General features: G+C 38.6%; 7 protein-coding genes across 7 annotated transcripts in view; 3 read left to right on the forward strand and 4 right to left on the reverse strand.

The window, feature by feature from the left end:
* LOC100892516 overlaps nt 1–2,061 on the reverse strand; it is a 9,569-nt gene extending 7,508 nt beyond the window's left edge. Inside the window, exon 1 of the mRNA XM_011682318.2 lies at nt 1,779–2,061. Coding sequence (XP_011680620.2) covers nt 1,779–1,836 — 58 coding nt within the window. The 5' untranslated portion in view covers nt 1,837–2,061. The remainder of the gene's footprint in view (nt 1–1,778) is intronic.
* A 12,464-nt stretch (nt 2,062–14,525) lies between these two features.
* Nucleotides 14,526–47,060, forward strand: LOC105445612 (testis-expressed protein 11-like). Its single transcript, XM_030994298.1, has 27 exons — nt 14,526–14,883; nt 15,327–15,376; nt 16,959–17,095; nt 17,868–17,948; nt 18,574–18,659; nt 19,467–19,518; nt 20,466–20,561; nt 21,567–21,651; nt 22,014–22,095; nt 23,405–23,556; nt 24,889–24,968; nt 25,997–26,140; nt 26,678–26,780; nt 27,682–27,806; nt 30,564–30,649; nt 32,138–32,188; nt 32,890–32,927; nt 34,023–34,118; nt 34,474–34,544; nt 35,180–35,296; nt 36,399–36,480; nt 37,006–37,158; nt 37,688–37,796; nt 40,349–40,472; nt 41,008–41,078; nt 41,571–41,664; nt 45,684–47,060. Exons 3-27 carry the CDS (start codon nt 17,030–17,032, stop codon nt 45,753–45,755), a joined length of 2,316 nt encoding a protein of 771 aa, XP_030850158.1. The 5' UTR covers nt 14,526–14,883; nt 15,327–15,376; nt 16,959–17,029; the 3' UTR covers nt 45,756–47,060.
* A 2,156-nt stretch (nt 47,061–49,216) lies between these two features.
* LOC589722 (uronyl 2-sulfotransferase) lies at nt 49,217–79,709 on the forward strand. The gene is made up of 9 exons (XM_789357.5): nt 49,217–50,005; nt 50,891–50,946; nt 51,654–51,797; nt 58,631–58,777; nt 59,387–59,466; nt 72,852–72,999; nt 75,057–75,154; nt 76,127–76,284; nt 77,594–79,709. The coding sequence occupies exons 1-9, from the start codon at nt 49,711–49,713 to the stop codon at nt 77,785–77,787; spliced, it is 1,320 nt and encodes a 439-aa protein (XP_794450.4). The 5' UTR covers nt 49,217–49,710; the 3' UTR covers nt 77,788–79,709.
* A 13,054-nt stretch (nt 79,710–92,763) lies between these two features.
* LOC100888026 (beta-2 adrenergic receptor-like) lies at nt 92,764–93,810 on the forward strand. The gene has a single exon (XM_030994299.1). It carries the CDS (start codon nt 92,764–92,766, stop codon nt 93,808–93,810), a length of 1,047 nt encoding a protein of 348 aa, XP_030850159.1.
* Nucleotides 93,811–105,156: 11,346 nt separating this feature from the next.
* Nucleotides 105,157–106,206, reverse strand: LOC100888096 (beta-3 adrenergic receptor-like). The gene has a single exon (XM_003726304.1). The coding sequence runs from the start codon at nt 106,204–106,206 to the stop codon at nt 105,157–105,159; it is 1,050 nt and encodes a 349-aa protein (XP_003726352.1).
* Nucleotides 106,207–128,393: 22,187 nt separating this feature from the next.
* LOC115927934 (beta-1 adrenergic receptor-like) lies at nt 128,394–129,443 on the reverse strand. Its single transcript, XM_030994301.1, has one exon. The coding sequence runs from the start codon at nt 129,441–129,443 to the stop codon at nt 128,394–128,396; it is 1,050 nt and encodes a 349-aa protein (XP_030850161.1).
* A 7,911-nt stretch (nt 129,444–137,354) lies between these two features.
* LOC100892374 (beta-1 adrenergic receptor-like) lies at nt 137,355–138,362 on the reverse strand. The gene has a single exon (XM_003727452.2). The coding sequence runs from the start codon at nt 138,360–138,362 to the stop codon at nt 137,355–137,357; it is 1,008 nt and encodes a 335-aa protein (XP_003727500.2).
* Nucleotides 138,363–144,179: the final 5,817 nt, after the last annotated feature.

The following is a 144,179-nucleotide window of genomic DNA, read 5'->3' on the forward strand; positions in this document are numbered from 1 at the left end:
GTCTAAAAAACATAGCAACTTAACGATATGCAGCTTAAAAAAAATATATGAAAACGCTACTGCATCAAAAAGTAATTTGGTTCATTGTGATGATAAATATACAAACTTTCAAACCATCACTGTTTCCTTTGTTTTACTTCTTTATACCAGTCAGGAACACGGTAAATACAACACCATGTTCATTCCAACATATTCAACAGCGGTGACACAGACGATATGCGTGGGTCATCAGAGTATGACATCATGTGCCAACCGGTGTCCGTGCGCTGTACATGAACACGCACGGAGGAATTACAGTGATTAGGGATATCCACGTATTACACTCTAGTGCGTAACCCCTGGACGTAGAGGCTTCGTATTGCCCCGTATACTCATTATTGTGTATCATACTCATGCGCTACTTAATAATAGAAGTCTACAGAGCTGCAGAGTACAAGTTGGATGCGGATACGTACTCAAGTACAATCAAGTACACTATAGAATACCACCTCTAGAAAGTGGGGAAGGTTTAAGTGTCTTTATGTGCTATTTTTGGCCAGGTTTTGATATCATTTTAACAAAGAAGACACATTTTCTTTCTCAAATATATATTTGTGAAAATACAAACTTTCGGGGGGGGGGGGGGGGAGGGGAAGCGATTGGCATTGGTATTGTGATTGAAAAATGAAAATATGATTGTTCCCATCACTGCTTACAAATTTTATGGCTGTATTGCAGACGGTTGGTTGTAAAAGTTCTGAAATGTGTTTTTATTTAAATTGTAAACAATGGACTAATCAATGAGAAGAGCCTTAAACATTAATTTATTTTGGTATTAAATCCCCAGGCATTCTTTGATAGTAATATTTTATTTGATGTTTCTTTTGTCAATTTATGTAACTCCAGTTCATGTGTATTTTTAGAAATAAAATAATTACAAAATTCTTTCTCTTATTCTCTTTTCTGTTTGTTTTTGTTTTATAGTGACCCGCAAAATATATATCTGATCATTTATTTTCTGTTTTTGTTTATATGGTTTGAAAGGGCGCAAATGAAATTAATAATATTCTAATTTTCACCTTCATCATTATCACAATCCTGTACGTCACAATCCAAATAGCTTGCACCTGCCTGTCTACATTATATTTTGTACTTCAGTCTCTGTATGTAGGGGCGATCAGCTCATATGGAGCCAGACAGTCTCGGTGAACAACCGTCCATGTAAGAGACTGAAGTTTTCTGTCTATGGTATGGGTGTCATTAATATCACCTAGCCCGCTAGCTCTGACAAGGTTTTATTCCATGAACATAGACCCTATATACCACTTCCATTCACTATCACTATCAGCAAACCAGGCCAGGGTCCCCCTCGCGACGTCAGTCACATCATGCATCACGACAAGTAGAGGACCCGTTTTCATGACTTTTTTTGATGCAATTTCCACATTTATGTCTTCAAGATTTTGGTGGAGTTACACCGTTTTACAGTCTACAACTCTACACTCATATTTCTCCAATCTGTAAATTCACTGTAATTATGATGGTTAATAAACGCTTTCTATATATAAATATATATTATCTGAATATTTGAGATCGTCTTTAATGTAAACTTTCATAAGAGACTCTAACTACTCCTGGCTGAGCTACTAGTCTTTACTTCTGTAAACATGCTAGACTAGTCAAGTAGTTTAATCATGTTGTTGCATGTACTTTGTGTTCGACAGATCGAGAGTAGACATTTCACTTCAGTTCAGCTAAATTAAAAGTAAATCAATGCACGATTGTTCTAGGAAACTTACCCTGCTGACTGTTTGCTGGTTCCCTCATTCTCCTAAGGCTCAGTTCATCCTTTCTCATCCATTTCAATAATCAAAACAATACAGATGACATGAAAAATCTCTAATGATATCCCAGTTCTCTACGCGATAACGCGTACAGATGTACCTGTTCGGCGGAGATATGCCGTAGACATACATGTACGTACATATTACAGGTGCATTGCTCCATAACCTCGGCAACGCAACGCACATCTGTCATTCGCGTGTGTGCAGAGAGATAATTGATTGGTGCGTGCTACACGTTCTTCTCATACAAAATGCATAAACGACCTGTTGTGCGCGTTCTACACATACAACCATTTTGTACGCGTTGTGTGTTTTGAATGCTGGAGGCTTACCTGCATGATGAATGGGGAAGGAGTATAAACAAAGGTTTGAATCCGGGGAATAAGCCAGCGTTTTGCCGCGATAGAAATTTAGTAACATACGGTTACCGGTAACATCACAAAACTAATTGTGAATATCGTCGATTTCGTGAAACACGAAATATTATAAACCAGCGTTTGTATATGTAATTTCATGAGGAAATAGAAAATAGGGAGGGGGGGGGGGGGGGCGGCGGCAGACGCGGTTCCAGGATTTCTTGGGGGGGGGGGGGGGGCCCACATTTGGCTGTAATTTGGAAATCGTGCCGGCCAATATTTCGCTCAGTGGGGGGGGGGGGGGGGGGGGTGGGGGGTGGGGTGGGTGGGGGGACAGTGAGCACTAATTAATTTTTTTTTTGGGGGGGGGGGCCTCGAAAATTTGAGAATCGCACCATGAGGAAATAGCCCAAAAATGTATTTCTTCCTCACTCGCTCGCATTATTTAGAAACATGATGATTTCAGGCAGCGCAGTACCTGAACACCTCCATTTTGGGGGCAATGGAGTGCCCAAATATCATTCTATTTGACAGCGATCCCGGACAGCAAGATGCCTGAAAGTACTATTTCAGAAATCAGGCGCGTAGCCACCCCCCCCCCCCCCCTACAAAAAAACAAAAACAAACCCGCCGGCCAAAGAGAGAGAGAGAGAGAGAGAGAGAGAAGAGAAAAAAGTAAGAGGACGTTTAAAGCTTATCAACACTAGTGTGGCTATAGGAGGGATTAGACCACACAGCGAGGTCACTGTGACAGGTGGCTATCTCATCAACTCAGCTCTCAAATAACATAAGAAATGGAGGATCATGGGGGACCAACAGTCACCGATTTGGAAAGTTTTCTATATAGGAGCAAGAAGCTACAAGTAGGACAGTGGGGCTTTAATTACCACGCTCATTTGCTTCACTCGCGACATTTAGAAACGGCATTATTGCGGGCAACGAGATGCCCAAATATCCTCTTGTTTATAAGCCTTTATTCGGCAGCGGGATGTCCGGATACAGTATTTTATAGTCTTATGATTTGTTCTGGTGTTTCGATTACGAAAATAATTTTAACATATATTAAATATATGTCTTCTTTTTTTGCTCGCTCACTCGCTCAATCTATTAAGATTGAGAATAATAATAATTTAGACTTAGACTTAGAGTAATATTAAGATTACGATTAAGATCAAGACCAACATAACATAATGAAAATGCCCAATAGAGCAGCATCCCAGAGCAATTCCGCTGAGGGACCCCTCTCACGACCGGCCCTGACGGTGCTATCATGGAACGCCGAAGGTATATCAGATGCCAAGGAGGAAGTCCTTGCACATATGTGCAAACAAATGAACTGCGATGTGCTATGTCTTCAAGAGACTCACCGCGGCAGCGACAATCCACGGCCCAAGATCAAGGGTATGAAGCTTGCCATCGAGCGGCCACATCGCCAATATGGAAGTGCTATCTTCATGAACGAGAAGATCAGACCGGATTCTACATCCTATACCCACAATAACGACATCGAAGTGCTGAATGTGACAATCAAAGGACTAACGATCTCCTCCATCTACAAGCCACCAAACATAAGTTTTTCGTATCCTTCCACCACTACCAATAGGCATATTGTAATTGGCGATTACAACAGCCACAGCACGCAATGGGGATATGATACCACTGGAGATGATGGAGCACTAGTTGAAACATGGGCCCAAAACAACGACCTAAAACTAATCCACGATCCAAAGCTCCCAAAGTCTTTCGCCAGTGCCCGCTGGAAGAGACGTTACAACCCGGATCTAGTTTTCTGCAGCAGGCTGCTTGCTCCCACCAGTCGTAAGTTTGTAGCTGAGCCGATTCCAAGATCCCAACACCGACCCATCGGCATTCAACTGACTGCAGTTATCACACCAAACAAGACCCCGTTCAAGCGCAGGTTCAACTTTGCTAAGGCAGACTGGCCTGCTTTCACCGAACACCTTGATCATGCCCTAACACATCTCCCTGCAGATCCAAAGAACTATGAATCCTTCATAGATATAGTCAAGAAGGTGTCACGTACACATATCCCAAGAGGCTGCCGCACGACATACATTCCAGGCATCGATGAGGAATCAAGTCAGCTTCTGGCAAACTACACCACAGCCTACGACACAGATGCCTTCTCAGAGGATACCATCAACCTTGGAGAAGAGCTTATATCAAGGATATCTCAACGACATAGGCAGATGTGGCAGCACATGATTGAAACAACAGACTTAAGACACAGCAGCAGGAAAGCGTGGGCCACCATACGCAAGCTCGGAATTGACAGCACCAGAGCTCAACAGCATTATAATGTTACGGCTGACGAAGTAGCAAATCAGCTGTTGAAAAATGGAAAGGCCCCCAAGACGACTAATTCACACAGGCACAAACTACCTGGAGTTGACCAGAACATGTCTCTTTTCACAAGACCTATTTCTGAAGAAGAACTACAGAAAGGTATCTCCACGCTACACGTCAACAAGGCGGCAGGCATCGATGACATCAGATCGGAGCAGATCAAACACATGGGCTCTGTAGCACAGAAATGGCTGCTAGACATGTTTAACAACTGCATCGAGAACACATGTGTCCCAAAACAGTGGCTCCGGCCGAACCAAAGTCGTCGCTATCCTCAAGCCAGGAAAGGACTCGAACGAAGCCAAGAACTTTCGACCGATCTCGCTCCTGTGCCAAACATACAAGCTGCTTGAACGCCTTATTCTCAACAGAATTGGGCCTCACGTTGACAGCCAACTGAACTGTGAGCAGGCAGGTTTCCGACCAGGAAAATCCACCACGGGACAACCTCTCAACCTGACCCAACACATCGAAGACGGTTTTCAGAACAACCTCATCACAGGTGCAGTATTTGTGGATTTATCTGCGGCTTATGACACTGTCAATCACCGAAGGCTACAGACAAAACTTCATGACATCACAAATGACCTCAAACTCACCAGATTCATTCAGAAGATGATGCAGAACAGACGCTTCTTTGTCGAACTGGATGGGCAGAAGAGCAGATGGCGGAAACAGAAAAACGGTCTCCCCCAGGGTGGCGTCCTGGCGCCAACACTCTACAACATATACACTGCTGACATCCCTTCAACAGAGAACACTCGAAACTTCATCTATGCAGATGACACCTGCATCACAGCCCAGCATAGTACCTTCGAAGCTGTTGAACTCCATCTGAACACAGCGCTCGCAAGCCTTTCGGAGTACTACAGAGCAAACTACCTACGGGCAAACCCATCCAAGACTCAGGTGTGTGTTTTCCACTTGAAGAACAGGGAGGCAAAGAGAGAACTGAAGCTAAAGTGGAACAATGTGCAACTTAACCACTGCGAGCATCCAGTGTATTTAGGTGTAAAACTTGACCGCACTTTATCCTTCAGACATATCGAGAAGACAATAGGCAAAGTAGAATCTCGAAATGCCATCATCGGGAAGCTAGTATCTTCACACTATGGCGCTGACCCAAAACTGTACAAAGTGCAGCTGTTGCTCTATGCATGTCATCCGCAGAATATGCTTGCCCAGTTTGGAGCAGATCAGCCCATGTGAAGAAGCTTGACACCACACTCAATAACACATATCGAAAGATAACAGGATGTCTGAAACCAACAAAAGTTGAGGAGATATATCACCTCGCTGGCATTGGATCTCCTAACCAAAGGCGCACTAACACCTGCCTGAAGGAACGGATGAAGCAGGCGACAGATGACAGACACATGCTACACGGATACTTACAACCCCACAAACGACTTATATCCCGACACAGCTTCCTCGATTCTGTCCCACCACCTGAACAGAATCCTCCACCATCAGTCAAGCCCGTACTCATCAAAGGTCTTAACCTGAAGTGGCCGGAGTGGCAATGCCTAAATCGAATGCGGACGAGAATGGGACGGTGTAAGGTCAATATGGCAAGATGGGGCTATGCCCATGAAGGAGATACTCTCTGCGACTGCGGAGAGACTCAGACGATGGACCACCTCTTGCAGTGCGGCGGAACGGGTTGCACAGATGAAGACCTGTCCCTTGTTAATGAAACGGCCATTGCAGCAATCGAGCGATGGAAGAACTTAATTTAATTTAATTTACTTCTAAGTTAAGGAACTTTACATTACTATCTTGATCTAAGGAGACACGAACGAACGAACTCGCAAAAAAAAAATGTAGGTAGGCCTACATGGCACTCGGCGAATTTCAGATTGATATTCAATTAATATTTTATATTGAATTTGGAAATTGGGGTGACGTGAAACCTTTTATTTCTGAAAAGGGAGCCGTGACTGAAAAAAAAGGTTGACAAACGCTGATGTAAGCAACAGGCGGAGTTAATTTGATAAACATTACTGGTGTTATTAATTCTTCACAAAGACGGTCACGGGAACTTTCCATCAAGTCAGTGTCATCATCTATGGGTAAAATGATTAAAGGGGAAGTCCAATAATTACTTTGTTTTTAATAGAAGCAGAACATCAGACCAATTAATTGGTGGAATAAAAAGACAACTAATAAGACTGAAGCTATTAATTATTTCATGACATAAAATTGCAGAATGCCGGTGCTCGTATTGTTACCCTATCCAACAAACACCTTCAAAGAACACCGGTTCTCAAGGAACTCCATTAGCTACCCATACAAGAACGTATTGTTTTTAAACTTCTTTTGCATATAATTATGTTTCATCGTGTTCAAGGCTCTTCTCCACAGTACAATATTTCTTTGATTGATCACTACACACCTGCCAGATCTTTTCTTCCAAACTGAATACAAAGTGGGGGGGGGGGGAGGAGCTTTCGCTCATGTCGGGCTATTACTCTGGAATTGCTCACCTCTAGGGATCAGAAATATTCCTACAGTATAGAATCTTTTAAAAGCAATCTTAAAACTTATCTTTTCCAGCTTGCTTTTTACTTGATTTGATTTTTCTTCTTTATGTCTTTTATTGTATTTTTGTACAAGTATGTTTATGCATTTTCATGTCTTGCACTATAAATTATAGTGCACATTGAGCATTTAATTTTGAGTGGATTTGGCGCCTTGTAAATCCTATAGTATTATAAAGAACTAAGGACGACTATATCAGATTATCATGATGGTCGTCATTTTGTGCCATCATTCTTTTACAACTCACCAACTATTTTGTTTATATAATATATAGGGGAGAACGCGGTGAAGTTGGACGTGAATCATGATTCGGGATTATTTTTACTTTGTAGCTTAGTCAATATACAAAGTAATAATACAAAGTTTTGGTATGGGGTCATGAATTTGGTTAATGAACATTATTGGAAGCATATGCGATCCTACATTATTCAGTGATCGTGATCGCGGTTGAAATCGAATCTAGAGTTATGAAATTGTATATAATACACTCTTTATGTTGTATAGCTCCCTCTCAAGGTCATGATATTAATTAAGCTATAAACAATGTTTCTTGACTAAAATCTCCCGATTAGCTATCCCCGTTTGGAAATTATATATCACAACTACATATTCTGAGATTGTCATGGTCGTGGCTACGGCCGTAGTCGCTAATTGAAATTTTTATATTCCATTTTTCTCGAAAGCAGAAGTGTTTTAGGGCCTAAATTTTCACCCAATTTTCGAAATTTCCCAAAACTTTGTATTACCTTTAATGTAAACTCCAGCTGTATGTAATGTAATAGTTAATACAAATACTAGGCTACATTATGTCTCCCTCCCTCCCTATTTAGTTTTTGTGTCATTAATCAGTTTGAAAGATGTCCTGAACGGTGAAAGTGGCCACCCCGGGCACAGGGGCCGGAATCGGGATGTGCGGGGCATGTCCTCCCCCCCCCCCAAATAATTAAAATGTAGGGGCAAAAGCGGGGGGCTCCCTTGAAAAAAGGGAAAACAAAGAAGATTTTAACACTGTAACATTTTGCATTAATTGATAAATAATAAGAATAAAGCGCTCTAAAATGCAAATATTCAGCATTCTAACTAAGAAAGAGGGGATGGGTTTTTTTTGTCCACCCCTCTCCGCCAAAACCACAGGGCTAAATATTTTAACAAACAGAGGGGGCAATTCACTTTTCTTTTTTCCTTGACCAGTCAAAAACTTATGACATCATTAATTTTGCATTATAACCATAAAAAATGCTTTTAAATACAAATTATCAACATTCTAAAATCAAATATTCTTTCTCGGTCGCTACGATCCCTCGCATATTCATATATAGCCTACTTCCTTTCTTCAAGGAGCGCCAAATCGATTAGCTTTTAATAGTTCTTTTAAGATACAAACCTGCAATATGCAATGATCTGACTTTTCATGTTTGCATCCGTTATGCAATTTGGCCTCCTTAATTGGGGCCCCTCGTTCGAGAAAATAAAAATAAAAAACTTACGTGAAATGGTACAGATGTATAACGATGCATATGGCTTTTCTTTGGCTATACAATTTAAATTCCTAGCTTCCAAACTCAAAATGTTCTCGCTCGGTAGCCATTATCCCTCGGAATTGAGTAGATGCAGTGTTTCCTGAACCTTAAAACCCTATACCACAAGGCCCTAAAAATGCGCGAGGTCAGTTTGCAAAAAGTACAACAATAGAATTTTAAAAAGTACGGTGCTTTAAAATTATCCACATTCCAAAATCTTTTTGGTTTCTTCTCTTACTCGGTATAGTCGCTTATATACTCAAGTGGCGGATCTAGGGGGCAGGGGTACACGGCCCCCCATCTCTGGAAAAAAATTATAAGTAAGCTAAAAAAAAAGAAGACGGACCCCCACACCAAGGAAAAAAGTAAACAAAAAAGATGGTAACCACAATTTCCCTTTTTTTTTTGCTTGAGGGGGGGGGGGGATGTCGACAAAAACAAAAAGAAATATTGCTCACTATTCCCCCCCCCCCCCGGCACCGTTGAGCAAAAAATAATAAGTGCTCATTACCCCCATACGTACAGGCGCGTACGCAGGGGGGGGGGGGGGGTAAACGCCTCCCTTTAGTTTTTTTTTATATGTGTATTTTGGAGCATAACCCCCCCCCCCTTGTGATTTTTTAAATCTTTTTTTATGCAAATGGCTTACCTAAAAAAGGTGACCTTACCCCCTTCCACAACGGAACAAAATGTCAATTTTTCAAATTTCGAGACAAAAAAAATTGTCCTCCCCCCCCCCCGATTTAAAAATGTTAACCCCCCCCCCCCCCCCTTGATAATATTCTGCGTACGCTACTCCCCCGTATGGCCCTTTCTCTACAGGGAGGGGGGGGGGGGGGGGGGCAAAATTACTATAGTATTATATTATGTACATTGGAGTCGAGCCAACCAATTAGCGGTGTTTCCATCAAACTTGTGATTTGATTGGCTGAAAGTTCTGCACTCGCGCGTACGTGCGTTGCCTTTGTATAGGCTGCGCTGTCGTTAATTAATTATTACTGACAATATTTTTCTTTCGGAAGTAAACTTTTAAGATGATATCTAAACTGAAACTACTATATTTTTTCTAAAACAGATTACTTATAATTTTGTTTAAAATTTGTTTTGAAAGCAGAAGCAAGTTGTTTCTGAACAACAACTGCATGCTGATTAGGCATTCTTGTAGGAGACTAGTCATGAGCAATAACAAGTCTAGTCTGCCGACGGCAAATAGATCTAATTTAATCGGACGATTTGGAAGATTTGGAAATAAAATTTCCCATTCACGTGACATTCAGTCTGGTGACATTTCTTTTTGAGAAAGGCTTCTAGGTGTAGCTGACATCAACATGGGATCAGCAGACACGGTTCATGAATTAGAAAGTAAGCATTCTGAGTCATTAATAGAATTTAATAGATCTAGAACTAACTTTAAGTTTGAATTGACGTGATGGGTGCATGTCATGGGCATGGCACGGTCTGGCCAGAGACCGACCGACCGTAGTCTTCGCTGCGCGCTGTACATACTAGGTCTACATGTATCGCGACGCCGCGCCGCGCTGATACAGTTTCGAAAGGCACTGCTAGATCTAGTGCTACTGCTAGTGAGTAAGTTCTAGTGACAGCGACAGCCAAATATTTACTCCTTAGTTAGTTTTAGACCCCGTTCTCACTCACTCTCCAGACCGATCCAGTGGATCGGTCCAGAGGTACGCTTCGTTTATGTTCACACTCACGAGCTAAGTGTAACACTAACAGTTAGACTGCTCTTGCGTGTGTGTGTCACAATAAAGGATGTGAAGTGCTGAGTGTCCTATCTAGATCTATATAACATAGACTCTAGGGTCTAGGTGCAAGTAAAACATCTTCTAAAAGTTAGTCCGGTAGATCTACTGGGTTAAGCCACTGCATTTTGTCATTAGTTGACGAAATGCTTCTACCGATGGAGCCTTCACTACGTCCATTGGTAGAGAGTTCCATGCACGCAAGGTCCTTGGGAAGAATGATTGTTTGTGTTGTTCAGTTCTGGACCTGGGCCGCTATTCAATTCAATACTTAGCATAGTCTAAGTAAGAAACTTACTAAGTAAATGGCTAAGTTAAGTAATTTACTTATCTCGTATTCAAATCACATTTTAGACTTATACTTACGTAAGACAAAATCTAAGTAAAATACTTACTGATAAGCATTGTGACGTCACACGGTCAATCAAAAGTAATGCGCAATTGATGCATTGCAATAAATGCGCGCTGATATAATTGTGCGCAGGTTATAATAGACCTAGACTCTATACTGCCTAAGAAAACCATATGCCTGCCAATCAAGGCGTCCAAATAATTGGCTTAAATCTGGTATGGTGTTGGCTTAGATTTAGAGTAAAATACTTAGCCAAAAGTGTGAATTGAATACCATAATTGGCTAAGTATTTTATCTAAGCCAAATACTAAGTAAAAAGCTTAAATTTTGTACTTACATTGTAAGTATCAAATTGAATACGGGCCCAGGGGAGCTGAGTACCCATCAGCGTGAACTGTCCTTGATGGTCTTGTCACAGGAGGGATGTGGTTTGTTGGGTCAAAATCCACAGTCTCATTGTGGATTTTGTAGAAGAAGGCTAGTCTTGAGTGCTCTCTATGGGTCTGCAGAAAAGGCCATCCCAGTTGTCTGATCATGTCTCCAACGCTTGATGTGTTATGGTAGCGATGAAGGAAAAATCTGGCGGCGTGTCTTTGGACCATTTCCAACTGGTCAATGGATCTTTGAGCAGAAGGGTCCCATATGCACTTTCATACTCCAGTAATGGACGAACGAGGGTCTTGTACACCACGGTCTTAGTGCAGGAGAGTTAATTTTCAGATTTCTCTTGAGGAAAGCAAGGGTGTTGTTTGCTCTCTAGCAAGTGCCGGCGATGTGCTGATTCCACTTCAGGTCCCTTGTGATGGTGATGCCCAGGTACTCGGTGGGTGTCACAGAGTCCAGAGCAACCCCATTCAGCGAGTTCTGGTGCTTGATGTGAGTTCTTTTCCTAGAGACAGAGATGACCTGGCATTTTTTAACGAGGCTTTAGAATGAAATGGAATGTTGGAAATGTAATGTTTGTTGACTTTAGAACAAAATTCTGTACTATGAGTAGATCTATATTAAAGCATATTATTATTAGTACAATGGGAAGATTTAAAATAAGAGAGAAACTTGATTTTTTTTTTTAAGAGAAGAAAGAAACTTGCCCATAATCCATATCAGCCTGGCTTAACTTAGATCTAATCTAGACCACTTACGCCTAATAGAAACATGAACTTTATAGTGTAATAGAGCTATAACAATCATGTTTGTTCATCCTTTCTTTTCATCAATACCTTGCTGTACTTTAATAGGTCTAGTTGATGTGCTGTGCAAAGAAGATGATGAAGAGAGTTTGTGATCAAATCGCAGACCGGCTGATGGATCTGTCTCATTCATTGCATAAACTGGGAGGAGAGGTCCTGCATCAGCTGGTCAAAGAGAAAGGAGCTCAGGTAAAAGTTACAACTAAAAAACTCTTCTTTTTAATCTATGGACTACTGATTTCATATTAGTTTCAGTTTATTTTATTTTCATATTTCACATCATCACTACAGCAAATGATGTCATACATGTAGGATACATATTGTAACATATATGTACATAAAATGATAAGGAAAGAGGAAAGGGGGATCATGCAGAGAATTATTTTACTCAAGGTATATAAAAACAAGATTTGATATGGAATATGAGAGAATCTAGTGCAGATCAGAGCAGGACTTTTATAAATGTTATGCTTCCTGGGAGAAATTTCAATAATATAAACATATTTGTGGCTTAAACCTAGTAAATAAGATCAATTGATCGATCTGTAATTGAAAAACAGGTCAGAAAAAATCTTGGGACCAGCCGAGGAATTATAGATATATTCCTTTGGGTAAAAATAGAATGTAGATCTTCTCTTTAAATTGTAGAATATCTGAGTGAATTCAAATATAAATACTTGAATATATTTACAAAAATGAGAGATAGAGTGAGAGAGAGCGGGAGGGAGGGAGGTAGGAAGAGAGAGAGAGAGAGAGAGAGAGAGAGAGAGGAGGGAGGAAGAGAGAGAGAGAGAGAGAGAGAGAGAGAGATAGAAAGAAGGGGGAGGCTAATAATTTTCTGCAGTGAAATATCATCGTGCTGTTTTTGCCTTCAATATTCATTCTGTGGATTCATGTATTGCACTATACAGCTTGAGCAATGTGCTGTCATGATTTGTGGAATGTTACTGTCTCCAAGATCAACTCTTTAAATTGTAGATTACATGTACATGTATCTGAGTGAAGAAAATATTTTAAAATACAGAGAGAGAGAGAGAGAGAGATAGAGAGAGAAAAAAAAGAGAGAGAGAGAAAGAGAAGCTAAAACATTTCTGCTATGAAATCTCATGCTGTGCCTGCTATCATATAACATATGCATTCTCTGGATTCATGTGCAGCTTGAGCAATGTGCTGTCATGATGTGGAATGTTGCCGTCTCCAAGAACACTGGGAATGCCATTGGTGATGTCCTCAATGCTAAACGTAAGTACAGGAAGTGCAACACTTTGTAAAGCACACTGTATAAACAGAGAAAGTAAAGAGTATTGTATCTCTTATTTTCTCAAAGTTTGCTTGGTCTTTGTTAATAGTATTAAATTTCCTTTCTTTTAAATTTTCAATCATATACAAATTACATATTTATAAGTCATTGGTAATAATTAGACAAACAAACAACAAAATTTAATAAACACAAAAATATTTAAAAGAAAGTTCCTTTCTTTTCCTCATTTGGAAAGCATAACCAATGCACTTTGAAGAATGCTATCATCTTGGTCATTTGATCAATAACCTTCCAAAGATTCTATTTACAATGTTATTCTTCCATGGCATACCAGTATTTGTATATATTTTTAATTTTGAAAGCAGTCTTTAATGTATGTCATCAGACACAGATGTTTTACATATTTTTTTTTCTTTCTCTAAGTATGATGTTGATTTGCTATAAAGTAGACTGATATTTGTTAAAAAATTTATGTTTATAACTAAGGATACTGTACTGTGTACGAATAAACTATGACTTTAGGAATTCATAGAATTGTGTACGAAATGATTATAAAAATGAACCTGAAGAAACTACTTATTATGTTCAACTTTTTTCTCAAAATAATACTCAAATTGGAATTTTGCCATAAGATTACTGTTTGTAATTTGAATTTTAAAACCCCACTGTCCTACTTGTAGCTACTTGCTCCCTTTATATAGAAAACTTCCACAATTGGTGCCTATTGGTCCCCCATGATCCTCTTTTTCTTATGTTAAATGAAAGCTGAGTTGATGAGACAGCCACCTATCAGTGACCTGGCTGGGTGGTCTAATCCCTTCTGGCCCAGTAGTATTGACGGTCTTTAAAGTTGTAAGAGCTGCAGATTCATCTTAGACCATAGGGTTAAACATTTTAAGAATACTTTAGGTAAAGCTCTCTATTACAGTAGGAAAGTCATATATATATATGTCCCCTTCTCTGTACAGTACGCCATCTTGCCAGTAACCTTGCATTTACCAGTGGACTATCGGCTGAGAACTTCACAGTGCAGAAACGTCATGTGATGGTAAGACCTCAGAAACTTATATTCAGCAGTAAATTGATATACACTCATTGGACAATGATGCCAGTCCCAAGCCGGGGCCTCCTTTGCATCAAACTTACCACTGATGGTAACTTGGCCATCAATACTATTAACTACCATGGCAACATCACTCACCAGCCAATCAAATCATGGTGTCCACGGAAGTTACCATTAATTGCAAAGTTACCATCAATCCTGTGTTTTATGGAACAGGGCCCTCATAAACCTTATATCCAGCAGTTAAAAAACAGTAAATTTATATACATTCATTGGACAGATATTTTTTGTGGGGTTGTATGTTATCCTTTATTTTCTTCATACTCCTTAACCGTTATTGTGTAGAATGTCTGGTAAAGTTTTTTTTGGGTTGATTTCATACATTCTAGCATTCTAGCAATACACAAATTATATATTCCAGGTGATTGGTACACTTTAATTAATGACTTTGTTCTACAAACCAGGTATTATTCAGAATGCAAACCTTACACGCTGCAAGGAATTGTCCATTTATTTTTAATTAATTATTGTAAGTTAATTCTAAGCATTCTACTTCTATACAAATTGTTTTAATTTGTAATACCCATTGTTGACATTATTCATGTAATTTTTGCAGATGGCAAGCAAGGCTGCAAGTGCATGGATAGGTAAGATATTGGAATTTAATATCTATTGGCTTGATTCAATTTATGTGTTTGTGGCCTGCCAAAAATACCAAGTAAAGCAGAAAACACAAACCAGTTGTTCATATCATATGAAGCGCTTTAGAATCCTTAAAAGTTTATTTCATCTTTGCTAATGATTCAGTATGTGATAAGAGATATCATAGGTACTGAGTTACATTCTCCCCAGGGAGTGTAGAATGTGTATTGTTATGTGCAGAATAATATTGAATCCAGTGACTCGGTTAATGACAATACTGTAAGTGCTTTGTCCGATAATAGAAAAGAACTATTATTATTATCAATATTATTGTTAATATTATCATTATTGTTCTTGTTATTATTATTATTATTATTATTATTATTATTATAGTTGTTGTTGTTTTGTTTTTAATTATTGTTATATCTTTATGTTTGTTTTCTCCTAGATTGCAGTCAGTGGTCTATGGCCGAGCAATGTCTCAGTCTCGCATTAGAGGTAGCTTCCTTCCTTTAATTTGTAATGCAATGAGTCTTTTCATTTACATTGCATCACAACTCTACATGTATGTTGAAGAAAATTAAGAATATAGACAAATTGAATTACAATAGGTTTTGACTAGAGGACCCCCCCCCCCCCCCCCAAAAAAAAAAAAAAAAAAAAAAAAAAAGAGATATAGATAGAAATAAATAATGAGTTGAATAAGAAGAAGATGATAAATAAACCTGAAATACATACAAGGTAGTGCAGTTATTATATTAAGCTTGAGATAAATCAGACTGGGATACAAGGGAAATGGATGTACATGTGTACTAAAATGTATCAAATTATATATCAAGCAGTTATATCATATATTTTCATTGTTTACTCTGTACGCTGAGCAATTCTAATACGGCTTCATGTACATGTATATAATATAGAACACGGATATGAGAAAACATCTATACAAGTTTAGAACTTTGATATCTTATAGCTGACATGTTTAGGCAGCCCCTAGTGGCTTCTAGTGGGCCACCAATCAAATGACAACAAAAAAAGAACTAAAGAGAGAGAGAGAGATCATGCATCATATTAGTGAGAGGAAATGATTCAATTTTTTTATGAGTATGTCAAAGTTCAATGGTCATAGAGGTCAATTTCCTTGAAATTTCCTGAGTTTTAGCCTCATTACTGTAATGTCTCAATTAATAATTTGAGCCATAAACGTTGAACTTGGTATTAGTATTCATCACGTTTATAGTGATGCAAGCTGATTTGATTTTGGTCTAAGAAGGTCAAAGGTCAGTGAGTCAAGTCAGTCAACTTATGTGAAATAATATTTGTTGTGTTTCCCTTGTTATCACCGTATCAATGGCAATTTTAGCTGTGAACTTTGAATTTTTTATCTAGTTCACTTCACCATAGAAAGACAAATGATCAGGTTTTGGGATTATGTCAGGTCAAAGGTCATAAAGATCATTTAACGTGTACTCATTGGCCTTTTGTTCTCATGAATATATTTAAGAATATTTCTAGAATATAGTTCAAGTCATGAGCTTAGCTGTAATCAGGCGGAGGCATATTGGAGACGAGGTCGCATTTGTCTTAATAGTTACAAGTGTGTTTTGAGGAGGGTTTTAAATTAATAAAGTGTGGATGAATCCTTTGCATGACATGGGATGGTGTTTCAAAGTGCAGGATCTGGCAGCAAAACGTAACAACTTGGTCTGAACAACAGGATGTATTGCAAAAGATATTGCTGAACTGACCTCAAATTTATATGTGATGGTGCATACATACATGTACCTATATACTGCATATTCTGAGATTTTAATGGTCGCAGCCACCCTGGAATGGCCTTAGGCGCTATTTGAAATATTTAAAATTTACCGGGAGCACTGGTAAATTTTGATGATTCAATTTTCTCGAAAACAGAAGGTTTTAGGGGCTAAAGTTTGTAGTGCTTATAATACATCCACAGAGGCATCCAAATATATCATCACTTTAAAGAATTACTATCCATCCAATTTTCAAAATTTCCCAAAACTTTGCATTAACTTTGAGACATTCTTTATGTTGCTCCAACTGGTATTTAAAACAGGGCCTTGAGAAACTAAGAACCAAGTCCAAGCTCCCGTCGGCTCCACTTCCGATGGTGAAAAGAGTGTGTGGATGGCTGAAAAGAAGAAGGAAGTCGACCGGGAAGCCTTCAAGATATTTTGCTTCAAGGCAAAAGCCGTAAGTACATAAAACAGTCAGTACGTAATGTTCTGAAAACCCAAGCTGTCTCATGACAGTGATAGAAGAATCTCATCAAGATCAAATACAGTGAAACCTGGGGGGGGGGGGGGGGGGGGAAGGGGTCACATTAAGACTTAGATCGACTTTATGTTGGACTTAACTATGGCAGGCCATTCATGCCATTGATCGCTTTCACCATTATGATCTTTAGATAATATTTTTTCCTTCAATAATCAATAATGAATTATCAAAAAATATAAATTCTGTAGATTTGTGACCATGATTTATACGTCCCTTGAGAGACCAATGTCAGTAAACGGTGAGAGCAAACAGTAGCATGAATGGCCAGCCATAGTTAAGTCCAACTTAAAGTCGATCTTAGTCTTTGTGAAACATCTCCCAGTAAATACAAAAAGCTTGAGGGAGATTTGTTGCTATTCTTAACTTGTCATCCATGGATGATTAATAAGCAAAAATCTTATTTGGTGTAAAAGCAGAAACTTGTTGATATTATTAACTTTAGTGCAGTATTTAAAATATCTTTATAATTCAAGAAAAATTTAACAAAAGTATTTTTGATTCATATTCTCTCAGTTGATAGTAAGCTTCTTTTTGTTTTCTTCATTAAGTACATGATAAAGCATGATAGCATAATAACTCTTGATTGATTGTGATTTATAATAAATGCATTGCTACCTGTAAAAGTGTTATGTAACTTAACCAGCAAACGATGTTTAATATAAAATATTCATCTTGATTTTTTCCGAAGGCCGTGGGACAGGAGCAACATAAACAAGGGTTGGAATGGGTTGAGAAAGCAAGACCACTTCTGACCACGCTCGTCACTGAGGTACCATATTTGAATCGTAGCCTATAGTCCTGTGGTGATGTTTATAGCAATAGTATAATGAATGTTCTGTTTTTATGTTTAATCATCGCATAGCGAAAGGGGTTAATTAACAGACTAGCTAGATAACCACAGCGTCTAAAGAAGCATCTTATAAATATAAATATATTGAAGAGATCAGTTGACAATTATCGGTGCATGCGGTTTGTGTAGTCAAACTACCACAGTGCATAATTGTTGTATGAGCAAGTGTACACATATCTTCTATCCAAGATGTACTACAACATTCATGAAGGAAATCGGAACCAAAAATTTTCTGTTTATTTTAATAGTTCAAGTTTACAGCGGTTGTTCATATGTAAAGAGAGATTTCTTTTTGCCAATGTTTCAATATCATTTTTTGCCAATGTTTCAATATCGTTTTGCCAATGTCTCAATATCGTTTTAGTAGCATTAACATGTACATTGTAAGTGTCACAAAACAAAGATAACTCACACAGCTCATGTGTAGTGTAAGAGAGTAATTTATTACCAGTGAGGCTGTATACTGCCCTCTTTTGATATAAACATTATAAGTGTTTCTTTTCTTTAAAATCTCATGAACAATATGTCACACCCAATTTATCAGGTATCTGTGCTTGCCAGGATGTGCTACAACTTTGGCTGTGATGCAGTTAAGAGTAAGATGCCGGAACATGCAGTGGAATGGTTGAGGTATGTCTGTATCTTTTTTTTCTTCCTCTTCTGTAGAAAATATTAGTACTACATAAAATCAGCATTTTTTTAAAACTCAGGGTTGATAGATCTTTTAATCTTAATTTGTCATAATTAATATATTTGTTATCAGTTTGCAGGGGGTCAATTTTCCCATTACAATGATTGCCTAGTTTGTATGCCCTCATTCTAATAAATCCATAATCTCACCATTTTTTGTTCAAATGAAAGATAAACCTATCCAAAATGGTATTGTCTCCTCTTTGAATTTGATAAAGGTGTTTAATCTATTCTTGTATTTCCACATATCTTAGACATGGACAAGAAGTAACAGGTACCGGTATTGTTATCCCCTCACCGACGAAGTCGGAGGGGATATAGAAACGCTGCCGTCCGTCCTTCCTTCCTTCCGTCCGTGCATCTGTCCTTCAGTAACAAATTTGGTTTCCGATCGATAACTTCAGTAATGAAATTTGATATGAAGGTACATGATATCAAAATACAGGCTATGTTCGATTTTTGAGTACGTAGGTTAAAGGTCAAAGGTCATAGCTCATTAAATATGCAAATCTGGTTTCGATTTGATAACTTTAGTATTGTTTGACGGATTTTAATGAAATTAGATATGAAGGTTCATGGTATCAAAATACATGTACACATATAAATGTGGTTAACTTCCTTGCCTAGTAATATAATAGTTTAGTCCAATGGAAGTAACTTGTTCTGAAGTATATAGGTCATTTGTACCCTGCGAGGGGATGCTACGCTTTGCGTTGACTTGTCCAACTTCTTTCTTTCTCATTTTAGGACAAGCTTTGAGCTGGGGAAAGAGTGCCATGACTTGGACAACAAATTACAGGTAGATATCATCTGTAATCCCTCAGTTTGAAGTAGTTTGCAGGCACAACCCTTCACTTGTCCGCTGTAAATCTTGTCACACGGTCTGTAAATTACGACTTAAGATATGGCACCTCATTAGTCCATACATGTATGTATAGTGAAGCTGCTCTTTTGAGTCTGCGGTGGTCCACAAACAAAAATTTTAACAATAAAATTGCAAGTGGAAAAGTGTATGAACTGAGAGTGAAGTGTGCATGATGAGCACTCATTGTGAATTCCATTATGACTTGGATCCTTAGATTATGTAGAGTTCTATGATCTTCTTATGTGCTATCAGAGCCAGATTTATAGAAGCATTTGCAAATTCTTTTTCTTTCTTATAAATTGTTCCTGTAAAATTTCAATCCATCACTGACTTTCAAAATTCAAACCTGTTACTGTTGTGTGAATTAAACCCTGTAATTGTGGACCACCCTTCAGTCAAAGACTGTAAAGTTCAAGGTAATATGCTCAGGATCTTTTAGAATTTTGTTTAAATGTTGGAATAGTGTGCCTCCAGAGCTAGACTAATTGGAGGTGTAAACATTAATTGAAATTATGAAGTTACTTTTCAACTAGTTGATATTGGCCATCTTTCAATTTTTGTATAAAATTTTGGACTCTCTGGGTCCTGTTGTATACAAATTCCTATTGAAAACTAGGTACAGTAAAATGTTTAAACTGCAGAAATCATTTCCGTAAGAATATAGAAGAAAATTGGTCTAGTTTCCAAGGAAATACCATAGAAACATAGAGAAAATAGCCTCCAAAAATGTTTGCGTCTGAAAATTACCAAGGTATAGAAAGATGGCCTTTCTGGACATATGGTCATGAAAGCAGGTACGTATTTATTCTTATATCTGGTAATGCATTGCAAAGATTGAAGATCATGAATGATTGTTGATGCATTGATTACTTTCCTTGAAGGCAAGAACCCTACGTCTTCTTGCCAATGCCTACTTGGACTGGGACGCTAAGGAGTACTGTCAGAAGGCCTTGAATGCTGTTAGTCTGGCTAATGCTGTAAGTAAAACACTTTTGTCTGTCTAAAATTATTTAAGCTAGGTCTATTAGAAGTCAAGTTTAGCAAAGGAATTTAAATAGAAACCGGTGTCTAGTTACGCCTTTTTCCTTTGATGAACATTATTTTAGAATTTGTGTTGGGTTTAAATAGTTGAATACAGCCTTTGTGATTGATTGTCTGTCTGTTTCTCAATTTTCCCCCCATCTTACCCCCTTATCGGTCTCTAAAAGATCTCAAAAGATTTCTCTTCCATTCTGTATTTGTGGGTTCAGCGCCTTACAAATCTCATATATTGTTATCATATTATTATTGTTTATTATCTCTCTTTCTCATTCTATTTTCCTCTCTCATTTGTACTTTCATTCATTTTATTTCATTGAGATATGTCAAAAATAAACTTTTGATTAACCAACATCACTTACTATTATGCCTTTTTGTGTTCCGGATGTGCAGGAGGCTTTTATTATCCTATTATCCTGTTGTAATTTGCAGCTACAGTCAAACCTGTCTAAAGTGACCGCCCAAGGGAAACACAACAAGTGGCCTTTGTAGACAGGTTCTTTTAGTACATGATTCAATGAGAAACCATTTTCAAGGGAAACACATAATAAATAAATAATAATTACGGTGCTTATATAGCGCCTAACACTTACTTTGTCAGAAGTCTCTAAGCGCTCTACAATAATGCAGCATAATTACCCTAGCAGTGCAGCTGTTACGCGCGCTGCATTTCAAGGAATAAATTCCTACCAGGTACCCATTTACTTCACCTGGGTGGAGTGTGGCAAATGTAGATCAATGTCTTGCCAAAGGACATTAGTGCAGCGGTGGGACTCGAACCGCAGACCTTGTGATCGACAGTCCGGCGACGTATCCACTCGACCACAACACGACACCACAACGAATGTGGCCTTTGTAGACAGGTGGTCTTTGTAGACAGGTGGTCACTAAAGCAGGTTTGACTGCATTAGAGCTCAATTGATTTTGCTCTTCTTTCCACACAGGAGTACATCCACCCATTTGGACTCCACCTCAAGGTCAAGATTCTTCTGCTTGGAGACAGCGTTGATAACAAAATGTTACAAGCAGGTATTTAGTAGGAGGCTTATTATTATTTATTCAAGAGCCCAAAGATTCACTGTATATTACAATTAAGATACGACAGATAAAGTAAGAGTGAATTATTCAGCTTCCCCTGCTGTGCTTTCCAAAGATTCATGGAAAAATGTGCACCATGTCCACTCCCTGGGGAGTATTCCTACCAGGTCCCCATTTATCTCCTTGGTATGAAGTGGCAAATATATATTAATGCCCTGCCAAAGGACATTAGTGCTGCATTGGGGGACCGAACCCACAACCTTTAAATGCAAGCCAAGTGCTTAAACCACTTGACTATGACACCTCAAAACCACTCAACTACGGCTGTAACTATCCTCTCTGTATTCATCTAGCTATGGAAGAAGCCATCCTCCATCAGGATCTATCTGTGGACCTCGCAGCGGAAACTGTCAAACTATTGGCAAAGCATGAAAAGTAAGTTCAGGTATTTCTGAATATTAAGATCTGAAATCACAAAGGTGGTTATTTATCTTACACCGTGGTTGTGAACACGATAACATAATAATCGTTTACCCTTATGTCCAACGGGTGGGCAATGATTATAATGATGATGATGATATTGAATTATTTAAAAAAGTAATATTATGTCTTGTTTACACAGGGTAGCCTCATCAGTACTAATACTGTTCTCCCTGAGGGCCATACAATCATATTATTACCCTAGCTTTAGCTGAGCTAATAAGGTGCTTAAGCATTCAAGGAATTTCTTCCTACCAGCAGGCTGGTACCCATTTATTACACTAATACTGTTTTCACACTGGCAATATTTTGCTTAACCCTGTACGATAGGTGGGGTTAAAGGGGGATCTTAGCCCCACCTTTAGTCTGGGGTTAAGCTTATTCCACTTTCTTTTCACACTGGTAAAATGTTGCTTAACCCCGTACTATAGGTGGGGTTAGAGGGGGGGTTTTAGCCCCACCTATAGTCCGGGGTTAAGCTTATCCCCCTTTCTTTTCACACTGGCAAAAATTTGCTTAACCCCGGACTATAGGTGGGGTAAAAGGGGGGTCTTAGCCTCACCTATAGCCTGGGGTTAAGCTTATTCCACTTTCTATTCAGACACGTATTTACGAAAGTGGGCTAGCCCAACCTATAGTACGGGGTTAGCTGGTCCTGCAAAATAGCAGGGCTAACCCCGCAATTTTGGTGGTAACTCCTGCTAACTCCGCAATCGCGGTGCCAAACAAATGAATGAGAACAGAAACGAAAAATAGTCCGGGACTACGCGGTGGAGCAAATAAATGAATATTCATGCTATGGCTAGTACGGGGCTAATGAACTGTGCAGTGATTAAAGCCAAAAAAGTTAGTCCACGGTTAAGGATAGTACGGGGTTAAGCAAAACAAGTGTGAAGTTTTTACTATATGTTTATGATTGGTATGTATGTAATTGCTCTAAATAACTGGGTCTTGGTACTACTTTCCTCTTTGATGTTTCACCAAGAACTGATTTATCCCAGACGGCACAGGAGCCCCTGATGTTACAAGTTCTTACTTTATGTTTGTGATTGGTATCTTTTTGCCCAGGTGATGTAAATGGGTTCCTGGTAGGAATTAATTCCTTGAAATGCTAGAGCGCTGTAATGGCAGCCGTGCTAAAGCCAGGGTAATAATCGGGAGCGCCAGGAGTGTCAAGTCTGACAGACATGACCGCTATGCAAGAACCCATTATTATTGTTAATATTATTATTATTGCTATTTTCCTCTTTGATGTTTCACCAAGAACTGATTTATCTCAGACGGCGTGCCGACGTCTGACAAGCCGCTTCGCAGGATCCCCCAATGTTGGTAAACTGCTGGTGCTGCAGCTGGAGCTCCTGACAAGGAACAAAAGACACCAGCAAGCCAGGAACCTAGTGGAAGAAATCATTGCAGGTAAAAAAAAATACTCCTGGATATCTTCCCTAGTCAAAATAATATAGTCTAAAGCTAGTCGAAAGATAATGAAAAACAGCACAGAAATTCTTTTTTTTTACTATTTTCAAATTGAAATATATTTCATCTATCTTTTGTTGCAAATGCTTAGCCTAAATATATGCTTTTGTCTATTTTACTTTTTTTCTATTAAAACTGAAAGAAATATACATGTAGTCTATTTTTCTAGGAAATATCATATTAATATAGACAAGATTTAGCAAATGGATGTATTTTTTTTCACATGTTAAAACCGACCAGAATTAGTCTTTTTAGGCAAAGAACTGAGGCCTATATTCATAAAAGCTGCTTAAATGTAGGTTAGGTTCAACCCTACATAAGTTGTGTAGAGTAAGTAATAATAATATAACACACTTATATGGCGCCATCTTTCTACTTAACCCTATTTAGCCCGGGGGGCGGGGGCTTTAGAAGCCCCCCCCCCCCCTCGACATTTTTTAACGCAAGAAAATCTTGCACTGAAATTTTGTGACTTTTTTCTTTCGAGCCTTGCGCATCTTTTGAAAGAAATTTTTTGAAAATCGGACCTACCATTACAAAGTCACGTGTCCTTTTGTCTTCGCATGTCAGCCCGAAAATTACTCATTTTTGTGATTTGTGTACAAAACATATGGAAATCTCATTTTTCAAATAAAGAGGTAAAACATAGGTTATTTGGTCTTGTTTATAGTTTAGGTGTTTATTTTGGGGTCAAAATAGTTGAATTATAGTTGGAAATGAAATAAAACAACAAAAATAATAAAATACAAAAGTTAAAAAAACAAAGAAATACTTAAGAAAATACTTAAGAAAATTCAAAACAATAGATAACATAAGAAATAACCCTGGTTTTTCAATTTTTTGTGTTGTATTATTATTCCAAATGGTCTAACAAATATATGTAGTGAGAAAGAATGCTTAAGTATGAATAATGTCTGATTTATGGGCAAAAATGTGAATTTTATGACCTTATTTGCATAAATTACCATAAATATGAAAATGAGTGAATTCTAAAAAAATTTGAAATTACCATAGTATTCTATACACTTCACTTGACATGTATGCAAATTTTCGCGGCGATCGGGCATTTCACGGCCGAGATCATTAGATCTTAGAAGCCCCCCCCCCCCCCCCCCCCCCCCCCCCCCCGGGCTAAATAGGGTTAAACTATTCTGAGGCACAATTCACAATACAAAAGTATTTTATTATTCATTTGTTGGCATTCGAAGACAAAATAAACAAAAGTAGGAAAAATGCTCATTTAGGTCTCTTTTATGTACGTGTATCTTTCAGATTATCGAAGCAAGCTAGATGGCCCAGTCCTGAGGCAGCTCCATACGCTACTCTGGGAACAAGCTGCAGCAGCTTTTGAGGTTTGTGATTGGACAAATTAATATCAAAGGGAAAGTCCACCCTCATATTAAGTTGGTTTAAATGGAAGCGGAAAATGAGGGGAACAGGTCAGTGGAAGTTTGAGCAAATTTGGATGAAAAATAAAAAAGTTATGAATTTTGATGAAATACTCTCAGCCACAGTCTTATGCATGATATTAATTTGTTAAAAATCATTTTAATCATATTTCTTTGATGGAGATATCTTGATTGCTATTTTTATTTACTATTTAGCATAGAAAATAAGAATGTTTATCAGATTTCTTTTAGTGTGGAAAAAAGAAAAGAATTGAGTAATTGAACATGTTCACATCTTCATAAGATCTGGGCCCCATTTCACAAAACTTGTCATCAGTGACACATGGCAGTTTTTGTTATAAGCTACTGAAATCCTTGCTTCTAATTGGTTATCAGCAGAGATGTCAATGATTTTTGTCCTTTTTCATAGAATAAAGGCTTTGTGAACCGGGTCCCAGAAAGTGTTTTAAGGTCCCTTTACCATCCCTGCCATTCCACATCCAGCCCATCCCTTTCTTTCATTCCTCTCTCAGCTCATAAAGAGATTAATTAATTGAATAATTCTTATTTTGCGTTAGTTCTCCTAATACAGTATGGTTTTATTAAAGACGTTCTCTGTCTCTCCATTATCCACCCATTCCTTCCCATCATATTATACAGCAATACATAAAACTGTTTTTGAACCTATGATTTTGTAATGATTATTTCCATTTGTATTACCTGCCATGAATGATGTCCCTGTCATGTTTTGTCATGTATGTTTCTTTTTTAGTTTTGTTTGTATATGTAAATAACTTAACTACTGTTCGGGGAACTATGCCTCCACAAGGCCATTTGGCCTTATTTTTTAGTTCCCTATTTTCATTTTCTTATATATTGCAATATACCTTTGTATTGTTTTTATTGAAAATGGAAATGAATAAAATGAATTGAATTGAATTGAATGTTCCTCATTTTTACATCATTTCTCCTCTCTCTCTCTCTTTCTACAGAGTAGTGACTTCACAGAAGCCATCGTGTGGTACAACTACTCCCTGAGTCTTTTAACTGAGAACGCCGACATGGAGAAGCCCAACATCGCCAAACTCCAGCGCAACAGGGCATCTTCTTACATCAACCTGCAGCAGTTTCAAAAGGTATCAGGGTAGCTTAGCCCAGTGTAGTAACACAAAAAGACGCGTTTGGAAAGCAAAGTGCTTAACTGTTGAAAACTCTCGGTAGAACTACATCGTTAATATGTGGAGCTGGTGAATGCATGTACTATTTAGTTTGATCAAATGATTAGCGGCATGCTTGTCCAAGAATATTGCACTTGGCATACGTCTGAGAAATAAAATCTACCCTACCCTATTAAATTAGTTTAAAGGTAATACAAAGTTTTGGGAAATTGTGAAAATTGTATTACCTTTAATGTTAACTATCACTCTAAATAAGATGGGCGTTAGCGTTGGAAAGGTGCGTGTCATGCGTAAGCATTCAAGATAATGAAAGACAAATCTGAAATAAAAAGTGGTTTCGAAAACCGAATATTTTTCAAAGATAAAATGAATTATTTTAGAGATAAAATCATGCTTAGAATACCATCCCAGGACTTCATTGAGAAGACCTAATGCCTTTGAGTAAGGTTGGATCAAGGATACATGACTGACCTTTGACCTTTGTGTTAATATTAGGCCGAAGAAGCCATGAGGGAAGCTGAAAAATGTGACCCCAGCAACCTCTACACCTACTACCTGTGGTTCAAGGTTGCAATACACAAGGGAGATAATGATGGAGGTAAGTAATTACCATTCAATCACGTGTGAAATCGGATTGTTTGATGCTGTGTCTGTGTTAATGAGGTTTGAAGATACTTCATGCTTTCTTGATGTCTGCCCTAGCTGCACGCTTAAAGCCCCTCTTAAAGTGTTGGGAGCCCCACATTTGCCAAAAATTTGATTGAAATTGTATCATAATGTGAAAGATCGTCGAGGCATTGTTTTAGACAAACTTCTGCAAAGATTTCCCCCCAAAAATGAGTTTGAAGACAATATTGATACAAAATACATAATTTGGATTTTCTGTTGCACGTAGAAAACCTAAATTTTGTATTCTTTCATCAGTATTCGACTTCAAACACATTTGTTGGGGAAATCTTTGCAGGAATGTGTCTTAAATGACATGCTCTTTCACATTATGATACAATTGAAGTGAAATTTTGCCATCAAATTTGGGGGCTCTCAACACTTAACCTTACCTGGCTGCCACCGTCAGTTGCTGACCACATCTGCACATCTTCTTGTTTTTTGTTTCCATTGTTTCTATTCTGTGCTGATCTTTTGGCTTCTGAATATGTGAGACCTGTCCATTCTTTGATGATATCGAACCACTGCTTTCTCTGTCTGCCTCTTTTTCTTTTCCCTTCTACTTGGCTTTCTATTATTTGTGCTGCTAGGGGGCTCCCACTGCCACACAGAATATGTCCAAAGTAACCCTGAGAACAATGAGGTCCGTTCAACACTTTAGAGGGGCTTTAAGGTGTCTTAGCAAAAGAGTGATTTAAAAAAAACAGTGCTCCAGGTACCCTTTGGAGCTCCGTGACTTGAACCTTGAGAGCGCACGCATGCGCATATCACATCTATCTCACTCATTATGCTATAAGTGCACTGATATATGCTCCTTCTTTCTTGTTCAATAGCTGTAGCAGCCTTGCAGAAACTGGGATCTGTTGCCTCGGATGTAAAGGAGGAGGGCCCCTGTAACGAGGAGAAAGAGGAGGACATTCATAGTCTTATCTCGTTGGCAGCGCAACTAGCATTTGAGGTCTGTAAGATGAAGACTGTTTATTCCTAGTTTTTATTTTATTTGTTTGTTTGTTTGACCTGACTGCTATTTGAAGAAGCATGTGTATGCTTGTAATTAGGCAATCAGGAGACAAATGGCTGTAAGTACTCCTACCAAAGGGCACTAGCGCATTGACTTGGTTTCAAACTTGGGACCACTGAGCTATTGCGCCTCCCCTTAAAATGATGTTCGCCATCAGCTCGTGGCTACAATTGAATTTGAACTCTGATGTTCAGAACACTGCCGAAATACATATTTATTTATTTATATTTATTTATAATTCACCTGAGTAGCCCATTTAACAAAATTTGGTCTTCTATGGGTCCCTGACAATACATGATAACCAGCAAAAAAGATAAAAATACAATCCATTCTAGGTCTGTAAGATGAGTACCGTTTATTCCTAGTTTTTATTTGTTTGTTTGTTTTACCTGACTGCTATAAAAGAAAGCATGTGTATTCTTGTAATTAAGCAATCAGGAGACCTATAGCTGTAAGTCCTCTCCAAAGGACTTGGTAATGAGGATTTATGCCTTACGAAAGGGCACTAGCGCATTGACTTGGTTTCAAACTTGGGACCACTGAGCTATTGCGCCTCCACTTAAAATGATGTTCGCCATCAGCTCGTGGCTACAATTGAATTTGTTTTACCTGACTGCTATAAAAGAAAGCATGTGTATGCTTGTAATTAGGCAATCAGGAGACCTATGGCTGTAAGTCCTCTCCAAAGGACTTGGTAATGAGGATTTATGCCTTACCAAAGGGCACTAAGCTCATTGACTTGGGTTTCGAACCCAGGACCTCCCGGGACCACTGCTATACCGCTGAGCTATTGCACCTCCTCTTATAAGGCCTAATAAAAAAAGATGTTGTATTGCCCTTTACGACCAACCCAAATATCTTGAAATCTACAGTCAGCTTTTAATCAATTTTTTTTTTAAACCGTTTTTTAGAGAAAAAAAATATTAAAGCATTAAAAACTAAGAAATATCAGCCCAAAGAAGGAGAAGGAAAAAAAGTTATCAAAAAAAAAAGGAGATTTCTGACCGACCGACCCATCTTTTGGCACCTAAAGGGCAATACAACATATTTCTTTTTGGGCCTAATGACGTTCATACATTGCTTTAATTCACTGCTCTATTTGACCTAGAGACGGTGAGGCACAAGACATGTTAACTCTGTTTTAACCCATTGCCCACAGGAATGGAGTGACCCCTGTATAAAGTCTATTGGAATAAGAGAACTCAGTAGTCAAATGGTTAATGTATATGCGTTAACGCTCTTGTGGCTCCAAGCAGAGGATATGACGGGCAGGGGGTAGATGAAAAAATTGTATTTACTGTGCTAGTAATCTTCTGATATCTTCATCAGCACCAACATGGAATTTCTTGGGATTGCCCTTATGATTTTCATTACTAGTCTCATGTAGGGGGTACTTTTGTGCTTGCCTTTTTTGGTATGAGCACAGACTTTTTATATAGGACAAGTCAACTACAAATTGGACTAGTTCATCACTGTTTTCAATAGCCATCAGCTCGTGGCTGCAATTGAAATTTAACTCTGATGTTCAGAACACCACTCGAAATATATATTTATTCATTTATATTTATTCATAATTCACCTGAGAAGCCCATTCAACAAAATTTGGTCTTCTATGGGTCCCTGACAATACATCATAACCAGCAAAAAATATAAAATACAAACCAATTAGCATAACTGTAGTAAAATAGTATTACACTATAAATAAATGAATTCAATGAAATTGTACAAGATTTAAAATATAATAGATAATCGATATCAACAATGATACAGGAGAAGATGAGCAAAATATATGTAAATCATTTGTACATATAAGGTTTATCTGTATTTATGCACTTCTTACTATTCTTACAATTATCAGCTTGTAAGGGGCTGCCTTGAAGCTGTTCAACAATAGTTAAAAGAATATGTGCATGTATTACATGAACATGCGTATCTCAGTTGCTTGATGTTACACCAGCAATAGTTTCATATCTAATCAAGATGTAATTAGAAGGCTTTTATTTCTATCATTTATCTTGTGCTTGGAAATACTGAAATAATTGAACCAAGGAAGCTGATAAGATATTATACACATTTTGTGTAATTATATAACATTCTTTGGACCGCTGAAGGGAGTTATATTTTCCCGAGGGATCATATTTTAACGAGGGAAATGTAAATCCCTTGTGGTCTAAAAAAATGTACAAGTATGTTACAGTCACACTTCCTACCATATAAAATTTAAAATAATTGTGATTTCATGCCGTGCTTTGTTCTTTAGCTGTCCAGCCTTCCGTGTCAAATGCGAAAATATGGCTAAGAAAATGCAAACGATTGGTACGCAAAGAGCTGCTTGGATACGTTATGAGGCAAAAAATATAACCATAACAAATTACCGGGAGTGAAGTATGATAATTCATATCCTTGCGTGACGAGCTGTGAGCCGATCACATCTTTGTCTGTAATAATATTAGCCTGGCTTGTTATACTGTAGAAAGAAAAGTGTTTTTTAAAGTAGTAATAGGTGAAAACTTTGCATAGAATAGGCCATGTATATTTCTAATATTTTGTATTAATCCAAATCGAAATTGAGAGCATGATTATTGATATTTTTGAGTTGATGTTGATCATTAGAAGAAATCATTTGACCTTTGTCTCTTAATGTTTATAACCCATGATCTTTTTTTCTTTTTTCTAATTTTAAATTCTCTCCAGCGGAGTAATCGCAAGGTTGCCATTTCAGCTCTGGAAAGCCTTGTGAAATATTCTTCGGATGTGCAGCAGATCCTGACGTGCTTCAGGTTGGTCTGCATGAGAAGTTATGTTAAACTGTATTAAATAATGGTGGCACATTGCCCAAACTGTACATGATGAGTTTTTTTTTTTAGACGCCTGGGGGTTGTTTCATGAAGCTGTTCGTAAAGTTACGCATGACTTTACGAACGACTTGAATATGAAGTGACAGATAGGATGCCCAAGGTTTTTTCTGTTGTTTTAACAAAGTGCGACTGTATTTCCAATAACCTCCATGAAATTATGGCAAAAGATATACTTTGCATTAAGAAAGGTTTGTTGTAATAAGAATGTTAATCTACATGTGCACAGTTCAACTTACGTTGGTGCAGTTAAAAATGATTGAGCATCCCATTTGGCTTTTCATATATAAGTCATTTGTAAAGTCATGCGTAACTTTACAAACAGCTTTATGAAACACCCCCCTGAATTCAACCGTAAATATCATTTCAATCAGTTCATAGTGATTTATTCAAAGATACGTTATAATCTATGTTTTTTTTAGTTTGACAACTTGATTAGTAAAATCTGACCATGGAAAGCTGAACAGTAGCAGTTTTCCTGATTTATGTCAAATTTGCCTCTGCCTATTAAATTTTTGGTCGATGCAAGGTTTGGTCAAATATTCTCCATTAAATATAAATGCGATTGAATATGATGAAAGCAAATCCTGAACAAAAGTAGAAGAAGATATCTTGAGGAGAACAGAAAGAGCCATGATACGGAAGATGTGTGGTGCGGGAAAGTGTCTGATAGAGAGAATGCAAGTGAGCTCATGGAAAGGTTGGGTCTGGAAGAAACTGGTGGAAGTGATAGAAAGACCTGGATTGTCCTGGATGGGTCATGTGTTGAGAAGGGAAGATGATGAACCTGCGAAAGGAGCGTCGGATCTGGAAGTGGGTGGCATAAGAGGGAAAGGAAGACTGAAGATTTCATGGAAAGGTATGGTGAATTAAGAGAGAAAGCAGTAAGTTCAGTTTAAATGAGAAGAATGCTCAAGAAAAGAAGATATGAAGAACACGTACAGCCAGCTTCGAGAATGAATGTGAATTGCAGGACTCCTTGATCATCAACATTTCGATCTGGGGAAGATGATGAATCTGTGAAAGGAGCGTCGGATTTGGAAGTGGATGGCATAAGAGGGAATACTGAAGATTTCATGGAAGGTATGGTGAAGAAATAAAGCAGTAAAGTTAGTCTAAATGAGGCGGATGCCTGACACAAGAAGAAGTGGAGGGAGGGAGTGTTGATCATCATAGCATGGAACTCAGTCACCGCTCTACCATCTACTAATCCCTTGTACCCAAGAAAATCTGGATGCATTAACCCCCTCTGCGATACAATGCTTACAACACTGGATTGGGACAATCGTGTGGCGTAGTGACTCGAGAAGAAGAAGAAGTAACCCTTCTTAAGAGGGGGGGAAAATGACGATAATAAATGATGATGATCATGTTTTTTTACGAAAACATTACACGATCCTTATATTTTTTCAGATGCCTAACAAGATTGAGGTTGACTCTATCCGGAGAGAGTTCAGATCCAGTGTAAGTTTGCACTCTCTGCTTGCTTCCTTTGCCTCTCTACGTAGTCACTTGTTTGCTCCATCTGCAAATTTGTCACAAAACAATGAGCACCACTTGATGGAAGGATTGCTTTGTTCAACACAATGGCTTTGCAAAAATGACCCATTTCCAATCTTGGTTAGCTCCATGACATCCTTTTTGACACCAATCTAAATTAATCTTGCCCTGGAAACAGTTACAAAATCTTGAAGCCTTTGTTTTATTTATCTCAGGATATCAACAATATGGCACAGGGAGATTATTTGCGTGGGATAAATAGATTTTTACCAAATATCTTCTCTTGCTCCACAAGAACAAACACAAACAAATGAAAAAACGAATAAGCAAGGAACGTTACAGCTAAAGAGTTAACAGATTTACAATTTCTGACATCCCCTATTTTTTGAAAAAAGAAGATCATTCTTTATTATAAAATAGTATGTTTCCACACGTGATTGAATGATCATTGTATAAATTTTGCTCATCTCCCATAAAATTCCATTAATTTTATTTTTTCCCCTCATAGTTAGAGTGACAGCACTTTGACAAAAAAGAATATATTTGAATCTTCAAGTACGGATATAGTAATATGCTGCAAGATAATATAAAAACTGACAAATTGAAGGAAAAAATATGAACTTTCTTCAACACATTTTGCGTTTTTTATAATTGTTTACCTGTAGAATGGAAGCAAATGCCGTAGCATCATACGTAGAATCAGGTTCGATCTCTCCCGTTAACTCCTGACGTTGAGTTGTTTTTACTATTACAAAATGTGATTTAATTCAGAGATTTTGTTTTGTTTTTTGCCAACATTGGTCAACTTACTATTTTGTCTTCCTTTCAAATTTCTATTTTTTTCTTATAGTTTTGCTTTCATAAACTATTTATTAATTTGTCAACAGTTCCAGTTCACTTGTGTTTTAAATTTCTTATTCTTCTTTTTTGCCTGAAAAATTCAATTGGAAGGGGTTTCGATTGGTTTTTGTAAGTTTTCTACAGATATTTGTTTACAGTTGTAATTCATGTTGGGAAGTGTTAGAGCCATTTATGAAATTAAATGATTTAATCCGAACTTAAGGCTGTTCAGATATAATGTGGTAAATTGCTGCAAACAAAAAGCAAGCTGCAGTTTTGTGCATGTAAATGTAAATGAATAGCAGCTGCGCACAACAAAGGTCAGAGGTCACATGTGTGGTCCCTGATCTCTGTGTTATAAGCATTACACTTTATGTGATCATTAAAAACTCTTAGGTTTACTAAAGATTAAGCTTTTATTCTAAACTTTTGTTCTAAAAAATAAGAGGGCACCCGCTATAACCTCTTGGTCTGGCTTCAAATCCTTTCAATCTATTGACCCATGCCTATGGAATATAAAGTCCCTGCATTTCTAAGAAATAGTATACTTCACTTGACTTCTTCAAAAATCATCTGAAAGCATACCTCTACAATTGATTGATTGATTGATTTGTTGATTGACTGAATGACATGCGCCTTGTGTCTTCTGGAAAAGGGCGCTTGATATGCCCAATTATTCTTAATTTTATTATTATTATTGTTGTTGTTGTTGTTATTATTGTTATTATTATCATTATTATAATTATTATTTGATTTGATTTATTGTTGTTGTTGTTGTTGTAACTGTTGCTGCTACTTATACTACTACTACTACTGCTACTACTAATATTATTATTCATCAATTCAAAATTGTGTGAAAGCCATCTCTCTTGAAATGCCATTCCAGTACCAGAACTCAAGATTAACTACTATTACTACCAGGTATATTATATCAACATATTCATAATATGTTTCACAGTTCTAGTTCAGCTGAATAGCATTGCTGTGAAGGAACCCAAGTCTACCGGTGAGAAGGACATGCTTAACAATGAAGCAGCATGGTTCATGAAAGTAGGTAAGCATCATCAACTCTCCAAATCAATATCTCAGATAATTTGTCTAAAAGCAATCTGAAAAATCAAAAAATTTGAGTTCTCCATATTTAGTAATACACATTTTTTTTCTTAATGAGTCTATATCTTCCTTCTGCTTTGGTGAATACTGACAATCTTTACAGAGTTGATTTACATGACTTCAGAAATTGTAGTGTTCTATAGATTAATCTTCATTTTTATTTTCCTTTGGGGATACATGAAGTACATGTATATCTTTAAACAATTTCTCAATGTTCTTTATTTCATTCATTCTTATTTTTTTTCTTTCTTTCTTTTTTTCCTTCCTTTCTGTCTCTCTTTTTCTGTCCGATATAGCATGGAATATGGCCATTGAGCATTCCACTGTGAGCAGACTCACACACCTCTTCTTTGCTAAGTGTAGTCAGGTATGTGATACTATTCTGTTAGCTAAAGAAGTGTAAAAGTGATGATTATTATAGGCACAGTTTGGATTAAAATTTATGACGGGTTGCACACTTAAGTGAAATGAAATCAAATGTTAAAATTGATGTTAAAGTAAAGGTAAGACTGATTGTCCATGCATTGCCTGTATTTGTAATAATAATCATGTTAATTTGATGATGGTTGTGTTTTCATATTGAAATCAATCTCTGCTTTTGTATATTTTGTGTCTGTTTGCCCCCTCCTTCTCTTCCAATTGCTCTTTCCACTCTCCCCTTCATTGCCTCTATCCCTTCTTCTTTCTCTCTCCCTTCCCTCTCGTCTTTTCTCTCTTTTATCTCTCTCCCTTCCCCTCTCCTTTCTCTTCTCCCTTTCTGTCTGTCTTTATTTTCTATTTTTCCCCTTTCTTGTTTCTTCTCTTATTTCTCCTGTCTACCTAGCTCTCTCTCCCTCTCTCTCTCTCTCTCTCTCTCTCTCTCTCTCTCTCTCCCTCTCTCACTCTCACTCCCCTCCCCCCCCCCACCCCCTCTTCTTTTTCCTCCCTTTTCCTCCCTTTTCCTCGCCTCTCCTTCCCCTCTCTTACTTTCTTTTACCCTTCATTATATTTTCTCCTGCATAGTTCTGTGAGCTTCTTTCCAACGATGCCAGCAATCTAGGAAGACAAAAGACATGCCTTGTGATGGCTGCTGCTGCTAGTCTTCAGATGGCTAGAGAAGCACAGGAAGAAGATGATAAGGTAATATATTATATATATATATATATATATATATATATATATATATATATATATATATATATATATATGGATGTTCTATTAGTCTGCCTTATTCAATATATATTTTGCTCTGCCTATAGGCATTGAGCACTGTATGGAAGAATAGACCAAATCTATATAAATTTAATGTGAATTAAATATGAAGTTTTTTTATAAGTGATTAGTTCTACAGAACACAAAAAGAGACAAATAATCAAGTCTTGATTTGATGTAATTGAATTTATTGATCGCCAATTGTTCCTACGGGAACTTGATGTTATATTGCTCTGGCTCGTAATGTTATGAACCAGAGCACTGGTCCTATGGGAACACTGACTTCCCATAGGACATCTATTTATTCATATGGTCATATCTTAGCCAATACTTAACATATTCAATTGGTTTTTGACATTTGGACATTATTTTTGATGCTCTTTTGGAAAATGAAGAAAAAAAATTTGAGAAATTCCAAAAAATAGATTTGTTTATGATGTCACACTTCACGACTCTACAGGACTCTGAAGTGTTGGTGGTATGAAATAATGCTACCCAAATCTATGATGTTTTAAACAAAATTGTCCCCTAAGGTTCCTGTTGATATACCCATTAAATTTAAAAAGCTTGTTAAGCTTTTCTGTTTGATAATAAATTTATCAGGGTAATACATGGTAGTATCAATCATGGCAGTTGTTGCCAATGTTTATAACTTTGGGCAACTGAACATTTTCTATGGAATTAGCTATCTTATACCAAAATAATGGCAAACAGATTGATATCAATTGTATACAATTCATCAAACATATGATTCATTGATAGAAAGTGAATGGAATGAATCTCATAAATATGTTGAATACGGGAAATAGATATTTATGGGGAGATATGACAACCTAGGCTTGGCTAACTTTAAATAACTTTTTTGTTGTAATGTGTATAATTCATCAGTTTTTTTACACAAGAATTGCATGGCTTATTAATGTTATTGACAGCCTCAAAGTTTTTTACATCCTTATGCTTACCGGTATGGGCACAGAACATTTTGTGTCAATTTTGATTATCACTTCCGTAATGTTTGTTTTCTCTATAGCGAGTATCTTTAGAGAAGGTGCTGGAACATGTATATTCATGTCAGAATGTGTGCTCTCAACTACATGGTGATGGCTCGGGAGGTAAGTATATGCAGCTACTTTTCTTCTTTCCCATGTCACTCATTTACACGTAATGCAGTTTTCCTTTTGCTGCCAATAGTGAGTGTCGTGTCTTAAAGAGGTTTTAGGCCCCGTCGCATAGGAATTGTTAAATGCCAGTATGTTTTTTTGTTTAGTTGTTTGTTTGTTTGTTTTTGTTTGTTTTGTTATCCATACGCCTCTGAAGGTGGCGCTGGAGGCATTGCGTTTTCGGTATGTCCTTTGTCCATCTGTCTGTCCCGCTTTTCGTTACTGTCATAACTCGAGCCCCATTGAACTGATTTTAGGATCAAGTATGTATGAGCATGCAAGAATGAAGTAATTATATTTTGGGTGTAATAGCAGGTAAAGGGTCAAAGGTCACAGGGTAAAGTGTTGCAAATATTCAAAGGATCATTGAAGAAAGAGCACATAGGCAGAGGCATATAAGAGTTGCATTCATCTTGTGGCTTACTGCCCAGTGAGATATAGGTCTTGGCTAACCATTTTTCTCATCTCAATATTTAGACGGTGAGAACAGGGACAGAGCCTATTCCATGCTGCTGCTCTATGAGTTTGAGGCCTTGGCGAAGCTGGGACGACCCTCGGAACTGGACCAGCTTCTGAAGCAAGTCCTTTCATCGCCCGACTATGACATCAAGACCATCGAAACTCTGGCAGGTCAGTAGGTTCATATCTTGTGCAGATAATGAAAGTTTCAGTTTCAGTTTCTTGTTTCATATTTCATATTTTCACAGTGATTTCACAAAATAAATGGGGTAAAAAGCAAAATGAATACTATTGTCACAGTGGGTGTTTGGTCTAATTATTACTTATTGTAATGTTCCAATCAGAATGGTGACCTTTAACCTTTAGATCAGTGTCAAAACGTGTCAAAACGAAAATTTAAGCGCGCCACTCCGACTGACCACAAGTGGCGGACGCGCTGCCAGTTGAGAAGGCCTGCTTTAGATTATCAACAACAAATTTTCAAAGGTCTGTATAAATCATCATATTGGCCGCAAAAAAAATGCAGTATTGTATTAGGTCTCAAAGTAATTTTTTACTCATGTCAGTAATATTTGCTTATTTCAAGGGTATTCCTTTTTAGTGGACATCCCTACTTTATATTTTTCAATGTGGGAAGTAAAAGAATAATAAATCTTCATCATGATTATAACATTTTTTATTTATTTGTTGTTGTTGAAAGTTCTTGCCATGGAGCCACCTGCCCATTACAAACAGCAGAGTAAGAAGCTCCTCCATGCTGCCATTAAGAAACACATGAGCTCAAAGGATATTGACATCAAAACATGCAGGCAAGTATATCTTTAAAAATCAGTATTTTGAAAACATCTCCATATTTATGTATCAGACTCTTTGGTGTCCTTGACTTTGTGTGAATTATTTGTACTATTTCTTATGTCTCTGTTTGTGTTTTTAATTGTATTTGAAATCCAACCTTGAGTTTTCATCGAGATTTAAATAAATTCCCTAGTATGTGGTAAATGATCAGAAATGATGTGATGCTTCTTTGATAAAATAGAATAATAATAATAATTATATTTGCTTATACAGTGCGTCCCAAAAAAAACTATACACTTTTGAAATGGCTGCCGAATAAAAAAATATATAATTCTGGGGAAAATGTATGGAAAGCTCATAAACTCAACTTTCATATGACACCAAAAAAGTCAGAAAATAATTCATGCTTGGGTGAGCACTGCTCACTTTTGTAAAGGGTATGAAAATTAGGTTGCGCAGGAATTAGCCTTCCAATGCCGGAACCTCCGAAGGACAGCAGTGGCACTGTTACTGCGAGGGTATTCTGTTACCATAAAAGAATGCTACTGTGGTGAAAACTGAGGCCTCTCCATCTTTGGTTGTCAGCCTAAGGTGAATGAGGACTGAGTAACAACTTACAGCTCTTACTTTATCTTAATCCACTTATGTGTCATTTCCATGCTACACAAAATACACACTGTTAGTTTTTTACATCTGTGACTTTGAATAAAACCTTCACCCCACATTTCAATTATTGTAAGATTAGTTGAACATCTCATTGAATTACTTAATACCTAGGTAGGGATTATGTAAATTGAATATTCACATACGGTTTGTTGAAAAAAGGAATGTCCAAGATGTCGGCTACTTATTCTTCAGGTAAATGGTAACTGAAATGTGGGGTGCAGGTTTTTATTCAAAGTCACAGATGTAAAAAAAAATAACAGTTTGTAACATGGAAATTACAACATGTACCATCACCCTATCCTGACTCCCATCATGAACACACCACTGAGTCTACCAGGGAAAGTTACAATGCTACAATAAAAAGTGCAATTCCTGTTCAATCATGCATAAAAGCTTGGTTTAATAAACCATGACATTCACTCAGCAAATCATGAATGTATCATATCACCCTCAATTTTGTAAGCTCCAAAGGATTTACCTCTCACAAATTGGAAGGCTAATTCCTGCACAACCTAATTTTCATACCCTTTACAAAAGTGAGCAGTGCTCACCTACATGTAAGCCAGAAATGTTTTCAAATTTTCTGGTGTCATATGAAAGTTGAGTTTATGAGCTTTCCGTACATATAAAACTTTCCCCCCAGAATTATATATTTTTTATTCGGCAACCGTTTCAAAAGTGTATGGTTTTTTTTGGGACGCACTGTATAGCGCCTAACACTTACTTTATCAGAAGTCTCTAAGCGCTCTACAATAATGCAGCATAATTACCCTGGCTTTAGCAGTGCAGCTGTTACGCTGCTATGATTAAAGATTATTCCGTTCACGTATAGCGCTTATCACATAAAATAAGGTTTCTGTGCACTTCCAAGGGACTTTGGATAGTATTAGCCTGCGCTTTAGCTCTGTCAACCATAGCACTCGATGCATTCCAGGAGCGAATCCTACCAGGTACCCACTTACTACACCTGGGTCGAGTGTGGCAAATATAGATTAATGTCTTGCCAAATGACATTAGTGCCATGGCAGGAAATTGACAACAATTACACACTTTCAATGTTTCTTTTAAATACAGATGATCAAGTCCAAGGTATTTTGTCCCATCCTTACCATCCACATCTAATAGATTTGTACATTTGGCAAGACATTAATCTACATTTGCCATGCTCGACCCAGGTGAGGTAAATGGGTACCTGGTAGGATTATTCCTTGAAATGCACTGTGCGCTGATAACGGCTGCTGGAGCTAAAGCTAGGGTAATCATTTCCAAAGCTTTTTTGAAGCGCATAGAGACGTTATATAAAATGATACGCGCTATACAAGAACCAAATATTATTATTATTATTACATCTGATCACCGTAGATGAGACAAAACATCAAGTAAAATTATATTTTTGTGTCGATCCATTTTCAGTATTCCATAATGCAAGTCCAAAGCCAGGGCAATGATATCCAAAGTCCTTTGGAAGTGCATAGAGATGTTATAATAAATAATAACATACTTTCCGATACACAAATGGAGGTGGAGTAGATATCTTGGTCTTGTTCAGATACTAGCCTTAAAGGGATTGGGTAACTTTGTCTCAGATTCTGAAACAAAATCCTGGATTTAGCTCATGCTGCAATGATAATTATAAACATTTAGGTCAGTCAGGAACTCCATGACTTTTACAAGCGGTTCGCCTGTCTGATTATCAAGATTATCAAGTCTATTGGGAAAAATAAGTGTGGTAGAACTGGTCACTCAAATATGTTTACTTTTTGAGGCACTTCTTGATCATTTAGCGGAGCAATTTTTTTAGGGCTTCAATATTAGGCCATATCACAGACACTGATGACACGTAGGGCCATGCATCTCAGATTTAATGTTGCCTTTAAATATTATCCCTTCTCTTTGATAGTAAAACCCTTCACAATGCTATCAGACTGTGCCTGGTTGAGGGTAGCAGTCCTGGTACGGCAGGCAGGGAGGAGGCGTGGCATCTTTATCAGGTGGCTATCAAGCTCCTTCAAGCAGAAGAGAAAGTAAGTGCCCCCCCCCCCCCCCCCCACCACCACCACTCTGGGGACGCAGGGACCACATTCGTGTTCCCCAAATCTCTTGTTAAGGGGTACTTTTCATGCAACAATTAAAGTCTGGCCCGCAATACACACAAAAATCTGGCCCGTATTTACTTTACACACTGGAGATAGGGGGGTGCTTTCAAAGGGAGGGAACATGCATACGCATACCCTAATTATTAACACTGAGTGGGGGAGGGGGGCCGGGCGGGGTTAGTGCATCCCCCATGTATTTGCCAACAGCAAGAGATTTATAAATGGAGTTTGTGTTTGTAGTGCCTTTCTAATAATATATGAATTCACCAGAACTGTGAAGCAGAGCCATAGACACAATGAAATAAAAGCAAAATAATTGTTATATCTACTACAATGCTAAAGTAGCTTTTACTTGCCCAATGTACATTACATATTCTTTAATTCAAACAAGCAGAGGCGTAATGGTGATATACGTCTATTCACTGATTTTAATCAATTTGTGCAATTTCTTTTGCTTGTGAAGGACACATATCCAGAAATGGAGATTGTATGGTTGATGACAAAGGCATGGAACACTGGAATTTACTCATTCAGGTAATAGCGCCCTCTTGAGGTTCATTTTATTTTTTCAGGTTGTGTTTTCTCCTTTCCTTTTCTTTCCCTTTTTTTAATTTTTTTATAGACATATGCATTTATAATGCAACATTAATTGTTTCTTCTTTTTCTCTAATTCAATATACTTGCAATTCATTATATTTTATATCTTGCTACTCTGTGCTATACTTTATGTTAAGCCACATGGTTCGGAAAAGAAGACCCTCGCTTTAGGTTACAGTTTAATATTTAGTTAATTTTATTTCTTTTCCAGGCATCCATGTGACTCATTTCAAATCTTAGGTGTTGTTTTGTCTTCACTGTTTTGTTTCCTGATTTTGTCTATACTGAAAAAAATGCTTAATGATAATAAAAAAATAATTATAATTATATTTTTAATTATAATAAGAATAATAAAAATGATAATAATAATAATAACAATAAAAATAATGATAATTTAATTTTCAATTTCTAATTTCAATTTCAATTTAGTTCTGGTCAGTACAGCGTGGCAGATGTCTGGTGTTCTTTGGGTATGGATCTAATGTCACATCTCTCCGCACTCAAGGTCAACTATGAAGAAAAGGTACAGTGCCATAATTAATAGCTAGGTAACAGGAGAGGTCGTGAACTATAAGTTAAACTCGTGGCTTTGAATTTTTGAGGTTAGCTTGTATAGTTGAGGACCAGGTGGATGCACTTTTAGTGTGGTTTCAGGAACTTGAGGTTTACTTACTCAGAGTTTTTAAAGGTATAGACCACTTTTGGAAATGCCCCCCTCTCAAAAAATGAAATGGAAGCTCTTATTACCAATCATGTGAAAGAATATGTTTTGACTAATCCATGATGAAACAAATTTTGCAGGGAAACCGCCTACTAATTGATATATTTGGTAAATTATCATATCTATCCGGCCTGGATAGATATAGTCCCATATCCATCTTTCTGTGTAGAGTGCTTGTAACTTTACCAAGACGGGGCCAAATTTCTTATCATTTTGATGATTCCAGAACCTTTCAGTACACACCAATACATGCTAGATGATTAACCTTTTCTGATCGATTTCACAATGCAATCGCAAGAACTGGTCTATACCTTCAACCCAGATCATGGTTGTACATGAGCGTAACTAAAGTTAAGTTTAGCTCTTGTTTTAAACTTTGGTTAGTTAAAGTTTAAAGCTATAAAAATGATGCTGCCCAAGCATTCACTTTGTCATTAATGGTAACTTCCATGGAAACTTTGATTTGATTGGATGTTGAGTGATGCGTTGCCATGGTATTTGATAATGATGGCAGATTTACCATCACTGGTAAGTTTCATGCAACAGGACCTAGGCAGACTCAGTTATAGGTTTGATATTACACTGTACATACCGCTTCATTGTATACACTTGAGTTTCATTATATTTTTCTACAACCATTGGATATCAGAAAAAAAATTATGATACTTAACGTTTGAATAAACTTGTATAAAAGTAATAAATCCTCATTGATCCTCGTAATTGAGGAAATAGCCAACAAAGAGGGAGACAAACACCATAAGGGCTGCCTGCCACTTTGCATGACAATTTATGTAAATTGAACATAGTGCTTAAATCAGGCGCGGATCCAGGATTTTCCAATAGGGGGGGCCGGAAATTTGAAATTCGCGCAGACCGTTATATAAACTTACCAATACTGACAAGGTCATATTAGAAGCACTGTACTTTAATAGTGTATTGATACCTACAAACGGGCACAATTATTTTGGAAAGGGGACATGCTCACGTCACATCTCTTGTCCGATATCAACATTCCCCGTTTTCAAGTTATGCTCGCGCGCAATTTTTTTTTGACATTTCCATCAGTGGGGGCTGAAGCCTCTTGCCCCAATATCTATTTCCTGGTTTAATAATTTGGCGAGTGAGCGGAAATTTGAGCTTATGTATGTTGTGAAAAGTGTTAATTGTCACCAAAATATACGAGATAAGATATAACAAATGCATATTGGTAATTTTTAAATTTTCGGGGAAAGAGAGGCTGCAGCACCATCACGCATTAACTGCAGGTGTTTTGAAATCAAATCAGACTCCCCAAAAAATTGTTAACCAAAACGCACGAATCCAGTTTCAAAAATCCAAAAAAATGTCAGCTTCAGAGGGGGGCACATCACCCCTCAGACTCCCTCTAAAAGTATTAACCGAATCGCACGAATCTAGGTAAAAAAAAAAAATCAGCTTCAGAGCTAGAGAGGAACCCCCCCCCCCCCACACACACACACACACACACACACACCCTGTGCGCGCAAGCGTGAAATTAACGCTGGGGCTAATGCGTAAGCAGGGGCGGAGGAGCTATTTCCAAAGTGGAAAGCACCAACAAAAAAGGGCACCTACAAAGCGAAATCTCAAAGCGAAAATATACATTTTTTTAGGCATTGGTATAATACCCTTTCATTGTGATCCCATTATCAGGGACGATTTCAATATTTGTTTTTCTTTATATATCATACAAGTTATTGCTTAAGCATCACACTTTCGGCTAAGTGTGATTGTCTGAATATTCATTTGCTAGCGAGCAAAGCGAGCGAGAAAAAATGTAAGATCTGTGAGGTCGTAGAGTGAAAAATCACATCTTATAAAGAGGGAAAAAAAACAAATCATGATGGGGTTATAAGCATCACGGCAGACTAAAAAAACATTTGTTTTAAAGTGACATATAATTGTATCATCTATAAATGCGAGCGAGCGAGCGAGCTTTAGGGGAAATTACTCTTAGTCGCTTTAAATTAGGTGCAAGACTAATGATGAGCAGGTTAGGGGGCACATGCCCCCCCCCCCCCCCCCCCCCCCCGATGATGAGAGGTTAAGGGGACACATATCGAAAGGGATAAAGACACTTATTAGAAAAGAAAAGGAGCATGTGTCAAGGTACAAAGAGTAATTATCAAAGGTTCAAACTGGGCACTTCTTACACCTGAAAGGAGGCACTCACCAGAAATGAGATAGGGCACTTATGAGTATGGGAAATGGGCATTTGTCGACGAAAAAGGGGCATCCATCAGAAATTGATTTATCAGAGGTGAAAAGGGGCATTTATGAAAAGGGGATAGGTCCCTATATAGAAAGGAAAAGGGGCACGATTCAAAATTAAAGGGCAGTAATTAGCAAAGGTGAAAATGGGCACCCATCATAGATGAAAAGAGTACTTATCAGGAGGGGAAGGGGTACTTTTCAAAGTAAAATGAGCATCTCTCAGATTCGAATAGGGGCAATTATCGGAGGTGAAGAGCGCACTGAAGTGAAACGAATTAACTTCATATATATGAAATGGTCATTTACCAGAGATGAAAAGGGACACTTTTTATTTATGAAGGGCCTCATTTTTCTAAATAGCCCTTATCAGATAGGAAAGGGGGCACATGTGTTGATGAAATGTGCGCTTATCCAAGTTAAAAAGGGGAAGGGGCACTTCTTTACAAAGTAAAAGTGGCCCTTGGGGGGGGGGGTACTTGAAGAGTGGGGCGAACTTTGCCCCCTACCCCTGCCACCCGCCCCATCATCTGAAAATCCAAAATGATGTTGTAGGGGCCGGGCGCGGCTTTATCATGAGTGCTTTTATGTGAACCTCTTTTTTTATAAATATATTATGCTGGATTCTGACCCAGATTGCACACTCTAAAATGATAGTATGATCATCCCCAATACGCTTGTAGTTCACGTATGCACCCCTTCCTCCTAATTCGTCGTTACCGTCACTGTCATTTACGTATGGCCGGTGTGACCGCGTAGAATGTAACCCGCACCGATCGTCCGACTATTAGAGAACGACCCAAATATCGGAGTATGGCAAGCTGCCCCAGGGCCTTTTCCTATATACGGATCAGAGAAAAAATACTTTAAAACATTTTGGGGGTTACTTTTATGACTTTCGGGGGCTCTTTTTGGCATTTCGGGGGCTAATTCACCCCGAGCCCCCGTGTATTTTTCCTCCTGATACGGATAAGTGAGTGCCCTGATGGGTCTACTTCTAACTCGTGTTTTTAGCCCTTCTTTCTTTACTTTTTCCTTTCCTTTCTTTTTCTTTCCTTTCATTTCTTATTTTTTCAAAGAGGGGGGGGGGGGGCGGGTCCATCGCCCCCCGTATATCCGCGCCTGAGTGACACCCACACAACTAACCTTATTTATTACCGAACAAAAAAATGAAGAAAGAGCCCCTCGACACCATAGGTGTGCCATTTCGTTGTCTTTCTTTCTCCCCGGCTCCTCTCTTCTTTTTCTTTCCTCTTTTTTGAACTCTCTCTCTTTTCTTTACTTTTTTGTTCTCTTTTCTTTTATCTTCTCCTTTTTCCCCCTTTTTTTTTCTTCTTTTTCTTTCCTCTTTTTTGAACTCTCTCTCTTTTCTTTACTTTTTTGTTCTCTTTTCTTTTATCTTCTCCTTTTTCCCCCTTTTTTTTCCTTCTTTTTTTCTTTCTCTTTTTTCCTTCTCAATTTTTTTTGCTTGGCCAATAGGGGGGGGGGGGGCCGCGGCCGTTTCGGCCCACCCCTGGATCCGCCACTGCTTAAATCAGCTTAAAGAACACTAACAGTAAATTCGTTTTTCATAACTGTATGTTCTTTTTCAGATGAAGTCATTGTTTGCAGAAATTCAGTCCAAGATAAGTGATTCTAAGCTGAAAGAGAGCTTAGAAGAATGAAATACGCAGGGTGTTCCCTCATCCAAGTCTCTCATGAAACCCATTGACAACTGGAACCAGTTGCCTCCTGTGTTAAGCCTATGAGAATGAGAGGATTCAGTTGTCAGCCGGTTAACAAGCCTCTGTTTGTCAATTCATCGTCATCTATTTCAGCAAGAATTTGTTTAGATTTAAAAAACAACAATACTAGTAGAGGTACACAGTAAAGCCCATTCACCATGTTGCCAAGTGCTCCCCCCCCCCACCCCCTACCCCCTACCCCCCTCCCCTCCAGAAGTTGTATTATCAAATTTATTTTCTTTAGGTGATCAATTTCTATTTCATTTTTATTGTCCAATGGGAATTCGCTTTTGCCCACATTTCACATACAACTTTACTTAATTTGATGTACCTAGATACAGGGTTTAGATAGATATCATAACATGATAAAACAAAAATATTCAGTATTTTCTGTGACTTGAATTAGGGGGGGGGATGTGCTATGTGACTTGCCAAACAAGATATTGAAAGTAGTAGACTGTAATGATTCTTTTTTCAATGCCAGTGTGTTTAAATAATAAGGTTTATTTAATATATATATATATATCTTATTGACTCCTTACCATTGTTCTGTAGTGACTCCCATTTTTTGTAACTTCTGTTTTCCTGCATATATTTAATACAGTGTGTTTCTAAAGAAAAAAGTAGAAACAAGGAAAGATTCATTCATTCTCTTTATATGATGCGAAACTTGATTTAGTTGTAATGACGATGCAAAATATAAACACAAGGTATAAAGACAACAAAACAAAAAACAATGATAAGTATTCCTTTGTTCATCATTACATTCCATTTGTCCCCATTTCTCTGTCTGTCCATGCAAATAAAGCAGAAACGTGCTCAGCGAATAGCATTTCATGGTATTGATCAAAACTCTCATGCACTAATTAATTTGGATTATGCTCATTTAAAATGTTATCATAGTTTTATGGTCCCAAGCCCTATCATCACAAATGGCGTTTCATAATGAAAGAGGATCTTTTTTTTCTTTCTAATGATTTGTGTCTCTTGTTTATCAAGTGATGTTTATTCAACAAGAAGTTGCTGGGGAAAGGAGGGTTTCCTTTTTTTTTAAAGAGAGGTGATATTGGTATCTAGCAAATTTTCTTCTGTTTCTGTATTTTAAACAAAATGACAATGTTCATACACGACATGTTAAAACCACATTGACATAACTGCCGTGGCATAAGGAAATGCAAATTTATTCAAATAAAGTGAATTTGACATTAGGCCATTAAAAAAACTTTACATGTTTAGCGTACCCGCCCGCTTCCTTTTTGGAGGCCGCCTCCTATTTTTAATTTATTGATTTTTTTTTTTATTTAAAAAAAAAAAAAAAAAAAATTATTTGATTTTTTTAAAAATTGTGTTTTTTTTTGTTTTTTTTTAAACATAAAAAACAATGCTAAAAATTGATCAATTTCCGATTTGAAAAAAAATGACTGCGGCCATCTTGAAAAATAGCCCGACTGTCTGGGAAAATGTACCGAGCGGCCATTTTGAGTGGCCATTTTGAAGAAAAAAAAAGGGGGGGCCCTCCTCCTTCCTATTTTTCATAAAAGCAGGATGCTAAACATGTGTTTTTTTTAAATTTGGCTTTATAGTTATCACAGTAACGTTAACATCCAATGCCAAGAATGAAAGAAAAAGGCATTGTAATACACATTACTGTATCTAATTTTTAATTGCTTTAAATTATGTATAAATGAAGTATGTGTAGCGTGCCTTTCTTATGAAACTGTACACTAAACAACTTTTGTGTATGAGTACTAAATGTATTTTGAGGAAATTCTGTACATACCAAGCACTTAACGTTGTCTATATTTATTTGTTAAAGAAGCTTTATTTCTTTACACTCCAATTCTCTGTGTAAGTTGTATTAAAAACTTAACTTCTTTTCATATATCTGTGCATGTGGTGTGGCTTTGGATATCAAGTTCAGCATTAAAATTGTTAAATGAAACTCGGATTGTGTCAGTTCTCTTGATCCTTGGCCATTTTTCTTTTTTCGAGAAGCAAAAGGGCTTAAAGTCAAGTTGAAAATCATGAGTTAAGTTATTCTGGTTCAAAGAATGTGCGTTAATGATAACTATGGTGGCTTCTTATATAGCGCACACGTCCGTCACGATGTGGCGCTCCCACGTTATTACCCCGTTCATAGCCGAGTGGCCAAGTATCTAGAGCTTAAGGATATTGGGTGCCGATTTAAACCTGGGTTGAGAGTGGCAAATGCAGATTAATGTCTTGCCAAAAAACGTTAGTGCTGGGCTGGGATTCGTCCCCTGGATTGAGGGTCAAGTGAATGAACCATGACACCTCCACTTTAAAGGTGCTATGTCCCATTTGCAGGCCTAAAAGTGAAAAGGTTAAATTCCAACTGCATTTGAAAGATAATACTAATTTAGAACTTCCCTTAAAAAAAGGGGGCTTGAAAATGTCTTTAAGTGGGAAAATAACGACTATTAGTTGTTGAATCGACTTAGGAGCTATAGAGCCAGTAAGTAATAGTCTGATTTTCAGACCATTGTACCAAATGGTTGTACATGTTATGCTGCGCAAAGATTCAATCGTTTTAATTTTGGCCATTACAAGAAGTGGGTTATGATGTAAACAAATGCTCATGTACCCTTTACAGCTCATTTTATGTATGTTATTACCAAAAAAGAAAAAAGCCAGTCAGTCACTCATGCAATAGTGGCTGACAGTAAAGTCTAGCAAGTAAACGGGTTTCCTTGCATAATTTGAATATTAGGACACTGCTAATGTTTAGATTTCACAGATAGGACATACTTTACATATTCATAATTCCTGCTAAGTTCTACAGAATTTGATGTGTGCCATACAAATAATCATGATTGATATGAGGTGTGGTATAGGTGTTTTGTGTGTGTGGTATTTTAAGTGCTCGAAATAAACATCAGGGCTGTATTGATATTTAATCATCTTATTCATTCATTCATTCATTTTTCTTTTTTTTTCTTCTCTTCATGGTCTTTTTCCAGATTTACTTTGCAAACTGATTACAAATTTACAACATAATAAACAAAATAATGATTGATAAATTATTAAAGTATGAAATGTAGGTACAATATATCATTTACATAAAAGAATCCTAATAAAGGATTGCCACATAGGGAAAGCTCGAAGGCATGACAATCCTGTACAAAAAATAATACATGTAATTACTATATACAAAAGAGGGATAATGGGGAAAATTACCCTCTGTATTATTGATTTGAATCCGATGATGGAATCTAATTTCTTTTCTTTTTTTTCTTCATTTTTAAACATTCAATCAATACATAAAAGATGAAGTACATACTATACAATCTTATGAGAGGTTGGCCAATATATTTGTATTAATTTCATGTATTCATTCATAGTGCGTGTGGGTGTGCAGGTTCGCGCGCGTGTGGGTGTGTGTGTGCGTGTGTCGAGCTCTCTGGCGTCGCGATCAGGTCGCGATGAAGAGGGTCTTTCCACTCTCTAATATTGGTTGAAAGTGATAGTACGATCCGCCCACATCTATCGTTTTGCTACACTGACGTCACACTCTTCATAATAATAATATTTACGTTTTGGTATTCCTTTGCGGCTTTGCCAGCTGCAAAACTGTCATAATGCCAAGTGAAATAATCATAAGTACAGGCGCATAATATAATTTCTACATTTGTCTACGCCCATAAGTGCTCGCCTTTTATAAGTGTTGCTTTTCTGGAACTCTGACAAATTCAGGAAATTCAAAGCGGAAACGATGGAAGTATTGCTTCGTCCTGCCTCCTGGCCAGTGCAGTCCGCAGCACGCGGCTGAGTGCATACGACACATCGAATGTAACTCGTCTCGCGGACAGGTCGCTTGCCTAAATCGGCTGCTGTTGGTTGCCTCTGTGCAAATTTACGTTGTAAGGATTATTAGATGGGAACGATGACTACTCAAGGAACGGTGCCTAAAAGTTCTTATACTTTTTTGAAACTTCAACTCGTAGCCGTGTGCTGTTTAGCATTCTGGTTATTTGTATCTCCGCCTAAACTGGATTATTTGAAACACACCTTCAGCAGCCAACCAGCTAGAACTCCTTTGATTTCATCCACATCAAATATTGATCGCGGCTCGCGGTTGTTCCAGTCGTCGTTGCATCGCCCTGGTGGAACTACACGGGATGGGCTTCCCGAAACCTCCCCATCATCTAGGTCCGATGATGTAGCCGAGGGTATGTCATTAATAATTTCAGTTTATTTCTGCAGCCACGCTGGTCTTAAACTCTTATTCTTCAAATCTTAACCATGCTAAACAGAAATAAATGTCCTTTGATTGGCGGCATCTACAGTTATTTTTATATAGATCTAATTATATATTGTCGAAAAAAAGTCTTGAATAATATTAATAATAACATGCGAAATATTGCTTGTATATTTAAACTTCTTCGACTACTTTATTATGATTGTATCTGGACACATAATATCTTATACTCGGAATTGGAACCTTGGTTTTTTCAGTGCCCAATATTATGTTACCATACCAAGACCATACTAAGTGGGTATATTATTGTGGAGGTAGGCCTACATGTAGGCCTATTTGATGAAGCTGTAGTGTAGGGCACTGAACGTGCTGAAAAGCCCCATGGCTGCCTGTACTACTACTACTACTGTAGGCCTCAAAATGTCAAGGACATGTTTTAACCCCTCTTTCCCTTTCTCTCTTTTTCCTCTCCCCCTTCTTACTCCCTCTCACCCCTCTCTTTTCTTTCTCTCCCCTCTGTCATTTTCCTCTCACCCTTCTCCTTCCCGCCCCTCTCCCTCCCTCTCACCCCTCTCTTTTCTTCCTCTATCTTTTCCTCTCACCTTTATCTCATTCTTCTCTTTTTTTCTCCCTTCTCTCCCCCTTTCTTCCTCCCTTCTCTCCCCCCCCCCCTTTCTTCCTCCCTTCTCTCTCCCTTTCTTCCTCCCTTCTCTCTCATCTCTCTCTCTCTTCTCTCCCCCTTTCTTCCTCTCTTCTCCTCTCGATCCCCTTCTCTTCTGTTCCTCCCTCTCTATCTCTCCCCCTCTCCCCCCCCCCCCTCTCTTTCTTTCTCTCTCTATCCATCCATCCACTACAGTATTACTTACAGGAAAGGATCATACAGTGAAACCAACACCAACTCTTTCACAAGAGGTAGGTCTAATCATGTACGTTTATGGTCTAATCAGTAATCATGGTTGAAAACAAGAAAAATCACCTTAAAAAGTTGAAGGGGAAGTCCACACTCACCCTGATATTAAGTTTTTTTTTTTTTTTAATAAAATCTTTAAAAATAGAAGAAAGTAACGGTGAATGTTGGGAGAAAAACATGATGAGAAATATAAGAACTAAAGAATTTTTGAGGTTCAATTGATCAAGCACAAATTGGCAACTCTTTGACTCATCTAAAAGGTCCTCTCCCATTTCTTCAGTACTCAAAATTATAAATTGTTATTTAATCTAAAGAGAATAATTCTATCAATATCAAATATGCACACTAGATACAATGTATGCATAGTCTAACTCACTTCTTTGCACATCATAGGCTTGTGTTTCTACTTGTAATTAACAAATCTATTCCTAAATGTCAACAATTTGGAAAATGGAAACTTAATAAAATAAAAGAAATCACAAGGAAAACAGCAGGAGAACTCTGTCACTCAAGTTGGCAGTGTGCCTTGAAAATTGTAAGGTTCGATGAAAGACTAAATTGAATGCCCTTTGAAAACATTTTACACTTTAAAAAGAAATATTATGCTGATTAACATCTTGTTTTGATAACCATTTATTTTACTTACTTTTTTTACAAAGCATTTTTTTAAAAATGTTAAATGAAATTTATTTTCTCTCACACTTGTCAGAACATTACCAACACAATAGTTGAAATTGAGCCGGCGGAAGAACCTCAGCATACATGGATGATAAAATGGCAAGACAGGGACTTTTCTAAGACCAAGAAATTACCCATCACTGAAGGATACACTTGGAATAATACAAGAGAGGAGGTAGGATATGGCAGATTTTGATATTGTATGTTTACAATTATATTCTGTCAACCCCTTTCCTGCATCCCTCTCTCTCCCTCTCTCTATCTCTTTCTCTCTCTTCCTCTCTCTCTCTCTCTCTCTTTCTCCCCCTCTCTCTCTCTTTGTCTCTCTCAAAACTTCTGCATTTCTACAGTTTTCCTCCACTGTTTTTGCAATGAATGAGTCTGTTTTGATGTGTGCACTTGTTCCTTGAAATTCTCTCTATCTACATGTACCCCTCCCCCCCCCCCCCCTCTCTCTTTTCAATCATTCTTTCTTTCAACTCCATAATATCTTCAGTTTCCCTCCACTTTTCGTTCCACAGGTTTTCTTTGTACTGTATGAGTTTGTTTTGATTCGTGCACTTGTTCCTTGAAATTCAGCCAAAACACACAAACCAGGAGACAATGCTATGAATGCTTGCACCCCATGAATGGAAAACGGGTTTCAATAAATAAAAAGGGAACACAGGACTTAATACACCCATTCATGTATTGTTGTTGCTAACACACACATATAAGTGTTTCCTTTGTGCAAGCATCATCGGTGGTTTATTTAGGAAGTGGTACTGTGTTTGCAAATTGATTGTAACCTCCTCTTTGTGTGTTTTAACAACCTTTTGTCAAGAAGTTCAATTGACTAGAAAAAATGGTTAGCTACACATATGTGTGTGTTTTTGTGTGCTTGTGTTTGGTCACTAACTCCTTGGACAGACTCCTTGAACAGACCAAATCAATTTCAATATTTCCTTTGTAAATGATCACATTGATTGCTAATGAAAAATGTTGTATGTGTCTGTGTGTGTGGGTGGGGGTGATTGTTTGTGGTTAGTCGCTCAACAGACCAAATCAATTTATATTAGGCATTTCCTTAGTAAATGACATCATTGATTTGTAATGAATTACAAAACCAGAACTGTCTGACTAATTAGGCAGTGGGTAATTTTTGCTTTTTGTTACTTCCATTTACTAAATGTAGAGTTATTGCCATGCTAAAAAATTGAAAATCGATTGTGAGAGAAATTTGCCAATAAGATTTCCCTGTAAAAATTAACACCAAACCCACAACACAAAGAGCTGCATTGAAGCTGCTTCTATTGAAATCAATTAAATATTAGGGTGGACTTCCCCCTTTAACACATTGTCAATGCCATTCTGCCTTTATTCAGATGGTATAATTAAGGGGAAACTGATTTTTTAAATACATTTTGTAAAGGCATCGTTTTAATCTGAGATGCATGGCCCTATGTGTTATCAGTGTCTGTGATATGGTGTAATATTCAAGCCCTAAACAAAAGTCGCTTCAACATGATCATGAAGTGCCCCCAAAAAAGTAAAAATCTTTGAGTGACCGGTCTTACATTCGTTTTCCCCAATAGGCTGTAGGCCTGATAAAAACCCGATTTAAATCGGTTTCCCGATTATTATTTTTTTCCCCGATTTTTTCCCGATTTTTTCTTTTCTTCCCGATTTATATATATTTTTTTTTTTTTTTTTTTTTTTTTTTTAAACCATTTTTTTCTTCTTCTTCCTTATTTTATCCTGATTTTCCCGATTTCCCTCTTATTTTCTCTATTCTTCCCTATTTTGCCCTATTTTTTCCCCAATTTTCCCAATTTTGTCCCAATTTTCTTACTGGAAAGGGGGGAATGTTGTTAGATGCCATTTCCCCCCGCGAATCCTCTTCTTTCTTTTTTTACTCAAGGGGGGCGTGGTTGAGGGGAAAACAAAAAACCTATTTTTTTTTAGTGCTCACTATCACCCCTGAGTGTTATAAAAACCGTTAGGAAAACAATTTTTCTAATATTGATTTCCAAGCATAAATATCTTTATAATCAGACAGGCGATCAGCTTGTAAAAGTCAAGGGATTCCTGACTGACCTAAAGGTTTATAATTATCATTGCAGGATTTTGTTTCAGAATCTGTGACAAAGTTAAATTACCCAATCCCTTTAAGGGAGATGACAGACTTTTTCCAGCAGACCATGAAAGTCAAAGGCTAGTTTCAGGATAGCATCGTCTAGACTAGTGACCAGTGGGGAATTCAAGGACCAGGCGGAAGTCAGTTGCGTAGGATCAGATAGAATATCATGACAGTTTAAAAGACGGGGGGGGGGGGGGACTTTGTGGAAAACGTTTTAAAACATTGATTTGATGGAAGCTTTTGTTAAAATTGCTACAGTACTTGTTTCATTATGAGTATTCCATTTCTCCCTCAAATACATTGTTATAGACATGTAGGCCTACTTGTAGATCTACATGTATGCAAAACAAAGATAAGATCAACAGTATATCAAAGGAACAAAACAAAAGAAAAGGATATGACAAGAACAACAATTACAACAACAAATCACAACTTCCCACAGTCTATGAGTACATGTACACTGTATGACTGGCACTGTAAATAAACCTTTTTTTTTATAGAGGGGCAGACTTTTACCCTCCGGCTGCCCCCTGCATCCTTCCTGGTTCACTGTAAGTTCTCATGCAGCTGTCTCTAGGAAATTGCTTCATTGATATTCATGTTCTCTGTAGGCCCCTATTCAGTCTATGCGATGATCTAAGATGTACAAGTAGGCTAATTGGTCAGAAAAACAGCGAGTTGTGAGGACGGACGTTTAAAAAAAAAAAATTTTAGTCATTTTGTCAAAAGAAAATTGGATGCACGATCCTCTAATTTAAAATATAGATTTTGAAATTTGCCCTTTTTGTTCTTGATATCTATTAATAACAATATGCCTCCAGAGAATATTGTTATGAGAAAACGACTGTTTTTCAGAGGCCCTTTCCTCACTTTGGCATTGAACACAATTATGAAATAAAAAATATAATTGGCAAAAAAAGAATATCACGTCTATTTTACAATCATTTTGATGCATGAAATTGAGAAAAGTAGGAATGTTTGATATCAACAACAAAAAAAACTGTTCAAACCATGGACTTCACCTCAATTGAAAACTGTAGTTGAGTCAGAAATGAACAAGAAAATGTTAAAAGATAGTGTATAGGCTCATATCAGGCTACTCCCACACGTGCACGACACATGCGTTATATCTATCAGGTCCAAATAGATATATTAATTTACCAAATATATCAATTAGTAGACGGTTTCTCTGCAAAATTTGTATGATCACTTATTAGTCAAAACATATTCTTTCACATGATCGGTAATAGAGCTTCTATTTCATTTTTTTGGGAGGGGGGCTTTTCCAAAACTGGTCTTTACCTTTAACAGAGTGTCTGCATTGAGAGTCTACGCAGACTGCTCGGTCCACTGCACACCATAGGCTCTGTACTGAAGCTGTTGTTTCGACACAGCAAGAGATTGACAGAGCTGGGCTTGGCTCAAGGCTTTAGGAATAAATTGTAGTTAAATATCAAATTGGAGTCTGTGCCTGAGACTACTAATAATAGTCAATGCACTCATTGCTTGTAAGAAAGACCACATGATAATCATTTTCACAGTTGGATACAAGTGCCCTCTTTTTATTTCTCCCCTTGGAATGTGTGCAATGTCGTTACCCAGCCATCTGCAAGACCCTCTCCCGAACAGACAGCACATACATACATGCCATAAAACACCATCCCTGCAGAGAGAGTATCAAGCTGTGTTCTGCGGTTCCTTTAATTTACAATATCTTAACACAATCTAAATAGCCTAAGGCATTCATATTCGTTGAAGGTTATAGTTGCATATTCATAAAGAAACTTATAAAGAATGGCTGTACATGTACATGTAGAGCAAAAGGGCCTATATTACCCTAGCTTTAGCTTCGGCTACCGAAATTGGCGCAGTCCATTTCAAGGAATAATCCTACTCCTACCAGGTACCCATTTACCTCACCTGGGTTGAGTGTGGCAAATGTAGATCAATGTCTTGCCAAAGGACATTAGTGCAGCGGTGGGACTTGGACCACGATCCTTCTGATCCACACGGTGACATATCCACTCGACCATAACACCTCTAGACCTCTATAAACTAGTTAGATAATAACATTTTGTAAAGAAACTTATTTATAGAATTTTTGTTTTCTATAAATAAATTTCTGAAGAGGACAGTTGACATAACAGCTGGCATGCTCATGATAAGCCCAGACCAGGTCTACAATGTTCATATAATATAACGATGAGACTAGAACAGAACTACAGAAGTCAAGTCATTTTGTTATAAATTAAATGATGCTCGAACATGTTTGTGCTATATAATATTGCTGTGTACGACCTTCAGTCTAAAAAAAAAGTTATTACGAATGATATTGCTATATTCTCCTGTAGTTGGTAGCAGGATGATATATTTTATTCTTGGCACAGTTTAACAATATTTTATTCTTGGCACAGTTTAACAATAGAATTTCTTCTGGTGATGTGATGTAGAAGATGACAAGTAGGAATTTGAGAGAAAAAAAATTAATAATTTACAGTGGTGGCAGCGGTGGGATACCTCAAAATATTCTGGAAAAAACGTTCAGTAAAACGCTAATACACATGTATTCATTGACAATCTTGGTTAATCTACTGATAAAGTCAGTTGTAAAAGAAGCAGATGTTCAGACAGTCTTGCCTAGAAACCTACATGTATACAGAAGTTCTTAACAAATTACTAGAGCAGTGAGTCACTGTGTGTACAGATGTCTGCCCTCTGAAACAAACAACCCTTGTATCTGATGTTTATTACAGACATAACTCAAATGTTACCTTGTGCAGTGTTTATTTCCCTTACCAGGTACTGTAAATACACAAGATGTACTAGAAGTATGTTGGGAGGGAGAATGAAAAATGGTCTTACCCCTCATTCACACAAGCACAAATCATTGTATAGCTGTAAAAAAAACTGTTTAGCTATCTCACAAGTTTAATATTTTGTATAGTCTGAACAAGTATGTACATGTATGATGAAACATTGGCAAAAGAGAAGCAGCATCATTTTGAGAAAAAAAAATCTGGGTTCATTTCTAGTATGTACGGTATATTATCCGAAATCGTTCAACTGGGTATAGGAATTTTTTTATGAAACTGGTATAAACTATAAAGAAATGTTGTATTTAAAGAATCATCGTATAATGAAAGAAACATACAGACAGGATAATTTTGTATAAAGAAATGTCTTGTAAGAAACTAGATTTGAAGAGGCCAATCAGGAAGTTACTAGCCAGCTAAACTTCTTGGGCCTATCAATTTAACAGCTGGCCATCATCAGTGCGTGCTGTATAGTCTATAGTTTTTGTTGTAGTGTGAATGGGGCCAATGGAGACTTGCTGTGTGTCCTGTGTGAGGTCTGTGCAATTACGTCTATGGGTCAACCCTGTTTGGGATTTAAAGGGAAAGACTACCCTTATAGTAAACTACCCTGAAAGAAAGCAGGAAGCAGATTATTGAAATTTTGAGCGAATTCAGACAAAATTGCAAAAGGTATTAATTTATTGTGTACTTCAATTTGGCTGAATCGACAGTGTCACTGAGACAAAATGCCTGACAACTTTCCAATTTGTTCGAAGACTTCGAACCCTCAAAGTACTTAAATGTCATTTTTTTTCTTCAAAATGTATGACTCAAGAGGTTCTTTTCTCTTTATTAGAGATCAATTTATTTTGAGCTGTGCCCCATAGGAAAAGGTGCATAGAAGAAAAACAAAAATTTGTCATAGTTTTGAACACAAGAATAGGGAGAGTTGTCCATGAATATTACAATCCATTGAATGAATTATGAAATTGCAGTTGACACAGTTTTAATGATCTATCATACTTCAAATTCTCATGGATTTCTTGTTATTGGTCAAAAGTCTTTAAATCTTTTTGCCATTTTGTTTCTCACTTTTTTTAGGCAGAAAATTAGAGAAACAAATCAATTCATATTTAACTATTGAATTAGATTTAACAAATTTGGTCTTGCACAAAATAAAGTTCTGTCAAACTTAGATAAATTCTGGAAGTTGTAATTGATTCAAAACAAATTGGCAATGGCAACCCTGTGATGTATGTTGCTTCATGATGATGATGATGATCATGATCATCATCATCATCATCGTGTTTGACACTATCAGGGTATTCACTAGTCCACTGTCTGGACTGATTTTTACATAGGTATTCACCTGATAACTTATGTTTTCAGTCTTCAGGAGATTCAGGAGTGACCCTCAATTTTATGACCCACGGGTCTTATGATTATTCCATCATGATCTGACCACTCTCTGAATAGACTCTGATAGACCAGGGGATGTGGGTGAGACATCCCATTTGCTGTGTGTGATAGTTAGACAACCATCCATTAATGGTTTTTCCACCAAGTTCATGGTCAGGAAATTATGATTTACTTGACTGCACATGGAAATGGTCAACCATCTCCCTTTAAACTTTAAAAATGCACCTTTCTCTTTTTGTATCTATTTTATTTTATTTATTTTTTATTTTTTAAATTATTTATTTATTTATTTATTTTTATTATTTATTTTTTATATTTTTTTTTCTTCATTTTTATACTGTATTTATTTTTTTATTTTTTTATTTTTTTTATTTATTTATTATAATTATTTATTTATTTATTTATTTTATTTTGTATAGATATTTATATATATATATATATATATATATATATATTTTTTTTTTTTTTTTTTTTTTTTTTTGGGGGGGGGGGGGGGTAGTTATTACAGAAACTTGTCATCTTTCACAGAGGGTGCTAGTGTAGGAGTCGATCTGTTCTTACTGCTCCGTCATTCATTTTGACAACTGCCATTTTCTATTTCATCTCTGATTTACATTTACAATCTACCTTTTCCTTGGTTTTATCAGAATTATCATTTTCTTGTTATGGTTACAGGTCAAAAGGCATGTCATATTCAACCGAGTGGGCAAGTGTGGGAGTCGATCTGTTCTAAATCTACTTCAAAGTTTGGCGAAAAACAACCACTTCTATCTCATCTCGTCGCAAGTATACAATGACAAACGCATCAGTTCAGAGAATCAGGTAAGAGGCAAATTTGTAAGCCCTATATAAAGTCAAAGAGACAAAGATTAAATAGGGCTCCTTATTTTGTTTTCATTGTGATATTCATTCCTCCATCTCCTTTTTCTTCTCTTCATCCTCTTCATGTCTTCTCCTTTAACTTTTTTTTCTTCTCATTTTGTTTTTTCTGTGCTTTTTTAAAATTTTCAATAAAAAGATACGTTGTGAAACGTCTTTCATTTTGGTATCACCGAGAAAAGAAGAGTCTTATTGCAAGTCACTGTCAGATGTACTGCACACAGAAATGGGTATATGGAATTAATGGAACTACACACACCACAGTTGTTGCTTGACAATTTTGTCCAAACATTTTAGCTGTTGAAGCATCATCATTTTTCAAATATAAGGGCATTTGAGGATCAATCCTTTTCAGGGGACATTTCGTGATACATTGTAGTTTTCCAAACTGACATATACTTAAAGGGAAAACAAAATCATAATTTACTTGACACCTAGCTTTCCCTGAAGTCAACCTTCCCTTACATACTGTACATATAGCATTATTTAGCAGTTGACTATTTGCTAATTACAGCTTATCATTCGTAAATACTCTTTCTTTTCTTTTTTCAGGAAAAACTTGTGTCGATCCTCAGCAAAGTACAGAGTCCATTCATCTATCAGAGACATCTCCATTTTATCAATTTTACAGAGTAAGTCCAATCTTAAACTACCTTTATTTTGAAGATTAGTAGAGATTTTAAAGACCCTCGGGTGGTTACCTCATCAAATCAGCTCTCAATTAGCATAAGAAAAAGGGCATCAATGGGTACCGCAGCACTTAGGCATTGTTGGCTATATAGAGGGCGCAAGTAGCTATAAGTAATGCAGTGGGGCTTTAATGGCTTCTCATAATAGAAAACAAGGAAGGAGGAGAGAATAATCTTATGATTCTTAATTTTATCAATCTATTTATATCGTTTATCATAATAATTATTGTTATCATCAACATCAACCCATTGCCTCCAGGGATTAAAAGTAATCAGGTTAAAACTTTCATTTTAATTGTTACTATTGTTGTTTTTTGTTGGTATCATTATCATTAATATTATTGTTATAATTATTGTTATGATTATATTTGTTATTATTTGTATCATTATAATTATTGATATTATTATTTGTTATTATTTTAATTATTGATATTATTATTATTATTTTAATTTACTTTACTAGGCATTATTGAAATGTGTACACATAACGAAAATGGCCTTTTAGTCATACTCATAACCTCATTATCAAAGTCACCTTCTTCCCAACATCATCATCACAAAGATCTGTGATGGAAGAACTTAATTAAATTAAATTTAACTAAGGAACTTTACATAAATATCTTGATCTAAGGAGACACGAACGAACGAACAAAGATCTGTGTAGATTTTTGTCCTTATGTCAATATTTTTTGGGTGTGCACGGCTTTTTCCCAAGGGGGTCACTCCCAACATGACTGGCTACGCACCCGCGTCCAGAAAAAGCGGCTCAAGGGTGTCTTTTTCAGCTATACGCCGGCGGCGACGTTTTCCTTAAAAAGGGATGTTTTTCAAGCACTGAAAGCACAAAAAACCCAAAAGGGTACCTTTGCAGATTCACAGGTTCGACGTCGTCTACGTTTTTCTTAAAAAGGGGTGTATTTCAAGCACCGATCGTACAAAAGCCCAAAAAGGGTGCCTTTTCAGGATCACAGTTTTTGATGTCTTCTTTAAAAAGGGTCATTTCAGAAAAAGTGTGATACGCCTTTAGGGTCCATTTCAGATGCTGATGGACACAGGTGGGTACAGTGTAGCATTTGTGTATGAGAGTGACCCCCCTGGGGTTTTTTTTGAAGGAGTTTAACACATCATGTTTTTAGTCTCACTGCTTTTCTCTAATTCTTGCCTGGCCTGTGCTTGTGGTTCAGTATCGGAATTGTTACACTGCCATTGATCAACAAAACAAGATATAAATAGCCCCTTCATCATGACCTATCTTGGTCACCATGGAAACTTCTCTTTGATGTTTGGAAGAGAAATCTACAATCAGATGGAGTAAATATGGAAAGGTCATCGTGGGGTCACAACCAAACATACCAAACAAGTGACTCAGGTCTTTGTTAGTACACTAATAGTAATATGTCAAGCCCATAAACCGTTCGGTCCATTTCGATTGGAAGCACAATGTAGGTACTATTGCCTACTGAGTACTGAGTTTAAAGAGATGAATTGAATTCCGGTAAATATGGAAAGAGACGTAAAGTTTTCTTTCCCCATTCTTTGTATGATAGTTTTAGGAATGTCTCAAGAAAATGGTTGCTCTTCTCAAATGCGCTCAACAGAAATATGACATGAAGGAGCTGGACAGTTTGGACAAAACTTCCTCTTTTCTATGAATGAAGAACATAGGGTACAGACTTATAACCTTTCTGTAAAGATCGAGAGCTCCATGACAATCTTTTTCTGGATTTCTAGATTCAAAATTTACTGGTGCAAGTGCATTATCAGGCCCCTGTTAACATGAGCTTTTGGCACATGTATACAGGTCCAGTGTGAAAAGGGGGGGGGGGGGGGGGTATGTTAACTAGGTGGACCCCTAAAGTACGTTGAGCCCTATTTATAATACTTCACCGAAAAAGGTCCATTCACATTGCAGAAAAACCAATTTGAAAGTCATCTGTTCTTTTTTTAAACTACCTGTTTAAATCTACCTTTAGGCTTTACACCACTGTGAGTTGTGCCCATTGTGCCACTTGCTCTGCTCTGTAAGTCTGTATGTGGGGATTGAAGCGTGCAGAGTCACATGACCAAAAACCAGAATAATTCAACCGGTGTGTTGGCTCAGTCAGTAGACCGTCTGCCTCACAACCGGGAGGTCGTGGGTTCGAACTCCGGCCGCGTCATACCAAAAGACGTTGAAAGACGGGAGTTGCTGCTACCTTGTTTGGCGTTCAGGATAGAGCAACGTCGATCTGGCGCTGCTCAGTGGCTGCCGAGCTCACGATCAATTGGGCAAAAAGAATTTCGATTTTCGGTTTAATAAAATTTGGAGTGGACTAAAAGATTATTACTATTATTATTAAGTGTGAGCATTCACACTGCAAAAACCAGTGGAGTTTTCGGCGAAAGTTAACAAAAAAATAACAGTACTCTCCAGGTTTTTTTTTGTGTGTGTCTTACAATTAAACAAACTATGTAGTTCCCTGGCAACTTCCAACAATTCAGACTCTAGAATGGGAGAAAAACTGATGGGTTTTGCTTGCAGTATAAATGCATTATGTAAAACCGTGTAATAGAACGCTTAAAGATGTATGGGTCCTGTGGTAGTCCTATAAGCAAACTGATAAGGAAATGCCTTGGGTGTTGGGATAAAGATCTTCATCTTTAAGTAATTAGTGTAATTTTGTAATTAAATTAAGATAGTTGTCGATAGATAAGACCTACAAGTATTCAGACAATGATTAGCTATAGCTAGCAGCTATAATGCATACAGTCAATAGTCTCTAATTCCAGACTCAGTTACTTGCAACATGTAAATCGTTTAATGAGGGGGGGGGGGGGGGGGGGACGGGGTTGGGGGAGATTGGTGCATACCCCCATTTCAAACTTTCTCCAAATTTGTCAAATTGGAAATCGGATTTACCTTAATTGTCCAGTTATTTGCAAATTTGAGCTGACACACCTCTTTTCAAAATAGTCTTACAACGTCCCTGAATTTAATTATCAAGACATTTTTTTTGTTGATAATCGCGTATCGGGGAAAACAAGCACATGGTTTCCAGCAGCTTTTGGACTGCTTTTTTCATCACTTTGTAAATTAAAAAGACAATTGTTTGCCCAGATTGATATACTGTACCTTCCCCAGTTCCAACCAAAGGCAGCGATATAGAAAAGAGCCTAGATAGAGGCTTCTGTTGCACATGATAAGGGGCACAAGGTCAGACATTTTCTGACACGCCCCCCCCCCAAAAAAAAAGAGAGATGAAGAATGAAACAACATTAGAACAAAAATAAACAAGGACAATTCCCCCTGCCCCCCTCCCCAGATTCATCCCTGGTTCCCTGGATCATATCTTTTGTTTTTCTTGTCAACAAAGGCCAGCTAGAGATGAGAGAAGCGGGATTAGTGGGAGGAAGTCTCCAAAGTGTCACTTTCATTTGACCTGTTTAGAAAGAACAAGGTCTCACTAAGTACTAAACAGATCTTCTAAGGATCAAAGAAATGAGGCCAAGTATAAAAATTAGTAGGTTACCCCCCCCCCCTTCCCAGTTGTATGAGAGAGAGATACACCATTCAAAATTTGTAATAAGAAACGTGCAAAGAGTCATCGTATAATGAAGTGAAAATAATATTGTCAGTTCTAAAAGCTCAAGAAATATAAATTATAATTTTAGAAATTCTTTCTGAATTTTTTTGTTTTGTTGTTAACTTACACACTTACATGTATAAGGTAATAATAAACAACAATTATTTATTTGGTTATTCAAATAATCTGAATAATTGTAGGACTACAGGGGGCTTAGGGGTTCAAGCCCCCCCCCCCCCCCCCGCAACTTTAAGTGACTTGAAGCAAAGCCCATGATGTAGAAAATGAATGCAAGAACACAAAGCCCCTCCCCCATTTCTTCTTATCTGTGGATTTGAAAGTCCAGACATAGGCCCATTTACACCACCCTAAAACCATTTTGAAAAATCATCAGGTTTTTTTGGACTGTCATTTACACTAGTTGAAGAAAAAAAAATACAAACCGTTGGTGTTTGCTCATTCCGTTTTTGTTTTATTGTGAGCTGTGCCTCGTTGGCGACTTGTCGCTGCTGTGCATTCGATCACGCGGAAGCGAGGAGAGTCACGTCGCCAAAAAACGGAACGATTCACCGTTTTTTTTTAAAGCAAGAATTTACACTGCAAAAATCTGTGAAATTTCTGCTGGCATTTCCAAAGCCTACACTCCAGTAGTGGCCTTTTGTTAAAATTATTTTTTGTTTGTTGCGTTTACCGTTAGTTGCTTGGCAACCACTGATGAAAGTCCGGCATGTGAGAAATACCGACCGTTTTTGCTCGCGGTGTGAATGCTGCTAGTGCACTGGTGTTTATCCGAGGGCAGACTGCACAGGGAAAATATTTGTTTCAGTCATCACCAATGAAATCCTTGATGAAGATTTGCTTAGCTTGAAGAAATTTGAGTTGAATCGACACTCCAGATGTTGGTTTATCCCAGCGGACATTGAGGAAAGCTCCACGATACGAGAATGATGACCGGGAATGTGTGCACTGCCAGACCGGCTTTGTACCAGTAGTGTGAGATACCTCAGTTTACGGGTTATGGAAGTGCAATGCATATTCTCATTTTTCTGTTTCTATTAATTTAAAGCCAATTCATTATGAGGTTGGACTTCCCGACAGCCCCTCGTTTTCTTCCATACATGCCCCATCTGCGCTGTACTAAAAAATCAAATATTTCTGATGAATGAATGAACATTCATCCTAGTTATAATCATTGCATGTGTTTTTACATAGGCCTATATGTTTTTACTTAAACCCTGTATGAAACAAATCTATTCCTTTAATGATTAGCACCTGAGAAAATGGAAGTCTAAGAAATGTTATGTGAATAGCAAATGGGAAAGGACCTTCATTCAGAGACCATGTACATCACAGAGTTCCAACTTTGTTTTTGAATCTTTTTTTGATAATACCTCTAACGTTCTACTTCAAATGAAAATCACAGTGAACTTCTCCTCTAGTTGACCTTTCGGAGTTGACCTTTTGGCTTTCGACAGAGGAAACCTGTTAAAGGAGACTTGAAAAGACCTTTGTGGACTTCCTTCCTATTGCGATGACTTACTTTGCTCATGATTACTTTCAATCTTCTTCACTACAATCCACTTCTGCTGCCAGCAGGACACTTGACACTGGTGATATCCAAAGCACTTGTCTCTTTATCTCTCTCTATGTTCACATGGGGCTATCATATTTTTAAAGATAAGCTCGAGTTCTGGGGGGGGGGGGGCGTTTCACAAAACTTGTCATCAGTGATAAATGACAGTTTGTGTTATAAGCTACTAAAATCCTTGCTTCTGATTGGTTATCAGCAGATTTGTCACTGATTTTCGTAATTTCTCTGCTTACAGTTGATGCGCTGACAATAACACTGCTTGTGGTTTACAACTTTGAGTAAGTAGGCCTGTCTTCATCAGCTCGACATTGCCACATATCCTGCTATTGAACTGTCCCGATCGCAAATTATCTGGTTAATTTGCATCTTGATTAGCCCAAAGTTGCAATTAGCGGGATATTTGGTTGAGATAATCAACCCAAGATATCTTGGGCTAGTTTGCAAAATGTCTCGCTATTTGTCTGGTTCGCCTTCACCAGCCCGAAGACTCGCACTATGCGCGAAGGCTGAGCAATATATCTCGAACTAATTTCTCAAGCTCGAGTTTCAAGTTTCGAAGTTAATTCTCAAGCTGAGGATGTGATTTGTAATAACCTCTGGATTATTCTCAAATCAGAAATAGCGAACTATTTAGCAATCTCGAGATGATGACGACGGGCCAATATTGTGAAGTTTCAAAACCACAAGGCAGTCTGCAGTCCTTAACTAAAGGAGATATGCCTCAAAGTTTAAAACCATGAGCTAAACTTAAAGTGTATGGGCTCTCTCTGTAAACCCAGGTTCTGTCAGTAGGGACAGGGTGAATTGCAAGAGGGATTTAGACCATTTTGTGGTTGAAATGTTAGACTTTTAGAGGAGGGCCCACTACCCAGCCTATTGTAGAGCAAAAGGAAGTTTACTGTATTGTTAGGTACACTGTACATGTACATCAATACCATTTCACATACTTTTATTTTGCCTGTGGAGGTGCATGTCAAAATATGTTCTTCAAACACACGACATCATTCACACACAGACATTTTGGTGCGATCATTAATCGTTTCGTGATTAACTACTGCTCTTAAAATGCGCAGTAGTGCCATTGCGCATTGAAGGTCAGGTCATATCAAACAAAGCACACGCTCCATCCAGTTTAAACATGTTTAAACCATTCACACACAAAATGTCAAGCTCTCTAGATACGAACTTCGTATCTGCAGCCTGCTTTGAGGGGCGTATGAATCGCGACTTTGTATCTATCCGAACATCGTATAAACGATGTTCACACGGAAAATTTTCTTTAAAGGTGGGTGTTTAAAACTGTTGAGTTAAACATGTTTATACAAATCATCTCTAGATACGATGAATTTTAGCTGTGTGTGAAAAGGCTGATAGATAAGTCAGATCATTATTGCATGTTGACATTTTGCATTTTCTAAAAAGCTTTTATTTATAAGTACTGCAAAATGGTGGTTTTGTGAAGGGGTGGAAATTATTGAATATCCCCCTAAATTCTGTGTGCAGTGCATGCAACCTTTCCGCAGGACCAAGTCAATTTCTAATCATGTTTGTGAGTCTGAAAGTGAAACCTGACAGCATACACCAAATTGTATTGCGTACATGTTATATAATCATATTTTTTTTTCTCCAATTGCTTTAACTGATCAAAGGGGTCGTCATGCATGACCACTTTACAAAACTCAACTTCATCTTTTTAAGGGTAAAGACCGATTCTGGTCATGCGATTGCATTGGGTAAGAAAAATTGTGGAATCGATCAGAAAAGGTTTATCATCTATATAAGTATTGGTGTGTACTGCAAGTTCTGGAATCATCAAAATGATAAGAAATTTGGCCTAGTCTTGGTAAAGTTACAAGCGCTGCACACAATTAACCAAATACACCTGTATATCAATTAGTAGGCGGTTTCCTGGCAAAATTTGTATCATCACATATTAGTCAAAACATATTCTTTCACATGATTGGTAATAAGAGCTGCCATTTCATTTTTTTTGAGAGGGGGGCGTTTCCAAAACTGGTCTTTATCTTTAACAGGAAGTGCTGATTTTGATAGTCTTGGATATTACTTCCCAGAGGGCCCACGGAGTAATAGGGAATCAACAACTCTGCAACTTTCTGTTTTTATAAGTATTTTCGCCTGATGAGGCCAAGTTGGTAATGTCCTCCATTGTAGGCCTCCTGCCATGCTCCCTCTAGCCTTTTTTAGATAAAGAATAAAGATTTAAAGGGAAATCCGACCTTGATAGCTAACTTCTCTGGAATAAAGCAGAATGGAAAAAAATGAATGAGTGGTTTGTTTCTCTTTAGAGGACCTGCAATGATATAATATATTTTGAGTAGTGCCCCAAGGGTGAAGCACTTGGGAGGAAAACAGAAATTTGTGATATTTTTGTACACCACAAACTGGGAGAGTAATCCATCACTATGTCACAAGAATTTCCAATTTGAAATTCACATAGCTGTCAAGATCTCATATTTCAAACACTCATAACTTTCTAAATATGGTCCGATTAATTCCAACCGTTCGCCATTCTGTTTTTTCAGATTTTTCTATTTTCATTTAAATGAACTTATTATAAATAAGGGTTGGGTTGCCCTTTAAAAAGAAAATGTTATTTCGTGGCTGAAGACGAAATGCACAGGTGTTTGAGAACTTTGCTGGCCATTGACCTTCTGTATCAAAAGGTATGTTTACATGGGAACGTCGTAGTTTTAAACTTTAAGTAAGCAAAACCTCGAAGTTATGTACAACCATCTACTAACAGCAAGTGTTCTCACTGGGCTGAAACGATGACTAAGTTTTAAACTACAAATTGGGAAAGGATTAATTTTATCTACAAGCTGGCATAAACGTTTGCTTGGCACTTAACAACAACTCCGAGTGAGGAGCTCCCACAGCTCATACCCCCTGTCCACACACAACATTTTCCGTGATTAGGCGTGATTAGCTATACCGTTTTGCGATAGTTTTACAGTTTCGCGATAGTTTTACAATGAAATTGTGTGTGTGGACGCTCACTAACGATACGTCGTATAACGAAACGTCGAATAACGAAACGCAGGTTTGGGCATCGTTTCGAACTAGAACTCAATAAAGAATCACGCCTAATCACGGAAGGTGTTGTGTGTGTGGACGTAACTAGTGTAACTAGTGTAACTAACTGGGCAGGGCTTAACATGACCTCGAGCGAAAGGAGACCAGACCTCTCATTTCCGCTTCCATTTCATGACCGCAGTAGCAAACTGCGCACCTATACGACATTTCGCTGTAGAGTTTCAGGATTACTTTCTTCTGTGTGTGGCTATCCTGGAATTTATACGATGATTATTTATACAACGTTTCTTGTGTGTGGTCACTCTGAAATGTATACGATGATTCTTTATACAACGTTTCATTATAGAGTTTCGGGATAAATTGTTTTGTGTGTGGACATGCTGATATAGTTATCATGCTAACATAAGATCGCTTATGGTTTTTAAATGGGGGTAGGCTTAAGGTTTCTTAACCACGAGTTCGCCTACATGGTCCTTAACTAAAAGATGACTTCAAAGTTAAAAACCACAACCTAAGCTTAAAGTTAACAGACTGTCACGTGAACAGGCCTGCACATGAACCTAAAGCATGCAGCTTATAGATACTTGTAGGTTATGAAGCAAAATGAGTGTCTGCTTTTAATAAACAAATTGAGTAATAGATCTATTTGGGCCGGGTAATTTGAAATGGTAACCAATTGCAGGCCAAATTGTTATGAAGTTGGTGCCAAAAAGTACACTATATATGAATTACCCACTGATTGTGGCTTCCCCTTTGATAAGATGGGCCAATAACCTGCTGACCTGTCATTTAGTAGTCTGCTTAAATAGACCCTACAGTGAAAAAAAATACACGGGGACTCGGGGCGAATTAGCCCCCGAAATGCCCAAAAGAGCCCCCGAAAGTCTTAAAAGAGCCCCCAAATTTTGCCTAGAGTCCAATGCAAAACAAATTAAAGAGTGTTATTTTCATGCGAGCAAGCTTGAAAAGTAGCCCCCCCCCCCCCCCCCCCCCCCAATTTTTTTTTTCCTGAGACCCTATTGTCCAACATTAACATAATTACAGGTAATTCGTTCTGACCTGGGCTAAGCCTAATCTACTTGAGTTTTGTCAAGTGGAAAATGGGAATCACACATGTAGGCAAAATGAAATGTATTCCTAGATTCCTCCCCCCCCCTTATTTTACCCAACTCACTTTTTTGTTAATAATTTTTTTCAAAAAATAAACAAATTGCAATTCTGCCTTGTTTGGGCCCTTAATGAATTGCCCGTAGAAATTGAATGCAGTTAAATAAAATTTGTGTTAGATTTGACCTGATATCATTATCATGTACGGGTAAAATATCACATATCATGACATCCCTTCCTTCTAATTTTTTTCAAAATATCCAGACAAGAAGCTGGGAAACAGTTTTACTTTGCCTAACGCCTTAACGGAAAGCAACAAATAGGTCTATGAAATGTAATCAGCCGATGCAGGTTTGTGCCTTCGTAACAAAATAATTAGCAAGGGGTAAATTAAAGCTTTTATACCGGTATCCACCCATTTTATTTGACGATGGACATTCAAGCAAAACCCATAAGTTTTTCTCGCATTCCATAGATTTGTTGGAAGTTGCTTGGCAACTAGTTATAAATACAAATCTACAGTGTTTTTTGGAATTCCACCTATTTTTCCAAACACCAATGAATTATCCATGTTTTTTTGTCTCATGACTCTCCTCACTTCAGTGCTATCACAGGCAGAGCAGCAACAAATGATGCGTCGGCACAAATCAACAACACCACCAGAGAATTAGCACACACCAACAGCTATTTATGGGTTTTGCAGCAATGTAAATTCATTTTTTATTTTTTTAATTATTTTTTTTAATGTAAATGTAAATTTAAAACAACAGTGGTAATTTTCTCAAAATGTTTTTTCTTAGATGTAAATGAGCCTAATGAGGGAGAATATTGGTTTAAGATTTATAATTGATTTTTAGCTTACTCATTTCTAATGTGGTTCCAATTGAACACAGCAGGATACAAAGATAATGTAAAGGCTATGTTCACATGAGACCGTCGTAATTTTAAACTTAAAGGCACACTGTCCTACTTGTAGCTACTTGCTCCCTCTATATAGAAAACTTCCCAAATCGGTGCCTGTTGGTCCCCCATGATCCTCTTTTTCTTATGTTGAATGAAAGCCGAGTTAATGAGATACGCACCTGTCACAGTGACCTTGATGGTTCACTGGGTGGTCTAATCCCTTCTTGCTGAAGTAGTAAAGCCTCCCTTTAAGTTTGCGAAACCTTGATGTTATAAATAATGATGATGGGGTTCACACGGAACTGAAACAATAGTATTCAAGAGTATTCAAAGTTTTAAACCACAAGCCGGGCAAGCTGACATGTCAACTACAAGCTGACAAAACATACAAAAATTAAGTGTGTCCACACGGAACATAACTTTGAGTAAGATCTCGCCACTGCTCTTAGTTATCATTGAGATTAACATTAACATTAAGAGAGGTGATTGTTTAAAACTTTGTGTTAACTTAGGGATTCATAACCATGAGTGCATCCACACAGTTCTTAACTACAAGATAACCTTGACGTTGGTAACCACAACCTCAACTTTGAGTTTACTGACTGCCGTGTGAACTGCGCTAAAGGTTTCACACTCCCAAAGGACATTCACCACCTTCCTACAAACCAAAGTTTTCCTGTGCAATTGTCTACAGTCTTGCTTCTCAGACTGCTATAAAGGGAGTGTATCATATAATACGACTACGGACGACGCGACCACAGCAATCATGTGCGTGCAACATACACAAAACTGAAACGTGAGGAGAACTTTTTCTGTTTCGCGAATGCTGACCATGTAGAGATTATTCGCTGACTACCGTTATCAAGTCCATTCGTATACGTGCAGTTGTCCAAAAGAAGACATAGATTGCGTCAACCAGTATTTGCCATGCTACACTCCCTTTTCTTAGTCTGAAGCACAGACCTTGGTCAGTCACGTTGCCTAAAAGAGGGTCTGAACTTGCAGACTATACAGAGAAAATGAGCTGAGTACTGACTGCATAGCTGCACCTTATTCGACACTACCAGAGTTAGGCTATGGTTGTGTTTTTTAGTACACACTTCAATGAGAAACACCTTAGGGAATTGTGTTTGAGTGTCAAAAGAGGGTCTGTGCTTGCAGACTACCGCTTCCCCTTCATTGGTGGGGTGCACAACAGGGAGCATGTGCCCCCAAACAAATCTGCCATATTATTTATACATAACTACATACAGTAGCAGAGCAGAGAAAAGCCAACATTTTAGTGTGTGGGATATAGCCCACCCCTTCCCACCCCCCCCCCCCCCCTCTTATTAGTGTGAGACATATCAGAATGCTACTGAGAAATACAAGAACTTATTTTTTTAATGCTCTGCCTTTCAGCACTTCTTGAGACCAGTGCTACCCCCCCCCCCCCCCCCCTCCCATCCCCACCACACTCCTACACACTCACACCTCCAAATACTGATTCCTTAATCCACCCTCTGCCTACACCATCCTACCCTTTAAAGGCCCACTGCACTACTGGTAGCTACTTGCGCCCTCTATATAGCAAACAATGCCTAATCGGTGACCATTGGTCCCCCATCATCCTCTTTTTCTTATGTTAACTGAGAGCTGAGTTGATGAGATACCCACCTGTCCAGTGACCTTGTAGAGCGGTTTAATCCCTCCTGTAAACTACGACAGATAAGCTTTAACAAAAGTGCAGTTTGAGCACACATTATGGTTAATACTTGATAGATGTAGACTTAAGTGAACCTACACATGGTTGCAGTGGAAAGTTTTAATGTGCAAGTCCACTCCAAAAATAATTACTTTCAATAGAAGCAGAACAATCAGACAAACCAATCAAAACAAGGTTGAGCAAAATTGGATAACTAATAAGAAAGTTCTTAATTAATGACATGAAATACTTTGAAAATCACAAGAAAGATTGGCAACCCACCCATGAGTCTGTGACATCATTGTCTCACTATCCACTAACTGTTTTCTTTATATTATTAATTCAAATTTCCCATATTCCCCCTACAAATCTTATTTCTTCACACCAGCATCCAAGTTATATTGATAGTATTATGTGTTTTTGTGTGGGTGCATGAATATAGAGTATGGCTATTCTTTTTCAGTTAAATCATGAAAAATGTGAATTTTGATAAACTATTTAAATAAAAATCAATAATTATGAACATACAATATTCAGAAAATAGTATCAAGTCTTTCAAGTTCATAAAAGATTTTGTGAAATTTCATGCACGGATTGCACACAATATCATAAAAATCATTTAACCTGGCAAAGGCATGGGCAAAGGCATGGGGAAATCAAGTTTTGGGGGATAAAAAGGGAAATTAATGGGATTAAAATATATAAAGCAATTGATAAAATAGTGAGGACATGACGTCAGTATCACAAACTTATAACCAAATTGGCAATTTGTGTAGTGATTTCCATCGTTCCCGATACTTTTTTATACTTTTTCAAAAATTCATAACTTCCTTTTTAGCTATCTGATTTTACTCATTTGTTTTGCTCTCTTTCTTTTGTTTTTCTGCATCTATTAAAAGCAAATTATTTTGGAGTGGACTTTAAGTCTATAATATTTCTCCCTCTCCAGGTTTCCAATGAACCTTCTGTGCTCCATTTCATAACGAAGAATTTCCTTATGACATGTGTTCGTACCACATGTTACCTTGGAGCCTATTTTAGGATCATGTTGTTTGTGTTGTATAGAGTTCAGACTTACAGTGGATGTGTGTATCCCAGCCCCCCCCCCCCAACTCCGGGAACGGAGGTACGCACATGCATGTTCCCAAAATCTCTGGCTCGTAACAAAAGAAAAAGGTCTACCCGTATTGAATTTACACACCGGACTTATGGTGAAAGGGGGGGGGGGTGCTGAAAAGGCTTGTATAACAAAAGAAAACGATCTACCCGTATTGACTTTACACACCGGACTTATGCTGAAAAGGGGGGGGGGGGGGTGCTGAGAACACGCATATGCGTACCCTAAATAACACTGAGTGGGGGGCCGGGGTGTGTATGCAGATGAATTTACCCTTTTTGTGTATCTTTTTTTGTCTGCCCTTTCCAGATATGGCTTCCAGCACCCTACGTACATCAACATTATCCGAGATCCACTAGAGAGGGCAGTGTCACAGTATTATTTCATTAGGTTCGGAGATGAGAAGAAACAGGAGCGACGGTTCAGCCAGAATTCCACCGATCCTCGTAAATTAATGGTGAGACTTCATCAGGGTATTTCATTTTTGAATTTACTAGTCGTTTTATTTATAGAGGGCAGGGGCGTACGCAGGATTTTTTCAAGGGGGGGGGTTTTAAAATATTTTGCTCCCGAAAATTTGAAAATCGCGCCGGTCGAAAAGTCGCTCAGTGGGGGGGGGGGGTAAGCGGACACTTTTTTTTTTTTTTTTGAGGTCAAAAAAAAATCGCAACGACTCAGCCAGCCGAAAAGTCGCTCAGTGGGGGGGGGGGGGGGGGGGGGGGGGGGGTAAGCGGACACATTTTTTTTTTTTTTTTTGGTCTCGAAATTTCATAATTTGACATTTTTTGTTGTTGGGGGGGGGGGGTAAGGTCACCTTATTTACATGTAGGTTAGCCGTGGGTATAATTTTTTTTTTTTTTTTTTTTTTTTTTTTTTTTTTAATAATAAAAAAACAAAAAACAAAACAAAACAAAACAAAGGGGGGGGGTTTTAGGTTTTTTTAGGGGGGTTTACATACATAAAAATACCGAAGGGGGGGGGGTTTTGAACCCCCAAACCCCCCCCCCCCCCCCCTGCGTACGCCCCTGATAGAGGGTAACATTGTCAGTGAACTTATAACAATCCCCTATGATTCAATTTGTGCGCAGCTGGAATATATGAAATCAACCCTAAACAATGAAAACTAATAACCTGGTATTCTGGTACAGTTCAGAAGTAAGAAGAAAAATGAATGAAACATAAAAATCCAACGTATACAACACAAATTAAACTTTGATTCCGTTCTTCTGCAAGCATAAGCTGATATTGCTCATCTATATTTTACAACAATTCTTATTCACAAAATTGAATAAGTTTGGGTAACAAACTGAAAAAAAGGCAAAGGTTGATTTGTTTAGATTTAGAACTTTGGAAATGTTATAACATCCATGGTTTCAAGACGAAGTGGTGAGGGAGCTGCTACCCATCATTTATGATGCGTGGCAGCAGATCAGCAGCAAATGTTTGCAATGGAAATTGTGATATTAGGTCCAGATGACAAGTGACGATGTGGAAACCGGAATTATTTTCAGAATTTTGTCACTCGTTACTCATTACCTCATGATGCTATCTGTTTGTCGGTGAATAAAAAGAGGGAAACTGTATTTCCATTGAATCAGTGTCCTGCAAGTTTTACAGGTATATAATTATACTTTCATCGTGAGCAAGGCTGAATTCTGCCTAAACATTGGGAAATCTGCTTAGCCATTTAAAGGAAGATGCAATCACTTGTAATTTGTTTAAAGCTAAAGACCAGTTATGGTCATGCGATTGCATTGTGAAAGAAACATTGTGAAATCGATCAGAAAAGGTTGATCATCTAGCATAGATGTACTGCAAGGTTCTGGAATCATCAAAATGATAAGAAATTGGCCAAGTCTTCATAAAGTTAGAATCACTGTACACAGAAAGATGTATATGGGACTACACACATGTGCACGACACATGCATTTGTATCTCTCAACAGGCAAGAGATACACTAATTTCCCAAATATATCAATTAGTAGGCGGTTCCCGTCAACATTTTTATCATCATGTATTATTCAAAACATATTCTTTCACATGATTGGTAATAAGAGCTTCCATTTCTTTTTTAATTGGGACGTTTCCAATACTGGTCTTTACCTTTAATATCTACTGTTAATTAAATTTTTAATATCCCTTGTAAAATTTTATGTTTTTGTGTCTTTCGTAACTCAACTTACTCAAGAATGAAGGTGATTGGTTGAATTTTTTTGTTTGTTATAATGTTTAATTTCTGAGGCCATAACATAGTACATGTACATGTAGAGTATAACTTTTCCATATTAAAGGCTCAATCCAATTTTATTTCTTCTTGAAGTTAGTCTTTATAGTGGCAATCAAGTAGAATCTATGTAATATATTGTATACTTATATAATGATGTTGTCACAGATGATTACCTTTGTAAGTCATGAGACTCCATATCACATGAGGCTTGTGAGGTGATTCAAGAAGAAGAAGCATATCATTTTATCCATCTGTATAATTTGCTTCTTGTTTATGTCTCTTAACAGAGTTACGAGCAGTGTGTCATCCAGCAGGTGCCGGAGTGTATTGGAAAAAGAGCCTTCTATATTGTCCCTTTCTTCTGCGGCCACGACCCTAGATGCAGGCAAGTATGCAAGGAGACAGGAGGATATTTTTATATGTCATATTTAACAGTTCATTTGTCTCATATAATACAAATATGTCCATTCATGGGTTCGATCCCCGGCATGGCACTTCTGTCCGTAATCAAGGCATTTTATCTACATGTACATCTTTGGGGGCTTCTCTCCATGTCCGTGTTAAAGGTAAAGACCAGTTATGGTCATGCGATTGCATTGTGAAAGAAACGTTGTGGAATCGATCAGAAAAGGTTGATCATCTAGCATCTAGCATCTGCAAGGTTCTGTAATCATCAAAATGATAAGAAATTTGGCCCATTCTTCGTAAAGTTACAAGCACTATACACAGAAAGATGTAAATGGGACTACCCTACATGTATATCTCTCACAGACCATGAGAGAAATAAATTTACCAAATATATGAATTAGTAGGCGGTTTCCGGCAAATTTTTTATCATCATGTATTAGTTAAAACATATTATTTCACATGATTGGTAATGAGAGCTTCCATTTCATTTTTTGAAATTGGGGCGTTTCCAATACTGGTCGTTACCTTTAAGGTGGGTGGCTCGTCATTTTCCATGTGCAGAAGGTCATAATTCGCCGACACCAGACTTGGTGAAAATACCATTAATGAGTGTACAAGTCTGAAAACAGCAAACTCGTAGGTCAATCAAGAAACACCCCCTCATCTCTCAAAGAGTCTTCGGGTGATGCAAATGTCAGATAAGGACTTTAACCATATGGGGGAAAGACAGAGCATTACATAAAGCTTGTTGATCATAAACCTGAAGGCTAACTGCAATAAGCCGTCAATTTTCTGATTGCCGGTAGTTGTCGTTTGGACGATAACTGCGTTGTTTGTTGTCGGGCTAGCGTAATTTTTCCTTTGGGGTGTGACACAAGAATTTACAAACCATTATTACAACCATCTTGGTGGAAATCTTTCATGATATTCTTTACTCCTTTATTTCCAGGTTTCCAACAGCATGGGCTTTAGAGCGAGCTATTGAGAATGTCAAAAAGCATTATGTGGCAGTGGGAATCCTAGAAGAGCTACAGGACTCCTTGCAGGTCTTTCAGAAAGTTCTACCAGACATGTTTAGTGGAGCCTTAGATACATTCCTTAGATTCGGTAGGTTCATGGAAACTAAGGTGTCTTAGATGTAAGGTACTTGGTAAAACTACATCTCAGTATTTGGGGAAAGTATCTGCCAGGAAAGATAGCTACCATGAAAGATTGGTACCTAAAAATGTAGGCATCCTTGAAGAACTACAAGACATTTCTGAGGTCTTTCAGAAGGTTCTACCAGAAAGGTTCGATGGAGCCATTTGATTTAGTAGGTACCTTGGGTAACTGGGGAACAGAGCAGTTAAGGACTTGGTGAAACTGCCTCTCAGTATCTAGGGAAAATATGTATTCTAAAAGAGATAGCTTCTATGAGAGATAGGTACCTGGCAATGTAGGCATTCTTGAAGAACTACAAGACATTCTTAAGGTCTTTGAGAAGGTGTACAAGATATGTCCAGTGGAGCCCTAGATACATTCCTTAGATTTGGTAGGTACCTTGGGAAACTGAGTAAATGAGCAGTTAAGTACTTGGTAAAGGTACATCTCAGTATGTAGGGCAAGTATGAACCGGTACTAAAAAGAGATAGGTACCTGGCAATGTAGGCATTAGTGAAGAACTGCAAGACATTCTTAAAGTCTTTTCTGGTCTTTCCAAAAGTTCTACCAGACCTGTCCAGTGGAACCCTAGATACATTCCTTAGATTCGGTAGGTAACTGGGGGAACTGGGTGACTGAGAAGTTGAGTATGTGGTGAAACTGCATCTCAGTACCTGGGGAAAGTATGTACACAGAAATAAAGCTACCATGAAAGATAGGCACCTGGCAATGTAGGCATCATTTGAAGGTTTATAACACATTCTAAAGGCCTTTCAGAAAGTATTTACCTGAAATGATGGCTACCCTGAAAGATAGGCACCTGGCAATGTAAGCACCATTAAACAACTACATTATTAAGACTTTCAGATAGTATTCACCAGGAAAGATAGGTTCCTGACAATGTTGGCATCGTTTAAGAACTATAAGGCATTCTTGAGGTTTTTCAGAAGGTTCTACAAAATATGTTTAGTGGAGCCCTAGATAAATGCCTTAGATTAGGTAGGTACCTTGGCCGACTGAGAAGTTTAGAATGTGGTGAAACTACATCTCAGTATTTTGGGAGATTATGTCAGTACCCAGAAATAAAGCTACCATGAAAGATTGGTACCTGGCAATGTAGGCATCATTTAAGAACTACAAGACATTCTTAATCATATGTATGTCACACTGTACATACATACAGTATAATATATGTCTGTATTATTTCATTTATAAACTAAATACCTAGGGAGATCCAACTGACATTTTTCTCCTTTTTTCTCCACTTTCCTTTCAGAACAAATCGCTAACAGGAACAAGACGTCTGTTGGTGTGACTCAATACAAGAAGAAACCCTCAACCAAGACTGCCCTCTATGTCAAAAATGTTTTAATGAAGTACGAATATCAGTTTTACAACTGGATAAAAAATCGCATGCATCAACAAATGGCTGATTTAGGAATCAAGTCTTATCATAAAAGTTACAGATGAAAAGAGGATATTCTTTAGGATATCTAGTACCTTTTTTTAAACCTTATTTATTGCAATAAAACCAAAATCATTTCAAACTTTTTATACATTTTTTTTGAATTCCTGTATCTTTGCTAACGTGATTTTTCCCAGCAATGCCTTTTTTGTCTTCCAAGTCATTATTTTATGACAGTTTAACTTTTGTATTAACTTCATAGGCAGCATCGTTGTATTTCCCCCATCTCTCATTGTTTTAAATCAAGAACACTGTAGTAAGTGAACAAATTTGAACAGGCATTTGTCCTGTGGTCAGTGAATTGCTGATTGGTCTACAACCAGTTTTTCTACTATCCAATTAGTCTACCGTATTCCCATATGGTCTACACCCAGCCCGTCTACCATCCACATGTTCTAATTATCATTTTGTCTTCTTATCATTTGGTTTAATGAACTATAGTCGAATAGCCATTCGGTCTAATATCCAATTAGTCTACTGCCCATTTGGTCTACTATTCATTTAGTCTAATAACCAGTTGCTCTAATTCCCATTTCGTCTACAATCCTTAAAGTCTCATAATCATTCGATTATTATTATTATTATTATTATTCATGGTTAAATGATTATATAACGATATGGATAATGCACAAAATGGGCATTAGACTTCATGAGCAATAGACCTAATGAAAAGTAGAAAAATGATTATAAGACTATATAATAGGGATAGTAGTCCGACTGGTTGTAGACCATATGGGAATAGACCTATTGAGAAGTAGACAAACTGGTTGTTGACCAAACGGCAATAAGCCCGATGCCAGGCCCAGCTGTTTGAGGGGGAATCGGAATGACTGATGTTGTTCAAAATCTTATTCCAATGATCACGTTGAATGCATGTAGGATTAGAAGTTTTCAATGGAGAAAATAGAATTACATGTATATGAATTTATATTGACAACTTCAAAATTTCATGTCTGTGTTATTTCTTAACAGATTTTGCTGCAACTTTCACTGATCTTTTTCTTTGAAGTTTTGTTTTGCTTTCATTAAAACCAACTTAATATCGGGCTGAACTTCCCCTTTTACAGTGACTGCATCAATTTATTTGTTAAACTTTTGCAAGAAAAAGTCTTTCTTGCAGATACCAAAGCAATCATGTCTTAGGCTATGACAGCGTTTTTTTAACCTTTTTTTTTAGTCTTGGCACCTTTTTAGAAATTAAACAAATTTGCATCACCCCATTCCAAAGTTCATCACTGTGACTCTTAATATAGATATAGGCATATGGCACATAATGACATTAAATTGCTCATGTGTGGGCAGATGCCTCTTGCCAGAATACAAATTTTATTTGGTTTCCAAATTTAGAAAGCGAGGGAACTGAGGGAGCAACAACAACAAAAATGACACTGTTGTGGCAAAAATAATAGTTTGTGACCAGTTGATAACATATTGGTGTATTGTATGTTTTAAATATAACTAAATCTCTCTTGTGGCAACCAGGTTAGAACACGCTGGGCTATGATTCTGTATTAACCAAAAATATAGCTTGAAGAACATTGAAAATTATTATGAGAATGAATGTGATAATGGTGGTAGGTTCTGTTTTTCGAAACTATTAAACGCATACTTTTCAATGAATAAAAGGGACTAACCCTGTTATACATGTGTGTACCAGTTCTAGTCACCTTTCGTGTTACCAGCAATTTGTAAATATATTTATTTATCAATACGATAGTATCAAATCAAAGTATGATTAGACAATTTTAACAAAATTGATATGTGCTTATTACTTAACACCTGTACATAGCCCCCAAAAAGAATCTTTTTGATAAATTATCAGCTTCGATCCATGCTCTATGCTGTTTCTTTTCTATAATGAATATGTGTGTGAGATTTATGATAAAGTTTTGATGAATTCATATTTGATTAAAAAACAAAGTCAATATTTTCCTCGTCATTGTGCTTTCTTTTTGTTAGCGGTGACTGTTTTTCAATCCTTATAAATTGTTTATTTACTTATTTATATATATATATATATATATATATATATATATATATATATATATATATATGTTTATATAATTACGGTAGTTATTTATTTACTTGCAATTTTATTTTTACGAGGTAGCATTGTCAGTTACAAAACAGCATTCCACACTGGCTCTGTTGGCCTTTATTACGTATATATACTTAAAGATTACAGATTGTAACTAAAGACAAAGTTCTATAGATAGGCCTATATATATATATAGAATAATGATTTTGAAAAATTATTAGGAATTGTCTATCAATAATGAAGGCAAATTCAAAGATTTTCGTTGAAAAAACACAAGCAAACAATAAAGACTAACCATTAAATTTAAAAAAAACAGAAAAATTATTTCTAACTAAACCTAGCAACTATTGCGTTCTTGCTTTATACATGCAAGTAGAACTATGCCTGGTCAATGTTTTTCGCTATAGTACCCAGCAGACTGTAGCGAATTTTCATGCCTGCAGTTTTGGCCAATCAGAGGCCTAGAATCTTGATATGCGTTGTATAATGAAAACTGTGAAACTGCTTGTGTGCCACTACTTCATGTGAAAATTCCAACGTACACAATGTACCATCTAGAGAAACGTGGCAGGGTGGGCAAACCCAAGAGATGCACTATTGATGACTTGTTATGAAAATTGATAATTAGTTTTATCAGAGGGAGGCAGGGGGGAGTGAGGGGGTGGGAGGTAGAGAGTGAGGAAGGAGGGGAGAGGGGAGGGAGAGAGTGATGGGAGGATGTGTGTGTGCGTTTGGAAGGGGAAGAATATCTTTTTTATTAATGAGTTTTACTTTTTGTTTCTGTATTTGCCAGCAGGCACATAGCCACGGGGCGGGGGGGGGGGGGGGGGGCACGGAGGTACGGCCCCCCCCCCCCCCCAAAAAAAAAAAAAAAAAATCCAAGATCGGTTGCACTTTCTTAGACCCCTCCCCAGGACGTCGATCAATTAAATGTTTGTGCCCCCCAAACATCAAACTCTGGCTACGTGCCTGGTATTTGGAAAGTAGTTCAACTCAAATTTATTGTTTAATTTTTTTTACCGGACAACCCGTTATAAAAATATTTCATGGGAATCTTAACAATTTAGCCCACTGTGTGTCCGCTAACTCAATATCGTCAACATGGTTACTCGACGTTTGAGGGCAAGGTTTGCAATATCATTTTAACACCTTTCAAAGGAAACTGGGAGCTCCACGAACCTAACCCCCCCCCCCCCACCTCCTCTCTCCTTGTACGACATACTGTGCACTAATTATTTAACAGAACGCGTGCATTCCGACGATTAGACTGTTAACAAAATAAACTAAACGGTCTTGATTAATTACATGAATAAATAATCAGTTGATGGGTGAATGCGGGTAAAGTGCCATTAATATGATGATATTGCTTTTCATTATCCCTGTGACCACTAGGGTATTTGAAGGATGAGCAAGGGGAGGGCCGGGGGGCGGGGGCATTTATTTGCCCTTTTTCGGCGGGTTTCCAACAACGGAAGGTAATGCCCCCCCCCCCCTTTTTTTTTTTTTTTTTTTTTGTTGTGTGTTATTATTTTACCAGCTAAGTTTAATAGGATATTAGGGAATCATTACAAGTCAAGAAACGCGCGAAAAGTAGACAAATGGAAAGACTTACCTTTAATTTTTTCTCTCCCAAAATAAGTCATTTTTAGCGCCCGCCTCTTAACGCAAACCACGGCCCTCAAAAGGTACTTTACCCATACAGGTTTATGAATCACAGTAACTTGAGATATTTTACCCCCCCCCCCCCCCCCCTTGGTGCCAAGATCTAGATATGCCGATGATTATGATAATACGTAATGCGTGATTAGCTGAATAATTACGCAATTCGATTTGGAAAAAAAACTTGATGAACGAGTTGATGTCATGCTAACAGCTCCTGAAAATGACATTTTGATAATATGACGATGCTCTATAGGGACTGGGCAAATCCTTGGTCACAACAAGATCACGCTCCGATCGTAATGAGGATGTTCAATATCGAGATGAGAATTTCAATCTTAAATGTCATATTGATGATCTGACACGATTGTATGAACAAATAAATAGTGCGATAACGCGTGTGTATCCTTAGCACGATCACATGTCTAGTTTTGTTGTGTTTTGTTTTGGGTTTTTCTGGCTATTTATAATTAATGTAATCATCATACAAGTATTGAGTCCCCCTCTCTCTCTCCCCTCCCCCCCCCCCCCCCTCTCTCTCTCTCTCTCTCTCTCTCTCTCCCTCTCCCTCTTGTTATCTCGTCTCTGTCTAGCTCGTAAACGTTCCAGTCCCCCTACTTGATTGCATCTTTCTTTCTCCCCCCCCCCTGTCTTCTTTGACTTCTGTCCCTGTATAGCACCTTTCTTGACTACCTTCCTCCTATTTATAGCCTATTCAATTGTTCCCTATCCATCCTCTCGTTCTCATTTTGCCTCGTCCCCACTTTCCCCATCTCCCTTTCTTCCCTATTTTTTTCTTTCCTACTTTCTTTGTATAGTTATTCTCCTCCTCCCCCCCCCTCTCTCTCTCTCTCTCTCTCTCTCTTTCTCTCTCTCTCTCTCTCTCTCTCCCTCTCTCTAACTCTCTTTCTCTCTCTCTACTTCCTTATATCTGTCTGTTTTCTATATCTATTCTCCCCCTTTCATTCTCTACACCATCTCACTCTCTCTCTCTATCTCTTCCTTTCTCTCTCTCTTTTATTCTCTCTCTCTCTTTCTCTCTCAGTGTCTCTCTTTCCCTCTCCCCTTCTTTCTCTCTCTAACTCTCTCCCTCTGTCTCTCTCTCTCTCTCATTCTCTCTCTATCTGTGCTCGTTTCATTGTTGGAGCATTTACTTCCAATCAAGTCTAGATAGGTGCAGCATAATCTCACGCCTAAATTTCAAAATCAAACTAAATCGAACTCGTCATATCGACCTTTTTTTCTTGCACCCTCTTGCCATTTCATAATTCTAACACAACATTGACAGAAAGTTTCACATTGTATTAATTTCCCCCAGTGGCACTAGAGCCCTTAAAGGGAAGTCCACCCTGATATTTGTTTGGTTCTCATAATAATCAGAAAAATAAGAATAACAAAATTAGTAAAACTTTGAGCAAAATTCGTTTAATACCTTGCAAGATACGTCAAAGTGTTTAATTATTATTATTTCATTTTTTTGCTCAAACTTTCACTGACTTGTTTCTCTCATTTTTCTGCTTCTATTAAAACCAACTTAATATAAGGGTTGGGTTCCCCTTTGAGGTGAAAAACCTATTCATATATCGATCCTTTTTTTGCCTGGTCAGTTTCTTGTCGTTTCCGCTTCTTAATTACGCCTCATGACTTCGAATCGAGTACGCATCGAATTCCACAAAATTCACTCGGTCAATTGATACCAACGCGATCAATATTTTACGCTCCATTTTTGTTTCTTTCTTTCATTTTGGCGGTCGCATCAAAATTGCATTGCGTATAATTAGCCCAGTATCACCAGGTACAACTCCTAGCTGTTATCACGGACAACAACGACAACACACCGTATAAAATATGATGTTAATCCGAAAAGAAAAGAGTCAGTCGATTTGAAAGCGGTTTGGGGTCAATTTTGACGCGCTAGTTAATTAGGTGATGCGGGGTTGATGAACATGGCACAAGCGCTTTCACTCTTCGTGTTATCATCATCGTTATTATTGTTTGGGCGCTGGCGTCGCATTTCCAGTTGCACATGACTTGTCAAGATCAAACAAATTATTTCCAATATATACTTGCGGGTCGTTATAGAAGAACCTCTGCACTTCGTTACAGACGACATTGCTTTGCTGTGTTTGTTTAATGCAGGAAAAATACCGATGATGTTGGTGATATAATTCTCGGAGATGCGGATATGATTCTTGGTCGTCAGCTTAAAAAGACGGACATTGTTTTACTTTAAAATCTGCTTTATTGTTGCTCGAGGCACAGGGACACCCGTATTTGTTACGAATTGACTTTCTGGTGTAAAAGTGTTGGAAACTTCATGTCCTGCTATTTTATTCTTTGGACACAAATGGTGCATTTTAAGCGTCTCTTCAATAGTTTCCTCATATATCTACCACCATTTTCTTTGACTTCTCCATCTGAAAGAAAAGCAAAGGACAAAGCAAAATTCGAATGCATTTATCATTTTTTTTAGTTTGTTTCTGATGGTGCTACACGAAAAGAACATGCTTGTATCTCGGTGTCTCTCTTGCCATCCTTTCCACGTTTCAAACAGGTAAATAAAAGACGATCATTTTGTTCTTCTTCAAAATTTGATTTCATCGAAATTGGAATTATCTCAGCAATCAGCACACCATTGACCCCGTTTACTGCTTTGTGTTGACATCAAACCAGGAGTATTCATTCTGACAACTCATGTTCACACTCTGGGTTATAATCTTTGTTCGAATCATGATTGTCATAATGGAAGCAGCAATAGACTGAATTTAAGATGATGCTATGTAGAAAAGAAGAGCAGGCACACCATGTTTGGCATTTGAAGTGGTTTTCTTCAATTAATTCTCCTTAAGGATCGTGGAAAATAACTTTTTTTTCAGTTATGGAGAATGTCATAATTTGAACCAGCATAACTATAAAAAGATCATTTAATAGCCATGTTTGCATTAGCACCAGTTATAGGGTATAAAAAAGGGAAAAACTTTAAAATTACGCATCCTATAGCCACAATAGTGTTTTTAGTTTAATGTTAGCGATAAATTACAGTATAAATATAAGAAGACAAAAAGTATTTAAGCCCATTTCTTGTAATTTCGGACGTAGCTAGCCAATGTTTTATATTTATTAAAAAAACATTGGCAAAAAATGCGAGTTAATTAAAGTGTTTAGGGTGTGTATCCATTTTCAATCTCAAGACGGTATAGGTTCTTTTCTTTTTCTTTTCTTTCGGGGGGGGGGGGGGGCGGGGTTACGAGGCGGTGTTAAAAAAAAATGGCTCACGAAAATTTGAAAATCGCGCCGGTCGATAATTTGGTCAGTAGGGGGGGGGGGGGGGAGCAATAATTTGTGTGGGGGCCTCGAAAAATCGCAGAGACCCCCCCCCCCCTGGATTCGCCACTATAGATACAAGTGTATTTGAGGGATGGGTAAGGGGGCAATTCGCCCCTTCAAAGTTCAGAGATAGAAGCTAACAGATTCGGAATTCGCACGAAATATTTAAATAGATATACTGCTCGGTCGAAAAAAACAGTGATGTTACGCATTTCATGATGAACCCCCTTGGATCTGTTTGTATTTAATATCGTAATCTCACGTGTTTTAATTGCCCCTTCTAATACCAGTGTCTGGATACGCCACTGGGTACCTTGTAGTCATTCTGGGGGGGGGGGGGACTTCTCACTTTCTTCGGCGCCTTCGGTTTCGGCTTATACCTATGGAGAAAGGAGGAAACTCTTAAAGATATACCAGTTTTGGAAACGCCCCCCTCTCAAAAAATGAAATGAAAGCTCTTATTACCAATCATGTGAAAGCATATGTTTTTACTTATACGTGATGATATAAATTTTGCCGGGAAACCGCCTACTAATTGATATATTTGGTAAATTATTATATCTCTTGGTGTGTGAGAGATAAACGCACGTGTCGCGTTGCCCCATTCACATCTTTCTGTGTACAGTACTTGTAACTTTACCAAAACTGGGCCAAATTTCTTATCATTTTGATGATTCCAGAACCTAGCAGTACACACCAATACTTATACGCTATAGATGATCAACCTTTTCTGATCGATTCCACACCATTTCTTTCACAATGCAATCGCATGACCAAAACTGGTCTTCTGACCTTTAACACCTGGTTACTGATTATCTTTACACATCTACTATACCCTTGTTCAGCATGATTGCCAAAGTTAATCGATATGGCACTTATAGAGAGAGAGAGAGATACACTTGACAATAAATCATTAATTGTCCCATCATCGGCCCAACATCCTTTGACTCTATTGAGTAATTGATTTTTTTTTCTTCCTGACATCTATGGCATTTCGTAGATGGTTGTCCCTCGGGATTGGATTTGGTTAAGTGGTTTATTTTCATGTCTCTTAGTGAAAAGGTTTATGATTCAAATCTCAGTCTTTCACTAATGTATTTTATGCAACGTATAATTTGCCTCTCTTCACCTAGGTGAAGTAATTTGTGCGTCTTTCTCAAATTATGATTTAGCGCGCTAAGGTATATAAGACGGCTAAATCCATCGCGATCGCGCAACATTATAAATCGCAAAATACATTACCAATTTCATAATGCTTAACAATATTCTATCTAAGTGCTTTACTTTTTCACTACCTTCCGTTTATCCATGGAGATAAGATAAGAAGAACTTCACAAGGCTCTAAATATAAATTGTGTTTACGGAAAGGTAGAATACACATGCAATAGGTTGATCTAGCTGAAAGTATTAATGTCTTGTTTGCACGAGGACATGTAGTAGTGGTGGTTTTTGTACATGACTGCTAAGATGTTAGTAAGTAATCAGATGACCGACAGCTTAAGGACCTCTCCGAGAGACACTAGCGCATCGCCTTGGTTTCGAACCCGGACATCCCGGTTACGTGACCACTGCTCTGTCGACTGAGCTATCGCGCCTCCTTAAAGATACTATGTCCCTTTTGCAGCCAACCTTAAATTCTGTAGAACTTTGCAGGAATTATGAATATGTCATGTATGTCCTATCTGTGAAATTTAAACGTTAGCAGTGTCCTAATATTCAAATTATGCAAGGAAACCCGTTTAATTGCTAGACTTCACTGTCAGACACTGTTAAGTGACTGATTGGCTTTTTTTCTTCCTTGGTAATAACATACATAAAATGAGCTGTAAAGGGTACATGAGCATCTGTCTACATCAATAACCCACTTCTTGAAATGGCCAAAATTAAACTGATTGAATCTTTGCGCAGCATAAAACGTACGACCATTCGGTACAATGGTCTGAAAATCAAGACTATTACTTATTGGCTCTATAGCTTCAAAGTCGATTTGACAACTAATAGATGTCATTTTCCCACTTAAAGACAATTTCAAGCCCCCCCCCCTTTTTTTTTTTTTAGGGAGGTTCTAAATCAGTATTATCTTTCAAATGCCGTTGGAATTTAGCCTTTTCATTTTTGGGGCCTGCAAATGGGACATAGTATCTTTAACATAATTTACCGTGGGTGGATTCGAATACTTGACCCCACAATTGAAGCAAACTGATCGACCCACTTTACTACGCCACCTCCACAAGACCAACGACGCGGTCTGCCGAAGCATATCATTTCGGACCAAATCTCATAAAAACTAGTTATCAGTAACAAGTGTGAAAATTCTATAAACAAATTCACAGCCATTTAAGTGATACAATTTGAGTAGCCTTTAACCATTACCATGATTGCTGTAAAATGTTGTGGAAGTTTTATTTTGGGTTGATTTGTTTGTTTTACCTGACTGCCAAGAAGGCGTGCATGTGCTTGTAAGTAAGCAACCAGGGGACCGATGGCTTAAAGTCCTCTCAGAGGGACTTGGTAATATGGATCGATGCCTTATCAAACGGCACTAGCGCATCGACTTGGTTTCACGAACTGCTCTGCCACTGAGTCATCCCGCCTCCGTAATGAAACATGGTTTTGCCTATTTTAGCTCTCACCTGGTACATTGATTGATAGATTATTTATTATTCATGTCAGAAATTGGTTTTTTTTTCTATCCAATGCACCAGAAAATAATGAGATCAGGGCTCTGTAGCATAAAATATATGATAATCATTGACCGACCCCCCCCCCTCACTCACACACACACACACACACGCACACACACACGAGTCATATTTCCTTCAATCAGCTGGAACGTTTGCAATAGACAGATATCATGATGTAGTGCGTGCACGGCAAGATACAATTAATTGTAGGAAGCTTAGATTGGAGATTTTTACAATAAAAAAAGTCAAACTTTACGTTACATAGCCCAGATATTGTCAATATGAATATCATCCTTGCCCCACCATTACATCCGCTAGCGATATAGGATACATCGCTTTCTTTTTTTCCCCTTTTTTCTGCGAATGCAAAGAGTGTTCATCCATTTCTCGTCTATTTGAACGAATTGACGATCGTGCAGGAAAAGAAGTATCGTGCAACTCAACCACTTTAGCACAAAAGAAAATGTTGGTAAATGAAATTTTAATTTCCGACGAAGCATATATTGTATGCGAATGTTGAGCAAACCGAGCCTTCAAACTTAATGAATGAAAGTGCAAATAGAGTGATAGAAAATCAATGAATGGCCCGGGAATAAACGAAGATAGATTGGTCGATATAGAGTGGGATAAAATATAAAGATAGATCACATCTGAAAAATGGCGCAATACAGTAAAATATGATATACTGTCGCCCATGATTGAATATGATTGATTTTGTATAAATACAGTATATATATATATATTATCAGGTCTCTATTGATCGATCTCTCTTACTCTATATATATTGATCACTAACGGGTTTCTAAGATTATAAACCATATTGTCAACACTTTTTCATGAAAAAATGAAAGAAAAAATATCCCAGCTTTATGGACAACAGTGTGGATGGAGAAAGAGAAATGGAAACCCGCTTCGTTTAGGAAGTCATGTTTCATACAATGTACAAATTGTGTACATCAACAGGGATAATGCAACGTTTTCTACATGGTATTTCTCTCTCTCTCTCTCTCCCTCGCCAATAAAAGAGACTACACACAGAGAAATAAAAGGTGTACTTGGGGAGTAACACGAAATTGGAAAAATAGGGCGCCTCCCTATTACACCATTTAAGGAGTAAAACACGGAAATACGCAAGGGTGTATATTTGAGGGATGTAATTTTACACCCTATTTTAGTCAGACGAGCTCTGATTGGTCAGTGCATATAATGTGCTTGTAAGTTATCAACCGGGAGACCGATGGCTTAAAGTCCTCTCTGAGGGACTTGGTAATGAGGATCGATGCCTTACCAAAGATTCACAAACTGCTCTGCCACTGAGCCATCACACCTCCGTAATGAAACACGGTTTTGCCTATTTTAGCTCTCATCTCGTAATTGATTAATAGATTATATATTATTCATGTCAGAGATAGAAAAAAAGGGGTCTTTTTTCTATCCAATGCACCAGACAATAATGAGGTCAGGTCAGCATAAAATATATGATAATCATTGACCGACCCCCCCCCCCCACACACACACACACACGCACACGTACACGCACACACACACAAACACACGCACACGTACACACACATTAGTCATATTAATCAGCCGAAACTATCACAATAGACAGTTCTACTTAAAGTTAATTTTATATGTTACAGATATAGATATATTAGGGCGTACATGGCAAGATACAATTACTTGCAGCAAGCTTAGATTGGATATTTTACAACACAAAAAAGGGCAAATTTTACGTTACATAGCCCAGATCTTGTTAAAAGGAATAGTATCCTTGCCCCACCTTAATGATCCGCTAGCAATATAGGGTACATCACTTTCTTTTCTCCTTTTTTCCTTTTTTCTGCGAATGCAAAGAGTGTTCATCCATTTCCCGCCTATTTGAACGAACTGATGAGACGTGTGCCGGAAAAGAAGTATCGTGCAACTCAAGCACTTTAACACAAAAGAAAATGTTGGTAAATGAAATTTTAATTTCCGGCGAAGCATGACTTGTATGCGAATGTTGAGCAAACTGTGCATTCAAACTTAATGAATGAAAGTGCAAATAGAGTGATGGAAAATCAATGAATGGCCCGGTAATAAATGAAGATAGATTGGTCGATATGGAGTGGTATAACAGATATTTAAAGGTAGATCACATCGGAGAAATAGGGCAGTACAGTAGATGATACACTGTTGCCTTAGAAAATTGAGTTTTGATTATGCAATAATTGTAAAAGAAACAGTGTGGAATCGATTAGAAAAGGATGATCATCTCGCATAATAAGATATTGGTGGATACTGCAAGGTGCATGCTGGATTCATAAAAATGATAAGAAACTTAGCCCAGTCTTGGTAAAGCTACAAGCACTGTACACAGAAAGATGTATATTGGGCTACACGAACATGTGGCATAAAAATCCGTCCCGATTTTTATGTTGTTACATGCCATATTCAGAATATGAAAGCATTTGAAAAGCCATGCTTTTCAGGGAACCATTTTTATCTGATGTTCTTCCACACTTGCATAATAACAATAATAACCCTCATAAAGTATTGTTCTCCTCATCCCAGAACTCAACCTTCTCTTTAAAGAAACAATTGTTCATGAGTGATTGCGATAATGTGATTGGTTCTTTATATAGATAGTTTATATATTCTCAGGACCTCATTGATCAATTTCTCTTATATCGATCAATAACGGGTAGTGAGCACTAATTTATTTATTTTCTTTTTTGCTCCCGAAAATTAGAAAATCGCGCCGGCTGATAATTCGCTCAGATAGGGGGGGGGGGGGGGGGGGGGGGGGGTAGTGAGCACTAATTTTGTTTTGGGCTCTCGATAATTTCAAAAATCACCCCCCCCCCCCCCCCTCATTGAGCGCCAGGGGAGGGGGCCCATCTGTAAAATAAAAACAAAGTAAAATTAACGTGTTTTTACGTCTTTTTCCTCAGAGGGGGGGGGGGGGGGGGGGGTCGCCCCCCGGATCCGCCACTGGATCCCTATACCTTCATGAACAAGTGAATTTCCGCTTCTTCTAGGAAGTCATGTTTCATACAATGTTCAAATTGTACATCAACAGGGCAAATGCAACGTTTTCTTCATGGTATTTCTCTTTCTCTATCTCCCTCGCTAAAAAAAGAGATACAAATGACGATTACTACTCTATTGTGACCCAACTACAACAATTATTATTACGCATAAAGTAGTACACGATGTATCTTTTGTAAGCTTAGCCATTATAATTGCAACTGTATTATGCATGAGACACGTTTTAGCCCGGAAGCAGCGTTTGGTGCGGTGTAGATAAGAAAAAAAAAGAGAACACGTTTTAATCCAGCCACTTCTGATGCATTTTTCATTAACGACTGGTATTTCCCCCATTAGGCAAAATAGCGATGTCCATTTATATGGCACTTGTATTAAAAATAGCTTAAGTAGTTCAAGCAATATTATAATAAGGATAAATGGATATAAATCGGTTAGTTAAATCATAAGCATACCGTTTGTGTATTTATCTATGTGTATATTCATTTATTTATTTTATTCATTCCTTTATTATTGAATTTATTGATTTTTGTATTCATTTATTTATTTATACATTTCTTCTTTCATCCATTATTATTCTATTACAAAGTGGAGCGTGTATTATAATGAGGATAAATGGATAGAAAATGATAAGTTAAATCATCAGCATACCGTTTGTGTATTTATCTGTTTGTATAGCCATTTATTTATTCTATTCATTCCTTTATTATTGAACTCATTGATTTTTGTATTCATTTATTTATTTATATATTTCTTCTTTCATTCATTATTATTCTTTTAAATATATTTAATTCTTTTTAAACATTTTGTTATGGTTTTTTGTTTATTTAGGTATATATCCATTCATTCAGATATTACTTTTATTTCATATTCACTGGCGTTTCGTTTTACACTTTACGCTTTATTGTAAATAAATGCAGACATCCCATTTTCGTGTAGTTACTGGCTTACTGCAATGAAATTGTATATATCACCACATATTTGTCCAAGACACCATTTGAGTAAAGCAGCTATACAGAATGTTGACACTCCTATGTCGATTTCCGCGGGAAGGATGGTTGAAACTTGATCGCCAGTCGCTTTTCTTATGGAGCTCTCACACTCTGCCGAGTAGGCCTACCGTCCACCTGCCGGGCTATTAACAAAACAACAGAGTCCAGAACGTTGGGTTTTGAGCGAACTTGTCCCCGGGCGCAAAAAAAAAAAATCATAAATTTAATCTTTTCACCGTTTCGTTGCCATCTTCTGACCGTTCTCACCGGGCGCATACCGGGTTTTGAACGTGCTTCTACCGTCTTCACCGCCCAGATTGACTTTTGTTTAAATTTTTGGCCGTTTCCATACCGGGCCCATACCGGGTCTCGAACGTGTGCACCGGGTTTGTAGCAGCCACCTACCAGTCACTTAGCGTCCCTTCACCGCTCGGAGCGTCCTGTGAGCGAGTCCCGGACTGCTGACGTTCATGACACGTTCACAACCCGTTTACAACCCGTTGCAGACGGTGGATTTTGTTTTGCCCGTTCATCACCGTTCTGTAACGGGTTATGAGCGTGTTGTGAACGTGTTCATACAGTGTGACCGTTTTCATAACGTATTCATACCGTCCTCATACCGTTTAACACCGTCCTCTTGCCGCTTACTGGCGGCCGGTGCCAGCCGGCCAAAGTTTTGAACATGCCCAAAAATTTCGCCGGGTCCCACCGGGTGTAAATAAGCGCCAACGCCCTATTAACGTGTTGCCCGCTTTGATTACGAACCACCGTGTGCCCTCGCCGTTCTCCACCTTCCGCAGACATTTTCGCGCACGGTGGCACACGGTAGGCCTACACGGCAGAGTGTGAGAGTCACTTTATTGGCAGCAGTTTTTGTTTAGTAATGCAGTTGTGAGTGGGACAGGCATACGCGCACGTACGCACACACACACACACACACACACACACACACACACACACACGGGGTGGGCGCTGAAAGGAGGGAGGGAGAGAGGAGAGGGGCTGGAAGATGGGAAGAAGGGAGAGAGGGGCAGAGGCAGAGAGAAGGCGGGGTACAGAGGGAGAGACAGATGATGGAGGAGGGAGTGAAAGAGAGAGAGATAGAGAGGGGAAGAGAGCGATACAGAGATAGAGAGAGAGAGAGCATTGCTTGTCCGGGGTGCACGCAGTGTAGGCGACTTATGTCACAGTATACTAAGAAATTCCCGATTATTTCATCGTTCATCCTTTTCACTGCAGATCTAACCAGGCATGGAGACGCTGAACGACACCCTTGGGTCCAAAGGGGAGGAGGATGACGACGCCAAGAGACTTATCTATATTCTTCAAGGCCTTGTCGTCTTCATTTTCGCCGTCCTGATCATCTGCACCAACATCTTGAACCTCATCGTCATCCCTCGCCTACCTGACATCAACGAAGCCAGTAAAGTCTTCTACAACTGTTTGTCCTCTGCTGATATCCTTCTCGGTGTCGTTCTCCTTCCCGCCTTGCCTTCTGCCATCGTTGGTGGTTGGCCTTTCGGAGATGTCATCTGCAAGATCTTTGGCTTCGGTTTGACGCTAGTCGCCGGTCTATCCTCCGCTAGTTTGCTGCTCCTCAATCTGGATCGCTTTTTTAGTATAGCCTCTCCGCTCCGCTACATGGCCATCATGGATCGGCGAAAAGCTGTCATGATCGCCATAAGTGCAGTCATCACTGAAGCAACGTTTCTCCTTGTCATACTTTTCGTGAACCCCCTAGGCCTGGATATAATTCAACACTCCAAACTTGGCGCCTGCATCATGATCTTCTACGAGCCGAGCTTCATCGCGTATTCGCTCGCGATCTTCTCACTTTGTATCTGGTCTTTCCTTCCCATCCTGGCCATCATTTACGCACGGATCATCTGCATCAGCAAGAGACACGCGAGACGTATTCAGGTCCAGGAATTCACAACTCGAGTCGACAAAGTAGCAGGGAGCGACGAGCCGGACTTACCGGACGAAAGGCCCCTGGCGGCCAAGAAGAATGTCAACCACAAAGCGATACGCATGACACTTTTGGTGACGGGCACCTACGTCGCGGCATGGGCACCCTTCACAATAAGCCAAATATATATTTCTAAGGTTACAGATGTGTCGACCGTCATTAGGGTGTTGGTGAGTTGGCCACTGCTTCTCAATCCTCTGTGCAACGTGATCATCTACTCGGTGACGAAACGTTCTTATCGGACTTTGGCGCGAAATCTACTGAAAGGATGTCTCCGATGTTCCCTTGCAGATCTTCGCAACGCAACATCTCATGACATCCTCGTGTAGAGAGATTGTTTTGCCAGCTTAACAGCCCGACCGGCCGACCGGCGGCATCTTTTACACGCTTGATATCTTCAGTCTGGATAATGATACTTTAACATTTTACTCATATATTACGACCTTTTTGCTTTAAATAGTATTAATCGTTGACTGATGTAGTTCTTGATAAATCATTATATCGATAATCTCTACCCAGGTGTAGTATGTTACTGTAGTCTGCTACTGTTCCTCGAAGGGGATTATGCACTGCTGAAGCTGAAGGACAGGATAATACGCTGGACTCATAATCCACAGCGTCATCTAACGACACCGGTGTTTATATGATTTCACGTGATGCATTGTGGGGAAGGGTGGACAACAATGTCGTTTATGGCATTGTTATACATTAGTTGTACATTAGTACATTAGGAGATAAGGGAATATAATCCAAATTTTTGTTTGCGAAGGTTAAATAATTATCAGGGGTATACATGTAACTAGTGTGCTGACTCAAAAGATGTCAGTCCTACTATACCCACGACGTTTTGATCATTTTGGCCACTTTTTTTACCCAAAGTGACGGCCATTATGGCCACGTTTGGTAAGGAGATAATGTTTCAGATTTTAATGGCCTTTTCAATGTAAAAATGTGCCCTGGGCCCTGTTTCATAAAACTTGTTATATACCTCACTTTAGAAATCCAGCCTTCTGATTGGTCGACATTGGAGTCGTGATTTTAGCCTTTCCCGTAAAGAAACGTAAATGCCAACGACGGTCAAAATTCCGGTTACCATGAAAATAGTAAAAATTTGCTGCGATATCCATTGGTTTACGTTTTAAAATTGTCTATGTGCGGTCGCGTACACCATAGAGTGCTTTTTGACTGCGATTCCCAAATGATGGAAAATTTCAGTAATTTCTCAAGTTAAGATTAACAGACAGTGTCTCGGATTTTCTGTGATGTTTTACCCAATCTTTACTCAAGAAAAAGATACGTAAGAATTCTTGGTAAATTTTTGTATTAATTCGGTATATAAAAGACATATCGACTGCTTTAATATTCGAGGCCTGGCTGTTGGCTCTCGGGGACCCAGGCACACCTCGGGGTCATGGGAGGATGCAACGTCCCTTGAGCCAGGTCTCTCATAGCAGTCGATATACCTATACTAAATCTCTATGACAAATTCGCTCTCAGCCAATCAAATGCCACGATTTCAGTAGCTTATAACAGTCATTGTAACTTATAATTGATAACAGGTTTTGTGAAACAGGGCTCTGGTGCTAGAAGAAGTGGTCAAATTGATACCTCAAATAACACAAATTTGGTAATTTCAGTCACTTTTGGGGCACAAAATGATTATTTGCACTAATTAATGTCCAAAACCAGTCCAATATTTTTGCATTTGATTGGTTGGATTGGACATCCAAATTCAATATAAAATTTTCCCTGATCTCAAAACGATCAGATCCATTGAATGAATTTACAAAGTTCAGACCATTTGGTCATTTCGGTCGGTGGCTCGCGATTTGCTGTGCTGAACTGATTGAAAGCCCCGCGGAATATATCATTCTTTTTTAATGTGTATGCAGTAAACCATCGCAATTCAATTCAATTATATCTTTTCCTCATTTCTGAGAATTTTTTTATAAAAACAAGATCATAAAATGTTACAAAGAGCAGAAATTATTCACATTGCGGTGTAGTAGTAGACTCGTTGAGTCAATGACCCCCTTTTCAATTTTTTGCTCTTGGAAAAAGAACAAAAACCAAATCCAATCTATCATGTCGAAAGCTTCGGATCAAGTAATAAGACAAATAAAATATTAATCCCATTGAAATTACAATGGAAAGGGCCATCAACTCAATTCGAGAAAAGAGAGGAATGTGTTCGAATTCTATTTTTTTTTAATTATTGAGTGCAGAAAGGTATCAAATAATAATGTGGCATTGGCCTTTTTTCTTTCTCTCTCTATTTTCTTCAAAGTGATGAACTAGATAATATGAGGGATTGCGTAAATAAATTGGCACACAGCAATGACAAAAGGAGGCAATTTGTTGATAACCCAGTTTATTTCTGTTGTTGTTGATTAGTCCTTGACTGGAAATGCAGTTTAATAGGGTAATTAGCCCCTTTTTCGTTGGTATTGGCGTTCGAAGGAGGTTGCATAGCTATTGGGAAGCACGGGGACACGTTCCACTCCCCCTTATAATTAAATAAAAGAGGAAAATGTAAAAGAGAGAGAGAGAGGGGGCGGGGATGGAGGAAAATGGAAAGAGATGGGAAGATGGAGAGGGAGGGAGGGAGAGAAAGACAGAGATACAGAGGGAGGGGTGTAAAGAGAGGGAGGAAGGGGAGGTGATAAGAAAATGACAAATCCACCCCCTGATTATTGGCCTTTAAAGTGGCACTAAATCCATCCACCCATTTGAAACCAGTCCTCACGGACCCCCATAATACGAGAGCCCCCCCCCCCCTTGAGTCGCTAGACCCGTGCTACGCCCTTTTTCTTACACACTGTTAAAAGAATTACAGAAAGTTGATTGTCATTGATATTACAACGTGAACACAAGAGGAGTAATTGGAATACATAATACTGCAGAAATTCGCTTTGAAGGTAAAATGTGAACTCATTCAAGAAATACTCAGAAGCTTGAGATAATTAGTTGGTAGAATAAGAAAACGAATATTTTGTAAAGGAGGCCTTCAATACAGGAGCTCAAGCAGTATTCACAAAGAATATGGCAATATAAGTGTGTTCTTGTAGTTGTAATATTGAATAATCATTTCAAACTTCGATTAATATGAAATAAAAGAACAAACTGCATAATAAAATACGCATAGTGAATCAATAATTCATTGCTGTGATAACATTCGACTGTAGCAACGATCGGCTGTTGTTAAATTTTACTTCTAAAGGAAAAAGTTTTTTTAACAATTTATATGGACTTCAAATGAAAAAACATTTTTACTCGAATATTCTATTTCTTCTATTAATCCAGATATTTCCTTCGAAATTGATAAACATGTATTGTATTACAATAAGTCGAAGGTTCTATATATTTCGTTAGTAATAAAATTGCCTTGATTGTATGCATGTGTTCATTTAGACTTAAAATATTAATGTGTTTCACCGACTGCTATACGAAAAAAAGTGGCATACACTTAAAGAGTGTGTGAGAGAGAGAGAGGGAGAGGGAGAGAGAAAGAGCGACAGAGAGGAAGAGAGAGAAGTGTGTGACAGACAGAGAGGGAGAGAGAGAGAGAGAGAGAATTAGAAAGAGAGAGGGTGAGAGAGAGGGAGAGAGAGAGGAGGAGGAGGGGAGAGAGAGAGAGAGAGAGAGAGGGAGAGAGGGATGTGTCGTGTTATGATATTGTGTTGAAGGGCATCATCATCCTGGATGACAACATTGTGTACCAACAAAGCCATCGATCGGGTGAGGGTGCGGGAAGGATCGTCTTTTTTTTCTCTCTCTCTTCCCCCACTGCCTTTTTTTTATTTTTTTATTGTTCTATCCTGTTTTTTCTTTCATTCTTTCTTTCCTTTCATTTTGTCTTTACGTTTTTCTTTCTTTCTTTTCCCCTTTCTTTCAGCCCCGCCCCCCTTCTGCCATTCCATTGCGGGGAGTTGAATTAAAAGTGAGTTAAAATGCATTTAGTACAGCATTTAACTACAGCATCCTACATTGAAATACACAAGGGATGTCAACGTTTGCAATTAGCGTTCAAACAATTTCGTTGCCAAGCAACAGGACATGGCCGATTTCACCGTACCAAAACGCTAGATTGGTTTTCGGTATCAACATGTTAATATTTCAACGATATCAGCATTAGGATGGATTGAACTTATAAATTATTATTATGGAATAGCAGATCAAAACAGAATGTATCTTTTTTTAAAGCAAAAAATGAGCAGGACAAAACATCAACAATTGATCAAAATTATGTGGGACAGAGAGAAGTGCAGCGGCAACAACCAAAAGAAAGAAAAAAAAACAGACGAAATCTGGGAAGCAAGTACAATCTGTTCCGAATTCATTTCGTTATTGATTATTTCTGCATGTTATATCCTCTCTGCCCGAGATTTCGTTTCCTGTACGTTTTAATTTTTCATGAACCAATCCAAATCAAATTAGTGAATTTCGGAAAGGGGTATTTTTAAAATTTGCTAGAACGAGGAAGACAAAATTCTCTACTTACTAAGCGAGATAAGGATAGAGAGAGGGAAGGGTGAAAAATAAAGAGGGAAAGAGAGAGAGAGAGAGAGAAGGAAAGAAATACGGGGATCGAGAGAGAGAGAGAGAGAGAGAGAGAGAGAGAGAGAGAGAAAGAGAGAACCAAATCACTTGTGACCCAATGCTCGCAGAAGAAGAGGACGAACACTGCCCTCTATAATTCGATCTCTTTATTCAATCCGAGGCGTGATTATGGATCAATGAAGAATAATAATGAAGAGAAAACAGGGAAAACAGCAAAAATTTGACTGAACCTTGTATCTTGATGTGAATAAAGACGAAAACCTTACTCCATTATCAATATAATGTGTCCTGTATTTTTCAGAAAATTTTCTTTTAGTTCAAAGTTTAATTATCACAACAACGTTATTCGTATTAAATCTACCTAACATTAAGTAACTATTTAATTAAAATTTTCAATTCATATTAAAATAATTATAATTAAAAATTATTTTGGTTAACAATTGTCGCAATATTGTTTTTTTACAGCGCTCATAATTATCCAGCAAGCAACGATCGAGCTCAAGATACTCCAATATCATCAACCCGACGGTGCTCACAGCATGCAATGAATTCATTTTTACCGATACCTATTTAAACACCTGGGTTGAGAGTGGCAAATGTAGATTCATGTCTTGCAAAAGACACCAGTGCCGCGCCAATAAGGGGTAGTATAGTCGATGGCGGAATGAGAAGCGCTACCCCAACCCCCTCCCCCCCTCCCCCCCCCCCCCGAAAAAAAAACAAACAAACTAGGCCGTAAGCATATAACCCTAATCCTAAAGCAAACCTACTACCTTGTTGTAACCCTAACACAAGGCGATAAAAACCCTGGAGCAATTGTCACCGGGTTGAAGGTAAGATCAAGGGTCAAGGGTTGGATATGTTCATGATAAATTATTTTTAAGAATTTGATGTCATTTCTAGTTTCGTTTCAACTTTTTAGTCGCTTTTTCTTTATTGCTATTCTTCACTGATCGATCACACGACTCGGATTGAATAAGGAGATCAAATAAGGATATGGAGATAAACTTATACAAACATTCACAAGAGAGGGCAGTGTTCGTCCAATGTTTCTGCGAGTATTGAGTCACAAGTGATTTGGTTTGACGAAATAATAGCCCCTGTGTTCTCCCGGGGGAGGGGGATACTCACACATTAAGACTATTGGGGGTTTCCGCTCTAATGGGTCACTTTTTCACACAAAAATCCCTATACATGGGTCCCATTTTAACAAAAATATCATTTTAAATGGGTCCGTTTGGATAGCAAACATCCGAAAATTATGAAAAATGGGCCTTCGAGAAAAATCCCCCAATTTACCTTTAAAAATGGGGAGGGGTTTCGAGGCTTGAGCGGCACACCCCGTGCAAACCAAATCTGAGTACCCCCCCCCCCTCTCTCCCTCTCTCTCTCTCTCTTTCTCTCTTACTCTTTCTTTCTCTCTCTCTTTTCTCTCTTCCCGCTCTATTTTTCTTTCTCTCCCTTTTACTCTCTGAAAGACATAAAATGCAGAAATGATAGATAACGAATAAGAAACAGTCTGTACTTGCGTCCAAGGTTTTTACCTGTCTTTTTCCCCCTTCTTTCTTTTGTTTTTTGCCGCCCCACTCTCTCTCCCACATAATTCTGTTTAATTATTGATGTTTTATCTTGCTTATTATTTTGCTTTTTTAAAATTCTGTTTTGCGCTGATGCACTTCCCGCTGTTCCAAATATATCATTTGATAATCAAGTTAAATCCACGCTAACGCTGATATCGTTGAAGAATAATGACATGTCCACACACAAAAACAATCACTCTAAGTGCATGCCACTTTTTTTAATAGCAGTTGGTGAATCTCATTAATATTTTAAGTCTTAACAATCGAGGCAATTTCATTACTAATGAAATAAATGGAACCTTCGACAAAATGTTATACATTACATATACATCAATTTCGATGGGTCTATCTGGATTGAGAGAAAAATTCGAATTTCCAAGTAAAAATGATACAGAACTTGAGATATAATTAATTTGAAGCCCAGATGAACTGTTTAATATTCTTTCTTCCTTAAGAAGTAGGATAGACAAACAGCTGATTCTTGATACAGCCGATTGTTATTACAGCAATGCATTATTCATTCACTAGGCGTATTTATTATGCAACTAGATCTTTTAGTTCATATTGTTTGAAGTTCAAAATGAATATTCCATATTACAACTACGAGAATACACTTATCTTGCCATGTTCTATGTGAATCATGTTCTCCCGACTGCATGAGCTCCTGTACTCAAGGCCTACTTTACCAAAAAAGCCTTGTTCTCTCTTTATCAATTAAGGACCTCAAGCTACTAGGCATTCCTTGAATGAGTTCACATTTTACTTTAAACATGAATTTCGGCAGTATTACATTTACATTACTCCCCTGATGTGAACATCACTCTCTCTCTCTCTCTCTCTCTCTCTCTTCTCTCCTCTCCTTTCCTCTCTCTCTCTCTCTCTCTTTCTCTCTCTCTCTCTCTCTCTCTTACATTTTCCCCTCTTTAAACACAATTAGATGGGGAGGGCAACGTGTCCCCGTACTTCCCAAATATGTAACTTCCTTCGAACGTTAACACCAACGAAAACAGGCCAATAACCCTATTAAATTGCATTTCCACAATCAATGACTAATCAACAACAACATAAATAAACTGGGTTATGGATTATTGCCTCATTTTGCTTAGGGGCAATCTGTTTACGCCGTCGTTCATAACACATAGCCCTTCATCATCAATTTGAAGAGGAAGAAGAAACAAAACTAGGCCATTGCCACGTTTATATTTGAAACCTGTCTCCAAAAAAAAAAAATGAGTTGATGACTTCTCCCATTTCCAATAAAATTTCGTTGGGATTAATATTTCATTTGTCTCATTTCTTGTTCCGAAGCTTTCGAAATAATGATGGATTGGATTTTGTTGTACTCAGAATTGAGAAAAAAAATTATTATAAGTAAATTGCGATGGTTATTGGTAGGTCACTTGATGTTCTAATGCGAGCTTCCAAAGTAATGTGTTAGGGTAAAAGATTGGATTTACAATCAACTTAGCTCGCGGGTCGACATCCTTCAACCAGTTTAGCGCAGCCAAACGCAAATCACCGATCGAAATTACCAAAGAACCAAAGTGGTCCGAACTGTGTAAATCCATTAAATGGAATTAATTGTTTTGAGATCAGCGCACATTTTCATATTGAATTCGGATGTCAAATCCCACTATTCAATTGATATGACCAAAATATTGGCCTGATTTTGGATAAAAAATCAATGCACATAGTCATTTTGGGCAAATATGTGACCGAAATTACCAAATAGTTGCTGTTAGGGAACAATGTGACTACTTTTTCCAGCACCAGGACCCCGTTGCATAAAACTTGTAATGCATAATAAGTATTAAACAATAAGCTACTGAAATCGTGGCATTTGATTGGCTGAGAGTAAAATTTGTCATCGAAATTTAACAGTTGTTATTGATAGCAAGTTTTATGAAACAGGGCCTAGATCACAGTTTTACATTGAATAGGCACTTCAAAATCTCCTTTGCTGATAATAACGATTGGAAAATAGCCCTTAATGGTCACTTTTGAGATTCAAGATATAAGATTCAAATGATTTTATTTCTCATGCACAACATAACATAATGATATTATTGTAATTATTTTGTTAAAATAAACAAGAAAAATATCCAGTTGATACGTTTCCATTGAAAACACAACTTTGAGCCTTATTATACGTTATTTTCACCCATTTACAAACTATCGGTCCAAAACCAAAGGCTACTAAGACCTTTTTTAAAAACATGTGTGAAACCGGGTCAAACGCTTTTCCAAAATCTATCACTAACAAATAAGCAGGTATCTTATTTTGAGTTGTATGAAAGATCATGTCGTTAATTAACCGAGTGGCTTCACCTTTATTTCTGCTCTTTAGATATCCCACCTGATCAATCCAAATAACTTCTGGTAATACTTTTTTAATTCTTGTTGAAAGAACTTTGGTTAAAATCTTGTAGTCCACATTAAATAAGGAAATGGGTCTGTAGTTTTTAATTTGTAACGGATCTTTGCCTTCTTTATGAATTAAAGTAATTACTGCCTGTTTTTGTGAGTGGGAGAGTTCCCCTCACAAAAGGATTCATTTAAAGCATCGACAACTTCGTCTCCTATTACCGGCCAAAATAATGAGTAAAATTCAACACTTAAACCATCGTTACCTGGTGTTTTGTTAAATGTAATTTCTTTCAAATTGCCATACATTCCTTACTCTGTAACTTTCCCTTCACAAATATCCTTAGAGTCTGGATTTAGTTTGGGTAGATCTGTGAAAAAAGTATCACTAGAATTGGAATATACCGTGGAATGCGCATATAGTTTGCTATAAAACTTGTGTATTTCCTTAATTATATCTCTCTGATCAAAACTTATTTTATCTTCATTTATCATTAGTTTTTCTGACTACTGTTATTCTCTTTTTTGATTCAATCAATTGGGTAAAGTAGTTAGTGTTTGTTTCTCCTCTTTCATAGTACGATGCTCTAGAACGAATTTTAAGTCCTTCATTAATATAATCATAGCATGCTTTTAATTATCTTCGTTTCAGTTCTAAAGATTCAATCTTCTCATTATCTACTGCTTTCAAAAGATCATCTTCAAGGGAGAGTATTTCTATTTCTAGATTCCCCATTTTTTCCTTTCTGCGCTTTGCTTTTTCTTTCGAATATTTTCTGATAAAATTGTTTATTTTCATTTTCAAAAATCCCATAAAACTCTTTTACTTTCTATTTCTGTTTTATAGTCCTCTTTCAGTTCAATGATTGCGGTTTTCATTAACATGATGAACTTTTCATCTTAACGTAAACTATTATTAAATTTCCAATAAGATCCTTTGAATTTGATATCATTCGAAGGTAAATAAAAAAAGTTTTGTCGTACAGCTCTATGATCAGGAGCTATAAATGATATTATATTGCATTTTGACATCATTTCATCTAATTTTTCGGATACAAACCATTAATCAAGTCGACTTTGCATAAAAGGATTGATTTGTCTATACGTAAATTGCTTTTTCATTCCATTTCTCACTCTCCAAATATCAATCAAATGTAATCTATCCACAACATTTTCAAAGAGTCTACCAATATTGAGAGAACCTTTCGTTTACCAGTTCCCATGTAATCCAGGTTAAAATTGCTGATCGTGTTGATTTCACCTCCTATTATTAGCTAATTATTTTTTCCATTGACCGTTGTAAGGTCTTTTTCAAACTCGAGTAAAAAATTAATTTGTTCTAATTCCTTCGAACGAACTGGGAAATATACATTGGCTATTGTAAGCCTTAACCCTTGTATAATGCACTCCATTATAATAAACCTACCATTATCATCTACAATTGCATTAATGACTCGAATATCTAGTTTAGAATCAAATAAAATAAGAACTCCTTCACTATGGTTTATCCCATGACTAAAATACGAACTACCATTCCATAGTGCCTTCCATTCATTTTCTACTTCCTTGGTGCTATACGTTTCCTGTAAAAACACAATATCCGACCGTTTATCTTTACACCACATCAATATTTTATGTCTCTTTAATTTTTCTCGAATTCCTTTAACGTTTAGGAAAAGGAAGTTACATACAAAAGATGTACTTTTATTATCCGTTGATTTTTAAAATATTTCTGCCCTTTTCGTAATCAAATTTGACCCTTGAATATTTAGCGGAGGACGGCGAAGCAAAGTAATATATCTGTTTCAAGTGATTCCTCATGATACGAGAACAATTTACACATTTACCTAAGAGACTGCGATTCCCGCCAAAAATGAGAGTAACCCCACCAATACACACACAACAGCATACCCAAACATAATATACATACACATACAACATTACAATCAGTAAACAAAAAAAACAAAAAAAATCCCCCCAAACACACACAAAAAAACCCAAACCTTACAATTAAAAGAAAAACTACACAAGAAAGTATTATTTCTTGAGTAGTAGCTTTGCAAGACCTTCCCAAGCAAAGACTGCCACAATTCACCCCCTCTTCCTTGAAATCAAATAATCAAAGCAAAAACCCACCAATGTCCAACATACCCATTCCTCTTTTCTTTAACCTGTCAGTATCCGAATTAATGGCATAAAAACAACTTATTGTCACGTCTTCTACTCGACCTTTATAAACAAAGTTATGCTATTAATATATATATATATATATATATATATATATATATATATATATATACAGAAGAAGAAGAAAAAACAAGGAAAAAAACAAAACCCCCCCCCCCCCAAAAAAAAAAAAACAGCTCCATTGTCTGATTTGAAAGTACGAGTCAGATCGACTTTTAAGTTTTGTTAAAGAATAACCTCCATTTGATAATAGGCGTATGATATTTCTTTTTTACCAATATAAATGTCTCTATACTTTTCAACGACACAACAGAAATGAGCTCCTATTCGAAGGTTCAGTATTGTAGTTAATTCGTAAAACTATCAATGTCTAGATTAAGAAGGCATACAATTTGTCAAGGGACTACCACCTTGAATACCTAATGAGCACTTGTTATTCTTGAGTAATAATATTGTTAACATTCAAACACCTTTCTGCAGATAGACACAGCACGTTTTAAACCGTTATACTCTTTGTCATACGATAAGTTCACTATGTGACTGGTGGCAACTGCTCGAGTACGATTTCTCGCACTCGATTACTCGGTCGTACTCGGTCGCCTTTTTTTTTTTTTTTTTTGTCCGGTCACCTGGCACTGTCCAGGCCGACGCTTACGCGGCATGGTACCGTGGGTAAAAATGTTTTCCAGCTCAATCACTGTCTACTCACCACTCAGAAACTGGGCCCAAATGTCCGGATTTTCTGTTTGGACTCGGAGGAAAGATAGTCTGTCATCTTTGGTTTTTAAAACAGCATTGTTACTAGCTATTATTATTATTATTAAATCGATGCCTTCAACTGCAACTCGAAGTAAAATCGCGTGAGTTTTCGGAGTCGGACCTGGGATAGTCTACCGTAGTATAGTGGTGGCCAAAAAAACAAGCCAAAACGTGTAACTGATGTCGCCGGCCGACCGGGCTGTATAGCTGGCAAAACAAATTTCTCTATACGAGAATGTCACGAGGTGTTGCGTTGCGAATATCTGCTAGGGAACATCGAAAACAACCTTTCAGCAGATTTCGCGCCAAAGTCCGATAAGAACGTTTCATCACCGAGTAGATGATCACATTACACAGAGGATTAAGAAGCAGGGGCCAGCACACCAACGCCCTGATGATGATCGAAACGTCGTCGGTTACCATGGAAATATATATTTGGCATATTGTGAAGGGTGCCCATGCCGCGACGTAGGTGCCCGTCACCAAAAGCGTCATGCGTATCGCCTTGTGGTTGACATTCTTCTTCACCACCAGAGGCCTTTCGTCCGGTAAGTCCGGCTCGTCGCTTCCGGCTACTTTGGAGATTCGAGGTGTGAATTCCTGGACCTGGATACGTCTTGCGTGTCTCTCGCTAATGCAGATGATTCGCGCGTAAATGATGGCCAGGATGGGAAGGAAAGACCAGATCAAAAGTGAAAAGATCGCAAGCGAATACGCGATAAAGCTCGGTTCGGTGAAAGACATGATGCAGGCACCCAGTTTGGAGTGTTGAATGATGCCTGGTCCTAGGGGGTTCACGAAAAGTATGACAAGGAGAAACGTTGCTTCAGTGATGACTGCACTTGTGGCGATGATGACAGCTTTTCGCCGATCCATGATGGCCATGTATCGGAGGGGGGAGGCTATACTGAAAAAGCGATCCAGATTAAGGAGCAGCAAACTAGCGGAGGATAGACCGGCGACTAGCGTCAAACCGAAGCCAAAGATCTTGCAGACGACATCTCCGAAAGGCCAATCACCAACGATGGCAGAAGGCAAAGCTGGAAGGATAACGACACCGAGAAGAATATCAGCAGAGGACAAACAGTTGTAGAAGACTTTACTGGCTTCGTTGATGTCAGGTAGGCGAGGGATGACGATGAGGTTCAAGATGTTGGTGCAGATGATCAGGACGGCGAAAATGAAGACGACAAGACCTTGAAGAATATAGATAAGTCTCTTGTCGTCGTCATCCCCCTCCCCTTTAGACCCAAGGGTGTCGTTAAGCGTCTCCATGTCTGGTTAGATCTGCAGCGAAAAGGATGAACGATGAAATAATCGGTAATTTCTTAGTATTGGGGCGCGTTTAATGATGAGAGAAAAAGGGGACACTTATCAGAAAAGAAAAGGAGCATGTGTCAAAATACAAAGAGTAATTATCAAAGGTGAAAATGGGGCACTTCGTACACCCTCAAAAAAAGGCACTCAACTGGGATGAAAAGAGTTTGTCATGAGAATAGGAAATAGGCATTTGTCGACGGAAAAGGGGACCCCATCAGATTTTGATAGGGGCATTTGAAGGAGGTTAAATGGGGCATTTATGAAAAGGGGATAAGTCCCTTATTAGAAAGGAAAACGGGCACGTATCATTGTTAAAAATAGAAATTATCAGAGGTGAAAAAAGGCACTTATCTGAAAAGGGGCAATGACCAGATATGAAAAGGGGCACTTATGTGAATGAAAAAGGGGCACTTACAATAAAGGAAAATGTGCAATAGTTGAAAGAAAATGGGCACCGATCATATTCTAAAGGGGCATTTGTCGGAGGTTAAGGGGACACTTATCTGAAGTGAAAAGGAGTAACTTCTCGTACCTGAAAAGGGTCAATTACCAGAGAAGGGGCAATTATGAGAAGGGTAAGGGGCTCTTTTTTAATGGGTCACTTATCATTAGGAGAAAGTGCACTTATTAGAAAGGAAAAGGGGCACATGTGAAAATATAAGGTACGCTTATCCGAGTTAAAAAGGGGGTAGTTATTAAAAAGGGAAGGGGCACTTATTACAAAGGAAAAGGGGTACTTGTCAAAGTAAAAGAGGCACCTCTCAGATTTGAATAAGGCAATTATCAGAGGTGAAGGGGGCACTAATCAAAATTGAAAAGAGGCACTTCTCGTACCTAAAAAGGGACATTTACTAGAGATTAAAAAGGGCACTTATTGTAAAGGAAAAAGGAAACTTGTCGAAGGAAAAGGGGCACGTGTCCTAATAAAAGGGGCACTTATCAGAGTTGAAAAGGGGAAGAGGCACTTTTACAAATTAATAGGGGCACTTGTCAAAGTAAAAGGAGTACTATTTATTCCTATGTAAAAAGGGGAACTTCTTACAAAGTTAAAGGGGCACTTTTCGGGTGCTTGAAAAAGTGGGGGCCTCTGAGTAAATCTATTGAAATATTTCGCGCGATTCCCTAACCTGCTAGCTGCTATCTCTGATCTTTCTTTATTTTGTTTACAGTGCGTCAGGAGGCGCTGATTGCCCCCTTATCCATCCTACACATACGCTTGTATATATACCCCCATGATGATTTATGTTTCCGATCAATACTTTGCCCCAGCACCAACAAAACACTGGAACAGATTAACTCCAAAAAGTGTCAAAGATCTCGTGAAATTCTTAAAGAAGATCTTCCCTTTAGAAGTATTACATGAATAATTCTGCAAGATATCATCACATGTACTAGCTTAAATCTATCATGATCACTCCAAGAGTCCAAACGTAGCAAAACTAAACATATCACAAATTTACACCGCCTCACACATGAATTGACATGTAAGCATGAGTTGTAAGAATGAATATACCTTGGTTTGATGTCAACACAAAGCAGAAAACAGGGTGAATAATGATTGCTGAGATAATTCCCATTTCGATAACATCAAATTTTGAAAACATAAATGATCGTTTTTTATTTACCTGTTCGAGACGTGGAGAGGATGGCAAGAGAGATATCAGAATACAAGCATCAAGCAACAATAAAGAAGATCGTTGTTAAATGTTCGTTTTTTAAACTGACTTCAGTGACTTCGAAAAATAGATAAATGAATATTGAATCGTATCCGCATCTCCGAGAATTCACTAACGATATGGACAATTTTCCTGCATTAAACAAACACACCAAAATAATGTCGTCTGTAACGAAGTGAAAAGGTTCTCCAGAACGATTTGCCTGTATATAAACAATGAATTTGTTAATCCTGACAAGTCAGGAACAACTGGAAAATGCGACGCCAGGGCCCGAAAAGTAATAATAATAACAAGAAGAGTAAGAGCACACATGCCATGTTCATCTACCCTAACAACCTAATTAATTAGCGCCTCAGACACATCGCCAAACCGATATTGATTCGACCGCCAAAGTGAAAGAAATAAATAAAAATGAAAATGGAGCGTAAAACAATGACGGCTTTGGTATCAACAATTGTGGGATGTGTTGTTGGTTTTACATGATCAACTTTTTCTGATCGATTTCACACCGTTTTTTTGTCACAATGCAATTACTCAACGTTATCTTTAACATCATCATAATTCTATATGAAAACGATCGAAACTATTTTCGAATTAAATCAACTGAAAAAGGGCAATTTCAATACTCGATTGCATGTCTCAAATTATGTTCGGATTAATCAGTGCGTCATTCCGATATTCTTCTTCTTCTTCTATGTGCCATATCCTGAGACGTTGGCGACCATGGAGTGCCACAACTCTCTATCCCATATTCTATGAAGTAATTCATTCTCCCCGAGATCAATTCCACATTCAGAAATCCCACTCCTTAAGCTACTTATCCACATAATGCTCCTTCTACCCCTACTCCTCCTCCCCTCGATTCTTCCAGTCAGTGCAAGATTTTCCAAACCATTCTTCCGTATAACATGGCCCAAGAAGCTCAGCTGTCGACCCAAACCATTCTTCCGTATAACATGGCCAAAGAAGCTCAGCTGTCGACCTCTTATATTATTCAGAAGCTTTCGTCTTGTTCCTGCCATGGCAAATACCTCATCATTAGAAACTCTTTCTGTCCATGAAATTCTTAGCATCCTTCTCAGGAACCAAACTTCACAACTTTCCAGTCGCTTTCTTAGGCCTGATGCCAGGGTCCAAGCTTCACATCCATACATTAGAACTGGATACACGTAGCAATTGAGTACGCGGAGTCTCGTTTTCATCTTCAGCTTCTTATTCTTTAGGATGTTTTCTAACTTGGAGAAAGTTAATTTTGCAAGTGCAATCCTTCTCTTGATTTCTTGCTCGCCTCTTGCATCTTCTGTAATTGTAGTCCCGAGGTAATTAACAGAGGTGGCTTGCTTTATTTGATTGTTGTTGATCTTAAGAGAGCATGGTATTCCTCCCTTCTTTGAAATTACCATACATTCCGTTTTCTTGTAATTTAATGATAATCCTCTCTTGTCACTTTCTCTGACGACAACATCCAAAAGTCGCTGCAGATCCTTCTCCGATTCTGCGATATTCACGCATTTCAAAAGAAAGGTGACGCCCTCCGCTACTGACATTGCGTTAGGTTTGTATTTTTTAGATACATTTTCGAATGTCGTTGCTAACGTGTTATCTTATCTTCTTTTTTTGGGGGGGGGGGGGTGCGGGGGGAATGGAGTTGATTGTTATATGACAAATTGAAATTGCGTGAAATAAGAAATGGCCATCGGAGCTTGCCTTTAAATAATCATTTAGGAATCGTCTTCATTGTTGATTTCCACTCGTCTGCACTTGAGGCCTCGTTCAGATATGATGCGCCTTAACCGCTGCGGTATTTTTATGATGACGTAGAGTGTAAGACGGTTCACATTTCCGTATCTCATAACAATTAGCTCAGTGAGTCCTTTGTTGCGCGCAGTTGCCATTCATTTACACATTAATTTATTTAAAAACGAGGTTTACCGCCCTATATCTGATAAGCTATAGACATATTAGGAGGCTTATTAACGAACAAAATAACAAAATGCCAACTGTGGATACTTCATTAATGACGTAACAAATATACCTGCGCGTTGCCAATACAACTGCGTTATCAAAAAGGTAAGGTAAGGTTCACGTCGCGGTCCCTGTCAGATGAAAATCTGCGAATCCTTCAACCACACTACTCAAGTTTCTTTGAGTAACTAGATCTACCACAACCAACACCATGGCTACCAATGACAATGATGACCAATTTGTTGCTGAGGCCCAGGGTCGAACTCATGGGTCCTTGTCAGGACCGGCCCTGAGTATCATCTCATCCAACGTTGAAGGTCTTTCAGGCGCCAAACAAGAACTCTTGGCTGACCTATGCATAACAACCAACTGTGACATTCTCTGCCTCCAGGAGACCCATCGCGGGCCTACACGAGTTCGCCCTCGTAGTTCGCCCTCGTATCTCCGGAATGACCCTCATCGCAGAGAGACCACATGACCAATACGGAAGTGCAATCTTTGCCCGTAATGGTCTTGTTGTGGACAAATCTTACCTATCAGACATCAATAACATTGAAGTCCTTTCTATTGACCTAATGGGAATCACCGTAAGCTCCGTGTACAAGCCACCTCAAGAGCCTTTCGACCTGCCCGGCAGAGCTACTGACGGCAGGATGAATGTGGTCATTGGTGATTTCAACAGCCATAGCATTTCCTGGGGATATAGAGAAATGAACGAAGATGGTGAACTCGTTGAGACATGGGCAGATGCTAACCAGCTGTCCCTCATTCATGACGCTAAGCTTCCTGCCTCTTTCAACAGTGCAAGGTGGAGACGTGGCTACAACCCTGACCTGATATTTACATCTACCAGGATTGCTAACCAGTGCGAGAAAGTCATTCTCGACCTAATCCCTCACTCCCAGCACCGACCGATAGGGCTTAAGGTTAATGCAGTCATTACTCCACGAGCAGTACCCTTCCGACGTCGTTTCAACCTGAGGAAGGCAAACTGGGAAAAGTTTGCTAAGGACTTTGACTCCTACATCCAGGACCTACCTGCCACCCCCAAAAACTACGACACCTTTGTAGAGTTGATGAAGAAATCGTCAAGGCGTAACATCCCCCGAGGATGTCGCACAAGCTACATTCAAGGCTTGACGGACCACTCCAAGGTGATGTATGAAGACTACATCGAACACTTCCAGATGGACCCCTTTAGTGAGGAGACACTGGAATCTGGAGAAAATCTGACCAAGGAAATTGGTGAATCTAGAAAGAGGAAGTGGCAGGAATTCATTCAATCCACTGACATGACACATAGCAGCAGGAAGGCATGGAAAACAATCCGGATACTGGGCAATGACTATACAAAGGCCCAACCAAGATCTGAAGTCACTGCTGACCAAGTTTCCCATCAACTCCTATTGAATGGTCGGGGAAACCCTGACCATCACCCCAGAAGAGCCAGACTCCCTAAGGTCCCAGACGCTCCAAGCTCTCAAGATGACCCAGGCTTCACTAGACCGTTCACCATGAACGACCTGCTTGCTGCCATCAAAGCAATGAAAAACAAAAAAGCTGCTGGACTTGATGACATCCTCTGCTAGCAGATCAAACAGCTTAGACCAGGCGCCCTCAACTGGCTTCTCAAAATGTTCAACGAATGTTTGGGCACCAACAAAATCCCAAAGCTCTGGAGGAAATCCAAAGTTATTGCCCTGTTGAAGCCTGGTAAAGACGCAGCCAGTCCAAAGAGCTACAGGCCTATTTCCCTACTGTGCCATACATATAAGCTGTTCGAGCGGCTTATCCTCAACCGCATCGCCCCATTCGTGGATGAACATCTCATTCCAGAACAAGCAGGGTTTAGGCCAGGAAAATCATGCACTGGCCAACTCCTAAACCTCACTCAGTTCATTGAGGACGGGTATGAGAGTAAGCTAATCACCGGAGCTGCTTTCGTTGATCTCTCTGCTGCCTACGACACCGTGAACCACAGAATCCTTACCAGGAAGATCTTTGAGCTGACAAAGGACGTGAGACTGACTGGACTTATCCAGACGTTGCTGTCCAATCGGCGATATTTTGTGGTTCTCAATGGGAATCGCAGCAGATGGCGCAGACAGAAAATGGCCTACCACAAGGAAGTGTGCTCGCACCGTTACTCTTTAACGTGTACACGAATGACCAACCGATCCACCCAAACACCAGGAGCTTCCTCTACGCCGATGATCTCTGCATCACCACCCAGAACCAGTCTTTTGTGAAGTTGGAGGAGTCCGTCAGTGATGCCCTGGCCGGTCTCATCCCATACTATGCGACCAACCACCTGAGAGCTAACCCTGATAAAACTCAGATAAGCGCATTCCACCTCAAGAACAGGGATGCCAACCATCAACTAAGGATCAGCTGGTATGGGAAAAGGCTGAAGCACACTCCCAACCCAGTCTACTTAGGCGTCACACTCGATCGCTCCCTTACCTACAAGAACCACATTGCCAACACAAAGGCAAAAGTTGGAGCCCGCAACAGCATCCTCAAGAAGCTAGCCAACACCAACTGGGGGACTGATGCCAGAACAATCCGGACGACAGCCCTCGCGCTTTGCTTCTCTGCTGCGGAGTATGCATCACCAGTATGGAGTAGGACGGCCCATGCACCCAAGATTGACCCAGCTCTAAATTCATCTTGCAGAGCGATCACTGGATGCCTTAGGCCAACTAAAGTAGAAGACATCTACCTGCTCTGCGGTATTGCCCCTCCACACGTCAGAAGGTTGGTCTTGTCCCAGAAAGAAAAGGACAAACAAGAAAACAATCCACTCCACCCACTCTTCGAACAACAGCCAGTGGGCAAGCGGCTCAAATCCAGACACAGCTTTCTGCACTCTGTAGAGCCTCTTAATACTAGCCCTCACAACCAAAGGATGACTTTGTGGTCTAACCACCTTCAGACCACTCCACATAAACTCTCCCTCAGCCCGAAGGAATCCATCGCAACCGGCTCCAGTGAGACTTGGCCTACCTGGCTTAGCCTCAACCGCCTAAGAACTGGCTACGGTCGATGCAGAGTCCTAATGCAGAGGTGGGGTCTAGGAGACGAACAAACGGCATGTGAATGCGGCCAGGAACAGACAATGGAACACCTGCTAGTGTGCCCACTCCTGCCAGAGCCATGCACCCAAGATGACCTGGAAGCCGTGAATTGCCGTGCCAAAGCCTGTGTGGACCACTGGACGGGACTTGTGTAGTGACTCGATAAGAAGAAGAAGAAGAAGATCAAAAAGGTCTCACGCGCACATTTGTCAGGTGCGCGCACATAGTACTTGACGTGGCCCAAGGCGCTAGCACAGCGCCAATCAACAAACAAACAAGGCGGGAAAATGTTAGGGTGCTAAGCCGCCGGGATGAAGTCTCAAATTGAAGACGAGCAAGTTAACACCCTTTCCAAGAGCCTTCCATCCCTTTTCCACTTCATATCAACATTATTAAGATGGCAACTGTCCCGAGCAGAAAATAGCATGGTAACGGATAAGGCGTAGGAACTAGAAAGGAGTTTAACTTATGGTGGTGTGACCAAAGTTCGCTATCTCAAAAAAATCGGTAAGATTTCGAAAATCTGATATCACCAATGGAAAGAGGATCGTAAAATTACCCAGAAACGAAATTTTGAAATCCTCAAAATTGTAAGTAATAATTGGTACCGACTGATTGTATGATATCTTGCCTTGCAAATTATTAATTTACCTTATTTTTGATGGATCGCACTTTTGTCTAAATCAGCTGTAAACCCCCGTGCGTGAAGCTAGGTCTCGTTGTTTTTAAGACTTTTTTGATGCAGCGCGCACGCACGATCGGACATCGACTTTTTAGATCGCGATATCTCCGAAATCCATCGACGATAAATTTTCCGGTTGAACTAATCTGTAGTAAAAAATCTTGCCGTTCATTTGGTAATAATTGAAATAAATAAATTTGTGTAGAATGTGAAAAATCATAGATCGAATATCACATTTTGTAATATGTTCTAAAATGTCTGCGAACTTTGGTCACCCCTTCATACCAACATTCAACTTCAAGATGGTGATTGTGTTTGCAACAGTCGTCTTCACTGGTTCCATCGTCAAGGGAACGCGGGATCGCATGGGACGTCTTTTTGCAAAATCGTGAGTTTTTACATTTTAACTTTTCATTGACATTTAATAATTTGGTCGTTGACGAAACATTATTCTGTATGATTTGTATCAAATTCACACCAGTGTCACAGTGACGGATACCTTTAGAACCAAGCCCAATGACTTATGGAATATGGGCATGGTGGTGTGGTCGTTCCATAATTATCACCATCACCCTTGACGCTACTCCTCTGGAGGGCTTCAAGGGAGCGCTTCCACCCAGCATCTAGACCAAGAACTAGATAGTTTATTCCTCAGCACTACATCCTGACTTTTGGAACCTGCTGAGTATCGTCGTAGAAGTAGAAGTAGAAGTAATTCGCGCATGACGTATCTTGCCAGGTACTAAACGGATATTGCTCAAACTTTTAATAATGTGGTTATTCTTATTTTTCTGCTTATATTAGAACCAAACAAATATCAGAGTGAACTTCCCCTTTAAGGACTTTAGTGCCACATGGGGGAAATTAATACAACCAAAGAGATACCAGCTAAACTTTCTGTCAATGTTGTGTGAGAATTATGAAATGGCAAGTGGGTGCAAGAAAAAGAAGTCGATATGACGAGTTCGATTTAGTTTGATTTTGAAATTTAGGCGTGAGATTATGCTGCACCTATCTAGACTTGATTGGAAGTCAATGAGAGAGAGAGAGAGAGAGAGAGAGAGAGAGAGAGAGAGGGGGGGATGTGTTGTGTTATGATGTTGTGTTGAAGGGCATCATGATCATGGGGGGGGGGTGAGAGGAAACACTGGATGACAAAATTGTGAATTAACAAAGCAATCGATCAGGTGAGGGTGTGGGAGGGATCTTCTTCTCTTTGAAGGGTTCTTTTCCCCCACTACTTTTTTTTATTGTTCTATGCTTCTTCTTTTTTTCGTTCTTTCTTCCTTTCCTTTTTTGTTTCTTTTTTGTTTCTTCCCCCTTCTGCCATTCCATTGCGGGGAGGGAGGGGGCGAATTAAAAGGAAGTAAATCGCATTTAGTACAGCTTTTAACTATACAGCATCCTACATTGAAATACACAAGGGATGTCAACGTTAGCAATTAGCGTTCAAACAATTTAGTTTGTTTGTTTGTTTGCTTTTATTTCTGCGTTCAAAATAATACGATACATAATATAAAATGTGTTTACAAAGATAATATACAAAACAATTCATAAGATAAACAATATAGTCATGATACATAATGAATACAAAATAAGGAAGTGAGCTTAAACTTTTTTGTATAGATATATATCCATATATACGCACATATAGAAGAAGTCAAGGGAGGCCCTAAATAAGGAGAAATACTACATTGTCGATGATCTGACGCTGGCAGACCTTACAGAAAAGAAGAAGTACAAAAAACAAGTACAAGATCTGTTCATGAAGGGAACTAAACTACGCTTTTATGCAGGAGTTTGGAGGGGTGATGGAGGTGTTCCTTATTTCTCTGCTTAAATTTAGTTTTACTATAGTGCGACTTTAACTGACCACCCACTAGCTGGCTCAAGGACACAACTTTCTGTTTTATTTGATTTATGGCTTACTTCTCAGAAATGAGTCATGGCTCCTTGCATGTTATCAGCACATGTGTGCTCTTGCTCTCTTCTTCATTTTACCTCCTCTATTCCATTGCTACTAAAATTCTTCATGTGATTTGTGTTAGCTGTATTTTCACATTTTAATGTTTTTAGGAGTGTTTTGGCAGTTACTTTTACTACTGTTAACATTAATTTCTCTTAACATATAGTTTCAATTATGTTTGTATTTAATTATATTTTATTTTTTAAGACTTGCACCCATTCCCCGACCCCCTTTTCCTGCTATCATGCATTTTGTAGACACATTTTTGTTATTATGTCATGGACAATATATTCTTTGATGTTTCATGTAACTATATATTATGTTCAATATTGATGAATTGAATGAATCATTGGATGACAAAGTGGATTGTAAATATTATCTTCCTCATGAATTTAATTCAAGATTTGAGAGTGAAAATAATTCATTTAGCTTATTACATACAAATGCACGAAGTCTTGTTAAAAATTATGAATATCTGAACATTCTGCTGTCGGCCCTCACCAAACCGTTTTCAGTCATAGGAGTCACAGAAACGTGGCTTAATGATACATCTCCATCTACTTTATGTAATATTGACAATTATTCGATTGTACGTTCTGATAGAAAAACCGGAAGGGGTGGTGGAGCTGCTATGTTTATCTCAAACTTGTTAACATACAAAATTAGATCTGACCTTAGTTTGAAGAGTGATGGTACTGACTCGATATGCATTGAAATCAATATGGCTCAAAGGAAAAACATCTTGATATGTACAATATATAGGCCTCCGCATACAAATGTTGAATTATTTTTGGATGAGTTTGATAGGATGCTGCATAAGGTCAATCTAGAAAATAAGGATGTTTACTTGATGGGTGATTTTAATATTGATCTTTTGCAGGAAGATAATACTTTTCATAATATGTTACGATCAAATTCATTCAATGCCATGATTGATAAACCAACCAGATTGGCAAATAACTCTTCTACATTGATAGATAACATTTTTACAAATGTCACCAATAACTATATAGGCTCTGGCCTCTTGTATAGTGAAATCTCTGACCACCTTCCAATTTTCCTGATTTGTAATCATGTTCGCAATTATCCTGAGGACGAAAAGAATCAAGCTATGATACGTAAAATCACAGCTGAAAAAATAGCCATGTTTAATGACGAACTACTCAAAGTAACATGGAATGACGTGGTCGCATGTACTGACACCAATAAGGCATATGCACTTTTTTGGAACTTGTTCTCCTCTCTTTTAAATAAACATATCCCAATGACTAAAAAAGATCGGCAAGAAATAGAATCAAGCAGCCATGGATAACTAAAGGTATCTTTTGCTCTATTAAAAAACGGAATAGATTATATAAATATAGTCTTCGACACCCAGGAGAGGAAAGCTTGAATAATTACAAATCATATAGGAACAAACTAACCACCATTATTAGACAGTCTCGACAAATGTATTTTGTCAAGCAGTTTGAAAATGCAAATGGAAATGCATCATCAACGTGGAATGTGATCAATCAAGCCCTCAAAAAACAAAAGAGTAAATCAAAGTGTCATATTACCAAAGATAATAATACAATGGTTGATTCAAAAGAAATAGCAAATTGCTTCAATGCTTACTTTGTTGGGGTTGGCCCCAATCAGGCCAATACAATAGCTTCGAACGGAGTCGACTTCTCACAATTTCTTCAAACTCCCTGCAACAAGTCATTATTTCTCAAACCAACAAACTTGATTGAAATCTTGAATATTGCACGTTCTCTTAAAATAAGCTATGCTAACGGTCATGATGGGATAAGCACACATCTTTTGAAACAAGTTATAGGAAATATAATAACCCCACTAGTGCATATGTTTAATCTCTCTCTGACGACAGGTACATTTCCAGAAGCATTTAAGATTGCTAAGGTTGTTCCGATATACAAAAAGGATGACTCTTCCCAAGTCTCAAACTATCGCCCTGTTTCTATTCTCTCGAGTTTGTCCAAAGTATTGGAAAGACTTATATACAATAGGCTATATTGTTTTCTAACAGAAAATAACTTACTGAATCAGGATCAATATGGTTTCAGGAAATACCACTCAACCGGTTTAGCCCTTGCACAATTATATGATAAGGTTTCGAATGCTTTGGCGTCTCGAAAGCATGTTATTGGTGTATTCATGGACTTAAGCAAAGCATTTGACACTCTTGATCACAAGGTACTATCAAGCAAACTTCATTATTACGGAGTAAGAGGAGTTGCTCTTGACTGGTTTAATGATTATTTGTCAGGTAGAAAGCAATATGTAAGCTACGAATCTGTAGATTCATCATTATTGCCTATGAAATGTGGTGTCCCACAAGGATCGATACTCGGTCCTTTATTGTTTCTACTGTATGTTAATGATATCTCGAACTCAACTACATCATTACAATATATTATATTTGCTGATGATACTAATGTGTTTTGCTCCAATTCCGATTTTCGATCACTTCAGAGAATTCTGAACACCGAGCTACCTAAGCTGTCTTTGTGGTTTAGGAGCAACAAATTGTCTCTGAATCTGAAAAAAACTAATTATATTCATTTTCAAAGCAGGAAAAATGCAACTGATAAACCTGTACCAGAAATAGTCTTGGATGGTGAATATTTGGAGAAAAACAAAATACTAAATTTCTTGGAACTATCATCAATGAAAATCTGAAATGGAGTGATCATGTACATTACGTTTCAAAGAGAGTGTCACGCACTGTTGGTTTACTGTATAAGTTAAAACATTATGTGCCTTTGAATATTCTATATATGCTATACAATTCCTTGATTCTTCCTTACATGTCTTATTGCAATATACTGTGGGCAGACTCAAAAGTATATACTGATAAAATGCTACTTTTACAAAAGAAAGCGATTCGTGTGTGTACCAATGCTGGATATCGCGATCACACTGATCCCCTATTCGCGAGGTTAAAAACTCTGAAAGTAACTGATATTAACTTTTTACAAAAAGCACTGTTCATGTTCCGTCTACATAATGATTCCCTACCTTCCCACTTCCCACCAATGTTTTGTTTGAATAGAAATATTCATACATACCCAACCAGACAATCAAATAAATACCATTTATGTAATCCTAAAACAACAATGGCTATGAAATCTATAAGACATTCTGGTCCGGATATTTGGAACTCACTGTCCGTTGACATCCGTAACTTGAAGTCAGTATATACTTTCAAGAAAAGTGTGAAATCAATTTTATTGAGCAAATATTGACAAATCTCTTAAATTAACACATGATATCATATATGTTTGTCAGCATTTCCTTGATATAGCAGGAAAATCCCCCTCCCATGCACCCTCTATCCAACTTTTTTTTTTTTTGGTTGCAAGTCACTGTTTATTTTTTGTTATTTTCCCCCAATTATGTTCTGTAATTTACTTTACTTTACAATCGTTATGATTTTAAATGTTTCTGGGCTGCAAGCGTATCAAGCTGTCACGCTTAGGCTGTAGCCCTTCTGTATCATCACCTCTTCGAGCGTATGTATCTATGATTTACTGAATGTGGAAATGTAATTTAACTTATGTTTTATACTCATGTAAAGACATTGTCACATTATTGTTATAACCTATGATGATTCAGTAACCAATAAATATTTCAACTATTTCAACTATATACATACATATACATATATATATACATATACATAGCACATGCACACATACATACACATACACATATACACCTATACATACTCTCACATATAATATAATATAATATAACACATATAATATAATATATAATCCAATCAATGAACGCAGGAGACCGCCATCGTGAGCGGTAAGGCTTGAAATTGATGGCGGCCTCATAAAAAGATTCGTGACTGAAATTGATATTTACTGATCAAGTGGGTGCATTGCAGGTGCAGGTGCTGGTGCTGTATGTAGCAGTTGAGTAAAATGAGGATATTGAATGACGAATGTGAATATTTATGTGAATATATTAATTTGGAGTATGGGATGCGTAAGATTGAATGATAGTTTTTTTTAGAGTGGCTTTCAAGGAGTATATGGTCGAACAAGATTTAATATTGTCTGAAAGATTATTCCAGATGTCTGGACCATGATGACGAATTGATTTAGAGGCAATTAACAGTCTTGGGTTTGTGAGATGAAAGTTTCCGGATATGCGAGTTGGGTAGGTATGGACAGAGCTATTGAACTTAAACATGTCATCAAAAGACGAAGGGAGCAGATTATTAATATACTTAAACATAATGATAGCTATTTGAATAGTATATAAGTCGGCAATTTTTAGTGCTTTTTGTTTAAAAAATAAAGGATCGGTGTGGGCCAAGTAATGCGATCCTGTACAAATGCGAATTCCTCTCTTTTGTAGTTTAAAAATAGGAGTCAGCTTTGTAGAACCACAACTAGCCCAAACAACGTTACAGTAGATTATATATGGGAGTACTAACGAATTATACAATAAAAATAAAGTTTTATGAGGTAAAATAAATCTTAACTTGGAAATTATTCCAATACTTTTTGAGATACTTATTATGATATGGTGCAGATGTTCATTCCAAGATAAAGTTTGATCTATGATAACACCTAAAAATCTAGAGTGAGTTTTCTGCTCTAATGGCATGCCGTCAATCTGTAAGTGAATTGGAGTATCAGTAATATGAGAATGGTGTTTAAAATAGATGAAGTGGGTCTTTTTTGTGTTCAAAGATAGTTTGTTAGCTTTAAACCATTGTGATACTTTGTTTATTTCATGATTTAATATGTTGTTTAAGGAAGTGAGATTTTTATGAGAAAAAAAGATATTTGTGTCGTCAGCGAATAATACAAAAGATAAAAGATAGTTGCCAAGCAACAGGACAATTCATGGCCGATTTCACCGTACCTAAACGCTAGATTGGTTTTCGGTATCGCAATGTTAATACGTCAACAATATCAGCATTTAGATGGATTGAAATTACAAATTACATAAATTACTAATATGGAATAGCAGATCAAAACAGATTTTTTTTTTTAAAGCAAAATAATGAGCAGAACAAAACATCAACAATTGAACAGAATTATGTGGGACAGAGAGAAGTGCAGCGGCAACAACCAAAATAAAGAACGAAAACAGACGAAATCTGGGAAGCAACTCAAGCTAGTACAATCTGTTACGAATTAATTTCGTTATTGATTATTTTTGCATGTTATATCCTCTCTGCCCGAGATTTCGTTTCCTGTACGTTTTAATTTTTCATGAACCAATCCAAATCAAATAAATGAATTTCGGAAAGGGGTATTTTTTAAATTTGTTAGTACGAAGAAGAAAAAATTCTCCACTTACTAAGCGAGAGAAAAGGAGAGAGGGGGAAGGGTGAAAAATAAAGAGGGAAAGAGAGAGAGAGAGAGAGGAGAGAAGGAAAGAAAGACGGGGATCTAGAAAGAGAGAGAGAGAGAGAGAGAACCAAATCACTTGTGACCCAATACTCGCAGAAGAAGAGGACGAACACTGCCCTCTCTTTTGAATGTTAGTATAATTCGATCCGCTTATTTAATCCAAAGCGTGATAAACCGGGCGTGATAAAAACCAAGCAAGGATAGTAATGAAGAGAAAACGTCTAACAATTTAACTGATTTTGTATCTTGATGTTAATAAAGACGTAAACCTAACTCCATTTTTCAATATAATTTATCTTGTGTTTTTCAGAAAATTCATTTTTTCCTTTATTTCATTAAAATGTTCAATACATTTTAAAATCATTATAATCTAAATAATTTTGTTTGGCTAACTATTGTCGCAATATTGTTTATTTAAAGCGATCATAATTATCCAGCAAGCACTGATCGAGCTCAAGATTCTCCTATATCATCCCAGTTCTAGTTTGGCTACCCATTTCTGTTCTACCGGTACCTATTTAACACCTGGGTTGAGAGTGGCAAATGTACATGTAGATTAATGCCTTGCAAAAGGACGCCAGTGTCGCGCGAATTAGGGGGTAGTAAAGTTGATGACGGAATATCTGTTTAAAGATTATAACAGTGTCTTTTCTGTTGGCGAATCTACAAATAGGATGAATGATATTTTGACAAGAGGCATTACCCCCAACCCCCCCCCAACCACCCCCCCCCCCCCCCCCCAATTGAAAAACTAGGCCGTACGCATATAACCCTATTCCTAAACCAAACCTAAAACCTTGTTGCATTCCTAACTCAAGACGGTAAAAACCCTGGAACGAATGTCACGGGGTTCAATTTTGTCAATTCAATTCAATTCAATTTATTTCTCCACAAATGCCAAAGATAGGACAATTCATTGAATGAAATACATACATACAATACAATTAAAGAACATGTACAGCATATATAAAGCGACTCCATATGAAACAATGTATTATTTAAAAAGATACAAAATCAGCAAATGTAGAAGGGGTAGTCAAAAATTCGAAATGATTTGTCGAAGACTACCCCCAATCATAATTTTTAAAAATGTACAAGTAAAAGTAAATATAAGGTCGAATGATAAGGTGGTACCAATAACGATAAAGAAGAGGGAACAAATATAAAAGACAGGGGTGAAGGTCAAATCACAAGGGTTGGATATGTTCATGAAAGTTTCTTTTCTAAATTTTGATGTCATCTCTAGAGATAACAATTGGCGCTGTTTCATTTCAACTTTTTTTAGCCGCTTTTTCTTTATTGCTATTCTTCATTGATCCATCACATGCCTCGGATTGAATAAGGAGATCGAATAAGGATAAGGAATTAAGGATAAGGAAATTATAAGGAATAGATAAGGTTTATCACGCTTTGGATTAAATAAGCGGATCGAATTATACCAACATTCACACGTGAGGGCAGTGTTCGTCCACTGTTTCTGCGAGTATTGGGTCACAAGTGATTTGGTTTGAGGAAATAATAGCCCCTGTTCTCCCCCCCCCCCCCTCTCTCTCTCTCTCTCTCTCCCCTCTCTCTCTCTTTCTCTCTTACTCTTTCTTTCTCTCTCTTTTCTCTCTTCCCGCTCTATTTTTCTTTATCTCTCTTTTACTCTCTGAAAGACATAAAATGCAGAAATGATAGATAACGAATAAGAAACAGTCTGTACTTGCGTCCAAGGTTTTTGCCTGTCTTTTCCCCCTTCTTTTTTTTTTTTTTTTGCCGCTCCACTCTCTCTCCCACATAATTCTGTTTAATTGTTGATGTTTTATCTTGCTTATTATTTTGCTTTTTAAAAATTCTGTTTTGCGCTGCTGCACTTCCCGCTGTTCCAAATATATCATTTGATATTCAAGTTAAATCCACGCTAACGCTAATATCGTTGAAGAATAATGACATGTCGACACCAAAAAAGCAATCACTCTAAGTGTATGCCCCTTTTTAAATAGCAGTTGGTGAATCTCATTAATATTTTAAGTCTTAACAATCGAGGCAATTTCATTACTTATGAAATAAATGGCACCTTCGACATATTGCAATACAATACATATATACCAATTTTGATGGATCTACATGTATCTAGATTGAAAGAAGAATTCTAGTACAAAATGCTACAAAATTTTAATTTAATTTGATGTCCAGATGAACTGTTTAATATTCTTTTCCCTCTAGGAGTAAGATATACACACAGCCGATTCTTGCTACAGCCGATTGGTATTACAGCAATGCATTATTCATTAATTAGGCGTATTTATTATGCAACTAGATCTTTTAGTTCATATTGTTTGAAGTTCAAAATGAATATTCCATATTACAACTACGAGAATACACATATCTTGCCATGTTCTATGTGAATCATGATCTCCCGACTGCATGAGCTCCTGTACTCAGGGTTTCCTTTACAAAAAAAACCTTGTTCTCACTCTACCAACTAACCCTAAAAAGGCCGGTCTATTTGAGGTCTTGATACGGCCGGGGGGGGGGGGGCATTATGGCCCCCTAAGATCTCGGCCGTGAAACGGCCGATCGCCGCGAAAATGTGCACACATGTTAAGTGAAGTGTTTAGAATACTATGGTAAATTTAATTTGTTGAAAAATGTACTCATTTGCATATTTATGGTAATTTATGTAAATAAGGTCATAAAATTCACCTTTTTACCCATAAATCATATATTCTTTATATTTAAGCATTCTTTTTTACTACATGTATTCGTTAGACAATTTGAAACAATAATACGACAAAACATTTGGAAGAGCTAGGTTATTCCTTATGTTATCTCTTGTTTTGATAAATTCTTACTATTTCATTGTTTTTTCAACTTTTGTATTTTATTGTGTTTTTATTTTTTAATTTCTAACTACAATTCAATTATTTTGACTCCTAAGACAAATACCTAAACTTTAAACAAGACCCAATAACCAGTGTTTTATCTCTTTTTAGGAAAAATGACATTTCCATTATTATGTTTTGTACACAAATCACGAAAATGAGCGTTTTTCGGGCTGACATGCAAAGACAAAAGGTCACGTGACTCTGTAACTGTACCCCCCATTTTCAAAAAAGTTGTTTTAAAAGATGCGCAAGACTCGAAAGAAAAAAGTCAGCGAGCGGCGGGGCGCCATCCGTATGCGTTCCCGAACAATCAGAAAAATCGCGGCCTTATTAGGATTAAGGACCTCAAGCTTCTGAGTATTTCTTGAATGAGTTCATATTTTACATGAATTTCGGCAGTATTACATTCCTATTACTCCCCTGATGTTCACATCTCTCTCTCTCTCTCTCTCTCATTCCTCTCCTCTCTCTCTCTATTCCTCTCCTCTCTCTCTCTCTCTCTCTCTCTCTCTACCTCTCTCTCTCTCTTACATTTTCCTCTCTTTAAACACAATTAGGTGGGGAGGGGAACGTGTCCCCGTACTTCCCATCGCTGCATGTATGTAACTTCCTTGGAGCGTTAACACCAACAAAAACAGGCCAATAACCCAATAAAATTGCATTTCCACAATCAACGACTAATCAACAACAACATAAATAAACTGGGTTATGAACAAATTGCCTCATTTTGCTTAGGGGCAATCTGTTTACGCCGTCGTTCATAACACATAGCCCTTCATCATCAATTTGAAGAGGAAGAAGAAACTAAAACAAGGCCATTGCAACGTTCCTATTTGATACCTGTCTGCTATTTAAAAAAATAAAAAAATGACTTGATGACTTTTCCCATTTCCAATAAAATTTCGATGGGATTAATATTTCATTTGTCTCATTTCTTGTTCCGAAGCTTTCGACATGATGGAATGGATTTTGTTTTTCTCAGAATTGAGGAAAAAATTATTATGAGTAAATTGCGATGGTTATTGGTAGGTCACTTGATGTTCTAATGCGAGCTTCCAAAGTAATGTGTTGGGGTAAAAGATTGGATTTACAATCAACTTAGCTCGCGGGTCGACATCTTCCAACCAGTTCAGGGCAGCCAAACGGAAGCCACCGATCGAAATTACCAAAGACCAAAGTGGTCCGAACTGTGTAAATCCATTAAATAGAATTAATCGTTTTGAGATCAGCACACATTTTTATATTGAATTCGGATGTCAAATCCCACTATTCAATTGATATGACCAAAATATTGGCCTGATTTTGGATAAAAAATCAATGCAAATAGTCATTTTTGGCCAATATGTGACCGAAATTACCAAATAGTTGCTGTTAGGGAACAATGTGACTACTTTTTCCAGCACCAGGACCCTGTTGCATAAAACTTGTAATGAATAATAAGTATTAAACAATAAGCTACTGAAATCGTGGCATTTGATTGGCTGAGAGTAAAATTTGTCATCGAAATTTAACAGTTGTTATTGATAGCAAGTTTTATGAAACAGGGCCTAGATCACAGTTTTACATTGAATAGGCACTTCAAAATCTCCTTTGCTGATAATAACAATTCAACATGCCTTTTCCCACTCACATTATCCCAGCTACATATCTGGGCAGAAATGATCACCCTCTGAAGTATGCAGTACCCCCAGCTTCCATTGATAGCTTCAAGTACTCCTTCTATCCTCGCACCATCTGGACGTGGAACCACCTATCAGCTGCTGCGGTAATATCTCCAACAGTGACCATCTTCCAGGAGGCTGCTCTACCCATCATCAGAGCGTTGCCTCCTCCTGTTGGGTCCAAGCTACTGTAGACTCCACGTCTTGGTTTTTACTTTGACGTCCACCGTTTTATTGTATATAATGGACACCATTCACTGTTTTGAATTACTTCATGCACTGTCACTATGCCAGCACGTTGCACGGACATCCCAGTTTAGCTGTATGATAGCTGCCATCGGGATTATCTCTACAAGTAACAAGTTACAAGGAAGTAACCCCTATAATGGTCACTTTTGAGATTCAAGATTCAAGATGCAAAAGATTTTATTTCTCATGTATAATAAAAAACAATGATGATTGATATTACTGTAATTTGATATAAGTTAATTACACAAAATATACAATGAAACAAGACAAAGATAGTAATGGCATTTTAAAGAAATTGCCCGGTGGCCGGCCGATGATCGGCGGGGCATCTGCGGGTGTCTCGTAGTCCAAAATTCCGCCCCCCCCCCACTCAGTGTTATTTAGGGTACGCATATGCTTGTTCCCTCTTTTTGAAAGCACCCCCTATCTGAGGACTGCCAACATTTCCGAACCCCCCTTTCGCGGGCTTTTCACGGGCTTTTCCTGCCTCGGAGACCCCCCTTAATCATGAAAAATACTCAATGTACCCCCCTAAATTCGGAATAATTTCTCAGGAGTCCAAAGAGATGAGAGAAAAAAAGAAAAAACACCCCCTTTTTAAAGAAATCTCCGGGTAAAAAGTTAATACACCCCCCCCCCCCTTTTTTTTTTACAATTCTCGGGCCGGACTTTGTCGCACGAAAAGTACCCCTTTACCGGACATTTTGGTAACACGCATGGGGTCCGCCCGTTCTCGGAGTGGGGGGGGGGGGGGGGGGGGGGGGGGGGCAAAATACGCTCCGGGCGGGCGCCGCCCGATCACTGATCTAATCGAGCGTTCGCCGTCTAGCGATTTATGTCAAAATTCGAAGCCGCTAGGCTCATCAGGCTGCCGAGCTGGCGCTGCCCGAACGCCGACTGATTTTTAACTCGCCGCCCAGTGGCCGACTGATCTCCCAGCCGCGATCGGGCGGCGACTAGCCTTCGACCGCTCGGCAGCCTTTGGCCTAGCAGCTTCGATTTTTGAGCGTATTTTGGGCTGCGGATTTAAACGTGAAAAGTGAGCAGGCGCCGCCCGAATTTCACCTCCGCGATTAAATTTCAGCGGCGACCGAGCGATGCCCTAAAACAAACGGTACGTGCCCGGGCGGCCGCCGCTTGGTGCCCTGGCGAAATTGGCTAAAATTAGCCGCCCGGCCGCCAAGCAGGCTACTTGTTGGGGTAGTGACCATAAGGGAGAAAGGAATTGAGTCGAGAGTCAAACAAACTGAGATTCATGCATACAGACGTGTCAACATAATTTCAACAATGCAGCTGACCGGCAACGACGCATACATTCTTGCATTTGTGTTTAAACATTTAATTTTCTACTTTTCTTTAAAAGGTGGAATTGGTTTGACTGTCTAGTGGGGTATAAATATATCTCTTCTTTTTTTTTTGAAAATTGAGAAAATGACCAAAACGTCGCGAGCATAAGTCAGGACTGATGGCTTTTGAGTCAGCACAACAGTTTCCCCCGGATAAGCTATTCTAACCTCTGCCACCAACATTTAGATTATATTACCTTTTCTCCTAATGTATAACAATACCACAGTCGATATTTTTGTCCACTGTTTCCCACAATGCATCACATGAAATCGACTCAACACCGGTGTCGTTAGGTGGCGCTGTGGATTATGAGTCCACCGTATTATCCTGTCATTCAGCTTCAGCAGTGCATAATTCCCAGGAACAGTAGCACACTGCACCTGGGTAGAAAGAGGCAACTACATTAAGGCTGCGATGAGTACTCGAATACCCGCATTGTTGACAACTACTCGAGTACGATTTGTCGTACTCGAATACTCGGCCGCCATTTTTTGCTGTTGCTGTTGTTGCCCGGTCACCTGGCACTGTCCTGGCCGACACTTAGCCTGCATGGTACCGTGGTTAAAAATGTTTCCCAGCTCAATCACTGTCAACTGACCACTCAGAAACTGGGACCAAATGTCCGGATTTCCTGTTTGGACTCGGAGGAAACGTAGGGTGCGTTTAAGCTCAATTTTGAAGGCAGAATGAGCGAATTGAAACGCTCATCGTAATCGCAGTTCCACGGTGTACTGTTTATGCTCACTTCTCTGGCTCCTCCAGGCAATTCTGGCTGGGTGGCCTTGCAGCTGGATTCGCAAAACTGCACTGCGCATGCTACGTAGACCCACTAGAGGTCAGTGCGTTGACCCCATTTAAACGCGTTTATAAATGATTGTGCGTTTATGCTTCCCCAGAATCGCCGATCGTAAACGCACCTTTTTGTAAGTTTACGATCGGCGATTACGATCGCCGTTTTTCGGTGATTCTACAAAAATGAGAAAGGACGCAACCGTGTTTTGAACTAAACGCGTAACAGATGCCTCATTCTGGCCAGAAAAAGCTGAGCATAAACGTACCCATCTTTGGTTTTTAAAACAGCATTGTTACTAGCTATTATTATTAGTGTTAAATCGGCGCCTTCAACTGCAACTCGAAGTAAAATCGCGTGAGACGGACCTGGGATGGTCTACCGTAGTATGGTGGTGGCCAAAAAAACAAAAAAAGCAAACGTGTAACTGATGTCGCCGGCCGGCCTGGCTATATAGCTGGCAAAACAAATTTCTCTAGACGAGAATGTCACGAGGTGTTGCGTTACGAAGATCTGCTAGGGAACATCGAAAACAACCTTTCAGTAGATTTCGCGCCAAAGTCCGATAAGAACGTTTCATCACCGAGTAGATGATCACATTACACAGAGGATTAAGAAGCAGGGGCCAGCACACCAACGCCCTGATGATGATCGAAACGTCGTGGGTTACCATGGAACGATATATTTTGCATATTGTGAAGGGTGCCCATGCCGCGACGTAGGTACCCGTCACCAAAAGCGTCATGCGTATCGCTTTGTGGTTGACATTCTTCTTCACCACGAGAGGCCTTTCGTCCGGTAAGTCCGGCTCGTCGCTCCCGGCTGCTTTGAGGATTCGAGGTGTGAGTTCCTGGGCCTGAATACGTCTCACGTGTCTCCTGCTTATGCAAATGATCCGTGCGTACATGATGGCCAGGATGGGAATGAGAGACCAGACACAAAGTGAGAAGATCGCGAGCGAGTACGCGATGAAGCTCGGTTCGTAGAAAGTTATGTTGCAGATGCCCAGTTTGGAGTACTGAATGATTCTCGGTCCTAGGGGGTTCACGAATGTTACGATGAGAAAGACTAATGCCTCAACGATGCACGAACTGGTGGCGATGATGACAGCTTTTCGCCGATCCATGATGGCCATGTAGCGGAGGGGAGAGGCTATACTGAAGAAGCGATCCAGATTGAGGAGCAGCAAACTAGCGGAGGATAGACCGGCGACTAGCGTCAAACCGAAGCCAAAGATCTTGCAGACGACATCTCCGAAAGGCCAATCACCAACGATGGCAGAAGGCAAAGCTGGAAGGATAACGACACCGAGAAGAATATCAGCAGAGGACAAACAGTTGTAGAAGACTTTACTGGCTTCGTTGATGTCAGGTAGGCGAGGGATGACGACGAGGTTCAAGATGTTGGTGGATATGATCAGGACGGCGAAAATGAAGACGACCAGGCCATGAAGAATATAGATAAGTCTCTTGTCGTCGTCATCCTCCTCCCCCGTCGACCTAAGGGTGTCGTTCAGCGTATCCATGTCTGGTTAGATCTGCAGCGAAAAGGATGCAGGCCTACGATAAAATAATCAGTAATTTCTTAGTATAATGACAAAAGTAATACTTATCGCCTACACTACGCGCAGCCCGGACAAGCACTTCTCTCTCTCTCTCTCTCTCTCTCCCTCTCTCTCTCTCTCTCACTCTCTCTCTCTCTCTCTCTCACTCTATCTCTCTCTCTCTCATCTCTCTCTCTCTCTCTCTCTCTCTCTCTCTATCTTTCACTCCCTTCCTCCTCGATCATCTTTCTCTCCCTCCGTATCCCCCTTCTCTCTGTCTCTCTCCCCCTCTCTCCCTTCCGCTCATCTTACAGCCCCTTTACTCTCTCCTCCAATAACATGATTCTATAATTGTTATAAGCTACCGAAATCCTCCCCTCAGAATGTCGAAACTTAGCGATTTAAAGATCTTTCTCAAACCATGCAGGTTCAGAATATGACATTCTCAACGACTGAATCCCAAACATTAATTAAAGAAAACCACCGTGCCAAAGCTGTTTTGTCTGCTCTCACATTATATATTTGGCATCATCTTAAATTAAGTCTATCGCTGTATTACAGCTTCCATTATGACATCATGATTCGTATACAAGATTTTAATCTGGAGTGTAAACATGAGTTGTCATAATGAATATAGCTTGGTTTGATGTCATCACAAAGCAGAGAGAGAGAAGTCAATGGTGTGATGATTGCTGACATAATTCCCATTTCGATGAAATCAAATTTTGAAGGAAAAGAAATCTTTTATTTACCTGTTTGAGACGTGGAGAGGATGGCAAGAGAGACACCAAAATACAAGGATGTTCTTTTCGTGTAGCACAATCAGAAACAAACTAAAAAATCATAAATGTATTTGAATCCTGCTTTCACTTTTGCTTCGCTTTCAGATGGAGAAGGTAAATAATATTGGGTAGATCTATAGGGAAACTATTGAAGAGACGCTTAAAATGCACCATTCGTGTCCAAAGAATAAAATAGCAGAAAATGAATTTCCCATCACTTTTACACCAAAAAGTCAATTTGTAACAGATACGAATATCCCTGTGCATCAAGCGACACTAAAGAATATGTTTGTTTAAATGTCCGTTTTTTAAACTGACATCGAAGAATGGATAAATGAATATTAAATCATATCCGCATCTCCGAGAATCATTCCACCAACGATATTGACATTTTTCCTGCATTAAACCAACACAGCAAAATAATGTCGTCTGTAACGAAGTGAAAAGGGTTCTCCAGAATTTTGTTGATCCTGACAAGTCATGCACAACTGGAAAGTGCGACACCAGCGCCCCAAAAGTAATAATAATAACAAGAAGAGTAAGAGCACACGTGCCATGTTCATCTACCCGAATCATCGAGTTAATTAGCGCCTCAGACACATCGCCAAACCGATCCCAAACCGACTGATTCTTGACTATTCCGATTAATATTTTATTCGGTCTTTTATCGGTGTTGTCCGCGGGACTGGGATGATTGTACGCAATTGATTCGACCGCCAAAATGAAAGAAATAACGAAGTATCAAAATGGAGCGCAAAATAATGATTGCGTTGGTATCAATTTTTGTGGGATGTTAAGTTGGTTCTGATAAAAGCAAAACAATGAGAGAAACTCAAGTAAGTGAAAGTTGAGCGAAAACAAAAAATAAACAATCAAAAATAAGAAAGTTATGAATATTTGAAGGTGCGATCAATCAAACACAAATTGGCAACTCTGTGACGTATCTAAACGGATATCGCTCAAACTTGTATTAATATTGTTATTCTCATTTTGTTTGCTTTTATTAAGACCAAGATAATATCAAGATGGACTTCCTCTTTAAGGGCTATAGTGCCACTGGGGGGAATTAATACACTGTAAAACTTGTTGTCATGTTGTGTGAGAATTATGAAATGGCAAGAGGGTGCAAGGAAAAGAAGTCGATATGATTAGTTTGATAATCAGGGGATATCCAGACTTTGGCACTGGAAAGGGCCAAATTTTCTCAGGTTACTGTGATTCATAAACTTTTAATAAGCAAAACACATGTTGACTCCAGTGGTTTGCGTTTAGGGGCGGGATAGGGGTCGCTAAAAATGACTTATTTTGGGAAGGAAAAAAGGTAAGTCTTTCCATTTGTCTACTTTTCGCGCTTTACGGAGATCGAGAAAGAGAGAGAAAGAGAGAGAGAGAGAGAGAGAGAGAGAGAGAGAGTGAGAACCAAATCACTTGTGACCCAATGCTCGCAGAAGAAGAGGACAAACACTGCCCTCTCTTTTGAATGTTAGTATAATTCGATCTCTTTATTCAATCCGAGGCGTGATTATGGATCAATGAAGAATAGTAATGAAGAGAAAACAGGGAAAACAGCTACAAATTTGACTGAACCTTGTATCTTGATGTGAATAAAGACGAAAACCTTACTCCATTATCAATATAATGTATCCTGTATTTTTCTGAAAATTTTCTTTTAGTTCAAAGTTTAATTATCACACCAACGTTATTCGTATTAAATCTATCTAAAATTAAGTAACTATTTAATTAAAATTTTCAATTTATATTAAAATAATTATAATTACAAATTATTTTGGTTAACATTTGTCGAAAATATTTTTTATTTACAGCGCTCATAATTACCCAGCAAGCAATGATCGACCTCAAGATACTCCAATATCATCAACCCAACTCTAGTTTGGCTACCCGTTTCGGTGCTCACAACATTCAAGGAATTCCTTTTTACCGGTACCCATTTAAAACGTGGGTAGAGAGTGGCAAATGTAGATTATTGCCTTGCAAAAGACACCAGTGCCGCGCCATTTAGGGGGTAGTATAGTTGATGACGGAATATCTATTTAAAGATTATTACAGTGTCTTTTCTGTTGGCGAAACTACAAATAGGATGAATGATATTTTGACAAGAGGCGTTACCCCCCCCCCCCCCCCCCATTGAAAAACTAGGCCGTACGTATAACCCTACTCCTAAACCAAACCTAAAACCTTGTTGCATTCCCAATTCAAAACGATAAAAACCCTGGAACAAATGTCACGGGGTTCAATTTTGTCAATTCAATTCAATTCAATTTATTTCTCCACAAAATCAATGCCAAAGATAGGAAAATTCATGAAATGAAAGACATACATACAATACAATAAAAGAACATGTACAGCACATAATAAAGCGAATCCATATGGAACAATGTATGTTTTAAAAATGATTTGTCGAGGACTACCCCGAATAATAATTTTAAAAATTGTACAAGTAAAAGTAAATATAAGGTTGAATGATAAGGTGGTACCATTTACGAGAAAGAAGAGGGAGAAAATATCAAAGACAGGGTCGAAGGTCAGATCACAAGGGTTGGATATGTTCATGAAAGTTTCTTTTCAAGATTTTGATGTCATCTCTAGAGATAACAATTGGTGCTGTTTCATTTCAACTTTTTTTAGCCGCTTTTTCTTTATTGCTATTCTTCGGTGATCCATCACATGCCTAAGATTGAATAAGGAGATCGAATAAGGCGTATCCGGACACCTACCCCCTGGACATTCACCCCCCGGATAACCACCCCCAGTCAACTACCCACTAGGACAACTACCCCTAGGGCAACCACCCTCTAGGACGACTACCCTCAGGACAACTCCCCTAGACAACTACCCCCAGACAACTACCCCCTAGGACAACTACCCCCTGGACATTCACCCCCCGGATAACCACCCCAGTCAACTACCCACTAGGACAACTACCTCTAGGGCAACCACCCTCTAGGACGACTACCCTCAGGACAACTACCCCCAGACAACTACCCCCTAGGACAACTTCCCCCAGACAACAACCCCCGGACAACTACCCCCTGGACAACTACCCCTAGGGCAACCACCCTCTAGGACGACTATCCTCAGGACAACTACCCCCAGACAACTACCCCCTAGGACAACTACCCCCAGACAAGTACCCCCTAAGATAGTTGTCCCGGGGGTAGTTGTCCTAAAGGGTAGTTGACTGGGGGTAATTATCCGGGTTGGTTGTCCAGGGGGGTAAGTGTCCTAGAACCCGAATAAGGATAATGAGATTAACTATACTAAAATTCACAAGAGAGGGCAGTGTTAGTCCACTGCTTCTGCGAGTATTGGGTCACAGATGATTTGGTTTGAGGAAATAATAGCCTCTGTCCTCCCCACAACCACCCCCCTCTCTATCTCTTCTCTCTTCCCCCTCTTTTTTACTTTCTCTCTTCCCCCCCCCCCCTCTATATCTTTCTCTTCTCTCTTCCCCATCTCTCTTTCTCTCTCTCACATAATTCTGTTTTATTTTTTATGTGTTATCTTGCTTATTATTTTTCTTTTTTTAAATTCTGTTTTGCGCTGCTGCACTTCCCGCTGTTCCAAATATATCATTTGATAATCAAGTTAAATCCACGCTAACGCTGATATCGTTGAAGAATAATGACATGTCGACACCAAAAAAACAATTAACTCTAAGTGTATGCCACTTTTTTTAATAGCAGTTGGTGAATCTCATTAATATTTTAAGTCTAACCAATCGAGGGACATTACTAATGAAATAAATGGCACCTTCGACATATTGCAATACATATACACCAATTTCGATGGATCTATCTGGATTGAGAGAAAAATTCGGATTTCCAAGTAAAAATGATACAGAACTTGAGATATATTTAATTTGAAGCCCAGATGAACTGTTTAATATTCTTTCTTCCTTTAGCAGTAAGATATACAAACAGCCGATTCTTGATACAGCCGATTGTTATTATACAGCAATGCATTATTCATTCACTAGGCGTATTTATTATGCAACTAGATCTTTTAGTTCATATTGTTTGAAGTTCAAAATGAATATTCCATATTACAACTACGAGAATACACTTATCTTGCCATGTTCTATGTGAATCATGTTCTCCCGACTGCATGAGCTCCTGTACTCAAGGCCTACTTTACAACAACAAAAATTGTTTTCACTCTACAAATTAAGGACCTCAAGCTTATAGGTATTCCTTGAATGAGTTCACATTTTACTTTAAACATGAATTTCGGCAGTATTACATTTACATTACTCCCCTGATGTGAACATCACTCTCTCTCTCTCTCTCTCTCCTCTCCTCTCCTCTCCTCTCTCTCTCTCTTCCTCTCTCTCTCTCTCTCTCTTACATTTTCCCCTCTTTAAACACAATTAGATGGGGAGGGCAACGTGTCCCCGTACTTCCCAAATATGTTACCTCCTTCGAACGTTAACACCAACGAAAACAGGCCAATAACCCTATTAAATTGCATTTCCACAATCAACGACTAATCAACAACAACATAAATAAACTGGGTTATGAATTATTGCCTCATTTTGCTTAGGGGCAATCTGTTTACGCCGTCGTTCATAACACATAGCCCTTCATCATCAATTTGAAGAGGAAGAAGAAACAAAACTAGGCCAGTGCCACGTTTATATTTGAAACCTGTCTCCAAAAAAAAAAAATGAGTTGATGACTTCTCCCATTTCCAATAAAATTTCGTTGGGATTAATATTTCATTTGTCTCATTTCTTGTTCCGAAGCTTTCGAAATAATGATGGATTGGATTTTGTTGTACTCAGAATTGAGGAAAAAAATTATTATAAGTAAATTGCGATGGTTATTGGTAGGTCACTTGATGTTCTAATGCGAGCTTCCAAAGTAATGTGTTAGGGTAAAAGATTGGATTTACAATCAACTTAGCTCGCGGGTCGACATCCTTCAACCAGTTTAGCGCAGCCAAACGCAAATCACCGATCGAAATTACCAAATAACCAAAGTGGTCCGAACTGTGTAAATCCATTAAATGGAATTAATTGTTTTGAGATCAGCGCACATTTTCATATTGAATTCGGATGTCAAATCCCACTATTCAATTGATATGACCAAAATATTGGCCTGATTTTGGATAAAAAATCAATGCACATAGTCATTTTGGGCCAATATGTGACCGAAATTACCAAATAGTTGCTGTTGGGGAACAATGTGACTACTTTTTCCAGCACCAGGACCCTGTTGCATAAAACTTGTAATGAATAATAAGTATTAAACGATAAGCTACTGAAATCGTGGCATTTGATTGGTTGAGAGTAAAATTTGTCACCGAAATTTAACAGTTGTTATTGGTAGCAAGTTTTATAAAACAGGGCCTAGATCACAGTTTTACATTGAATAGGTACTTCAAAATCTCCTGCTGATAATAACAATCGGAAGTAACCCCTATAATGGTCATTTTTGAGATTCAAGATTCAAGATTCAAAAGATTTCATTTCTCATGTACAATAAAAAACAATGATAATTGATATTACTGTAATTTGATATAAGTAAATTACACAAAATATACAATGAAACAAGACAAAGATAGTAATGACATTTTAAAGAAATTGCCCGGTGGCCGGCCGATGATCGGCGGGGCATCTGCGGGTGTCTTGTAGGCCAAAATAGGCTCGGTGCCCGGGTGGGCGCCACCCGGGCACTGACCTAATCGAGCGTTCATCGTCGAGCGATTTATGTCAAAAATCGAAGCCGCTAGGTCAAAGGCTGCCGAGCTGGCGCTGCCCGAACGCCGAATGATTTTTAACTCGCCGCCCAGTGACCGACTGATCTCCCAGCCGCGATCGGGCGCCGAATAGCCGGCGACCGCACGGCAGCCTTTGGCCTAGCAGCTTTAATTTTTGAGCGTATTTTGGGCGGCGGATTTAAAAGTGAAAAGTGAGCAGGCGCCGCCCGAATTTCAACTCCGCACTTAAATTTCAGCGGCGACCGAGCGATGCCCTAAAACAAACGGTACGTACCCGGTCGGCCGCCGCTTGGTGCCCTGGCGAAATTGGCTAAAATCAGCCGCCCGGCCGCCAAGCAGGCTACTTGTTGGGGTTGTGACCATGAGGGTGAAAGGAATTGAGTCGAGAGTCAAACAAACTGAGATTTATGCATACCGACGTGTCAACATAATTTCAACAATGCAGTTGACCGGCAACGACACATACATTCGTGCATTTGTGTTTAAACATTTAATTTTCTGCTTTTCTTTTAAAAGGTGGAATTGGTTTGACTGTCTAGTGGGGTATAAATATATCTCGTTATTTTTTTTGAAAATTGAGAAAATGACCGAAACGTCGTGAGCATAAGTCAGGACTGATGGCTTTTGAGTCAGCACAATTTACCCCGGATAAGCTATTCTAACCTCTGCCACCAAAATTTGGATTATATTCCCTTTTCCCCTAATGTATAATAATACCACAGCTGATATTTTTGTCCACTCTTTCCCCACAATGCATCACGTGAAATCGACTCAACTCCGGTGTCGTTAGACTGCGCTGTGGATTAAGAGTCCACCGTATTATTCTGTCATTCAGCTTCAGCAGAGCATAATTCCCTTCCAGGAACAGTAGCACACTACACCTGGGTAGAAAGAGGCAACTACATTAAGGCTGCGATGAGTACTCGAATACTCGCATTGGTGACAACTACTCGAGTACGATTTGTCGTACTCGAATACTCGGCCGCCATTTTTGTTGTTGCTGTTGTTGCCCGGCCACCTGGCACTGTCCTGGCCGACACTTAGCCAGCATGGTACCGTGGGTAAAAATGTTTCCCAGCTCAATCACTGTCAACTCACCACTCAGAAACTGGGACCAAATGTCCGGATTTTCTGTTTGGACTCTGAGGAAACATAGTATTATTTTTATTAAATCGGTGCCTTGAACTGCAACTCGAAGTAATATCGCGTGAGTTTTCAGAGACGGACCTGAGATACTTCTACCGTAGTATGGTGGTGGCCAAAAAAACAACCAAAACGTGTAGCTGATGTCGCCGGTCGGCCGGGCTATATAGCTGGCAAAACAAATTTCTCTAGACAGGAATGTCACGAGGTGTTGCGTTGCGAATATCTGCTAGGGAACATCGAAACAACCTTTCAGTAGATTTCGCTCCAAAGCCCGATAAGAACGTTTCATCACCGAGTAGATGATCACATTGCTCAGAGAATTGAGGAGGACTGGCCAGCACACCAACGCCCTGATGATGATCGAAACGTCGTCGGTTACCATGGAAATATATATTTTGCATATTGTGAAGGGTGCCCATGCCGCGACGTAGGCACCCGTCACCAAAAGCGACATGCGTATCGCTTTGTGGTTGACATTCTTCTTGACCACGAGAGGCCTTTCGTCCGGTAAGTCCGGCTCGTCGCTCCCGGCTGCTTTGAGGATTCGAGGTGTGAGTTCCTGGGCCTGAATACGTCTTGCGTGTCTCCTGCTTATGCAAATGATCCGTGAGTACAGGATGGCCAGGATGGGAAGGAAAGACCAGATAAAAAATGAGAAGATCACGAGCGAATACGCGATGAAGCTCGGTTCGTCGAAAGTTATGAAGCAGCCGCCCAGTTTGGAGTACTGAATGATTCTCGGTCCTAGGGGGTTCACGAATGTTATGATGAGAAGGACTAATGCCTCAACGATGCACGAACTTGTGGCGATGATGATAGCTTTTCGCCGATCCATGATGGCCATGTAGCGGAGCGGAGAGGCTATACTGAAGAAGCGATCCAGATTGAGGAGCAGCAAACTAGCGGACGATAGACCGCCTGCTAGCGCCAAACCGAAACCAAAGATCTTGCAGACAATATCTCCGAAAGGCCAATCCCCAACGATGACAGAAGGCAAGGCGGGAAGAAGAACGACACCGAAAAGGATATCAGCAGAGGACAAACAGTTGTAGAAGACTTTACTGGCTTCGTTGATGTCAGGTAGGCGAGAGATGACGATGAGGTTCAAGATGTTGGTAGAGATGATCAGGATGGCAAAAATGAAGAAGACCAGGCCTTGAAGAATATAGATAAGTCTCTTGTCGTCGTCATCCTCCTCCCCTTTAGAACCAAGGGTGTCGTTCAGCGTCTCCATGTCTGGTTAGATCTGCAGTGAAAAGGATGAACGATGAAATTATCGGTAATTTCTTTATATGAACTTATTACAAAAGTATATATCGCCTACACTGCGCGCAACACTAACAAGCACTGCTCTCTCTCTCTCTCTCTCTCTCACTCCCTTCTATCTCATCTTTCTCTCCCTATGTTTTCCCCTTCTCTCCGTCTCTCTCCGTCTCCCTCACTTCCTCCCTTCTTTGAGCCCCTTTCCTCTCTCTGCGAAAGCCATGATCCGATAATTGTTATAAGCTACTGGAATCCTCAAATTTGATTGGCTATGGGCAGATTTGTCGTAGAAGGGCTGCTTTATGGGATCGCCTTGGGCCCTGTTTCACAAAACTTGATATCAATTAAAGTTACCAGCTACTGTTATAAGCTACTGGATTCATGGCATCTGATTGGCTGAGAGCAAATTTGTCATAGAAATTTAGCAGTTGTTATAGATAACAAGTTTTATGAAACGGGCCCCAGCAGGAGTGTCAAGTCTGACAGACATGATCTATACAAGAACCCACTATTATTATTATTATTATTATGATGATAAAGCGCCCAGAGATCTGATTACTGCCTGGTCCATTGAATAAAAACAAACAAACCAGCAACAACAATATGTTTTGTTTCTGTCTACGGATAAAATGCGATCCAATAACAAACAACTCAATGCGAGACGAGAGGAAATGGACATAACTATGTTTCTAAAGCATTTTTAGAGTAATTAATAAAAGCTACTGAAATTGTACCATTTAAAAGGCTGTTAGCAAATTTGTTATAGAATGTTGACACTTGCTACTGATAATTAGTTTTTTTTTAATGAAGTTTGGTCTAGATTTAACAGTTGCTTGTGGGCGCTCGGGCATACCTCATGTCTGAGGCTTGTGGGGATGGCGTGGTTTAGTGGGTCGCTAAAAAATAGTTATGTTTCACGATCCCAAAGATTAATTGAAGAAAACCACTGCAACTGCCAAACCTGGTTTGTCTGCTCTCACATTATATATTTGGCATCATCTTAAATTAAGTCTATCGCTGTATTACAGCTTCCATTATGACGTCATGATTCGTATAAAAGATTTTAATCTGGAGTGTAAACATGAGTTGTCATAATGAATATAGCTTGGTTTAGTGTCATCACAAAGCAGAGAGAGAAGTCAATGGTGTGATGATTGCTGACATAATTCCCATTTCGATGAAATCAAATTTTGAAGGAAAAGACATCTTTTATTTACCTGTTTGAGACGTGGAGAGGATGGCAAGAGAGACACCAAAATACAAGGATGTTCGTTTCGTGTAGCACCTTAGAAACAAACTGTATTTGAATCCTGCTTTCACTTTTGCTACGCTTTCAGATGGAGAAGGCAAATAATATTGGGTAGATCTATAGGGAAACTATTGAAGAGACGCTTAAAAAAGTCAATTCGTAACAAATACGAATATCCCTGTGCATCAAGCGACACTGAAGAATATGTTTCTTTAAATGTCCGTTTTTTAAACTGACTTCGAAGAATTGATAAATGAATATTAAGTCATATCCGCATCTCCCAGAATCAATTCACCAACGATATTGACATTTTTCCTGCATCAAACAAACACACTAGACCTCATGTACAAGATCCAAAACGACACAGTAGCCATCAATGCACACCATTACACAGCACCCATGATTGCCAGCAACACACGACAGTATCACTCAAAGAAGTTGCTGGCTATCCCATCCCGCACCCAGCTCTACCAGAACTCATTTTTCCCTCGGACAGTAACTGCGTGGAATGCACTTTCAAAGATCACCCTTGACGCTACTTCACTGGAGGGCTTCAAGGGAGCGCTTCCACCAAGCATCTAGACCAAGAACTAGATAGATTATTATTCCTCAGCACTACATCCTGACTTATGGATCCTGCTGAGTATCGTCGTAGAAGTAGAAGTAGAAGTAGACAATGTCGTCTGTAACTAAGTGGAAAGGTTCTCCAGAATGATCTGCCTGTATATAAACAATGAATTTGTTAATCCTGACAAGTCATGCACAACTGGAAAATGCGACGCCAGCGCCCCAAAAGTAATAATAATAACAAGAAGAGTTCAGTTCAGTTTATTTTATTTGTGCACAGCACCAACCCAGCCAAAGGCTGTTCTTCTATTGGTCCGTGCGAGTAAGAGCACACGTGACATATTCATCTACCCGAATCACCTAATTAATTAGCGCCTCAGACACATCGCCAAACCGATTCCAAACCGACTGATTCTTGACCATTCCGATTAATATTTTATTCGGTCTTTTATCGGTGTTGTCGCGGGACTGGGATGATTGTACGCAATACAATATTGATTCGACCGCCAAAATGAAAGAAATAAAGAAAAATGAAAATGGAGCGTAAAAAAATGATGGCGTTGGTATCAACAATTGTGGGATGTGTAGTTGGTTTTACATGATCAACTTTTTCTGATCGATTTCACACCGTTTTTGTTGTCACAATGCAATTACTCAACTTTATCTTTAACATCATCATAATTCTATATGAAAACGATCGAAACTATTTTCGAAATAAATCAACTGAAAAAGGGCAATTTCAATACTCGATTGCACGTCTCAAATTATGTTCGGATTAATCAGTGCGTCATTTCGATATTCTTCTTCTTCTTCTATGTGCCATATCCTGAGACGTTGGCGACCATGGAGTGCCACAACTCTCTATCCCATATTCTATGAAGTAATTCATTCTCCCCGAGATCAATTCCACATTCAGAAATCACACTCCTTAAGCTACTTATCCACATAATGCTCCTTCTACCCCTACTCCTCCTCCCCTCGATTCTTCCAGTCAGTGCAAGATTTTCCAAACCATTCTTCCGTATAACATGGCCCAAGAAGCTCAGCTGTCGACCTCTTATATTATTCAGAAGCTTTCGTCTTGTTCCTGCCATGGCAAATACTTCATCATTAGAAACTCTTTCTGTCCATGAAATTCTTAGCATCCTTCTCAGGAACCATACTTCACAACTTTCCAGTCGCTTTCTTAGGTCTGATGTCAGGGTCCAAGCTTCACATCCATACATTACAACTGGATACACGCAGGCGCGGATCCACGGGGGGGGGGCCGACGGGCCTGCCCCCCCCCCCCCGAAAAAAAGGAAAGGAAAGGAAAGGAAAGGAAAAGAAAGGAAAGGAAAGGAAAGGAAAAGGGAAGAAAGAAGGGCTAAAACACGAGTTAGGAGTGGACCCAGGGCCCTCACCTATCCGTATATAGGCAAAGATACCGCGGTTCAGCTGGACATGCGCCGAGCGTTGGGTTGTTTTCAGGTCAAAACTAGCCCTAATTCGTGTTTTAGGCCTATATATTATGATAGAAACAAAATGCCGATGATCTCTCTACACTAGGGCGTACAAGTTACAACGTTCAAAAGTATTTCAGGACTCGGTTAACTTCAGGTCCATCTGTCAAATCATCATGCAGTTACACAGTGTACAGGATCCGCGGTATGGCGGGGCTCGAGCCTCCCCCCCCCCCTCTTATTTGAAAAAGTATTTTAAAGAGAAAAAGAAAGAAACCAACCAAGGGCAAGGCCCCTGCAAAATGCGAGACCACATATTTTATCTACATAAAAGCGCGACTTAGCAAACGTAATTAAGGAAAAAAGCACGAAAAAATAGCAAATGCGAAAAGTAAAAACACGGGGGCATCGTGAAGCATGTCGGCAAAGCTTCCAAATTCGGCAGTTCGCGGATTCATAAAATTAGTTCCGTAAAAGTGGTCGTAAAAGCCTGATTTATTCAGAAAATTACCCATTTTTATCGCCAGAATCTGGGTAAAAACACTGCATTCAGTTGAACAGGTGCAGAGAAGACGACCTGTCAGTCTAAATTTTTCTTTATAATCTGCCCATAATATTTATTATATGTAAATTATACCGAATAAAATTAGTCTCATGCACATCGTTTATTAGTGTCACAGATTGGTTGTTACTGTTACACTATATGGACAGATTGGATAGATGCGTAAATCATTAAAAATTAAAATCAGTATACGATGCGAAAAGGATTCTTCTCCAGCATCCGGAAACCAACCTGGGATTTGTGTTGTGTCCTGCAGGAAGTAATTACTCACCTCTTTTGCATAATGTGTGCGTGAGATTTGGTTCTTTCTTATACGTGCCCCTTTTCATCTCCGATGAGTGCATGCCCTTATTAAAATTTGAGAGGTGCCCCCTTTAACTCTGTAATAAGTGCCCCTTTTCATCTCTGATTAGTGCCATTTTTCTTCTGAAAATTGCACTTTTTCCGTTGTCATAAGTGCCTATTTTCATCTCTGGTGAGTGCCCCTTATTAAGTGCGAGGAGTACCCCATTTTCACCTCTGGTAATTCCCCTTTTTACTTTGACATGTGCTCTTTTTCATTTCAAATAAGTGTCATTTTCCCCTTTGGATATGTGCCCCCTTTTCCTTTCCCCATAAAAAGTGCTCCTAATTTAAAGGGATTAAGAGGAACTTTTCTTTAATTTCACCCAAGTGTGGCTCGCTACGCTCGCTCGTATTTAAAGTTGATATAATTATGGTTCATATTAAAGATCTTTTCAGTCTTTCATGATTAGATTGTGCTTAAAACCCCATCAGGATTTTTTTTTCTTCTTTATAAGATGTAATTTTTTTCACTGCGACCTCACAAATCCAAATTTTTTGCTCGCTCGCTTCGCTCGCTCGCAAAAATGATTCTTACCATCACAAACCAACTACAAGGTAAATGTGTGATGCTTGAACAGTATGGACCATGTTAAGAGATTAACAGACATTTAAATCATCCCTGTAATCACATTGTAGGGGTATATACCAATGTCTAAAAAAAAACTGTAAATTTTCGCTTTGAGGTGCCCCTTAGTAGGTGCCCCTTTCTCCCGGAAAGTGCCCTTTATTGTTGATGCCCCCCACATCCTTTGAATGACCTCACTTGCCCCTGGCCTGCTCAAACCTCCGAGCTTCCAGGGGCGCCGCCCCCTGGACCCTACGCCAACTTTACGCTACGCTCTACCTGTTCATAAATACTTTAGCCACCCCCCCCCCCCCTACTTTGAAAAATGTTCACCGGGGCCTGATGTGAGGTGTTAAAGCTGCAGCCCGAATCAAGTTATTGCTGTCTGCCCATCACAACTGCTGCAATAGTCTTGTACTGACTGATTTTGACAATCAAGTGATACCCGAGGTATTAGGAATCTGTACCGTGTCAATTGTGGTTGTCAACATTGTTGCAATTGAAGATCTTGTTTAGAAATGAAATAAAAAGGATAAAAGATATACTTTATGGACTCTTGATCTTGATGAGGGAATCATTGCTTTGTTTAGTTATACATATATCAATATTAAACACTTACACCTAGAGGCAGTGTCGTACGCAGGATTTTTTCAAGGGTGGGTTTTAACATTTTGAAATCGGGCCAAAATTTCGCAAGACTCAGCCAGCCGCTGAATAAGCGGGGGGGGGGGGGGGGGGGGGGGGGGGGGGGGGGGGGGGGGGGGGGGGGGGGGGGGGGGGGGGGGGGGGGGGGGGGGGGGGGGGGGGGGGTAAGAGGACACTTTTTTTGGGTCCCAAAAATTTTCGCGGGGGTGGTAAGAGGACATTTAAACAAAACAAAACAATCGCCGAAGGGGGGGGGTTGTTCTAAAATACACACATAAAAAAAAACTAAAGGGGGGTGGGGGTTTAACCCCAAACCCCCCCCCCCCCTGCTTACGCACCTGGCTACAGGTACCGGTGCCATGAATACCAGTGTCCTAAAGACTTTTTGTCACAACGGGGTACTATGCGGACTG

Source organism: Strongylocentrotus purpuratus, unplaced genomic scaffold, assembly GCF_000002235.5.
Source record: "Strongylocentrotus purpuratus isolate Spur 01 unplaced genomic scaffold, Spur_5.0 spur5_scaffold_21, whole genome shotgun sequence".
Classification (NCBI taxonomy): Eukaryota; Metazoa; Echinodermata; class Echinoidea; order Camarodonta; family Strongylocentrotidae; genus Strongylocentrotus; species Strongylocentrotus purpuratus.

Coding starts and splice junctions, on each gene's coding strand:
- LOC105445612 (XM_030994298.1), top strand. CDS start 17,030: ATGGCTGAAAAGAAGAAGGAAGTCGACCGGGAAGCCTTCAAGATATTT. Junction 26,141..26,677: donor ACCTGCAGCAGTTTCAAAAG/GTATCAGGGTAG, acceptor TGTTAATATTAG/GCCGAAGAAGCCATGAGGGA. Junction 32,928..34,022: donor AGCATCATACGTAGAATCAG/GTTCGATCTCTC, acceptor TATGTTTCACAG/TTCTAGTTCAGCTGAATAGC.
- LOC589722 (XM_789357.5), top strand. CDS start 49,711: ATGGGAACGATGACTACTCAAGGAACGGTGCCTAAAAGTTCTTATACT. Junction 51,798..58,630: donor GGAATAATACAAGAGAGGAG/GTAGGATATGGC, acceptor TTATGGTTACAG/GTCAAAAGGCATGTCATATT. Junction 58,778..59,386: donor GCATCAGTTCAGAGAATCAG/GTAAGAGGCAAA, acceptor TTCTTTTTTCAG/GAAAAACTTGTGTCGATCCT.
- LOC100888026 (XM_030994299.1), top strand. CDS start 92,764: ATGGAGACGCTGAACGACACCCTTGGGTCCAAAGGGGAGGAGGATGAC.
- LOC100888096 (XM_003726304.1), bottom strand. CDS start 106,206: ATGGAGACGCTTAACGACACCCTTGGGTCTAAAGGGGAGGGGGATGAC.
- LOC115927934 (XM_030994301.1), bottom strand. CDS start 129,443: ATGGATACGCTGAACGACACCCTTAGGTCGACGGGGGAGGAGGATGAC.
- LOC100892374 (XM_003727452.2), bottom strand. CDS start 138,362: ATGGAGACGCTGAACGACACCCTTGGTTCTAAAGGGGAGGAGGATGAC.